Below are 110,934 nucleotides of genomic sequence, written 5' to 3'. Positions count from 1 at the left end.
TTACATGTAATTACTCTTCTTTATAATTCTGTTACAAATAAATGAATGGAATAAAATGTTATTAAAATATTATTTTTTAATATTATTTTTATTTTAAAATTTAAAAAAATTAAATTATTTATTATACTTATATGAAAATAAAAATAAAAATTAATGATTATATGACATTCTATCAAACCAAGCAATTGAAAGGAAAATGCCAAGTCAATCGAGAAACTGAATTTCTATTTTTTTAATATTTTAAAAAAATACAGACGTGATGTGCATTTCTTTTTTTAATCCAACATTGAAAAAAGTTTTAAATATTTCATTAATAATCGAATGGATTATTTCCTCATCTTGATGTCTTCCAACAATGATTTTGGGCTTTGCGGGCTGGAAGCTTATAAGCTTACTTGATCTAGTTGAAATTGGGCTTTAAATCGAAGCCCAGAAGCTTCTTGCTTTGCATATTGCATAGAGACAAGATCGATCTGATCTAACCCTACCAATAGGCTAGAACGTCATATCTGTTGAAGGTATATCGTGAATTGGATCTTGGACGTAAAATTCTAGAACAGATAATTATTACATTTTCTTTTAACATGTCATAAAGCCTTTTATTTTAGAAGGGATAAAATGAAACGATTTATTTTCTTTGCACACATCTTCTAAAAAGATAATGTCATCGGAAGATTTCATATATATTTATTCTTATTTACATTCCTATGAAGGGAATAAATCTTTTGGGCCGGGCTAAAGGCAAAACCCAGGTTAGAGCCTAGATACAAAGTCTGGGCTGGGCCGACAAATTAGAAAGTTATGGGTCGAAACCTGGGTATAAGACCCGAGTTGGACCATGTAAGTCAGGAACCTAGTTAAAAGATACAGGAGAGGATTAAGAAATAAGAAATGTCATATTCGATGCAAGTCGGAAAAGTATAAGGCGGTTCACACCAAGAATTAATGAAATAGGAGGAACCCAAGACAGAAAACACATTGCGCTCAATGTGGTCCAGTACAGAAAGCACGCCGCATTCAGTGCGCCCTAAGACAAAAGGTGTGCCGCATTCAATGCGACCTAAGGCCCAAGCTACAAGTAGCGAATCTGAACACTTCATAGCTCAGTGAGCAGACAGCACAAAGATAGCTTGGTGAGTAGACAGCGTGAATATATTATCTCATACTATACAACACTCTATTACCATGGAGACCAAGTCGGCAAATATAAATAAACAATACCTGCAACAAACAAGAAGGTTAACTCATACTCTCATCTTCATTATTATTTTTCTTCATCTTCTACACCATAGTTAACTTAAACATCAAAGGTACAACGGATTCTGAGGTTCCCTCCCTCCTTTCTCAGTGCAGGTGATAGTCCAAGTACTGTCTGTGTTGAGTTGTCCAGGCCCGCGAAACACAACATCAACAATTCCAAAATCTTTTATTTTAGATAATGCTTAGTTGTCCGAATCATATTAAAAAAAAATACATACACAAATGCTTTTTAAAAAAATACAAATACACTTATCGGTATGGTTAGGGACATATTTTTTGGTAACCCTAGCCGCATCCTTTTATTTTATGAGCAATAGAAGAAAAAAGATGGAGGGAATTCAAGGAGGCTCAAACGTTGGATCATTACAAAAGATATAGATGGGATAGAATTTACGTAATGTGAATGAAAAATATTATAGTCATAAACGAATTATATAAAATAATCTAAAAAAATTGACATAGTTAGATGCATTTCATCAAATTATAAAATTATTTTTATTATAAAATAAATTTAAAAAATAAGATAAAACCACGTTATGAGATTACTTTTATAATCCGTTGCTCTAACAATCTTCAATGGGAATTAATGATTCCAACAATATGTCAGTACGTAACGACGTACTACTAAAGGTAGTTGGCAGTACTGCATTCATGATACATCTTCATTAGGACTAATATATAATGAATAATACTAGTCCCACTCCTCTGCCGGCATTTTTTTGTTTTTCTTATTTTTTATTTTCTACTTCGTGATTATGAAAATATTTTTTAATAATATTATAAATATTTTTAAAAAATATATTTAAAAGTATTAAAAAAATCAAAAAAATAGACAAAAATAACTAACGGAAGCTACCAACAATAGTTGTAGTGTCATTCTAAAAATTAAGAAAAATGATACTATCATTATTGATTTTACAACTCGGTGTTATTACTAGAATTTTTTAATTTTTTAATTTTTATTTAGTGGTTAAGGAAGTATTTTTTTAATAATATTATTTTTTATTTTTTTAAAAAATATTTAAAAGTAAAAAAAAAAACATATAAAAAAAACAACAAAAAAAAAAAAGAAGATCAATTATATCTGACGGTCTGCCACTAGAGCGGTGGACATAACACCGTCCATATACATTAGCCAACTTGGAAACAATATTGTCTTGATATATGCAACAATCTTCCTGTCAGAGTTACTGAGAAGTAGCTCCAACACCGTCCATGTACATTAGCCAACTTGGTAACAATATTGTCTTGATATGCGACAATCTTCCTGTCAAAGGTACTGAGAAATGGTGGTACCGAGAAATGGTCGCTAATGAGGTGGTTGTTCTTGCACGGGGTTTACCGCAAGGCGTGCGGCCATGACCTTACCAACACTAGGCGGGTCTATCCATGGGGCCGGGAATTGAATTTGAGCGTACGTCCAAGCATGAAGAAGATGCTCTAAAGTGTTAAAAAAAAAAAAAAAAAAAAGCTCTAAAGTCGTGGCAGATTGCGCTCAAGTAGCATTTATATAAAAATCTTCTAGGACCATTTGCATGGCCGTGGATGAGAATCCTTCATTAATCTTCCCGATGAAAATATAAAATAAAAAAAAAAATAGAAAATGAGATGGCATGAGAGACAGAGAGAACTTGTGGGCTACATTTTTACTATTATCAGTTGTTCATAAATATAAGACATAGACCCTTATTTATAGGAAAAGAGGCCAAGTGAAATAAATAAATATTCTAATCAAATTTAATTTAATAATTATGAAAATCATATCGATAATATGATATTTTATAGCATATATATATATATATATATATATATATATCTCCAGCACTTCCCTTAATTGGTTGTGGTCCTTTTTTAAAAATTTCCCAATTAAATTAGAATTCGAAAGATAAAATTTTCAAACCCAAACTTAAAATTAAACACCCACAGTAGATGATTTTAGTCAAACATGATCTTTTATTCCCACCTTCTGTCACACATTATTCACTCCGAAGAGATCAGAAGGTGGGAGGAAAGGAAAACCATCGAGTACATGCAAATTAAGACGAAAGAAATCAAATATTAAGCAGAAGCACGTGAAGTGATCATGACGAGAAGTACATGATTTAAGTAGCATAAATATATAACTAGGTTTAACAAGAGGAATGACTGCATGAAATCATCATGCATGCATGCATGCAGATTAATCATGTTGTGATTAAGAACGAGCAGCAGCAAGCACGAGTAACTTCTTCCAAGCAGGCCGGCTTGAGATGTCCTCCCACCATGAATTCACATTCTTCCTCTCCCTCACTAAATGCCCCATCTGAGCTTCATTCATGAGATATCTGATGGCCGGAAGATGGCTAAGATCAGCCAAAGTGTAGGTGTCTCCGGCAAGATATCTGCTCTTTGACAGCCTTTCCTCGTATACGTCCAGCACCTTCTCCAGCTTTTGCTCACAGGTGTGAGCCAATGCCAAGTCCCCAGGCTTTCCCATCAGGGGCAGAACCACGAGCTGAAGCACAAGAGTGTAAACCAAGTCATTGAAGTTGTGTGCTTCCACTTCTAGCCATTGATCCACCACAGCTCTCTCTTCCAAAGTATTCCCCAATAGGTTGGGACCCTGGTCCTCGTACTTTGTTGCATAATACCTTACAATTGCCCTAGACTCTAAAAAATAAAAATACAAAAATTTAATCTACTTCATTATATATAAAGTGATGATCAAATCAATGTGTAAGGGTAATGAGGAAAAAATACGTACGTTGGTGATCATACAATTTAAATTCGGTAAAATCCGTATTTTTTTTATTCATTGTATCTCATACATTCAGTTACAAATATTAATAATCATGTGGAAAATCTGAGAATCATATTTTAAAAATTATCTATGACGTACTATCTATCCTCGCTAGCATTAATTAGCATATATATGACGACAGAATTATTTATTGTATAAGTTATATAATACTGATGCCTAAACATTCTCAGATGTATTCTGAACGGATAGGTTTGGGTGGGATAAGACATAAAATTTTTATTTCATTTTATTATTATATATTTTTTAAATTTTCATACAAAATATAATAAATAATTCAACTTTTTTAAATTTAAATTGAGTTTTTTTAAATTTTAAAATAATAATAATAATAATAAAATATAATTTTTAAAATTTTTAAACAAAAAACAAAATTCTCATCAATAATACTAGTAAACTTGCTAAAAAAAAAAATAGCTTATGACGACAGAATCTTGATACGTACAAGAGAAAAAACAAACAAAATATGTAGCAGATCTAGGGGAACCAGTGGGCGGCCGCCCTGGCCCTCACAAATTTGACAAAATTTAATGCTCTCTGGAAGTAAGTGCTTATCTTCGCACATTAAATAATATTTTTCATTATTTTTCGCACATTATATAATATTTTTCATTATCTTAGTAAATTTTTTCTTATTATTTATATACTACACATTTAATAAAAGAAAGAAAATAAAAATAATATGATATGTATTGTGTAAAAATAATAAATAAAATTTTTCGTTTTAAAAACTTGTAAAATAATAAATTAATTTCCGAGCCTTTTTGTATAATTTTGTGAAAACTAGTCCTTCAAAAAATATTCAATTCATGTTTTCTCCCATAAGCTTCAATCATAGCTTCGTCGATGAATAAATCAAGAAAAAGAAATAGAGAAAAATAATTTGAAAAAATAAAGCAGAAGAGAGTAATAAAAAACGTAAGGCAAAATAGAAAAATTAGAGAATATTGGAGCAACAATTTGTAATTTTTAGAAATGTAAGTAATAAGTATTTTATAAAATTTGAGACTGGGATTAGTTTGGATAGTTGAAAATTATTTAATATTTTATTATTATTATTATTTATAAAATATTTGATATTTCTCACTACCCAATATGGCCAAGATATAAAAGGGTTATTAATTTTAACGGTAATTTGGGATTTTTTTTTTTAATGGTTTTCGTATTTCTTAAAATTTTGGGGGAGGTGGCCCCCGCCCGCACCCAGATCCGCCCCTAGCCCCTACACATCATCCACGGAACATGACATAACAGATCTATCTAATGACGAAGCATTTCTCAATCCATATTATTATGACTTCGATGCATGCTTCTTACCATAGAGCCGGAAACCGTCGTCTTCTATGGCCGGAACTTGCCCAAACGGCTGTACAAAAGAATGTCGAATTAGCATTCTCATTCATTAGTAAACATTCTATCTGTATATTATATATATATATATAGAAAGCAATAAATTTTAACTAAGCCCTTCCCAAAACCAATAATTTCATTTTGTAAATTAACTTCTTATAATTAAGCTACATAAACAGGGTTAAACGGCCCTTAGATATCACGTAAATATGTAAATAGATATTCATCCTAGATATATAGTAAGATGTCTTTAATTAATTAAGTACTACCTGTCGGACGAGAAACTCAGGTCGCTTTTGTTCTCCGGCACCAAGATCGACATGAACAACTTCGAAGTCCACATCCTTCTCCAGAAGGCAAGCAAGCACTCTCTGAGTGCAGGCTGACCTCATTGTTCCATAAACTTTCACCGCCATGATTCCTCTCTCTCTCTCTCTCTCTCTCTCTCTATATATATATATATAATATCGTACCAAAAAATAAGGAAGCCCGCGCTCCGAGATCGAAGAACTATATACTATATAAGTACAGGATTTTGATTAATTTGTGTCTTGGTCTTCTGGCGAGGATCCGAACCTAATATATATATGTGTGTGCGCGCCCGTAGCAGAGATCGTGATATTGTGATCAGATAAGGGAAGTTACACAAGGGAGGGGGTTGGCACGTGATTTGTTTGAAACATGACATTCTTTGTCTCCCTAGTTTTGATCGTCAAACCCAAAATTAGCATGAAAAGCATTACAGTAAGATTCATGAACCATGTCGGTATTTTCTACTGTACGTTTACTTGGGTTTGAGACAAGTGCAAATCGAGTGGGGCATGCATGGGGGTTGTCACGAGCATGGCTGCCTGAAGTTGGTGAGTACGTAGAGCAAACTGGAGGTAGTATTTGACTGATTGCTCAACACCCGCTTGGTTGGTTGGCTTGTAGCCACGTACGTACATAGTAAGCTGGTAGAATAACATTTCAGTTCAAATACATTGTTAGAATATTCTAACGTCGTACATAATTTCTACCCTATTTTCCTCTCTAAAGAATTATTCATAACCCAACGAGATAACGACTCCTTGCCGTATGGGGATCCACGCCCCATAAAATTGATTGTTGGGTCCAGTATTGATTGGCATTTGGCATTATTTGGGTCAAACCTTTTGAGACGTTACAACTTAAAATTAGGGTCTGTATTTTATGATTGTCTATGCACGATATTTTTATTATATTGTTTTGGAGGAACATGTGAGTTTTTCAATTATATATGTTAGAGTACTTAGGGGATTAATATTTCTTAAGTTTTTGGACTAAATAATTTTTTCAGAACTTTTTTTGAAGATAGAGGAGAGTTTTTTGGGTTTTTATTAGATGCTAGGGGTTAAGGATTATTTTACAATTATTTGGGAAGATAATTTATATATAGACTATAGAGGGTAATCTGGGAGTTGGGACTTTTGACTACATGAATGTACGTATAATTTTAACTATATTTTTACTTACAAGCTGACTCATTTTATCAATTTTATTTTCAAATTCAAATTTTAAATTTTAAATTTCATAATTTTTAATATATCAATAATTGACACGTGAATAATTAAATTTTTTATAAGTACATCTAGCATTTCTCAAAATAATTTTCTACTCATTGTTTTTAAGAAAGGCAGGGATGAATATTTTTTGGGCCTGCCTTTGCTTTTGATTTGGTATGTTAGGTTTGTTTTCGCACGATAACGTTATTTATAAACTGAAGAACGTTATTTTCTTTAAAAAAAAAAAAACATGATTTAGTCATGTACTATTAGGTTCGTTTTCGCACGATAAGGTTATTTATAAATTTTAGTTAATTATCCCCCAAAAATAAATTGAAGATTTTGAAGAAGGAATTTTGATATTTATAAAATTTTCCCCCGTGGCTATTATCCTATGAAAAATGATAAACTTGTATTTAGTTTATAACTATTTTATAACTCTACTTAAGATGAATGGTAATTATATAAAATTGAGAATGTTTTTAATGAAGTACCGTAATTATATTCATTGATTTAAACTAATTTGTAAAATAATTGTAAATAAGTTATAGGTGGATCATTACTCTTATTCTATGAATGATGATACTCATCATCCTACACCATATATTTTACATGTTTTAAAAAAATATTATATTATTTTATTTTATTTTTACTAAACTAATTGAGTTGTTCTACTAATCAATTATACACCATATATATACTTGTTATGGGAAAAAAATAAAAAGAGGTGTGGTATCATGTGGTATGTGAGATGATGAGTAGAATTTTTTTAACTTATAAATAGACTTTTCATGATGATTTAGGTTTCGAAAATAAAAAATAAAAAACTATGCTATAAAAATACACTTAACGAGGCGATTGATACTCCACATCGCTTATAAAAAAAAAGCTTTTGATTCGATATAAAAAGAAACATGCAACTTAACTCGAATAATATTTTCACTCCCAACAACCCAATTACATTGATTGTCATGGACATATCCATTATCAAAAGATATTGGTGATGCTATACTACTATTTTGTAATAGTCTAATATAACGTACGGATGGTCGTTGAAAATATAAGATTATTAGGCTGGTTTGTATAGTGAGATGAGATGAGATAAAATTATTTTAGATGAGTTGAATAAAATATTATTAGAATATTATTTTTCAATATTATTATTGTTTTCAGATTTGAAAATTTTGAATTTTTTATTATATTTTATATGAGAATTTGAGAAAGTTGTAATGATAAGATGATGTGAGTTGATAATGTTTTTGTATCCAAATGAGGCCTAAGATATCCATAATTTTGAAGCGTTTATTAAAAATGTGAAAAGTATGTAGTACTTCTATAAAAATTTGAGTAATACTAAATATAGTTATATTTTGTGCAAGCGTCGGCGTGCACTCTTTTAAAAAAAATGAAATTCACCATTAAAAAGTTATTTTTATCATATAGGTATCATATTTATTGACTTTGTTTTTTTCAAAAAATTGCGTGATATTTACGCACTCTATAATAACAAATATCATTTTTCTTTAAAAATATATATATATTTCGCATATTAATAGACACTTATCTAATTTATAAATTAGGTTCAAAGAAATTTTCCCAAAACAATTTAAAGGAAAACTTTGTCAATTGTCCATACATGCATCATACATACGTATATATATACAAATTAGTTCCAGTCCCATTTTGTTGGTATTTTTATTATTTTGAGTTTAAATTTAAAATTTTGAATTTTAAAGTTTTAATCATTTATAATAGTTAATACATTAACACATGATTATATAAAAAACTTATAAATATCGAAGGCATTTGCGAAAAACAAAAAAAAACTTAGAAGATGGTTGTAAGTTGTAACAAATATTGATTTTCTTGCACACATGGTTTCCACTTTGAAAAATAATAGAGTTACTACTCTCATACCACTCATTTACTACTTTTTTTTATATTTGGTTTTTTTTAATTTTTAATTTTACTAAAAAGTGACTATTAGTAAAATTATATATTTTTTAATTTTTTCTTAATAATTAAAGATGTTAAAAAAAACTCAAAAAATATAAAAAATTTGAAATTAATTATAAATAGTAAATAGGTAATAATAAGGTAATAACCTTATCAGCGTGAACTTCAAACCGAGGGTGGAAAAAAGCGTATGTACTGTATATTACTATTTTTTAACAGTAATAAACAGTAAACACTCTTTTTTTTGCCTTTACAAATCGTTGGTGTTTGTATTATAATTATTATTTTTATTAACTGTCTTTATTCGACGTGACATCAAATAATTAAAAACTAATTTTTTATTTCTCTAAAAATTATTTGATCATACATTAGGAAACAACAAAAGAATGACTTGATCATACATTAGGAAACAACAAAAGAATGATAAATAAAATAATGATTAATTAATTAAAAGCTTTATTTTTTTATAAAAATACAGATGCTCGAGTTAATATTATTGAATAAAATATTGTTATAATATAATTTTTTAATATAATTTTTATTTTGAGATTTGAAAAAGTAAAATTTTTTATTATATTTTGTGTGAGAGTTTGAAAAAATTGTAATAGTTATATGAGATGAGATTAAATAATTTGTTTTGTATAACCAAACCAACCTTTAGTGATGCATACTACAGCCTTTGGTAAGTAGAAGTGCCAAGGGCATTTCAGAACACCACCATGCCAGCACCAAGGTGGTAGCTCGGTTGGTACAAGCCAGTATTTTATGGCTTCGAGGTTAGAGTTTGAGTCAGTACATAAGTTGAAACCACTTGTGGTAGTAAAGTCTGACCTTTTGGACATGTGATGAATTTTAGACTAGCTGGATACTTTGGAGGTGCTATGTTGATAGGCTTGCCTTTGAGGCGGTAGTTTTGGTTCAAATTGGACATTTCGCAGCGGGGAAGGACTTCTACGGTCATGTCTAAGAAGGATTGCTACGCTAGTCGCCTCTACCTCTCATTTCCTTTAAAAAAATAAAAAATAAAAAAAATAAAACACCACCATGCCAATGGTTGGAGTTTTGCTTTCACATGTTCGTGTTTGCCGTGGTGGGGACGATCGAATGAATTAGATCATACCTCCATTAAATTGAATAGGATTTGATTGGATTTGTATGTTATCCTCTTATCTACTTTTGGAGATTGTACTTAATACAACTACGTATATCACTCTATCGTTATATCTATTACTATTATAATTATAAGTAGTATTAGGGATCATCCTATTGTAGCATTACACTCTCCACACACCTTACGTGTGTCCCTTTATGTCAGATGCTTCTCTCTCCTCAAGCTCTCTTGTCTACGTCTCTCTCTCCTCAAGCTCTCTCTCTCATCAAGCTTTCTCTCTCTTCAACCTCTCTCACTCCTCAAGCTCTCTCTCTCATCAAGCTTTCTCTCTCTTCGACCTCTCTCTCTCATCACCTCTCTCTCATCAAGCTTTCTCTCTCTTTGACCTCTCTCACTCCTCAAGCTCTCTCTCTCATCAATTTTTCTCTCTCTTCGACCTCTTCCTCTCTTCCCAAGCTCTCTCTCATCAACTCTCTCTCCTCAAGCTCTCTCTCATTAGTTCTCTTTCATCAAACCCCTCTCATCAGTTCTCTTCAAGTGTTCTCTCTCATCAAGATCTCACTCTCTGCCTCTCAACGTTTCTCACTTCTCTCTTCTCAAGTGTTCTCTCACATCAAACTATCTATTGCAACGAGGGGAAAAAAATTAAACGACAAAACCAGTTGACACGTGAGGTATGTTTTGGCTGATACGTGAAGTGTGTTTAGGCTGATGCCAAATAGAGGCTGATGTAAATACTTTTTCTACTATTATATAAATGGCTATCAAACGGCTATTAAACGGAAATTCTTGTTTTAACGGCAATCAAACGGAAATCGTCCCATTCTCTATAAGCTTTTCCCCCTCGCTCTCCCTCGCTCTCTCTCAATCCCCTGTACATTCTCCCCCTTCAGACCTACTCTCTCTCAGCTCTCTATGTTTTTTGCCGATTCTCTCTAACCCTCGGGCCTCAACCTCCATCTGCTTCTATAACCCTCACCACTCAGTCGCACTCACATGCTCTCTCTTGCTCTCTCTCAATCCTATGTATATTCTCCCTCTTCAAACTTACTCTCTCTCAGCTCTCTCTATTTTTCGTCGATTCTCTCTAACCTCAACCTCCATCTGCTTCTCTAACCCTCACACACTCAGTCGCACTCACACAGAACACTTTCTATCTCTCTTTCTTTTGCTCTCTCACACACACTTGACACTACACTTCCCACCCTCATATCTGTGTTTTTTTTCATTTATTTATTTCTTCAACTTTATTATTTTTAAATCTTACGAATTTGAGGTTTCATCATTCAGATTTTTTTTTCCGGTTGCTGTTTGTTGGTTTGCTCTTCCTGCTCTGGTTTTTTTTTTAATCATCTGTAAAAATTCACACCTCTGTTTATTTTTGTTTTCTGATTTTTTAGAAATAAAATTTTAAGGCTTCATTTGTTTTCAGGAAACATCTCATCTCATCTCACTTTATCATTAAAACTTTCCCAAATCCCCACACAAAATAAAATAAACAATTCAACTTTTTAAAATCTCAAAATAAAAATAATATTAAAAAATATATTCTAATAATATTTTATTCAACTTTTTAACTTTAATCTCATCTGATCTCTGAAAACAAACGAGCCCTAAATCTAACGGATCTGAAGCCTCATCTTTCATATCTGTTTTTTTTTCCAGCTAATGCGGGTTGATAATCTCTGAGTGCTTTTTTTTTTTTTTTTTTTTAATACATACAAATCTGAGATTATATTTCTCAGAAACCGCAATCTGTGTTTTTTTTTCCTTTTTAATTTTCGGTGATCCAGTTCTTTGGTTTGATATATTGAGAAATCCACTCATGGGTTTGATGAATTTTGTTGTTTATGCATTTTCTGGTGGGAAATTCGTGATGCATACGAGTCACTTGACTCTTTAGGTTGCTTTATTTCGTTTATATATGTGTGTACTTTGTCTCCCTTGCATGATGAAATTTTGAGAAATTCCTAACTCTCGCAACTTTTCGTTTTGTTTGGGCTAATTAATGATTTTTGCATAAAATTACTTTTGGGTCGGCTTATTTATGCTAAAATTTAGTCCAGATTTCATATGGCATGCTTGTGTAGTTCGATCTAGTTATGAGTTGTTGTATAATTGGAACTATACTTATGTGATTCTGGGGTTTGGTATAGACATGGTCAAGGGTTTGTTTGGACTGCTTTGATGTAGAATGCATTTTATGCAAACATGGTGATTGTTTTTATGTGCTTTGCTTGAGTCAAAAGTTTTGGGTTTCATACTATGATTGTTTGTGTTTTCTCCTTTGTTTTGTCAGATACTAAATAATAATGTTTTAAGTTTATATTACCCACCTTGCTTTCTGGGATATTTTTGCAGATTTTTTCTCCTTCATCCTCAACGAATCTTCTTCGTTCCTCAGAAATTCAATCTCCATTAATACACGAAATCTCTGCGTCGTTTCTGACTTTAAATCGGACAATGATCGCAAGAATCTTCCTTTCAAGTGTGATCGAGTTTTCTCTCTCTGTTTAATTATGCTATTTGGTTGAATTTATGTGCGCTTTGCTATTGTCTGTTGCATCATTATCAATTAGCGACGACCCAGATTACTAATTTTTATGATGCCTTTTGCCTGTCGTTTTAAATAGGCTATAGTTTACTCCTTTATGTTCATCTTATTCTTCATGTTTGACTTCAATATTTGTTTCTTGCAGGGAGCTGAGTTATTTTTTAGGAGCGTGCTGGCAAGCATGGAAAAAGGTGTACTTAAACACGAACCCCGCATCAAAACAAATATTAGAGCTTGTTCAATATGTCGACAGCAACCAAATTTGCTATGATCATTTAGCATTTAGAACATTCGGGTTATTTCTGGTTTTTAATTTTGCGTATTGTACCAGTCATTTATAGGCTTTTCTATCACTGATATGAGATTTTGTGAGTGACATCTTTGTCTTCACTGGTATAAAAATACCTATATTTAAATAAGTTACTTTACTTCTGGTGCACACAGGCAAATACATGCACAATGCACACATAATTAGTAATTAGTAATTACTGAACTCGAGTCATAGGCTTATTTTTGTTTGTATCTTGTGCTATGATATATAAGTGTACCTTTTCTTTTGGAACATGCTAGGTGAATGGTTATGGTATTGACTCGATGGCTAAATTTTTCCTTGATTTTGGCTATAAGCCACGGGACGAGTTGAGGTTTCCTGTAAAGAAATTGAAAGCGTTGTGATTTTCTCCTCCCAGGGTTCCTCTTCCTGACGGTGGTAGTGGCACCAATGGGCCTTTGCCAAGAATTTTTATATCAGAGCTTCTTGTAGATCAGATGAGTACGCAAACTCAGGTGTGTCCAAAGGACCATTCTTGACAAAGAGAAAATCTCAATTTTGCACATTGGCTCCGAGCATTTAAGCAATGATTCATCTGAATAGTGTTTTTCTTTTTTGACTGAAAGCTCGATCTCCAAGCAAATGATACTTGTGTTGATTTTGTTTTTGTTCAATCTCATTTATTGTCATGTGGGGTGTTTCTGAGACATACTCTTGCACAATCATGTTGATGCTTGGTGTCCATTAGGAGAACATGACGGAAGAGCTAGCTGGTTGAATGCAAGAATACACCAGTATTTCGTAATCTCTATTTAGATCAATATTTTAAATGAGACCTGATCTACCTGCACTTGATATGAGATTTGGCTTTCCAGCGTCTAACTAAAGAATGGTCCTGAAACTCCAATAATTTTTTATTTGTGTTAAACATTGTTGTAGCATCCATTTCGTACTATTTTTCTTTTTACTTACTTCACATATTAGTTGTTGCAACAGTTCTTATATTAGTTGACATGATACTAAATATAGCTTTGAGTAATGTTCATACCTTTTACACTTGCTTGAAAGACAGTGAAGTTATTAATCTAACCAGCAATTATGTTGTTGATCAATGTCTATTGAACCTGGGAAATTAATGATGCTTCATGCTCTCCAACTTCCTGCTTTTCTCTTCAGTCGTAATTTTATGCTTAGTGATTCACATCTTTTTTTGACAAGTAATAAGAAATTTTATTGACAAGTAAATAGGCATATATTAAAGAAAACACCTAAATACAAGCTAGGAACTGGAATGGACTAAAAGCAAATTACGAAAGTGATTCCCATCTATTTGTACTTTACTTTCCCTTTTCGTATGTGTTTGTGTGTATACATGTATTATTTTCTCATCCCCTCTCTTGGATTCTCTAAAGAACCCATCACCACTTTTACTTCATACATATGCTACTTGGCATAGTCTCTTGCTGCTTTTTATCCAATTTGTTATGTTTGTTTCTGCTCTTCGTAGGGTTGACCATATATATACTCTGTTTTGGTATATTTGCATCAAGCTATACCCCTATATTTAATCTACCGCAATCTTGTGGAAGAATATTATGAGATGGCACACCTTTTTCTCAAGTCCAATGTTCACCATACTAAACAGTTATATCTTATTCATTGATCTACAAAAGCACACGTCCAACAATTTGGTAACTCATCTTCAACGCCCGTGCCTGAGGCCCGTGTCCTCTATGGTACTAAACAATAACAAAATGACTGGTCTCTTCCCTTTAATTATTATACTTTTTGTTTCTATATTTGCTAAAATTTATTTTTTGTTCTCATTCATTAAATTATTCATTAATCTTTAAACCATATTATTTTTGTAAAAAAATTGTTTCACTCAACTAGGCAACTTGCTCATGACCTAGTATATCTATAAGTGTCTATCTCATTAGAATTATTTTTTGATTTGATGGACTGATTATCTTTTTCTCCATCTTTAGATATGTATTATATAAAATTAAAAGTATAATTGTATCTAAATAGCCTTAAAAACTCTTTAATTGAAAAATGAGATTATTTGAGTGTTACATATTAAAGATTTTTTAATCTCAAATAAGCTAAAAAATATGTTTGATGAAAAGTATCAAACGTGTTTTTCTAGATAATGTAAAATGTAATTCAAATTTTAAAAATACTGTTAATGGATAAAAATACATTTACAACTTTTAGATAATTACAACTTTTAAATAAATATAAAATGTTTAAAAGTGTTTTAAACTTATAGTTATAAAACAATACATAACATTTTAATATTAGAACTCATTAGTTAAATTATAAGCTATAAATCCTAAATCTATAAATTATATTTTCTAACGTAGTTTCAAACATGTACTATGTGAAACTTTCATTTATCTTAAAATTTAAATTGATAAAAAAGCTTAAAATCATTTATTTATATTATATTCTTAACAAAAGAATAATTACGTGCTGTACTAAAGTCTTCGAAAACATATCGTTGTCCATATCCTTATCACAAACAAAGATTTGTCCCGACAGAACTACCAAAATCATCAAAAACATTAGGATACTGTTTGTGGGCCGCCCGTCAGTGTATTTAATTTTTTTTTTCTATTTTCTTTTCAATATTTTTTTAATATTTTTAATTATTAAGAAAAAAATTAAAAAAATATATAAATTCACTAATAGTCACTTTTTTAACCATTAAATAAATAAAAAATTTAAAATTTAAAATAATCAAATAATAAATTTAAGGGGCTCTACTTACATTTTCCAAAACATTATGTTCATGTCCTTTTGTGAATTACGATGCTCGATTCCTAGCGGGTACTTCTATCGTCTCGAATTGCATCATAGTCATTATTATTATTCACAATCTATTTCAATTCATCTAAATTTATCTCAACTTATCTTACTATTATTCAGTACTATTCAGTAACTTTAACTCACAAATCTCACTACTATTCACAATCCATCTCAACTCATCTTATCTTCGAATCCAAACGATACTTAGAGTCGGGTTACTCTGCTTCCAGAGTAGTCCGCTCTAATTGACCGACAGTTACTTTTTACAATTTCTTTTTATTTACATTTTTAAATATATTTTAATATTTTTAAAAAATAAAAAATACACTAATACATTTAAAATCATTTTATTAATTATTAAATAAATTTTTTTTTCCCAAGTAGTCAAGTAGAGTGGACAAACTTGCTTTTTCCTTAAAGTTAATGTCTCAACACAGCCACCCTCATTTACAAAACGTATATTTTGAGATGTGCGACTGCCCGGTTTGGATAGCAGTTCAAATGTGATGAGGTGAGATAATATGTTTTAAATAATAATGAGAGTTTTTGAAATAAGATGCGATGAAATAGTTTGTAAAAAAATTATATATTTAGATAGTAAAACGAGATGAGATAATTTTAATTTCTTGGAATTTGACAAATGAGTGGATCCTATTTATCATAAATGTTTGACATATTTGAGATGAGTTTGAAAATTTATAGATACAATAGAAATAAAATAAAGATAAAATACTAACAGTTTGGATGTCCAAAACCCTCTCTTACCTACATACCAGTTAAAATAAAACTATCTATCTCATATGGCCATCCAAATAGCCCTAGTGTATCGTTAACAGGATATCTCCTGTTCTAATAACCAAGCATTGGCACGTATTATTTTCCAACAAATGTATTACCCCCTCCGCACCAAAACCAGTAAAAAAAAATAAAAGGAACATGGGCCTTTTGTCGTGAAAATCAAAAGAATAAGCGATTTTTCAAAAGATTGTTATTTGTTCTACGGTATTTTATAAGAAGTCCTATTCAAAATGGTGTTATTGTCTTTATTTTGTGGATAAATTTTAAAATATTGTAATGATTATATGAAATGAGTTGAGATATGTATATATATAATAAGTTGAGGTATATATCTTTAAAAAATATAGTTTCGTTTGGTTGTTGAGCTCAACTGAATTCAGCAAATTTTAAATTGAGTCAAATATTCAAACACTCAACTCTCAAAATATTAAATTTATCTTAACTCAAAACCTCCTTAAATATGAGACCCATAACTTTTTTCAAATTCTCATAAAAAATATTAAACTCATTTTAACATCTAAACATACTTTAAACTCAATTTAGATAGATCCCACATAATTCTTTCTACTACTTAACTCATTACTATTTATAAAGAACTGAACTGAACTTAACATTCAAATCCAGCATTAATTACTGTTAGATAAAAAAAAAGTTGTTGGAAGAAGACTTTAACAAATCTTATCGTAGCTTTTAGCATTATTCATTAACAAAAAAACATCTACATCATACCTTCAAAAAACATGACAACTTGGCAGTATATCTTGAAATTTCATGTAGATTTATTAGGATTAGACAATATCTTTTTATTTTGTCTGAACATGACTATTTTTATCTTTATAAAGAGAAGATATAAACCTTAGCCATTTTTGTAATTAGAAATTAATTGGGAACGCAATATATAATAATCTTGCTTAAATATAAGATTTCGTTTGTATAAAAAAATACTCTCAATCTATTTTATCTTATCTCATCATTATAATTTTTTAAAATTTTAATATAAAATATAATAAATAATTTGACTATTTCAAATTATAAAATAATAATAATATTAAAAAATAATATTATAATAATATTTTATTTAACTTGTCTAAAATATTTACCATATCTAATTTATTAACATGCCAATGTCACTAATTATTTGGAAAAAGAAATTAAAAAAGGTGAAAATAATCAAATATACCGCTGAGCCACCGGAAAAGTTTTTCTGCCCAAAGTCTCAAACCCGAATCGTATTCATAAATGATAAATTTGTATATTCGGTCGTGTCAGCGAAGTTCTGTGGCTGAGAAAATAAAACCCTAGAGGAACTGCGAAATCAGGAAGGGGGAAAAAGAAGAACAAGGAGGGAAGATAATAAGATAGACAAGACCGGATCGGAATCGACCCACATCCGCATCTCCTCCTGGTATGTACGTGGGGATTCATCATCTCCGCGATTAGGGTTGCGATTCTTCATAGATTAATCTTTTTGTGGCCGTTCTTCATAGATCCACCGATACCCCAATCTTTATCAAATATTTAAATGGTTTCTTCATTTGAAACGCTCAACTTTCATTCGAATTGATTGGCATTCGATTTCACACGGTTTACTATTTATTTTCGCTGCAGTTGCTGTTTCGCACTTTTTAGTTGATTTCCTCAAAGAGAAAATAAACACTGACATTTAAGTTTTGTGTGTCTATATATAACTGCTTCCAAATGAGAAAATTTTTGTAACATTCTTATAGTTTGTTATCTTGCAAGTTATAATTCCTTCTGATCTGATTTGCACGGACAATAACACATGGTAATAATATGCATGAATTCAGATGCTAGCTTAACCTCTATGCGAAATTTTTGAAAAATGAAAAGGAACGAAATAAGCCTTATTTTTTGCTCCCAAAAGAATGAAAAAGCAGCATGAGAAAGTTATCTTTGCTGAAAAGAAAGGTCTCTTAACATCACGAATCAAAAGTTCTGTAGCTATTGGCAGATGCATTGTCAAATAAGAAATGAGTGGCTCAGTGGAGTTAACAAGTTTTTTTGGTATGGCCCATCTTGTGTTGAAAAAAAAAGATGGAAAGAGAATTCTCCACTTTCTGGTACAGATGTTGATTTCTGATTGTCATGCATGTTTCTGGAACATTTGGATTAGAACTTGAGTGGTATCCTTCTGTGCATCACTCCGGATAATATTCTAGATTTATTAGCTGATGGTTTCTACAATCAAGATCCTCCCCTGTTTTGTGTTTAAGAGAATTGGAAGATGGGTGTTACTGAATTTGTCGAAAGGGTTTGATTTGAGGATTTCAGTTGTGAAAGAGGGGCGGAGGTGAAGTCATGGGACTAATTGGTTCCTGGTTCATCATGGCATAACTGTTTCTGTTTGTGCGTATATTACAGGAGAGGTTTTCATACATTCTACTCCCGAATCTTCTGAACGACCTTCAAGAGCCTTGCAGGGCCGTAACGCTGAAGGATATTGCATGCGAGAAATGGATCCTGGTCGCTATGGTCTGCAGCAAGGATGGGATAATAACAGCGTAATTGTGGTTTCCTCCTTAATAATCACCTATGTGGGATGATAAAACAAGAAATTTTTAAGGGCACATGTGGTTGTCCATTTTTTTCCGGCATCTCATCCCTAAATATGAGAGAAAGTCGTGGGGGCAGTGAGGATATGGAATGGATTTGCCTAAGCTCGTATCATGATTGATTATTTGTGGCTGACATAGGCTGACATAGGTTATTCTCTTGAATTCACAGGCTTTGGAGGGTTATGGCGCGGTACATGATCCAAACTACCGGTGAGTGCCGACCGTTTCTTATCATCATCACAAAAGTAATTTAGTACTCGTGGGTAGGAGTTTTCACTTTAAAATATGTGAATGACAAGTTCATTGTATGCTTTTAGTGGTGTGTATTTCATATGTGATTTTACAACCTAACTTTTTTTTATTACCATTGTTTCTTATATTTACCATTTTTTGTGTTCCTTTTGTTTGCATTATATCATCACATTTTCTCTTCTCTTGCCTCCCATTTTACATTTTTTGTTTGTCAGGGTTGGGGTTTCCCATGATGAGAGGAGGTTTTTAGATGAAAGATATTCTAGAGAAAATGTTAACCAGAGAAGTGTCTTCCATCATGACATTTTGGATAGAGAGAGCTATCCATCACCACCTCTTGCTACTGGCATTTGGCCACCATCAAGGCGGAGAAGTTATGAAGAAGAATATCCTCTTGACAAGGAATCTAGGCGTCACGAGAAACTGTACAATTCATACCATGAGATGGATACCTTTCGTGATCATGAGATCAATACCACTCAGAGATTTGAGAAGTTTGGGGATGGGTATCACGGTGTTGACAACTTTCGGGATCACACAACTGACAGGCTTGCAAGGTTTGGGGGACGTGACCGCGATGATTATGCTTATGATGACTATGATTGTAGGTCCCGCTTGTCCCATCAAAGTAGGGAGGATAGCCATGAGAGGGACTATGAATATGGTCGACATAGTTATGATTCCGATTATGACAGAGGTAGCAGGAGAGATGGTAATTGGAGGCGGCGTGAATCCCATGATAAGAGATGTATGAGTCGGGATAGAGATCCAAGTCCACATAGAAGGCATGAGCGCTCCCGGTCTAGGGGTCGTGATGACCGTCCTAGATCGAGGTCCCCTCGAGGACGAAGCCATGGTCAAACTCATCGTGAGGACAGCTATGATGATGATCGACATCAAAGGTCAGATAGACGAAGGGAGCGTCCAGAGAAGCGTTATCGTGAGCAATATTCTCCGGTATGCTTAAACTGTTCAACATGTATTTTGCATTTTATGTAGTGTACCTCTGAGTTTTTTCCTGCTAGAACGCTTAAGTGAGAATCCTGTTGTCGTGTAGGCCCCATCTGCCACTGTTGTCGTGAAGGGCCTCTCACAGAAGACAACTGAGGAAGATTTGTACCAGATCCTTGTAATAGTTTGACATTTTTCGTCCTGAATTATTTTATTTTTCTTTCAATCTATTCTCTGATCAAAACTCCTTTTGTGTGACTATCAGGCTGAATGGGGACCACTTCGTCATGTCCGTGTGATCAAAGAGAGAAACTCTGGGATCTCCCGTGGATTCGCTTTTATTGATTTTCCTTCTTTGGTACTCTAATATGTAACCTTTTTAATTTTTAATGTTTTCATACAAAATAATAGTTTTCATGGGAAGTTATTGTTCTGGAACAGGAAGCAGCACGTGCAATGATGGACAAGATCGGAGATGATGGTCTTGTTGTGGATGGAAGGAAGCTTTTTTTTGAGTATAGGTATTGTTTTTGTGGTTCTTGTTATTCTATCTGATGTTATTTATGACAAAATCTTTAGACTTAATTGCATATAAAAAATTCAGTCAGGAGCTCAGGCCGGGAGAAGTCTGGATGAAGTTTAATTTTACTGTGGTGATTATGGTTACGGTTGAATGTATTTTCCACTAGTGTTACTTTTGTTGTAGTGAAAGTAATACTGCACATCTTAAATGCATGCCAATTTTATGGTTCATCTTTTGTTGCTATTATACTTGGTGAACCATGTTTTGTTGCAGTAGTAAGCCAACTGGTGGGGTAGGTGGACCATTTGATCAAGACAATGCTGTGAAATCAGGACACTTTAACCATAGAAGCAATACAGTACCATCTGATTGGATGTGCAACTTTTGTGGCTGTGTCAATTTTGCTCGGCGAACGTCTTGCTTCCAGGTTTTTACACTTTATTGGTTTTTATCAATCTGTTTCTTTTCTTGTTTTAGGGTGTGATGAAAGAACATTTCTATATTAAAGTCAACTCACATGGCAGCTGTGAATCTACATTCTGTAGTTTCTATAACAATCTGCCTATGTGGTGTGACAGTCCAATGCTAGCTATATTAAGGTGGCAAGCACACTTGAATTGACGTGGGGACCATTTGGAGACAGTCAGGAATCTCTTATGCTCCGATGATACGTTCTTTTGGGTGTTTTATGTCATTTTAATATTGTTTTATTTTACGAATGCCCCAAATGGATGTTGAGGACTGCTTTGTCAGTTTTATAATGATGCTGTTCACGTGTCTTCTACCTGGTGGTTCATTAAACCTAGTTGGTGCTATTTAAGTTCTGGTGCTCAGAGCCGATACATGAGGCATGAACTAATTATAAGACATGTAGAATATAGGCTTGTAATAGATATCTTTGATGTCTAAAATTTTATTTCGATCATATTGGTTGTTACATTTTCTTGTGTTTGCTGCAGTGTAATGAGCCTCGTACTGATGATGCTCTCCTGACGGATGGTGCTTTATCAATTCCGGCACCCTTAGGGAAGAAAGGATTGGAGGCAGGTTAGTATTTGTGCTGCTTTAAGCTGGCATTTTTTTTTTTTTTTTTTTTTGGGCACTTCAATTTATAACTTGATGTAATTGTGTTCAGGTCCTACTCATGTTTTGGTTGTCCGAGGATTGGATGAAAATGCTGATGAAGAAATGCTCCGTTATGAATTTTCCAAACATTCTCCAATTAAGGTGCCCATGTGCTGAGCAAATAACTAAAAATATCTGTGTACTGTATAGTTTTTAACTAGAAGGCTGCATCACCCATCCCCTCAACTCAGTCCTCTTAAGCATTTGCAAATAAGTTTTATTGATCTTAACTTGCAGGACCTTCGTCTTGTCAGAGACAAATTTACTCATGTATCAAGGGGATTTGCATTTGTACATTTTCATTCGGTATGCTTATCTGGTTAATTATGTTGTGCTTTCCCTTAATTGATGTTCCAAGTGTGATCTAATGTTTTGGTCTTCTAAAACATATTATGAGGGATGGCATACACACGCTCTGTTAAAAGTAGAGAACTCAAATAAATGGTTGATAAGATTATATATTCTTAAATCTACTAGGTGCTTTGAACCTATTTTAAGGTGGAGTTAAAAATCTATGACAAGTCAGATGGAGTTCATTCTAATTTAGGACGGTGTGCATGGTTATTTAGATATTAGTTTTTTTTTGCTGAATAGAAAGAGTAAGAGGGGGTAACTGGAGGTGGCCTCACTACGTGGATGTGACCATAGCAGTACCTTACCCTTTGGCAACCGGACAAGAGGGGCCTAGATGGCAGGAAGCCGCAGGCACTTCCTTAAATCAGGTTTGAGCCATAGCTTAGACCCTAGCCCCACTAGAGAATTCAATGAATTTTTAGGTAGATAATACTAACAGTCTAAGGCGAATCTATTCAGATTCGAACCCAGGATTTAGTGCATGCCAAATCACATGGGAGTAGCCCAAGGACCATTGAGCCACCACCCTTGGTGGCCTTAGATGTTTGGTTGTAAAGGAGGAAAAGGAAAGGAACCTTGCAAATCCTTAAATTGAATGACGGAACCACTGTTTAATTTGGTTTGTGGTTCAGATTGACTGGTAATTGCTTTTTTTTTTCTCCTTTATTTTCCTCTAATGTTAGTACTTTTGGTACATGGAATATGCAATTGTTCTATGCAACCATGTAGTTAACATGAGTACTGCTTGCAAGGCAGGTGTTAATCAGACTACAAATTGTACAAAAAAAAAAAAAGGCAAACTTTTTGTTGGATAGGAAGGAGGATGAAATAGGAATTTTTCATCCAAAATCTATGACAAGTCAGGTGGGCACTCTAGCTGAATGTTTCTTCTCGGGTCATGTCCTAGGTGTATCTAGGTCCTTATGTTGTTTTTTCAAAAGGAACTCTCAGTCAAAAAAGTACTCAGGGCACTCCATTCTCCAGCAGGCCTGTAGAAATGCTCGCAATCCCACCCCCCCACGAAAAAAAAAAAAATGAAAAAAGATTTTAGGAAGAAAGAAGGTTGGTTACCAATTTCAGGTAGAATCATTGCTTTGACTTCTTGTAGGTGGAGGATGCGACCAAAGCTCTTGAAGCAACAAATGGAACAACTCTTGAAAAAAATGGGCAGATCTTGAGGGTTGCATATGCAAAAAGCATCCTTGCTCCAGGATCAGGTTCATCTGGACGTTCCCAGTCAAGTAGCCTCGCTGCTGCTGCAATTGAGGCAGCAACATTTTCTCAACAGGTGCTTATACACAAGTGTGCACGCGCTTGTACTTTTACTTTGACAGGATCTATTTATTTACCCATACATTAATCTGTCACTTGATTTCTCCTGTTTTGTTTTTATCTTGTATCTTTAGAAATTCAGCACTAGATTAGGTTTCGTTCCTGAAGACTTCTTGGAGACGGTTATATGTTTAGGAATTTAATTATTGTTTGGTATTAAAACAGAGTATTGAAGGAGAAAGAAGATAGAGAAAGTATAGTCAATCACATCTAGGTTTCTTAAGCAATCATACCTAGGAAGGATAAGGCAATAACACCCTCAAGCTTTTAGAAAACTGATGGAATTTGTGAAACTTGTTCAATGAATTTTGACAGATTTGGCAATTGCTAAACATTTTTCCAGTATGGACTAAGATTCCTAACTGAAACAGAAAAGTCATCTAAAATAACTCCTAAACTGAGTTGAAAACTACAACTCATTCCAGAAAAAGTTGGAAAATTTAAGATTGCCCCTGATCTCTTCTTTTTTCACTGATTACAAAAACTAAAGGATACTACAAAACAGCGCCAAGTAGGCCTCACCTTGAAACTATGCCATCACATACAATCTTTTGGTATTTAATCTCGTTTTTTCATTGTATCAGAACTCTTAGTCTTTTTTTTTTTTCATAAGTAAAGAGTAAAGAACTCTAAGGGCTAATTTGGGTAGTTGAGTATTCTGTCCACTACTATTCATTATTTTATTATTACTTTTCACATACTTTTTACTACTATTCACTACTATTAAATATTCTATTATTATTTTTTTACTACTATTCACAGAATATCTGAGATCACCACTCACTACCCAAATGCAACTTTAGTCTTTATATGATAAATGTGCCACAACAAACAAGTGAAACTAAGCGGTTCGATCCAAATTAATTGTTGTTTTGACTGTTATGTTTATTTCATATGAGAAGAATTTATTCTCGGCTAGCTCCGTATAAGTTTTAGCAGAGGTATCTGTCTGCCTCAAAGCCCTGTTCAGAAATAGTAATGAGTTATAAAATCAGACCTAGGTTAAGGGTTGAGTTTATTTTGCCCTTGCCCCTCCCAAATGATGTTTGACGTGACACATGTTATTACAGTCTTTCAAAATGCCACTATGTTAGAGGAGAAAACTCATTCTTGAAGGGGTTCACCATCAGTCTCCCCCTGTATCATTAATAGACTGTAGGAATCACCAAGGGAGTCATCTACCCTTCCCTGCAAACTAGCATAATCTTTCTAAAGCATTGGGCTGAGACATATTGTAGCATATGGACTTAATACTTGTGCTGGTTCTGTAATCTTATAGAATTGCTTTGATATGATTGCATTCTTATGCTCCTTTCTTTTTGACCTTTCAGTATGATGCTGTTGGATGGGCACCAAAAGAATATAACCCAGATGACAAACAATCAACCAGCAGGCAGGAACAAATTGGTGGGGAGCTTCCAGATCAAAATAATGGTTTGGCTTCACAATCTGGATTTGTGTGGGATGAGGCATCTGGTTATTACTATGATGCTGCTTCTGGATTTTACTATGATGGAAATTCAGGTTTATACATTTTCTAATTTGAAGCAGTAATCTGAATCCTTTTGTACTTATTATGGTGAAAATGGGAAAAAGATGATTATGCTTAGATGGACCTTTCCCTTTCTTGTTTGTTGGGTATCATTCTCTCTCTGAATAGATTTGGTCTACATGGCTGTTACATGCATTTTTCAAGTCAGTCTAATGTTGGGTTGATATCGTAGTGTAATGAATCTCTCTCTCTCTCTCTCTCTCTGTGCATGCACATACACAAACACTGTATGGACATGCATTCAGTGATATGCACGCATAATACAGCTTTCCAAGAACCATTTTTGAGGGTGCTTGACTATTTTTCTGCATAGTTACTGCCTTACTCTTTAGATTTTCAAGGGTTATTAGTGGATTAACTTAAATAAAGTGACCTTTTGCCCTATAGATCTATGGGCCTCTAGATTCCTTACTTTCTGACGGTTCTTTCTTCTTGCTGGAGTTGTGTAGTTTGATGTTTTTTTTTTTTTTTTTTTTTTTTTTGGTGTATGCATAATATGGTGCCCCTGACCGAGAAGCTGTAGAATGATCATTTACTTCCTTAATATATGAGTGTCTCTCTAGCATACAAGTACTTCCCTCTTTTATACTTGTGTGCTGGAATGGTCCCCTACTCTCCCCTTATATGTGTGTGTGCATGTATATGCATATGTCTATATGTTTGTGGTTCTGCTATTCATATAAGTTGCATTTGATCAATCCCCATGCAGTCCAGATTTTTAAAATTAAAATTTTCTGCATATTGGATAGTGAAAGTGTTTCATCTCATCTCATCTTATCATTACAACTTTTCCAAATTCCCACACAAATATAATAAACAATTCGACCTTTTCAAATCCCAAAACAATAATAATATTTTATTCAACTTTCATCTCAACTCACTATCCAAACCGCGCCTAAAATGTGGCCCCTTAAGTGCTTTCTATAATGGAATTGCTCGTTAATATATATATATATATATATATAGAGAGAGAGAGAGAGAGAGAGAGCTCTGCTTTTTTTGATTTTTTTTGGGTCTGTTCGCGGGGAGGGTGTTGCGTTGACATTGATGTGATATATTGTGCATATCAAAGGGCTTTACAAGTCCAGCACTTGTTGACATGCTGCAATTGAATGCAAGTGTTTGGTGTTGCAAACATAATTATATTTATATTATATCCTTGGATGTATCTGTACGTTTGCCCAATTTTATCAAAGTTGTGGCTGAGCATGTTGAAATGTGTAGATGCCGCAAGGTGCAAACCAGATGTCTTGTATATAAGACTTCATTTAGAAGTTTTTGGCCTGTCTAGGACACAACGCACAAGATGGAATATCTTACTTGACTTAGCGTTTGACAGCAAGCCAATCAATTTAGTAGTGTCCATGCTATGCAGTGAGGCAATGTATTACTGCTTGCAGCGCATATGTATGCAAACTGCAGTACCTGTTGTTTATAATTTGTTGATACACTGGATTATTGTTATCTGCAGAATTTTAAATATGTTTTGATGTTTATGCTAATAGAATGAATTTTAGTTTTAATCACTCTGAAATTGTTTTTTAGAATCCGGCCTTTTTTATTCTGTGCAGGGCTCTATTATGATGGTAACAGTGGAATTTGGTATACATATGACCAACAAACTCATCAGTACATCCCTTGTGCTGATCAGAACGACAACAAAATTTCTGGTAACCAATCTGAGCCCCCCAAGGCATCATATGGATCCAGTAATAGAAAAGTGATCATCTCTGCACCAGCTACAACATCAGTTGAGAAGACTGCCTCATTGCCAGATGCAGTACAGGCTGCAGCAACAGCAGCAATAGCTGCAGAGAAGAAAGAGAAGGAGAAACTAAAAGAGATTAAACTCGCTTCAAGGAGCAGCCTTCTGGCTAATAAAAAGAAAATGAATAATGTATTGTCTATCTGGAAGCAGAGGAGTCATGAAGGGCAAGCACCTCGTGCAGCTCTTGATGATAATCAACTATCTGGGTCAGCTGATGACAGACCCTTTTCTGTTGGACAATCTACAAAGAGCAAGTTTAAAACCGATGTACTGTCTACAAAAGATAATTCTATGCCCAGTTCAGGAACTACCACCACCACCTCAATGGCTCAGGCTGTTGGTTTGGAGTCTCCAGTGAAGCCTAGACCTGTGAGTAACAGCTTAGGGGGGACTGTGATGGGGGTTATTAGGGGTTCTGGAAGAGCTACAGTGAGATCCGAAACGTTGTATTCTGGATCATCTGCCGGAGTTTCCACTTCAACTGTCCCTGCAAATGTTGCTGGTTTACCTTCATCAACAAATGTGGATGTATCTACGGGTCTTACCCCATTTAAAACGGATGCATCTGCATTGGGTACCTACACGTCACCTGCGGCTGCTGGGGGTGGCAAGAGGAGGTTTTCTGAAATGCCATTTAATGCAGCTTCCGCGTATAAGGAGCAACCTCAAACGACCTACAGGGATCGTGCAGCTGAGCGAAGGACTCTGTATGGTTCATCTTCTGTTGGAGAGGATCTGCCTGACCTGGGATTTAGCGATTCAAGTAAGCTTTGCTCTGAAATATATCTTTTAGTGGCATGCCTTTGATCCTGTCTTATGGGTTCATGTTATAAATGTTTGTTGTTGCAAATGATTGCTAATGTAGTACATGGAAAAATGCTCCAATATGTTTGGAAATGTTACACTTCGTCCCTTTTGACATTTGTCTTTGCAATTAGCCCTGGCCCTGGGACGTCTGCCAAATATTATTTTGTTTCCCACATTGGTTATCAAAGTTTACGATCCATTGCTTCTTATCTCGTAATATTTGTTTTGATTTCTGATAAATCCGGTCTCTTTACTGTTGATGAACATCCAAGACCGAGATTTTTCATCAAGGAAGGGCTCTATGGATTCAATGCCTTTCCCCCCTGGTGTTGGTGGAGGACGTGTATTCGGAGATGGTAATGTTAACAGTTACGAGGTTATTACTCCAGACAAAGCAATTGATGAAAGCAATGTGGGTAACCGGATGCTCCGCAACATGGGCTGGCATGAAGGCTTGGTATCGATTCCTTCTTTTCACTTGTAATAATTATGAACCATTGAAGAATTGGCTATATACAACTAAAACGTGCCTTCCATATTTGATTGAAATGGTTCTTAACAGTAACCTTATTCTTGTTTGTGGTAAAACACAGATTTTATTTAACTTTTTTAGAAAAGGGATTCATTTATTATTTGTGAGCGGTTTGATGCAGATGTCATCATACCCTTACATAAATATCTTTTATTATGGTTACTAGCTTTTTTTTTCCTCTTTCCTTATGTTTAAAGCAGCAAGCTTTGTATAACAAGTGGCGTCTTGTACTTGTTTATAACTTTAGGCACCTCAAATCTGATAGTACCAGTGGCCACTTGGTCTTTGAAGCATTAAATTGGTGCAGATTCTGACACATACATACTGGGGACTTCTTTTCTTGTGTTGGTATTGATCTGGTGTGTGGTACGCAGGGATTAGGGAAGGACGGGAGTGGAATGGTAGAGCCAGTCCAGGCACAAGCCGTAGAACGTAGAGCAGGACTTGGGAGCCAGCAGAAGAAGCTTGATCCTAGCCTTGAGGTGCAGGCTGGGGATAGTTACAAAACCTTAATACATAAGAAGGCGCTTGCCAGGTTTCGGGACATGTCGTAGCTGGATATGCCGCAATTGAAGCTGCTTATGGATTGCAGGGAGCCGACACAAAAACCATGCGAAAGGGAGTCGGTGGCAGAGCTTTCAAATTGGTTAGAAATTGTGGTGTGCATGGTGGGGATAGGCGTTTTGGTCATGCAGTAGTGGTTAAAGGTGTCGTCCGACTCATTTTTATCTTGTACAAACTCGCTTTCCAGCGGTTGCGAAATTCTAAAATATATTTCAAAGCTCTGAAATTTTATTCTTCTTGTCAGCGTGCGCTGTTGACCACTTGAAAAGCGACATTGCTGGTTGGAAAGTAATCCTCTTGACATGGACCTAGGTTGGGCCTTATGGTTGCGGTATTTCCATGTACGCGTTTAATACAGAAGTCCCAAAACCATATCAAAAACAGTTTTTTTTTTAATAATTAGTAGGCAGAAAAACTAGGAGGGGTGACGAGATTTGTATTTTAATATTGTTCATTGCCCGACATAATCTTAGCAGTAAATGTGTTGGGAGTAGGCTGTCACATCGAGATGAGTCCTCTCCGTTTGTGTTACAAGATACTTTTATTTTATCTCATTCTATCTCATCTCAATATTAAAATACTACAAACACAAACTTTTCAGTTTCAAATCTTAAACTTTTTCATCTAATAATTAAAATTTTTCTAAACTTCTAAATAAAACATAAAAAAAAGTTAACTTTTTCAAATTTTAAAACAAAATATATATTAAAAAATTATATTCTAACAATTTTTGAATTTTATAATATTTTTATTCAATTTTTTTTCTCATTTCTCAAACGTTATAAAACATTTTAAAATTATTCTATTACTATTTACGAATCATCTTATTTCATTCGACTATCCAAACGAGGTGTAATGCTATTTATTATCTTCTATTTATCTATTTATTATTTTATGATGTTGCATTAAATAATTAGAAAATAATTTGTTATATTTTACTTCTATCCAAAATTTAATGTCACATATACGGATATTGAAAGGATGATAGTTAATGCCTTGTTTGGATAAGTGAGTTTTATCTCATCTCATCATTATAATTTTTTTAATTTTTCACATAAAATATAATAAATAATTTAACTTTTTCAAATCTCAAAATAATAATAATATTAAAAAATAATATTTTAATAATATTTATTTCACTTTCATCTAAAACTATCTCATCTCATTTTATCTCATCTCACTATCCAAACTGCACTTAAATTTTTACTTTCTATTGTATAAATCAAATCAAGACATGTCAGCAATACATAAATGACATTTTCGTCATATCTAACTTCAATTTGATTAAAGGATATACATGTATAGTTAAAAGGCCGGATAACGGACCACAATGGCACAATGATTCTAATAAAACAAAGGAAGTAGGAGTCCCGTTCCACTCCAGCCATGCATGTAAATCAAACCGTTCAGAGTCCCACCCCACTTCGGTAATGTATGTAGATGTAATACACAGATTATATCCCATCCCCGAAAATCTTTCTTTCCGCCTTCGCCCATTCTCGTGATCTATTACCGCTTCGGCCCCAGCCAGAATCGACAAGATTCAAGCAGAATCCACAGAGGCTTCAGTTGTTCTACTATTGCCAGAAGCGATATACACGTGAAATACGATTCATTTTCCATTTTGTTTTTCTAGAAAAAGGAAAAAAAAAAATTCTAATAGGTGATTTTGATGGAGCGACCCTTGCTCTTTGACACAACTCTATCCTTGTCCACTGATCAGCCACTTTGGTTACTGGTTTCGTGCATACTTGCATTAATCCCTTTAAGAAACCATACTCAAAAGTTTGCACATGCTAAGAAATGAACTCTTAAATAAGAAACTTGTTTTGTATGCACAACAGATTGAGCGATCAAGTGACTCATATTTCAGCGGAGAAGAATTAGAAAGAAAACAAAAGCTAAGGAGGGTAAGGCGGGGGTAGACTATCATGCATGCATGCACTTGAGAAATGGGCATATATCTTTTAACAATGAGTCGTACTATACAGAAGACTCACACTCTGCATACCACTAAAATCATATGTTTTTAAGTAATGTGCAGAGTGTAAAACTTATATTTAAAATTTTTCTTTAACAATTGGAGGTAAAAACAGAACAACTCGACGATAATTTGCTCCAACCACTCTCTCTCTCTCTCTCTCTCTCTCTCTCTCTAGCCCACTAAACTGTACCCAGATCAGCCCCTCGGCCAGTTAAACTGTCAGCAAGTAGAAGGAAATTGCTACAGGGAAACTACGTCGAGGGACACTACAAGCAAAGCCGGATACGTTTCTCGTCCCCCTCTTGACCTGTTATTGTTGAGGACTGGATGTCCCTCTCTGTCATACATCTTTTGTATGGTACAAACCCTTTCACACACTTTTCAGGGCTCTTTCTTGGCTTAGAGAAAGCTGATTTTTCACTTTGTCTTAATTGGAAAACTAGGCCTCCTCTTTGATTCTCATTTCCAAGGAAAATCGGCCGACTCTGGGTCTCAGCTTCTGAACATTTATCACCATTTTCCTCATCTACTGATCCAGTATTTGAACCAGTACAGGACCCTTCCTTCTGAACTTTATCTTGGACTTCTCCTAGATCAGAGTCCACATATGCTTTCGATGGGCCCTCCTTATGGAATGGTAGAAAAGGAAATGGTAAACCCCCATAAAAGGTCCACCATGGCATATGAGCAGCTGTACTATCTTCTACACGATTTGAGCTTTCTTTCTGGCATTGCATGAAAGAGAGGGCACCATGTGTGACATGGGGAAAATGACTCCAAACACATTCTGTATTCCCCGTTAATGATTCCACGGGCCGACTGCTCACTGGTAATGCTTGCACAAATTTTTCGTCTTGCATGTCAGCTGGTATGAAATTGCCAGTCCCCATGCCATGAGAAGATGGCCCAGAATTTGTAACTAATACAGTCCTTCCAAAAATCTTCAGATACTGGGGTGACGATTCCTCCAACGTACCTTCATTAGCACAGGCATTTCCTTTTGGAAGTAACTCGCGTTTCTGGGATTTGAGACCAACATCATAACAATATAAAAGTGATATACAAGGTTTCATTGAAATTTATTGATTTGGACAAGGCAAGTACCGTAGGAAGTTGCGCATCAGAAACTGAACTCAGTGTCATTAGAGCTGGTGATGGAGATGCACTTCTCTCAGTCGATTGGTTAGGTTCTGGCAGTAGTACTAAGCCACCAGATTGGACACTGGCTGCAGAAGAAAGAGGGGAGAAGCTGTCATTAGGGGTATCTGAACCTGCTACATATGAACCGATTGCAGATAATACAGAGGTTGGAGATTGGTTTTCTTCTTCTGAAACTGATATATTTGGAGATGCGGACCTTATTGGCTGTTTCAGGGTGGAGGTTTCTTTCTTAGGCCTAATTCCAAGTTTCCTCGGGTAAGGATGTTTGGGCTTTCGTTTTGGTCTAGGAGGAGGAATTTCAATGGGCTCGGAGCTAATGTTGCCACCATTAGAGTCACGAACGACCTATTGTATAGATTGAGAAAAAAAAAAAAAACGGAGTCAGAACGGCACCAAGGATGAATGTGTGAACCCATCTAGAAAGGTAGCAAACCTCGGGCTCCATAAAAATTTAACTTACTTTAATAGGTAGGAAGTAGATACTATGGTAGAGAATGGGAACTGGAATAAGAGCAGTAAACCTTAGAGAAAAACTTCTGAGCATGACTTCGAATCTGAACTGCAGTCTTTGTGCCCACATGTTCTGTTACAGAAACTGAACAATATAAGCAAATAATAACGGTAAAAAAATTTTGATTGAGATATAAGAAATTTGCATCAAACTATACCCTCTATCCGTGGCCAAGATCGACCATACAGCTTTAAAGCATCAAGAAACTTTTTATGCTCTTCCTCTGACCATCTTTCTCTTTGTTTTGTGATTGTGTATTGTTTCCTTACCTATGAGAAAGTAACAATGGACAGGTAGAAAAGTGAGCACTCAGAGTCATCAAATCAATTGATTATGTGGACAGAAAAAGTGCATGAAGAATGCAGAAAAGATACAAACCTTGGGAGCACAACTATTCCCGCAAGAAAACTGATCTCTTAGTTTGGTGCCAGTTACAGAATGTAGGCCAGAACTCAAAGGCATTCCATTGCTTGCCCGAAGAAGAGAATGTGATAGAATACCCACACTTTGATCCTATAGCCAAAGGAGGGAAAAAATGGCATCAAAACGAATTCCCTTTGTTTCCTTCCAGCAGATAAACAAATATTTGCAAATTTTTAAAGAGGCGGGAAGAAAATCCCTTCTTCCCACACCACCATCTGATGGCAATTGGAAATTTTGAACTGCCAAATCACACACATTCTAATAGCAAGATTATATAAACTGTTAATGAATCTAATAATTTTTTAATGAGTAACGAATCAAATAATTATGTTTGAGGAAAGCAGAATATTTCAGAATAGCCAAACAAGCCCAAAAGTGATTCAACAAACAGAAGATCCTGCTGCAGTTTGCAATTACTACCCCAAGCCAACAATTAAAGCAATAATAAATAAATAAAAGTTATGTTTCACTGTTCAAGGAGCTGACTTACTTTATTGGTAGGAAACTTTAATAGACAATTATTTTATTTGACTTTTCCCTGATAAAAGTTTTTTGATCAGTAAATAGGAAATTTTATTAGAAAGACTGCATGACAAAGAAATAGGGAAGAACCCAACAAAAATGTCGAACTGAAAACACGAGAGCTGCCATAATGGATAAATGATGAGAAAATGACATCATTTCATCACTTAAAATAACAGAGAGAGAGAGAGAGAGAGAGAGAGTAATTTCAAACATAAACTGCTCAATTCGTCCAATGATAGTTCACTTTTAGGGAGAGCAAAAACTTTCATCCATCACATATAAGCCTCCTTTTAAATTAACTTCTTCAGATCATAATGTTATAGCTCCAATAAAAGGCAAAGCGTGCTTGTTTATAGCCCAAATGAATAATCATAGTCAGAAAGTCGTGACAAGGAAACTGCAGTTATACTTAAATGATCAGAATTTAAGTATAATTGGTAATTGAAGACTAAGAAGTGAAATTGCAGAAATAATGTACTTTCTACTTGCTGACACCACATATCAATACAGAATAGTAAGATCATAAATTCATAATAAAATTTTTTATTGAAAACAATATACATACCTGAATAGCCATAGCAGCAGCAACCTCCAAAGTTACCTTGGCTTAACAGAGCGGAGCACTCTCTTTGCCTTCGCTTCTCCACAAAACAGATTTATCTAACTCCTTTTGCCCGCAGAACAAAAAATGTTCATAAATTTAAGACTCCAAATAAATTAACCCCAAATCCTACTTTCTCTCTTCAGTTTCAAGCTGGTTCCGAGCTCGGAGCTCTCAACCCCAGAATTGCACATTCCAAAAGCCTTCAAGCCCCATTAGTTACAAACAAAATAACCCCGATTCGAGTTGGCAACAACACAAATTCAAAGCGAGAGCAACCAAAGTTCTCGAAATTTACAGTTCTATAGAAAGAAAACTAGAGAGCGAAAAAAAAAATCGCCTCTGACATGGTCACGCAAGAACAAACGGTGCCAAGGACAAAGAAGAAAATTTAGCACAAAAAAAAAAAAAAAAAAAAGACCCCACCAAGAAACTGTCTTTCGAAATGGTCTTTAGAGAACAAAAAGGAGGGTATTTCGATCACCCGAGCTCCCAAATATCCTCATTTCGTCAGAGCAATCGTACCCGGAAAACCACTCGATGAAAAAAATGGATGTGGAGAGAGAGAGAGATGGGTAAGTGAATGAACAATTTGGGGACTTTGGGCTGTGATCGTGATAAGAAGAAAGAAGAGGTCGCCACGTCAGAAGCTAATTTTTCTCTTCAAGAAGAGCGCTCGAGAAGTCGATGGAATCTTGTGGCTCACGTCGCATGAAGGTCCCGACACGTGGCGATTTCTTGTAATGTCTACCGCTTTTTATTGCGCTGCCTATTTCTAATTCGTTTGTGTGGGGAATTTTAAAAGCTAAAGGATAATTGAGACAACATACCATGCTCGCGGGACGTGGAGTTTTCCTTCTACTCGCTCTTGATTGAGCGGCCCACGCGTCATCTCTTATATACCGCATAGAAATTATGCCCGGTTTAAATTGAAAATTCATACCATTTTATTATTATAATTTTTTTAAATTTTTATATAAAATATAATAAATAATTTAATTTTTTTAAATTTTATAATAATAATAATATTAAAAAATAATATTCTAATAATATTTTATTCAACTAATTTAAAATCATTTCAACTCATCTCTGAATCCAAACAGAATCATATGTACAAATTCTAAATAGACTAATCTCATACAAGTTCTTGTAAACAAGTGGATCACATCTTAAAAAAATATAAAAAAAACTATTCTTTATTAGCAGGACTCGTTTTTTTTACAAATAATTTATATGAGACTTGTTCATTTGGATCGAGCTTCTACCTAACATTACTCTATATTACAAGTGAATTATATATTAGCTTATTTCACAATTTCTAGTATTTTCTTTAGTATTAATTAAAAGAATGGTAAATATCATTTATAGACACAAATGGAGATAATGAAAAATAACTTATAAAGTTTTAAAATGTGAAAATTTTGCGTAGTTTCTATAAAAAAAAAATATGGTTCAATTGTAATAAAAAAAATTTTAAAAGATTGTGAGAGACTTGCATACTCTTAAACTATATTTAGAACATTACTTTGAAGACAATATCAAACAGTTTAAGAGTATTATATCTAGTTTGAATCCAAACTAGAAGAAATATAAATATCAGAACATGGTTTCTTAAGTATTATCGAGCAAGTTAGGTGGAAAATTTTGTTCCTAAAATTAAATTTGGTTGAAGTTTTTCGAGTCAATATATAATATTCGAAGGTGGAGCAGAAACTTTGGTAGTAACAAAGTTTGACTTAAAAGTGAAAACCCCAATATCATGATATATTTAAAATAAAGTTATAAAAATCATAAAAAAGAGAGCCTTGGGGCTCTTTTGGAAAAGCCAATGTACAAAGAAAATATATCTTAATTAAAATAGGAGTAAAATCCTTAATCAACATTTTCATACAACTAATATATTACGACCAACACACACTGCAGTGGAACTCAAACTTGGTCCAAGAAATCTTTAGTGAATTTGAAGCAGAAACCATAATTAGAATCCCAATCAGTCCTTGTAGAAGTCCAGATATGTTGATCTGGAGATGCACTTCTAATGGTAAGTTTTCAGTGAAATATGCTTATCACCTTCAAGGATCACTCTCATAAAGCAATTTTGGTCAATCCTCAAGGGCTACCTCAAAATCTATCTGTGGCATAGTATTTGGAAACTAAAGGGCCCTAACTCTGTCAAGATGTTCATTTGGAGAGCAGCCAAGGAAATTCTTCCCACAAAACTTAATCTCCAAAAGAGAAAAGTGGTGAAATCTCCCATATGTCCTATCTGCTCATGCCACCCTGAAACTGTTGCTCATGCCCTGTGGTGGTGCAAGTCTGCCCAAGCTATGTGGAGCCTAAGCTCGAGGAGAATTCAGAAGTGCAGCATCATTGATGCCCCTTTTAAGGAAACTTTGGATCACCTCTTCTCCTTCCTGTCTGAATAGGAGCTCTCTGAGATTGCCATGACAACAAGCACATTTGGCATCGAAGGAACACTTGGGTTTTCGAATTCAAAGTCACCCCTCTCCAGCAAGTGAATAGCCTAGTCTCTATGAGTCTCTTTGATATTAACCTGTGCTGTGGTAAGGAAAAACAGAAAGCCCTTGTCCTGGCTTTAGTGCAGTGGTGTGTGCCCCCTCCCAATTACTACAAGGTCAACTGGGACGTTGCCAGTGACAAGGTTAAGTGTAAAGTGGGCATTGGCATGGTAATCAGAGACTGGAATGACAAAGTAGCTGCTACCTTGATGTCTTCTCGTGATCTGTTTTCCGACCCTCTCTTGGGTGAAGCCTTTGCAGCTTTGAAAGCTGTAATATTCCTATGCACTGAATTTTAGCTCTCCAACATCGTGCTAGAAGGTGACTCTCTGAGTGTGGTCCAGGCCATCAAAGGAGTGGAGGGCATATGGAGTTCGGTGGGTCTGCTAGTTAGAGATATTAAGAAAATTTTAGCTTGTCTTCTCAGCTGGTCTGTATGTCATATCCCAAGGAATATCATTATTGTGGCACATTGCCTAGCAAAGAAGGTCTTGAGTCTCTTTGAAGAGAACATTCTTGCAGAGGACTATCTCCTTGCATTCACAACCTTCTCTAATTGAGTTATGAATGAGAGCAGTCCTTATTTCAATATATATATATATATATATATAAGACCAAATGAATTTTAATAGTTTTTGAAATAGGGATTGAAGTAAAAATAAATTTTTCTGTTTTTATCTCAATTTTATCTAACTGTTATCCGATAATATGAAGAGCAAGATTTATAAAATTATTCTGATGAATAATCTTTTTTGTTTTATATATATATATTACGAATTTGGTAACTATAGAGAAATAATTTGTTTATAAATATATTTTATTGTCTAAAATGGTTTGCCTCGTAATAATAAGTAAGTATTGATATTTTAATTTTTTTTATAATTATAACATATTCTACAATAAATAATATATTGATACATTAATTTAAAAATGATAAAACTTAAAATATAATGGCCAAACATCTATCGAACTAAATCCGCGAGTACTCACAGCAAGCAAGCGGAGGTGGGGGAGCTGAGTTGTCCGTCCATAATTATTTTGGATTTTAACAGCGACAGAGATATCCGAAACAAACGGATCTACGCGACAGCCGAATAATTTCGACAACGATATTTTGTGGTCATTATTTTCCTTTTTCTGAAAATTTGAAAATAAAAATATCTACAACAACCTCTAAAACCATGACTTGTGGAATCAACAGTGAGTAAAGGTTGTAGGTGGGCTTTTTCCCTTTGCGCTTTTTTCGCCACGTCATCGCACTCGCCCACCTCCACGTGCGCTTTGCCAATGCAATTGAGATTTTTAGATCAAAGGGATATGGATGCTTTTGGACCACTCCAAAATAATAAATTATTTTTATAAAACATAAAAGGGCAAAAAAATTTCGACCACATTTGGATTAGGCCTTTATAGAGGGGGTAATACTATTAACTTGGTTGGGAATGCCAAGTGTATGTGCAAGTTTCCACTCGACATTGGAATACGCGAGAATCTAATAACTTTCCCCATCAAAGAACACCTCATCTGTCAGCATGTCCAACCGTCATTTGCCATGTGTGCCAACGGATCTCACTCGCTACAGCTCCTCTTTTCGTCTTATTATTATTATTTTTTTCTACTAATCAAGCATGCATACTGTATATAAAAAGGAAAGACAAAATAAAGTTTAGGAAGGGTTATTTTCACTATCAATATATAAAATATTAAAAAGAATATTTGCTATTGGTACACTACCAAAAACTGAGTTGGTAGCTGGCCATTGCATCACTGAATGCACGAATCGATTTTGAGATCGATCAATTTTTTTAAAGCTTTAGCCTCTATGAGCTTTCAAGATATTTGCAATATCTTCAGTGATGGGGTGATTTGCCAGTTTGTTAAAATACCATGGATCGAGGATATCACCAGTTGTGCATCTCCTTCTAATAATGTTGACGGTGATTTTTGATGTTCTGCCATTTTTATAGCTAGCTTTACTGCTAAAGCTTCCGCAATCACTGGGATTGTGGTAATGTTTTCTTCTATCCAAATCTCGATAGCTTGCCCTTCTAAATTTCTACTGACTGCTGAGTCTACAGAAAAGGTGCTTCTTACTGCAGCATCAAAGGAGATGCTGATCTGACTGGTGGTGGGATTTTTCCATTTCAAGTCTCTTTTTGACAAAGATTTTTCTTTCCAAGCATGCAAATATTCTTGATAAGAGTGATTTAGTTGCTCCTTTGCATTGTGGAGGGAAAGACTAGATTTGTTGTGGACTATATCATTTCTTAGGCGCCAGATAAAATCCAAAATCAGAATAGCAAAGATTTGGAAAGGATGAACTTCAAGAGGAGTAAGGCCTAATTTTGACTTTGGATTTATGATGAAAAGTAGTCAATCCTTCATAGAAGATATGACCAAAGAGGAGAGATTTAGTGGCCAAGTATTTTGACTCCAGAGTATTCTTGTGACTAAACATTCAATAAAAAGGTCGAGTAGAGTTTCTTCTTACTCTTCACACAGAGGACAGTTGAGAGAAATATTTGGGATGAATTTACTAATATGATTTTTTGTTGGCAAAATATCCCAAACAATTTTCCAGAGGAGGAGCTTGTGGCGATCATGGATTTTTAGCTTCCAAATTTTCTCTATTGGGAAGCCAGAGAGATTTTCCCGAAAAGAACTACCAATATTTGCAGCCAGATGATAAGCAATTTTAACAGAGAAATTTCCATTTTGATTTTTGGTCCAGATCATGCTATCCATTCTTTGATTGGAAAAATGCAAGATGATTTTTTGAATTTCCGTTATGCTATCAAACTGGAACAAGGTGCGCAATTTTTGAAGATCCCATGTAAAAAAACCTGAAGCTTGGATAATCAGAAACTTTGAGCATTGGTGAAAAATTAGTGATATGGTTCAGAGGCTTTGGCTTGAAATTTTCTAAGGTTGGTATCCATGGGTCTAACCAGACTTTCACTGATGAACCATTAGAAATCTGGAAGCACATACCTTTTTCAAGTAGAGGTCTTGTCTTTAGTAAACATTTCCAGAAACTTGAGTCTGCCACTTTTGTCGTTGCTTGCCAAAAAGAAGTAGATAGCAGGAATTTCTTTGTTAGTAGCTTGTGCCACATGCTGGAAGTTGTATGGCTCATTTCTCATCCCGTTTTTGCTAGCAAAACTAAATTTATATCTTCCATTAGTCGAAAACCCAGACCTCCTTCTTTTTTTGGTTGGCATATGGATTTCCAAGATTTCAGGCATAGCTTGCGCTTCTGATCCTTTGTCGTTCCCCACCAAAAGTTTTTGAAACTGGTGTTTATAGACTTGCAGATTGATTTTGGAAATATATGTGTTGTCATTTGATATGTGGGAATTGAGCTTGCTACTAATCTGATAAGCATTGTTCTACTTGCTTGTGATAACAATTTGGATCTCCATCCTTCAAGCTTTTTATCTATTATTTCCAGCAGTTCTTTGTATTCTTTTTTCTTAGATCTATCAAAAGTAGTTGGGATTCCCAAGTATTTCATTTTGGCTGTTGATTCTTTGAAAGGCATCATGTTCTGGATTATCCTCTTTGCTGCTTGGTCTATATTTCTAGTAAAGAAGATTGAGGATTTGCTTTGGTTTATTTTTTGACCTGACCAACTTTGGTATTTTTCTAGATTTTCGCTGATGGTAAGGGCTGTTCTCTCCTTTGCTTGTCCAAATATAATTAGATCATCTGCAAAAAAAATGTGAGAGATTAGGGGGAACTCCGACCTATTTTAACACCTTCTATTTGCCTGGCAGCTTCTAATGTTGTGATTAATCTTGAGAGCACCTCCGTGCATAGGATAAAAAGGAAAGGTGAGATGGGGTCACCTTGTCTTAATCCTCTTTGTATCTTGAAAAAACCTCTTGGGATTCCGTTGATGATGATGGAGAAATAGGCTGTCGTTATGTATTCTCTTATCAAATTTATCCATACTCTGTTGTATCCCAGTGCTTTCATAATCTCAAAAAGAAACTCCCATTCAATAAAATCAAAGGCTTTTTCTATATCTAGCTTTATCGTCATTTGACCTTTTTCCTTTTTGATTTCTTTAGATAATGGAACATCTCATGGGCAATAATGGAATTTTCTTTGATGTTTCGGCCTGGAACAAAGGCTGTCTGAAGGGGAGAAATAATTTTTGGGAGGGTCTTTTTCAGGCAGTTTGCCAAAATTTTTGTAATGGTTTTATAAATGATATTTATTAAACTGATTGTCCGAAAATTTTGGGGACAACATGGGTTTGCTATTTTTGGGATGAGAGCTATGTTGGTATGGTTCATCTGTTTTAGCAATTTCCCACTCCTAAAAAAATTTTGGACAGCTGTTATGACCTCTTTTTTGATGATATTTCAATAATGCTTATAAAATAAGGCTGTCATTCCATCTGGGTCTGGGGCTTTATGGTTTGGAATTTGTTTTAGAGCTCTATAGATTTCATCCTCAAGAGGTAAAGCAGTGAGAAAATCATTTTCCTGATCTGAGATTTGTTTTTCAAAAATATTTTCCAAGTCTTCCGGGATGACAGGACTGATCTGAGATTGGGGAAAATTTGCTTTACCTCCCCAGCAAGGTAAAGCCATTGTTCCAAGACAAATGCAATTGGAGAAAATTTCAAAAAATGAAACAATTAGTGGAAATGCAAAACCAGCAACTAGTGTTGACAAGTGCAGCAATATACAAGAATTGATTCCCAAAATACCAACACAAAATGCGCTGGACAGCACAAGCTATGCAGAGTGCAACAAACATGTGGAGTTAAATCTGGAAACAAGAAATAGAAATGCAGGAATGCTAATTGAAATTGGGCTTGATAAAGGAAAAGAAAAAATGGTGGATGAAACCCCCCCTTTCCAAAAATCCCCAAGCTGGTATAGACTTTGAGAGCACCTGCAAGTTACAAAAAGAAGAAAAGCAAACCAGCCAAACAGTATTTTCACCATCTTTGGGACCAATCCGTGTGACCTCACCGAAAGATTTGCTCACAGGTGTAGCTTTGTTGGGGAACAAACAAGAACAGAAAGGAAAATCAAAAGTCGCCATTGAGGAAAGCACAAGATCTTTCGAAACAATTGCTGACCTGCTGCCGAAATGCCCAACTGATCCGTCGAGATGCTCAGCTGAATCAGGTGGCGCGTTCACTCAGGGGGATCCGAAGCTTGCAAGTACCTCTCCCACCAGAGTATTGTTCAACATCCCATCAGATCACTGTTATCGTCAAAGCACTGTGGATATTAAAGGCTCTCAACCATCCAGCTGAAAATCCTTTACTTCTGGAGTAAACACTTTTCCGCCAAACCTTTTCCCATCAATCACTCAAAGCCATCAGATCCCACAATTGACTGTAACTCAGCTTCTCTACAGCAACCTGATGGAATCGGCACTGCAAAGCTTCACTTACCCCTTTGCTTTAAATACATATGCCTGGAGAAATCAATGGATGAAGATCCAAGCTGCAGTGATGAGCTTTAAAGCTCAACAAAGTCAGCAGACCAGTTTTTTCAGTGACAAGCTAATGGGCTAGTCCTTTGAGCAAAGCACAAAAAACCCCTTTAAACCCAACCCAATTTTTGTTTCTAAAGACAACCCACCCATGACAAAGGCCGGGCCCACCCTTTTTAATTCACCATCTCCAAGTCCCGTAAAACAGGCCCTTTCGTACCAAAACCCAATATCTATCCCATCTCTTCCACTAAGCTCATTTCCACCACCAAGCCCGAGTCCTTCCCCCCCACTTAACCCATCTTTTAACCAGCCTAACCCCACATTTTCCTCTCTCCCAGTTAGCTTAAACCCTTCGATATCTGATAGAAAGGAAAAAAGAAAGTCTCATGCATGGATAGAATGCAGATTTCTTCAAGGCCTAATGCCATGACAATGCAAGAAACAAGTTTAATTGAGCTCCCAACAAAAAGAACCGTACCATGCAATGATGGAGAAAGTCAACAATTGAAGCTGAAAGTACAAAATGTATCAAATGAAATGGTTCTTTCTCTTAAGAAGCCACACATCTCTGATGAAGATCAAGACTTAGCTTTTATTTTACTCTCAATGTAGTCAAAGTCCTCTGGGACAGTAAAGAAAGCTAGAGCACATGCAAAACCAAAACCATACAGTCGACCAATTACAAAGGAGGCACCAATAGGAAAATCAAGGAAAGCTGATGAGGCGGGCTCAACCATGCCTCCCCCTACTCCATGAAGACACTAGTATGGAATTGCAGGGGACTAGCCTGCCCCAAAGCAATTAGAAGTATAAGGGCTTATATTAGATCTCATAATCCGGATATTATTTTTTTGTCGGAAACCAAGGTGCAAGTAGAACGCACTGCTACTATTGTGAATAGTCTAGGTTTCCACCATTTTGTAAGCTTCCCTGCCTCGGGAAAAAATGGAGATATTTTGTTATTATGGCGACCGAGGGTTGCCATCGAACCGGTGCATGTGAATATGAATGCAATATCTATTTTGGTTTATTCGGATCCTCCTAATCACCCTTGGTTAGCCACTTATGTATATGCTCCAGCTCAATGGCAACGCAAAGCAAATTTTTGGACACTTTTGGACTCAATTCACAAGTCATTTCCAAGGCCATGGTTATGCATTGGTGATTTCAATGACATTTTGACCCAAACTGATAAATTTGGGGGGCGTCCGGTGGCATCTTCATTGGTAGGGGGATTAAAATTTTTGATGGAATCGCATGGTTTAATTGATATTGGTTTTTCGGGGTCTTCTTTCACTTAACAACCGCCATGGCAAAACACTGATTAGAGAAAGATTGGACCGCGACATAGCAAGCAACCAGCTTTCCTGACGCCATGATTCAACATCTGATTCCCTCGGCATCGGACCATCACCCCTTCTTCTAAGCACAACAAAAAGGCAAAAAAGAGCTTTATCTTTTAAATTTGAAGAATTTTGAACTTGAGAGCCGCTCAATCTTTTGATTATAAAGGAAGCTTGGAGTAAGCATTTCAACGGGAACCCATCCTATATACTCTGCAGTAAAATAAAGGCAACAAATGAAGCTCTCAAGCATTTGAATAAAGTCCATTTTGAAAAAATTCAAGAAAACATACGACAATTAGAAATGGAACTAAACCAAATCCAATGCAGTCCACCAAACCAATGGAGCGTCAAGGAAGAAAAGCGGATTCAATTCAATCTCTAAGAGCAACTAAAGCACAAAGAAACACTGTGGCGCCAAAAGTCAAGAATCATAGAATATATTCTATATATATTGACTTTTATAATATACTATATATTAATTTAACTATTTTTTCTTCATTTAATTTAAATATTATACTTTTTAATATTTTTTATTCATTTCAAATTTTTTTCTTTAACTACCAATGATATTCTCATATTTTTTTTATATTTGTAATATCTCCCTATATACAATATTATATAATTATATTATGTTTTAAATTAATTCAAATTTATAAGTTAAACCAAAATATAAATTAATTCAAAAAATAAAAAGAAGAGATTATATAATGAAAATATAATCAAAATATATTATGAAAATATTCATTCTTGATAATTGTAAAATAATATTTTTAAGATATTTTTTGGTATATTCCGTGACGATTTTTTGATCTACAAACGGTAAAAGAAATTATAATGACATGCTTAATCTTGCATAATATGATTGTAGAAGATGAGCAGTATTCTTTTTCGAGTAGAAGACTTCGTTTATGAACAAAACGATGAAATATCCCAAGAGCCAGTGTTCCATGAGCATAAAGACGAATTTGTAAACTTCATTCAACGTCATCATCACATTCGAGATCGAGGACTTCATTCTCAACTCCAATCGGATCTTATCGAACATTTATGACAAATATATAGTCAATCTTAAGTACTTGTATTTTACATTTTACTATGTTTAGCCTAATGTTATATTCTTGTTTTGTACTAGATGTAACCTTAACTTCAAAAAACTATATATGCATATATGATTGTGTTATTTAATTTCTAATATGGCCCACTTCTCATTTTATTAAATAAGTGATATGTGAAACTCAATTTCAATTTTGCATGGTTTATTACATAGTACTTCCTGCACCAACCTGCCTTTAGACTATTAAGACAGTAGATACTAAAAGTTTGGCCATTAAAATAATCCTTATCAATAAAATATCAAATGTTATATACATACTACTTTGGATACATTCAACAGACATGTATTTAACCAATGCTGGACTCATTCAACAGACACAAACACTAGACTCATTCAACAGACACTTTGGATACATTTAAACTTGTTATTTAAAACACTTGGGTGGATCACATACAATTGCTCCTATTTTTTCCATCTACTAAATCGCAAGTTTCAAGCCAGGAGGATTGTATTCATTTCATGACATTTGCCTAGAAGAGTAGAAACAGAAAAATGCTATACATTATGACATTATTCCAAAAATCTGGGAAAATAGAAGCTTGCATTATCCTAAAAAAATGTTATACATTATGACATTTCTAATTGAGTAGAAACATGACATATACTCCAACGCACTCGAGTATATGAAGAACTAAATAAATTAAGACAAAGAATAAGCATGCAAGTTAACCCCATAGACCCTATCCACATTCTATCAAAGTTAAAGTGACATCTGCACGAACAAAGTGAAGCAGCCATTAAGAAACTCACGAAGTAACTCATTCATCCAAATAATATTCATTCTATGATCCACATAACACACAAAGCAACTCATTCATTCACATAATACTCATCTATTCACATAATACTCTCAAATCATTCACAACAACACTTTAGTTCCCATAAGAACTCATAATTTAGTGCATCATAATTTTTTCAATAGAGAACACATTAAACCGTTAAGACAGTTTAGTATGCGAATTGTGTTGTGTTCTATGCAAAAGAAAAATCAAAATATAACTATCCATTGGCTACATTGTGGCTTCAGATTTGTGTTGCGTTCTATACAAAAAACTATCAAAGTAGAACTCTCAAATGTGGATGCATTGTTGCTTCAGATTTGTGATGTATTCTATACAAAAAACTATCAAAGTAGAACTTCCAAATGTGGCTGCAATTGTGGCTTCAGGTTTGTACTGTGTTCTATACAAAAAACTATCAAATGAGCATTCTCAAAAGTGGTTGTATTGTTACTCTTCAAAAAAATTTCACTTGCAGCCTATACCAATCACAATCATGGTTTTGTAGACCTTTATTTTTTAAGTATTTCCAATTAGAGGCTATGAAAATACTCTTACTGCATTGTAGGCAAACTTAAGGTATCCATTCTCATAATTTCCTTATTTTCTTTCCGTTGATCCAAATCAAGCCTCTCTTTTGTAAGGCGGATAATCTTTTTCCTATCTTCTCCCTTCTCAACTTCTATCTTTTCTTCTCATCTCTTATCTTAGTCACAAAATCATTAAGATTGGAAGATATATTATTTTGCCTCTTTCGCTTCTTTTCAGCCTTCTTTTCAATAGATTTCTCCAGATCCATATCTATAGATGGAGATAGGGTATCTTTATTTAGACATGTAAACTCTGGCACATGAACATCTAGGGTTACTAATCTTCTCTTAGTTTTCATTATACCCTCAACCATAGTTTGTTTCCATTTTGGATGGTGCCTTAGAATAGTCCAACAATGAAGAAAGTTGAATGTTGCAAACTGATCACTTCGATAGAGCTCATTTGCTTGCTCAATTTGAAAAATCAGTAAATGAGATGTGAAATATATCTAATACAACTTCATTTAAATGATGAAATTAAAGGATATTGTTTGTGCACCTTATCTTGCTCAGTAATCCCACTCGAAGACATTCCTTCGATTTGAGATAAGGCACCACAAAACTTATTTGTAACATGTTGGATGGTTGACCATCTATTTGTGAGAGAGCAGAAAGCCTGGAACTACGTTCACAAGATGTAGATTTTTTATTTTTCTCATAATATTCATGTACTCTAGCCCAAAATGAATGTTTAGATTGATCAATTTCATTGATCAGGTCCAAACTAGTATTAAGCCAAGCTGACACTAGTAAGTTGTCATCTTCTAGACTAAAATTTCTTTGTCTAGATTTTATTTTTCTAACAGTCGCTTGTTTTGGGTTGAGAGGAGTAATTTAGGATTCTAAATCATTCATAGATGTGATCATGTGAGGAGGTAGTCATTGTAACTTTCTTCCCCCTCCTGTAAGAGAGTAGTGAAAGAATGAACTCTATAGAATTGTGAATCCATCCTTCATGGAACTCAATCAAACTCAATTAAAAAGTTTGTGAAATTCTAAATTTTGATAAGTACCACTTGTTATGATAAAAACTCAAACAAAGTAAGGTCTTTTTTGTTACCTATCTTATCAAATGAGGATAGTAACAGAGTAGGTTAGTGGTGGACAAAAAAAAAATTTGATTACACGAATGGTGTTAGTACTTGGATATATAAACCTTGTTTCAGGAAAAACTTAGGCTTTAGTTTAGGCACATTTCAGAATAAATGAACATGCTAAACTAAAACATATAGCAGGTTAAACTAACAAATTTCAAAATAGATGAACATGCTAAACTAAAAAAAAAAAAAAAATACCAATACACTAAAAGCAAATTTCAGAATAGTGAACATACTATCATTTTCCTTCCTACAATATTGAATTTAAATGCAAGTTTTAGTAGTCATTAGACCTAAATCAATTTTTCTTGGTTGAGGCTCTAAAAATGTAGAATTAGGATATCTTCCACCAGATGAGTCTACAACCAAGAAAGTAATCCATAAATAACAGAAGAAATCAGAAAGTAATCTAGGCGTTGCAAAGAAATAATGGTATCAATGAGATTAAAGGGAGCTATGAGTTTCCAAGAATGCTAAATTTGGTTTTGAACCAACCACTTCCATTGCCATAAAAGAGCAAAAAGGGCACATCAGCAGATCATCCTCCAGGGGGGAAGAAACACTTCAATATGCACGTGTGAGCATTAACAATATGACACTTCCACAATCATGTTAAAATATAGGCAATTTCACAACATTCATAAATGGCACTTAATATTCATACATCCATAATATTCATCAAATGTTCACTATCCGAAAAGAGATATATCAGAGACACAAATTGGAACTGTTTCTTCTTCTCCACTTCTTCTTTTTGACATTTCACAAACACTTACAATCCAATTTAAATATACACATGGCCCCTCCAAGGCACTTTCCACAACCAACAGAACATAGATCACCAAAAACTCAAATCATTGATATAAGAAAATTTGAAATTAGTGGTCCAAAATCCAAGTACAAGAGAAAAGAAACATAAAAAATTCAGAAAACATATTGGCATGATACAAGCAATTGTAGTAACTAAATTGAATGTGGCTTATGTCGTATGTATATATGTATATACAAGTTGAGGAAATTAGAGAAGAAATAGAGAACTCGATGAATGAAATGACACACAAACTCCTGACCCATATTTTGAGAAGAAAAAAATTCCTAAAATTTTATCTTCTTCAAATTAGGAACAGAGCAAAGGAAAAACAAAGAAGAAGAATAAAGCCAATGCTTTCATGCATTTTGGAGAGAGAGAGAGAGCTCTTCCCTGAAAAAATTTCCCCATGTTTACTTCGGCCGTGGGTTTCCAAGAATACTTAACCGTAGAGATGAGAGTTTGAAGCACGAGAACGACCTTGATCGGTGATGGAGTCGACGAGCAACAACGAAGTCGAAGGAAGATGGCGCCTTCGGCCACAACTCTGTCTTTGGCGCCAAACACAGAAGAAAGCGTGGGAACGAGAGAGATGGTCTAAAATAAAAATAGGGACTTTCGAAGAAATGAAAAAAATTAGCAACAGAGGAGAGAGAAATTAATTTAGAATATTTACAGTTATGAACCGTTATCCTTTCCATGTAGCGGGAGTACTGTAGCAAAATGTAAAGTAAAGATGAAATACAAGATCTATTGGAGGGCACTTTTGAACTTTTTATTTATTTTTTATTTATTTATAATTTAAAGAAAACTGCATTTTATAGCATCCATTGCGAATGCTCTTATATTGCCACCCAGGACGACTAAGTGAAAAAAAGTAATGTTATTTATATTTCTATTATAAATTAATACGAGCTTATATGATATGTTAGATTGTAAAATTATTTTTATTATAAAGATAATGTAACATATCATATGAAGTCACATTACTCGTTAGTTTGTGAATTTATTTTTGTAAAATTTATTTTATTTATTTTCTATTTTTAAATAAATAAAAAGATGATGAACGATATTTTTTATAACAATATGCTGCAGACAAAATAGCTAATTAACTTTTAACATAACTAATGACTAAATTAACTATTATTTGAAAATTTTTAATTAAGGCTGCGTTTAGATATTGAACTGAGTTGAGTTGAGATAAAAGTTGAATAAAATATTATTAGAATATTATTTTTTAATATTATTATTATTTTAATATTTGAAAAAGTTGAATTGTTTATTATATTTTGTGTTAAAATTTAAATAAATTATAATAATTAAATAAGATGAATTGAGATGAATATATAATCCAAACTGGCCTAAATGGGATGGTAAAAACTATTAAAGTTTATTTTTCCATTACAATGGTCACCCAATGATTCAACCACTTTTTGAACTCTACGAATTATTGGAGTCTTAAGTAATGATGATAACGCACGCAGTTAGTGTTGACATTTTCATCTAATCCTTCAGAGAAATGTTTTAGGGACTGTTTAGGGTTACGTTATGAATTTTAAAAAGTATTTTAATAGTCTTAAAAAAAATTTAATAGAAAAATTAGGTTGTTTCATGAGTGTTATATATTAAAACATTTTTTAATCTTAAATAAGTTAAAAAATATGTTTGATTTTGATTTTTTCCTCAAATGTCTTTTTTTGAATAATGCGAAATGTGATTCGAATTTTAAAAAAACTTTCAATGGATAAAAATACCTATACAATTTTAATATAATTACAATTTTTAAAGTTTTAAATATATGATCATAATTTAAAAAAAAATTAAATGATTGTCTTTTTTACATCAGAAAGTATTTTTTTAATTTATTTCCAAATAAATATAATATGTTTGAAATTTTTTAAACACATGGTTACCAAAAAGTAAATAATTTTTTAATAGTAGAACTTACTACTTAAACTATAAGTTATAAGTTTTAAAGTTATAAGTTATATTTTTTACTGCAATCATAAACAGTAAATTAATCATAAAAAATTTCATAAAAATAAATTTACAAACTTACGTGACTTTATATAATACATTATATTGTAAATTTATTTTTTTGTAACATAAATATAACGAATAATATAAAATCATGCCAATTTATAGATTTATTTTATAAAATCTCTTTTGTGTGTATAGTAGTTCTTGTGCAAAGTCCTCACTCTTTCACGTTTTTATCAAATTGTTGCGTTGTGTTAGTCAATAGCTAGTTAATCTATTTGTAAATCAAGAGGACGAGGTTTTGTGGATATTAAAATGCACATCTCTAAAAGTCTAATAATCATCATAATTAATAAGAACTACCAAATAATAACCATTATTATTAATAATCGTGTTTATTAAATAATAATAGTACTAGTGGTAATTAATGACAATCATATAATAGAGTTCTCAAAACATATATAATTTTCGTTTCACGCTGCATTTTCCATCCCTTTTGATTTGTCACCAGAACTTTGCCTGAACCACAAGGATTGAAAGTGACACAAAACATAGAGGGCTTATATATAAAAGCTAATTAACAATAAATCAAAAGAAAAATGTTAAATGTATTGAAGAAAAACGTATTTTTCTACATATATATTATTGATATGTTAAAAATTATAAAATATTGAAATTTAAAATTCAAAATTTAAACTTTGAAAGAAAACTAATAAAATAAGTATTAAAAATAAAATTACAAATAAAATATAAGTATATATAGTATTACTCCATTCAAAATATAAATCTTACTTTTATGTTGACGATGATAAAATAGAAAAGACTACTCATCCATAATTTCTATTATATTTACAATCAACATTTATAATTATAATTATAGAAGATCGTGATTCACTAATAATTATAAAATAATTTATGCAAGTTTTGAATGTAGAAACTCTTTTAAATAATAAGAATTACTTCGAAAGTGAACGCTCAAAACTTGGTACTGCATGCTACTCAGGCTCGTGTGTTTGTCATCTCAAACATATCATTTCTCATATTCCGCTGCCGCTGTTTCTAATTACACGCCGCTACGTACAAATCAGTCATATTCAACGTATGCAAGGATTCGATATATTCAATCAGAAACGATATCTCCCAGACTCCCCTTCAGTTCACTCTTTTCCTTTCTAGAAGATAATCTCTCTCTCTCTAATCCTCTCCTTTCTTTGAGCTCTCGATCTTCCGGGTTGCTGTTTAGATTGAAGCTTTGAATTTGTGAGTAATGGCTGCCGCCACTTTGAGCGCTGCTGATGCCGAGAAGCTTAATAACCTCAAATCTGCTGTCGCTGGACTCAACCACATCAGGTACTTTCTCATTTTCTTTACCACAAAACCACGATGATTCCCATTTTCGCTGTATCGGATCGAATTGTGGCGTTTTCCCTTTTTTTTTTTTTAAACTGTAATTCGGATTGTCCGCGCACGCCTGCTTTGGAGCAATGGATTTGAGCTATGGTTCCTTCTTTGATTATTTTGATGTGTCTCTTGCAGCGAGAACGAGAAAACCGGGTTCGTCAACCTCGTCGCTCGCTATCTCAGGTAAACTATGCCTGAAATTTTATAGAATTCGTTCAGATTTTCATGTGCATGTTGTATTCTGCTAGTTCAAAACGTGCATTCTATGTATTTTGTCTGGACTGCGAGAAAACAATGCACGAGGAAAGTAAATGATGCGCCTTTTGCTTATGTGATTCTTGTTATTTTAATGGAAGATCTGAGTCTTCGACTTTAGATCATATTTCCGTTTTACCTTTTACATGCAACAGAACGGATTGATTGTCGGACTCATTGAAGATTCAAAATGGATTCGTTTTTTTACATATTCTTTGTTTGGTTACGATGTTATGCACGTTATAGCGGTGAAGCGCAACACGTGGAATGGAGTAAGATCCAGACCCCTACTGATGAAGTAGTGGTTCCTTATGAGAGCTTGGCACCCGCTCCGCATGGTAGCGATCTTTATTCTGTGAAAATTTCTTCTTTTTTTCTTTTGAGAAATTTGGTTCAATTTTATTACCTTTATATATCAATTGGTTAGATTTCAATAATATTAGAAGCTTATTAAGTATCTGCATGGATGCAGATCCTGTGGAGACGAAGAAGCTGTTGGACAAACTTGTCGTGCTAAAGCTTAATGGAGGTCTGGGGACAACAATGGGTTGTACTGGGCCCAAGTATGCATTTGAATCTAACTTCCGATACTTTTGTTCTTGTTATTGCTTATGTAACTGTGTATCGGTTGAAAGCCTTCATTAAGAATGACTTAAATCTTAACACGGAGTGGAGCATTCCTGTTCTTTGCTCTAGAAGTTCAAATCCTATTAATGATGTTTATCAGGAGTATCAAAGAATTGTGAATGCTAGTTTCAAAAATTTCCAGCTATAAGTAAATGTGTTTCTTAATGTAAAATAAGATGAATAAATATAATATCTAGAATTATTGAAAGCATTTTTTTTTCAAGGAAAAAATCATATTGTGTGTTTATGACTTTCATTGTATTCTACTCTTTGCATTGCAGGTAAACATTGTGCGGTAATTACTAGCTCATTCTTGTTATACCCCTTCTCTCATTCTAATTTCTTATTATACCCCTTCACGTTCAACACTCGTAGTCTATTTTTGTAATTTTCTTATTGCGGTAATAAAGCTTTTATTTTTATTTTATTTTATAAGTTATTGTGGTAATAAAGCTTCAATTCCTTCATGGTGTGGATTTCTCTGTGGAGCTTGTATTGTTTACTGTGTCCTGTTTTCCCATGAACTTTACATTAAGCTCGTATAATTGGAATGCAGGTCTGTCATTGAAGTTCGGAACGGGATGACATTTCTTGACTTGATTGTCATCCAGATTGAGGTTATAATGTCTTTTCTGCTGCACTTTTTTTTGGGTGGTTATATCTTGGCTTTCAACTGATACTTTTTGTTGTTTATAGAATCTCAATTCAAAGTATGGGTGCAATGTTCCATTGCTTCTAATGAACTCGTTCAACACTCATGATGATACATTGAAGGTAACTCATTTCTACTGTTTTTCTCACTGATTACTGTAATCTCGTTTTGATTATTTTTGCTTGATGAACTAACAAGTTTGCTGTCTAGTTCAGATTGTGGAAAAATACTCTAGCTCAAACATTGAAATTCATACTTTTAATCAGGTCTGCTGCGAATTTTTAATAATACAATTTAGTAACTACTTTTGGACAAGTACAAACTCAAGAAAAAATTTATGCTTTATATTGAACATTTGGATTTACACAGAGCCAGTATCCTCGTCTCGTTGTTGATGACTTTAGCCCACTGCCTAGCAAAGGACAGACTGGCAAGGATGGATGGTACTTATTTATTTGCTTTCATTATTTCGCTTACCCAGGCTTCAGTTTGTTTTTCTGCTTTGACTGGAGGAAGGGGGAAAGAAGATTGTCGAGAGTAGTAGAGTGCTTTATTATTTAGTGTGCATGTTCAACCTATGTGAGCTTACTTACAGTTCCATTGATGACTACTGTATCACTTGAAGGTATCCTCCTGGCCATGGTGATGTGTTCCCATCGCTGAAGAACAGTGGCAAACTTGATGCGCTATTATCCCAGGTTGGCAATACGATGTATTTAATGATCATCTGAATGTTGATTGATTCACCAGAATACTCTTAAGTTTTATCCTTTGCTGCATTTCGTTTTTGTCTCTTTCTCAGGGTAAGGAGTATGTGTTTGTTGCCAACTCGGATAATTTGGGTGCCGTTGTTGACTCAAGTATCCTGGCATTGGTTTTCACTGACACTTTGGTTTCTAGCTTTGTTTCTTATAATAATACAAGGAGAACATGTCTTTTATGCCGCTTTAATCCTTAACTACATTGCTTAGAAATCTTAAATCATTTGGTCTGCAACCAGAATGAATACTGTATGGAAGTGACACCTAAAACCTTGGCCGATGTGAAGGGCGGTACTCTCATTTCATATGAAGGAAGAGTTCAGGTATATAAATATTATCCATTTTAATGTTGTTTCTTTTGCAAGCTTCAGAATTGTTTGGCCAGAAGCATGATAGAGATTTCTAGTTTTTATGTAGCAACTGTGATTACTTGGGATAACTCTAAATACAAAATTAAGGCATAAGTGGTATGTTGTATGTGGCCTTGACTAATGATCTAAAACATTAAGCAATAGTTGCTTTTGTTTGCGACAACGTTTTCTGAAGTACTAATTGAATCAAGGGATAGAGTGCCAATTGTTGGTGCTTCCGAACCATACAAACAACCTTCAACAATTTCAGATCGTTTAACATTTTACCTAGAGTAGTATTACCAGAATTATTGATCTGGAAGTAAGAGCTCTGGATAGAATGCATATCTTGCAAGTTGATAAGTAATGTTCTCACATTTTATTAAACAGCGCTAGGGGCGCAATCTGTGTACACTTTGGGGTATGCATTGGAGGAGTGCCTTAATTAGGATGGAAAGAGGAACAAGAACCATAATATATTCTGGTGTTTCTTTCTGAATACTGGCATTTAATGACATTTTTCCTTTAATTTCCTGATGCAGCTTCTGGAAATAGCTCAGGTTCCTGATGAACATGTAAGTTCTTATTCTATTCTTCCACTCTTTTCTCCTCTTTTGGTTTCCTTTATCATTTTAATATCTATGGTTGAAGGCAGGAGGTGCAACTGAGGTGCTAGAGTTCCATATAACCAAGTTCATACATACCCAGTCAAGTGGTTGAACATGTGAAATAGCATTCTGATATACAATAATTTAATAGAAAAGTAATATTATATTGATGCAATATAGAGAAATAAACCAATCAGTGATGCTTCAATTAAGGTAATTCTTTAAACACACACTTGGCCACCAAATGAAGTTCGTGATACAAATTTGGCTGAAGAGCCAATTTGACCGTTTACTTGTTTTGTAAAGTAGACACTTTTTTTTTTTCCAGTTTTTCGTAATTTAATATTTCATGTTTTCTGAACTGGGGTGCAAAACAACAAAACAGGCAGTGGAACCCACTTTTGAGGGTGGTGAATTCCTTCAGGACCCAAGATTTATTTCATTGCAAGGTGTATTAGATCCATGGCTTTTTGAGCGTGCAAAAAGAATTAGTGCAAGCACTTAAAACTATTTATAAGTTATACTAGGAGAATCACAGAAAAATAAAAGTTACTTTTGTTACCTGTAGAGAAGGAAAATTGATGAAGGAAGAATTGAAAATTGAATTACCAAGTCAATGGGTGGTGTAAGTTAATTTATGAGTAAATTAGTGTCTGCATTTCCACCAATCAACTAGAAAAATTGTATCATGATTATCCTTCTGGCAATAAAAGGTTTTTTGAGAATCTAAAACTCTTGTGGAAATTGTCTTTGGCAAGTTTATGGTTGACTCGACGAGGTATCCTTGAAACAGGTCAATGAATTCAAGTCAATAGAGAAGTTCAAAATTTTCAATACAAATAACTTGTAAGTCATGTTGGCATAAGTTCTCTTAACAAGCATGGATTGAATACTAACAACATTTCACACAGGTGGGTTAACTTGAAAGCAATTAAGAAGCTTTTGGAAGCTGATGCATTGAAGATGGAGATTATACCAAACCCAAAGGTATCTTTGATCGTTCTTGCAGTGGTGCTGTATCTGTCCTCTGGATTTCTGATGCTTAGATGGGCAAGTAAAATGTTAAAAGTAATTGTGTATGTAGGAAGTGGATGGAGTCAAAGTTCTTCAGCTGGAAACTGCTGCGGGTGCAGCAATCAGGGTAGTTATTATGTGATAAACTTATTACTTATCAAAAACTTATTCTCGAGGTGTTTCTAAAAGTAAAAACTTGATCTTGTTATCTTGTTTCAATTAGTTCTTTGATAATGCCATTGGCATCAATGTACCCCGATCTCGATTCCTTCCAGTGAAGGCAACTTCAGATTTGCTTCTTGTCCAGGTTGGCCTCTTCTCTGCCATTAGGGATGATAGGGTCTTGAATTATGATTTGATGCTTGTCTAACATATATTTTTTCTCTCTCTTTCCTTCTTCGGAACAGTCTGATCTCTATATTTTAGAGAATGGCTTTGTTATCCGGAATAAAGCCAGGACAAACCCTGCAAATCCTTCTATTGAATTGGGTCCTGAATTTAAGAAGGTGAAGATCATTGCAGTGATCATGTGGTATCAGATGCATGGAGCTTCTTGATATTGATAGTAATTTTGTCATTTCTTTAACAGGTTGGCAACTTCTTGAGTCGATTTAAGTCTATTCCTAGCATCATTGAGCTTGATAGCCTTAAGGTGACTGGTGATGTATGGCTTGGTACTGGTGTTACTCTCAAGGTATTATTATATGTCCTCGTGCTGCTTTACAGTTGCTCATTTCCTATTAAGATTTTGCCTATGACATTCAAATAGGTTTTGGTTCACATTAGCAGATAATTATGGGATTTAATATTTGCTGAAGTCAGTCTAATTCTTTTGCAATTTTGCCTCCTTATGGAGTTGATGGCGTAAATACTTCTTAAGTTGTCGATCACTGGAAAACATTTTTACCCTGTTAGTGGTTGGTAATGGTCCATGCATAAGCTTGCTTTGATTTTTTTTTTCTTTTTTTTTTTAAATTTCCTTTATTTACCCTTTTCTCGGATTCTTTTCCTTAACCACAAAAACTGTTGACAACTGACTTTTGCCGTCACCTTGGTTTTGCTTTTGAAGGGGAGAGTGATAATTGTGGCAAAACCTGGGGTGAAGTTAGAAATACCGGATGGAGCTGTACTTGAAAACAAGGTAAAAAGTTAGAATTTAAGCACGAGAGTTTTTTAGTGTTATTTGGTGGACTTGGCGTGAGTACCTATGATGGTGACTGACTACATCTGCTGGCATGTGAATATAATTTCCATATGCAGGAAATCAATGGCCCTGAGGATCTCTAAGCAAATGGCTTTGATCAGTATTGGATAATAAAATCCACATGAAGATCTTTCTTTCTTTTGTAATGCGCTGTGTATTTTGAAAGGAAAATAAAAGCACAGTTTTTGGTTGTAGTGCGTTCCCATATGGAAGGCCTGCCTTTCTCCGTTTTATCAATGAAAAATATCATCGAAATGAAATTGTTAGTTGGCCTGAACTTGCCTTGTCTCGTCTCCGAGAAAATATGAAAGAGATCCTGAGGTGGTAGGGGTTGCTGAAGAGAGGTCGCAGCAGCAATGACTCATCGTCCCACTGGGCTCGCCTGGTTTTGTGCTCTTTCCAGCTGATATCTGAACCTCACCTTTATAGTAATATCCAATCTGTTGGGGACGGGACAATAGGGGCATAGACGGCGGTATGCACTCATTCAAGTCGGATTTGAGCCATAACATATACCACAATCTTACCAAAAGAACTCAGCAAGTCTTTAGACTACTAATATTAATAATTTGATGATGAGATTTTTTTACGAGTTCCCATGCATAAACAAAAGGATACTCTTTAGAGGACATCAGTACTGTTTGGTTGTTGATGTAAAGATTCAACTCATCTCAAACTAATCATTGATGAGATCTATTATTTTTTTAACTTTTCATAAAAAAGTTAAGCTTATCGAAGTTAACCAATCTCAATGGGATCTTTAAAATATTTCTATTCATAATTCAATTCAACTTATTTCAATATCCAAATGTACATATGCGTGTCTGAGACAATCCATTTGGTAGAAGCCGGCTTAGCTAACTTTCCTCAACTAAAGGCTTGTTTGTTTTCAGAGATGAGATGAGTTGAGATTAAAGTTAAAAAGTTGAATAAAATATTGTTAGAATATATTTTTTTAATATTATTTTTGTTTTGAGATTTGAAAAAGTTGAATTGTTTATTTTATTTTGTGTAGAGATTTGGAAAAGTTGTAATGATGAGGTGAGATGAGATGAGATGTTTCTTAAAAACAAATAAGAACATGTTTTGGAATCTAGTTTTCAAATGTTGTCAACTCTGTTTGAACTAATAGATGGAACATTAGAATAAGGGACGACAAGAGTGTTTTTATTAACTTTGCTTCAACTTTGCTTGGGCTGTTTTTCTTTCGATAGATTAGACGTCGTTTCAATAAATGGATTCCAACCTCAATCAAACACTACAAAGTAGGGGTACATCCGGACCGATTTTTTTTCCGGTCCGGTTCGGAACTTGGAAATCCGGGTGTATCCGGGCGATTATCTGCCCATATTACACCCAGGCGGGTGAGAAGAATCCGGATTCGGTTCTGCGACCCGGTTATCCGTAACTTGGTCATTTAAAAAAAAAAAACCGCCCCACGTTGCAAAATCCCTAACTTTCGAATCCCTTCTGCCTTTCCGAATCCCTTCTCTTCTCCTTTCTCTTCTCCTACTCTCTTCGACGCAACGTCTCTTTTCCTTTCTCTTCTCCTACTCTCTTCGACGCAGCATCTCTTATCCTTTCGAAGTCCTTTGCAGTTTGCGCATTTGGGAGAGAGAAGCGGATGCTACCATCCAACATTTTTTAAGTCTAAGCTCGTAAGGTATATTTCTCAAGCCCTTCTCTACTCTGTCATCTCTCTTTCTCTACTCTGTTATTTTCTGTACGGTATGGTCATCTCTCTTTCTCTACTTTGTTAGTTTCTGTAAATGATGGGTTTCGGGATTTTTGATTATGAGTGTTGGGGTTTTTTTGTAAACGATTTGTGTTTTGGGATTTTTTTGTTTTAGGGTTTGATTGTAAACGACTGAGTTATGAAAGAGAAAATAAGAGGGGTTTTTTTTTTCTTATGTATGATATGAGTGGTTGTTCCAGATGGGGAGAGTTTGTTTCTGGTTTTGGGGAATTAACCAAGATTTTTGTTTCATGTTCTCCCATTTTCGGACTTTCAGTAGATTTGTTTAAATTAAAATGAATTTTTCAGTGGATATAACTCTATTTCTGCTATAGAACACTCTGTTGGTTGTTTTATTAATTTATACATTATTATAAGGGCTAGGTATTGCTAGTGTACATGGGACTGATGTAATTCTTGAATTACATCAATTATTTAGTCTTAATTTCGAAGTAGAAGTGTGTCTTTCCCATATTGATACTCATTGTTTTTTTTTTCCTTCTTCCTTTTTCTCTTCTGCGTTTTCTTCTTTGCTTTCCTCTTTCTTTTCCTGCTCCTTGTTTTCCTTCAGATCAAAGTAAATGGAATAACTAATGTCTTTACATCGAGTACTTTGGTCCTAGCTTACATGACTACATTGGTTCTGGTTTTTGTACAATTTTAGATCACAAAAACTATTAATAATTAGCTTATACTGTTGCATAACTCCTACATAATTATTCAAGTTATACAGTGCTTTTTGAATCTTCTGCACAATGAACTTGGGTCATTATAGCTTACATGACTATATTGGTTCCGTATTTTGAAAAAGTGTAAAATGTGAAGAAAATTATGGTAGGATAGATTTGTTTAATTGGCCAAGCTTCTTAACCAGATAAGAACCCTCTTCTTAAGGTACATAGATATCAACTGTCATGCATGCTTCTTAATAAGATAAGAAGGCAGCTGGCTGCTTTATTTGATATTTAACCTTCGATTGCAGGAGATCTACATTGGAAGTAAGTTTCTTTCAACATAAATTCAAATTGGCAGGTATAAAAAGCAAAAGAGACTTTTTTTTTTGGCACCTAGTAAATCTGGTTGTTCTTCGTAGTTCTATTGCATGATCACAAATAGCAAATCTGTTTTCCTCTACCATGTGTGTTGCTTATCTTTGTGAATCATTATTTCCAATTCCTATCTGAGAATACAAATGACAACAGGTTGTAGGTAAAATGTAAAGCAAGTACATGGCAGGAACATTCACCAAAAAGAAGAAATGTAGGCTAAGCTTCATAACAAAAAATAAGCTACTTTGTGTATTAGATTAATAGAAAAGATAGATGATTCTGGAATGAGGAAATGTATATGATACTGAAGTCTCTAAACATGCCCTTGTTTTGTTTTCAGGTGTAGAGTGTACTAGAAGAAAGAGGACTTTTTATTGGTGATATAGACCCAAGAACTAAAGTTGTAAGCCAGTAATTATTGTAGTGTCTTTGTGAGGTTTTGTTTTAAGTTTTATTCTCTTGTTCTTTTTGACTTTTCACATATATGAAGCTGTTTTTCACAAATTATAGTTTTCATTTTTTTGTTGTAATTGATGTTGTTGGCAGCTTATAGAGAGATAGTCCAGTAGAAAACTTCCCCCCAATTCTAATTCAAGATGTGAAGACTAATGCATTTTGTTCTTTGTAAATTTATGTTTTAGTTTAATTAGTTGTGATGTATTAATATTTATTTTGTTCTTTGTAAATTTATGTTTTAGTTTAATTAGTTGTAATGTATTAATATTTATTTTGTTCTTTGTAAATTTATGTTTTAGTTTAATTAGTTGTGATGTATTAATATTTCTTTTATTCTTTGTAAATTTATGTTTTGCATTGTGTGGTAACAACAATATTATTTATTTATTTTGTTCTCTAATTTATTTATTTTTTTTAAAAAGTGTTTAAATTATTTTTTAAAAAAATTTTTGGCAATTTGCGTATCAGAATTTTTTTTAAAAAGACAAGTGCTATAAAAACATTTTTTTAAGTTTAGTCTTCTTTAAAAAAAAAAAAAAGTATTAACAATCCGGATTATAGTGAAAAATCTGGATTTGTAGTGAACAATCCGGATTATGCATATGGAAATCCAGATTATGGTGAAAAATCTGGATTTATAGTGAAAAATATGGATATCCAGTTACAAACCGGATATCCAAATTGAATCCGGTTATCCACCCAGATTCTTTTCGGATTTTACCATCCAGATCCGGATCTGGATGCACACCCCTACTGCAAAGAACGTGCCGGTGCCACTTATCAATTGAGAGCATCTTCATTGGTTTGGCCAAAGTTTAATGATAGTTAAACTTTAGCTAATATGTGTCAAAAAACCACCACATTAGATTGGGCATCTCTATAAAATTTTAGACTTCTGCTACAGTAATTCTCCAAATTTTTAGGTGAACAGTAAGTTAGCTAAATATTAAAATATTTAATTCTCACTCCTCTTACAAAATATGTAGGTATTTTTTTTAATTAAGAAATTTGGTTCGATTTATTATTATTAAATATAAAATGTGATAAAAATAAATTAATTAGTTAATATTAATTAGAATATTAATTATTAAGTTAATTATAATGATAATTTAATTATAATATAATTAATATTAATTTAATTAGAATATAATTAATATTAATATTAATATTTAATGTTGATTTAATTAGAATATAATTATTATTAATATTAAATTGGTAGAATTATGTAATACAAATAAATTAAATAAAAAAATTATTAAATTAATAATATTTTATAACTAGAAAGAAAGTAAATGACTAATCCAATGTGGAGATTGAATTTAAATAGAATAGATAAATATAAAAAAGTATGATATTAATTAAATTTTAAAGATAAATTTAATCAAACTAATGAGAATGCTCTGAAGTGAAAACAAATAAGTATGTAGAATTTTTTAAAGATAAAACAAATAAGTATGTAGAATTTTTTAAGTGTGACAGCACCCTAATGTTATTTTTTCCTTTTTTTGAATTATTTACATAATGAAAATTTAAGGATATCTATATATTATCATTTCATTAAATTGATCCGGAAATATATAAAATTTGGCGGCTGTATACTTTTCAGTTTTCAAAAGCTTGGGACCCATTTGATTATTCATTCTAGAAAAGTTAAACAAATCTCGCCATGATTGAGAGAGAAAGATATATTTCTTCCTTTCGGCTTGAAATTTGATTTTTGTCTACGTGGTTAGGTTATCGTGTTAGGTGGAGCTTAAATGACGTCACCAATGACGAAGATTATTGATGCTATAAAAAAAAATTGGTCCCATAGTCCATTCAATTGCTAACCTGTTCAATTATAGTTACCACGTTGCCATTAAGCAAAATAATAATAATAAATTAATATATCCTTTTACCAATCAATGTGATGTAGTAAAAGATAAAATATTATTATTTTTTAAATTTAAACATATAAACTTAAAATATTATTTTATTACATAATGTCAATTGATTGTGAAATAATTATCAATTTATTATTTTGTTTAAATGGAAAATACACGTCATTTATAAATTAATACGAGAATTTCCTAATTTTTTTTAAAGTATTAAAAAACAAAAATATTTTACCGAGACATAGACTTTACAAAAGTAAATATAAATGATAAATATATTTTTATTATAAAGAAAATCTAACGTATAATATGAAATTATATTAATTTATAAATTTAATTTTATAAATATATTTGTGATTGTAACACTTTTAATATAAAAAAGAATAATGATATATATAAATTTTAAATATACAAATTTTGCTTAGATTTTTCTCAAAATATAGATCACACCATAAAAAGTGTGAGAAAATTACTTTTTTTTTATGGAATTTATTTTTATTCAAAAACTTGCATAAGACTTTTACATTTAGAATTAATACGTAACATTAATAATAAATAAATAAATAAATACCCCAATTGCACCATCCGAAGAGTTATTAATTATAATTAACTCGTAAAGGCAACAAACAGTCAACGCTGAAGGTGAGGGCTATAATAACAACTAGCAGTTGGATTAGGCAAAGTTAAAATGACATTTTTAATGAATGTTAAAATAAATTTAATTTTTAATTATTTTATTCACATAAATTTTTATATTAGAAGAGTTATTTTTTTATTATATAATAATAATAATAATAAAAGAGTCTCTTACATGGGAGGGTTCGAAGGAGAAAGTGACTGAGTATATACATTGTTCCCCTATGATCTATAAGAGGTTTTATTAAGCTATTTTAAACCTCTACCCTACTCTCTGCTCTCTCTCTCTCGCATTTTCCTTCGTCTTCTTCGTGCCAATTCCAATTCCAATACGACTGTTGTTTAGACTATCATGGCATTCCAGAAGATCAAGGTGTCCAACCCCGTCGTTGAGATGGACGGTGAGATCTCTCCCCACCTCTCTCTCTCTCTCTCTCTCTCTCTGTGTGTTAAAAATGCTTTCCAATGCGCTCACCTTTTACCTCTTCAGCTTTCCATCCGCAGATCTGTTTGCTCCACTATTCCAACCGATACCATTACCTTCAAATCTTTATGGATTAATAAAGAAGAAATATGTTTAGATCTTTCGTCCATCAATCTCTAAACAACACCTTCTATTGCGGATTAATTATGTTCACCACCTTCTGATTCCAGCTTCAGTATCTTTAGAATTGTCTTTTTTTTCTTAGAAGGAGGTTTTTTAAGTCCAACATCACCTAACTACTTCTGGAAAATTTCGATCTTTTTTTTTTTTTTTTAAGAAAAAAAATTTGAATGCTTATTTTTTTTTACGTACTAAGATCTGTTTGGTAGAGTATTTAATTTGTACATGTTTTTTTGTTTTTTCAGAAGTATCCGATTTATATGTTCTCGTAGCTAAAACCTCTACGATGTCTTATCATGATGAGAATATTCCGATCCCAAACTTTTTTCTACTTTACTTTGTCAAGATAAAGAGTATTAAGTGCTATGGACTTTCTCCCCCATTCGGTGCCTTGGTTTGCAAATTAAAAGGCGTTGACCCGTTTATAGTAGCGACTTGTTTACCCATATATGTTTCAAGCAAATATAGGCACTATCTTGTTGGTGACCTCATTTCATCCTCCAATTCCTTGACAAACTTTTCCATAATTTGTAGCTCTGTCATACTATCTAATACGTAATCCTTTATGATGGAGATTTGCAATGCCAAATGCTCTATTGCGGAAACAGCCTAATATCCGCGAGATGGCTATTTTGGTCACAAAACGTTAGGACAATATAACTTCTTCAATGTTTCAAAGAAGTGCTTTTATGCAGTCGGCTGCATTTCTCTTTTATGATTCTCATACTAAGCATTTTTTTAATACTACTGTACAGGAGATGAAATGACTCGAGTTTTCTGGAAATCAATAAAGGATAAGGTAATTTGAATTTTGGCTTATTCACTTGAGGTGTCATTTGTACAGTTTCTCTGGTCAAGCTTTTGAGGGAATGCTTGTATGTGTCATTTTACTACTTGTATCTACAGCTTATTTTCCCATTTCTGGAGTTGGACATTAAGTACTTCGACCTTGGTCTTCCGAGTCGCGATGCCACTGATGATAAAGTTACAATTGAAAGTGCAGAAGCTACTCGCAAGTATGTGTTGGTACATTTTTGTTTTAAAGTTCTAGGAATAATGTCTTTCTCCTTTCCTATTAGATAAATATTAGCTTTATGTTCGCATAACTTGTTCAGTATTTTCACTTAAAGCTTTACTAACTATGTGAATGCAATTTTATGCATCTATCTTGATTCTTCAAGCAATTTCTGTGGAATGATTAAAGTTTGTTTATTTTTTCTCATTTGCGTAGCTTATAGTGAATAATCTCCCATCATCAATGAGTTGAGTTAAAGATATTTCTCTTTGCTTTTTGGTTTTTTACTTGTAATTGTATGTGTTATCTTGATATATTCCTACGTCAAAAATTCAGTTTTTATCTGGTGATAATGATATGATAATTATGATATAAGACCTCCTGTTTTGATTTGTGGCAACATAGACTTGCTTTTCTATTAGCATCCCTTTTTCTTGATGTACATCAACAAATAATTTTACAATTACAGGTACAACGTAGCAATCAAGTGTGCAACTATTACTCCAGGTACTAATTGTTGAACTTGAACATTCATTTTAATGGTGAAGATTCTGACCTCTATGGATCCTTATTACTAGAATAATATTTCCATCAATACTGGACATGAACAAAAGTTTCATTATTTTGCTGGTTTTTGACAGATGAAGCTCGTGTGAAGGAGTTTAACTTGAAGCAGATGTGGAAGAGTCCAAATGGGACAATTAGGAATATATTGAATGGTCAATGAACTTGCTGTTATGGTTACACATTTAGTTACAATGTTTTGCATGTTTTCATGACGGGTTGCTGTGATTGGTATTTTCTGCAGGCACTGTCTTCAGAGAACCAATTATTTGCAAAAACGTTCCTCGTCTTGTCCCAGGTATATGGGATGATATTGCATATACATTTTTAAAGTGATTTAGTGGAATTCTACTGATGTGGCTGTTGTCAGGCTGGACAAAGCCTATATGCATCGGAAGGCATGCTTTTGGTGATCAATACCGAGCAACTGACACAGTTATTCAAGGAGCTGGGAAATTGAAATTGGTATTTGGTAAGATCTTTTACTTTCTTATGGCCTTTTGAGATCCTAAATGGTAAAATCCTAAAATATTTAGATTTTACCATTTAGTATCCATATGTATTGGGGAATTAGAAAAGGTTTCATAAAATGATTGCAGTACCAGAAGGACAAGAGAAGACAGAGTTAGAGGTTTTCAACTTTACAGGTGCTGGGGGAGTGGCACTATCGATGTATAACACCGATGAGGTTTGATTCTCCAAACTCCTTGGTGGTTCAGTTAAGCCAAATATCTTGATTGGTAGACGTCACTTATTTTTTTTCTCTTTTATAAATTACCACTACATCCAGTCGATCCATGCTTTTGCTGAGGCTTCCATGAACACTGCCTATGAGAAGAAGTGGCCACTTTATCTTAGCACAAAGAACACTATTCTGAAGAAGTACGATGGAAGGTATGTGGACTTGTTTGTTGTGTTGCTTTTTTTTTTTTTTTTTTTTTTAAAAAAAGTTAATATTTGTCCTTATTATAAAAATTTAATTCAATTTATCTTTTTTTTTTTTTTTTTACAAGTAAAATCGAATTTAATTCTTCTATAATTTAATATTGTGGCAATATTGTTAAAACCATGTTCCTGCCCTATTTCAATGAAGATTCAAGGACATATTTCAAGAAGTTTATGAGGCCAACTGGAAATCGAAGTTTGAGGCTGCTGGCATATGGTGAGCTTTCTGCCAGTTTTTGTTTAAAAATTATTTTATATGCAGATGACCATTTTGTTTACTTGTACCATTGAATTACAAGGTACGAGCACCGACTCATTGATGATATGGTGGCTTACGCTCTCAAGAGCGAAGGAGGTTATGTATGGGCGTGCAAGAACTATGACGGTGATGTCCAGAGTGATTTCTTAGCCCAAGGTTTGTGTAACAAACCATTGAGGACCTAAATTTAAACCTTTTTATTCTGTAAAATATATTAGTACATTTGTCTGGGCATTCATTACTTTTTTCTGATCACTAACTTCTAAATGCATGGTTTCAGGGTTTGGATCTCTTGGATTGATGACATCTGTGCTGGTGCGTTGTGTTTAACCTTTTGTTTTCTAAATGAATTTCTACCTAATAAAAATTATGGGTGACATCTTGGATCTCTTGTACAGAATGTAGAAATACACTAAAACCGGCATTGAAGTGAAGTGGCACAATAGCTTACTCTACCATTCCTTTACGCGTGTAGTTTTGACTTGCTAGTAATATGAATTGGTTTCAGGTGTGTCCAGATGGAAAGACCATAGAAGCAGAAGCTGCCCATGGTACTGTTACACGGCATTATAGGGTTCATCAGAAAGGAGGTGAAACCAGCACCAACAGCATAGCCTCGATTTTTGCTTGGTCACGAGGACTTGCACACAGGTATGTGATACCGTTTTGTTGATCTGCAGACTTTGGCTCTCTAGATACCAAAGATATTGCGTGCGTGCTCACGGATATATTAAGTAAAAGGATAAACAATCGAATGAATACTAATTACTTACAGAGAAAATGTATGAGTAACTAACTACGTCCTGGCTGACAGGGCAAAGCTGGATGGGAATGATAAACTTCTAGATTTCACTAAGAAACTAGAAGCAGCTTGTGTTGGAGTAGTGGAATCTGGGAAGATGACCAAGGATCTTGCAATTCTTATCCATGGACCTAAGTAAGTGTGTGTAGACTAGGTACTTGTATTTAATTAAGTCTACTTACTTTTGTGTTAGTGACATGCCATCATGCGTGGTGCAGGGCTACTAGGGATCATTATCTGAATACTGAAGAGTTCATTGATGCTGTCGCGGCAGAACTTAGAGCAAGACTTTCTGCCTAAGCATAGTTGTATGTTAACACTAATTTCATTCTGAGCACTAGAATTGTGTTTTTACTGCAGAATTATATTGACCTAAAATGTCAACCTTTTCTACAATATTGATGGGGAGTGCTATGAAACTTGGAGATAGATGCTTGCGAAGCACGTGGGAGTCTTTTGTTGTTGTTTCATTTTGAGTCAGTTCTATGCAAACTTTTTACTGTAAAAATTGACCGAGTTTTGGTCTATGCTGCAGGAATGGATTGGCAACCTGGACAACGAGATGCCTCCTTGATAACTTGGTATGACATCGGGGAACAATAATTTTTTTTTTATTCTGATTGCTTGCAGCAGACAGATATAATCGTTGGATTATCTTTAAATCTCGTATTTATGGTAGAGAATCTGGCGCTGCACTTGTTTGAAATCTATTTACTTTCATATTACCATTTCCCTTCTGTTACACAACGGGTCCAAACCGCATTCAGAATATGAAATTAATCTCTCAACCTGTCTTTGTCATTTCAATTTTCTCAGTCGATCATCCTATATCTATTGCAAGGGTTGCACTTCTTATTCTTCAATATTGACTTGTTCGTGCAAATGGTAAAGATTTCAAGATTCCCTTCCAAAATAACAATAACAATGTCAAGAAACTGGATCGATTGCCACCTCTGGGCGGCCCTTGTCAGCAGTCTGCCCGGTGGTGGCCTGAACTGATCATTTACCCAGAGGTGGCCAAGTGGTTACCTCTATGTGGCTTGCTTGTTTGTGTGTTCGCCAGAATTACACTACTGCAATAGCACGTCAACACAGAACCACATGTTTCGAGTGTGCAGAAACTACTTTCACGTGTTCAGTTTAAAGCACTCCACTGCACCATTTCACAGACTTGAGCAATTGGAATCACATAATTGAGATGGTAATATCCTATATTTGGTTTTTCCGACATCAAAATGTAAAACTATATCATACATCAGTGTCTAGAGTGTACGAAAATCACATGATTTCGCCCTCTAACTTCAACTAGCAAATATGACCCAACAAAGGGTTCACTCCGTTGAAAGATGACAATAAAAATGCCACTCAAATTCTTATAGATACCTAACCAGAAAAGAATGTGTTTTCTCGCATGCATCCAGACTCAAAAGAGTTTAAACGCCAGTCAGCCAAAGGTAAAACAAGATCAGCAGGTGCTTCAGAGTACCCCTAAGCTCCTTTTAAGATTGAGGAGATAGTAGCAGCAAAGATGACAGACATTCCAGGGGCACAAATAGAAAGGACTAAGAATTAAGAGAACATCACAATAAATTTCCACGAGGAAATGGATGGATTTTAATTACTCAAAGACAGCGTTAGGATACTCCTTATTCCACCAACAAACCTTTCAGTTAAGGTGTAAAGTAAACGCCTGATCTTCTCCATCCAAGAAAGCAGCTCCAGTACTTCTAAAATTGATAAATTCCGAAGTCAATGCAGCTATTATGATTAGAAGGACATCAAATCAATACTACATAAGTGCAAACTTACCGAGAACAAGCCTTAAATGAAGATAACTAATGTTCGTCTTCAATCTGGATAATACAGCTTTTATAGGAAAATCTGAAGCACAAAGAAAGATGAAAATAAATAAGAGTTGATCTGTCTGCCATACAGAGAGCAATGTGATTGGAAACTTTAGGTCCAAGGCATGGGGTTCAAACTTCAAAGGGCCCGTGGGATTTTAAAAAATTCCTTGGCGTAACCTACTTTCATAAGTCTCTCCTACCCAGGGGGTTGTGTACATATCCTGGAGGGAATTCAGCACCAAACAATTTTACATTCTCTCAAAGTATATTCCCTCCGATATCAGCTACAAAGCAGCTCCTTACCAACGAGACAATTTCCTTTCAAAACTTGCAATATATATAGACATATGGGTCAAGATTAAGATTGTGCATTTTGCTTGTTTACCAGATTGAGGATTCGACCTCGGAGAAAGACCATATAATGCATATTTGGCATAGGTTAGCAACCTAACCCGTTGAGAAGCACCCAACTTGCGAAGGATAGACCTCAATAGCCCACTGAAAGAAACAGAATGAGCAAAGAATGTGAAACTTCCATTCAGCATTATTCCTTTTTTTTTTTTTTTTTATTTCATTATTTCTCTTACATTACACCCTTCTCTGGAAATTAGTTAACATCTTGTGTAGCGGAAATTTAGCTCTGCTTACTCTGTTCGCAATATAATTAAGAACTCAGGAGGCAAAGATTCCATAAATGAAGATATGTCCTCCATCTGCAGCGACCTCAACTCCTGCTTTAAATCCCTTTTCTCGTCGTTAGACATTCCCCTCCCAAGGGGTGATTTACTATCAATCACATGACAAGAGTTACATGAGATTGCTGTTGTAAATATTATCAAGAAAATGAAGGATGAATGAAATATTCAGCAACAACAAAGAATGTGGTTGACTAGAGAAGTTCTGAAGTGCCTCATTCTATCAATCAAAGTTCCATATGGTAGAAAGAAAGGAAGCAAAGGAAAGAAAAATAAGAATATAAAAATGGAAATTGCTGCATTTAAGGAAAATCCTTATGGTAGCTTCCAAGAATTTCTATGTAAAGAAAGTAGATAGGCCTATGAGTTCATATCCACCAATCTACATATAGAGAAGAAAAAAGTTAGAATGTGTAAATATGTGTGTGTATATCAGAAGAAAAAGAAAAGGACGCAAAGCACAAATCCTTTGGAGCCACGACAATTGATGACCTTAAGAAAAGGGGCAATCATGGAGAATTGGTGTTGCATGTAAAAAGAAATGGCTAAAGTGTGTACTGTTTCCTCCTCTATTGTACTGTAGCATCAATTATGGTTCTTACTTATAAAAAAAAACATCAATTATGATTCTTAGGTCTAATTTGTTTTCACAGATGAGATGAGATAAGTTGAGATTAAAGTTAAAAGTTGAATAAAATATTGTTAAAATATATTTTTTTAATACTATTTTTATTTTGGGATTTGAAAAAGTTGAATTATTTATTTTATTTTGTGTGGGAATTTGAAAAGGTTGTAATAATTAGAAGAGATAAGTTGAGAGGAGTTGTGAAAAAAAACGAGACCTTAGTCTCAAAACAATTTGGGGTGCAACTGGGATAATGCCCAGGACTACAATGGAGTTTTTGTACTAAAAGTTGTTTGATATGGAATGCAATTCTGTGGTGTTACATGGACAATTTGGCAGTAGAGAAAATTGTATATTTAACGATACAGAACTTAAAGGAAACTCTATGAGTACAGATTTAGGAGGTTTCATTATGAATTTTTTTGTAATAATTGTTTTTTAAGTTGTAACTTGTTAAGAGGGTTTACACATTCTTTATATTGAAAATGATGATCATAAAACACAAGCAGATAAATTAAAAGGCAACATTTTTTTTGTTTGAATGAGGCACACCCTTGTTAGTCACCACAAACTTTGTATATTAGATTAAAATTTTGCCATCGTAGACATGCTTAATATTGTTCAAAGATATAGTAAATTATGCTAACATTCTAGTCATCATACAATTATACCATCAAAAGTATTTAAACACTAAGGTTTCAGCCTAACCTCCTCCATTGTTAGTTGTTTTTGTTTCAATAATTTCTGAGATTTACACATTGCAAAGAATCATAAATCATTATGTGAGGTGCATGCATGTCATATGACGCACTATCTATCTTTTTCCAAGGCTCTAATTAACTAATAACATACTCTCTTAGAAATAAACTAAAAAGAAAAATGGCAATCACCTGTCAATAGTTCTTCCAGTGAAAATGAGAGGGAAGTACCTAGCGTACTTTCCAACACCAAAACGCTCACCTAGTTGTTGTATTTTTTTGGAGTCAAGAAGAATTAAAGCCTTCCAAAGCTCACAGTAGTCCAATCTAAATCCTTTGTCGAGTTGTTTGTAGATTCCATGATCTAAAAGAACTGCACAGTTGATTTATGACAAAGAAAAAGGTTAAGAGATCTCATATACAACATTTCTACATCCCAGATGGAAATCAAGGTATACTTTATTATCAATTAGAACATACCCAAAGAAAATCCATACCGGCCTTCAGGAGAAACTAATATATTACCCGGGTGGGGATCTCCATGTACAAAACCATGGATAAATATCATTTCAGCGTATACTTCCACCAGTGCTTTTGCAACCTAAAAAAGGTTAATGATTTGACTTATCCAATGGTTTAGTAGGCAAAAAGTCTGCATAACCGCTCAAATAAGAGCTATGGAGGGCCTCTCAGATTCAATGATAGTTAGGGACAACACATGCACATGAGCATTCACCAATCAGCCAATGTTTCATAACAAAATTAATTTTCTCAGCATCATGCCTTGATGTAGGTTTTGCATATTCACTACGAACAAGGTATTTCATATGGCCAAAATGATAGAATCTGCTAGCAAGTAGCTTGTGCTTAGCATTCCTTGATGGTATTTTGGCAGCAAACTAAGCCTGGGTCCACTTTCCAGTCTCACTTGACAAAGTGAGCGAATTCCAGAGAATAGTGAGCTTGACTTGTTAGGCTTGAGAGTCAAGTTGATACGGTCTTATAACTAAGCTTTATTTATGTATTGGTAAGAGGAAAAACTTAATTGGATGCACGTAATCTCAATAAATATATTTCTTTCAAGAAAGTGTTATCTCATGGTTAAAAGCTTTAGAAAAGCTGCTTGGAGTCCCACGTTGACAAGGTAATGTAAGGTCTGGAGGTCTGTCCTCACTTTCACTGAATTCCAGACTGGTAATGGTGGAGGACCATGTGTGGGTTTGTCTTCCAACTTCAAGATAACAAATACATTTTTAAAACATAAATAGTTATAAGCAAAAAAATAAAATAAAGAGGCGCCTGAAACAGGGGTGCCCTTCAAACCCATAAACAAACTTCTAGGAACAGAGAACAGAAGCAAACCGATCTTAATTTTTCAAACATCAGTACCATGCTAAAACTTATATTCTTTTCTCAGGTATAGCTCTGCCAAAGCTCGAACACCTATAATCTCACCAAGCCAAGCCGGGGCAACCGACATTTGGCTAGGCAGGTAATTTGTGGCTCTAGAACATATACCATCACAATTGAAGAAAAACATTACAAAGATATAACCTGTAGCTGTGTCAGAAAAACAACCTTTATCGGATTGATTCCCATTTCTTTAAGAAATTCCACGTCATCAACCTGAAATCTAAGGAACTTCCAGTTAATAGCACATAAAGACGAATACAAGTTATACCTTTAATTACCCTTTTTAAGAAATAGTCAACTCATAAAGACGAATCATAATTTTATACAAATAGAAATGTGGGAGAAATAAAAATAATAATAAAATCAATCTAAGTAGGACAAAAAGGGTGTGTGTGTGTGTGTGAGAGAGAGAGAGAGAGAATGTTTCAAAATATCGTAAGTATCTTACCTTGCAACCCCTACAAAACTCCATTGTCAGAACCTGTCTTGTTGTTAACTCCTGAACCCATTTATATGGTAATCAGATTGACAAAACATTTCAATATGTTTATAGTAAGGCAGACAACTGCCTTAATAGAAAATGAGGAAAATATAATCATACCCAAAATATATAAGGAACCCAGACCGTGTCATTGCTTTTGAAGTTTTTGGCAGTTCTCTCTGAATTTCTTGCTTCCTGAATGAAGTCTACAGAGCAATAAAAAGAGGGAAAAACAATTACTCTTGCAATAATCTTATATAATGACTATCAACAATGATCAGAAGTGTCGATGTTTATATAGATGGGTTTTTAAGCAACTCATTACTAGTAATGAGAAGACATTGAGAATACCAGTTCTAAAAAATAAAATGACAGTATTTGAAAAGAAGGAAAACAAGCACATATGTTTCCATCACTAAAATCGTAAAAGGCTGTGTCACATTTATAAGAACATAAAAACTAAATGTTTTTTTTTTATAAGTAATAGACCAAAAAAACTAAATGTGAGAGGATAATAGAAGTTTGTGCTCAAGAAAACTGTGATCATTATCACTATCTTGGATCCACTATTTTTTTTTTTTTTTTTTTTATGTGGGGAACCTCTCTAAGGCAGGGTCCTTCGGACCCACCCCTGCAGAGTAAACCCGGTCCTGTGCACTGCACTCTCGGAAGTTTTCCTACACGGAACTGATTAAATCGCTGGCTTTTCACCAAGAAGTGTGGCCCCAAAGGATTGTTTGCACCCAAGAGGTGTTGGACTTTGAACCTTGAAGGGAGTGATACCCCAAGACCAAAGCCTTCACCACTTGGGCCAACCCCTTGGGGTTTTGGATCCACTATTAATAAACTAAAAGACGAGGATGAGCTAGTGATGATACTACAGGGATTTTATGCTAGGGCGGCAATCCTCCAAAAGAGTTGACATCTTTTTTCTGATAACAGAGGTAACCCAAAAGTCTATAAGAAATTTAGCATTGATGAGGCATATGTAACCAATATCTTGGTCAATTGGGAGTTAAATAGTTAATTATTTGAAAAGACTGAAAAACATCCCTTTATTAAACACCCTCACTTATGGCAGATGAATATTGTGGTAATTATCGTATTTTTTATACCTCCTCGACAATCTATCCATGTTTCTTAAGATGAAATGCAAAATCAAAAAGAAGAAAATAGTTGGTGGCAGTGATGAAAGTACTACTGAAACTCAATTTTCTACTCAACAAGAACCAATACAAAGTACAATTAGTGAAGCCATTGTATGACTCACCAAGTTCTAAAGAAATAGTCTCCACAAATTCTGATACTAGCCACTCAAACCTGTATTCAGGGAAAAACTGTGGAAGGAAAGAATGAAAAGAAAAACCTGATAAAGCAAATGAAAAACATGGGACCTAGAAGAATAAAATGATAACAACAGCAAGAAGAAAAAAAGAAAGAAAAGGAACATTAAAGAAAAGAGATCCTTGACAGATTCTCAGCCCCCCTGCAGAGCCCTTAGGACTCACCCCACAGAAGAGCCCTTAGGACTCACCCATGGAACCTAAACCCCCAGGGAGTAGATTTTTATTTATAAGTAGATATTGTTAGGAATTCAAGTTCACACAAATTCATATACAACAGGCGTGAGTCAAAAAGGGGCCACGTCATTCCATTGCTTTCTAGGACTTTGTCACGATTCTCTTAATTGGTTTGCGATTTTTACTCAAAATTCTGGCAATGTCAACATGATTACCACAGATGGGGGGTATATGAGATTTTTCCTTGGTGGACATGTGGATTTTGTCATCATGTGTAAACCAGACACTGAAGTCTTACGTTCTCAGATATTTGATTCTCATAACGTAAGGATTCCAGAAACTGTGGTTTTATGGAAATCCAGGATTCTCCTAACCAGAAACCCAATGATGGACTCCAATGGAGGAGTGATCTTATTCAAGATTAGTAGTATAAGATATGACTCCCTCTAGCGCTAAAGGAACAAAGGGACTGCAGTAGCTGAAGCTACGTAGTTGAAATCGAGGCTTCCTTGAATTAGATGAGAGGTTCATTGGCACAAACCAAATCTTTTGTCAATGATCCATGTACATTGCTGTCCTTTGTTGCATATCGTGAAGCATATACAAACCATGACCACACTTGATCCAATTGCAAACAACAGTATTTGACTTTTTTTTTTTTTTATAAGTAAACAACAGTATTTGACTTAAAGACCAGTATAGATAATTTGAGAGTTGCAATGCCATGAACGCATCAGATAAAAAAAAAGCTTAAACATCACATCAGAAGAACTATGTTCTAGTTCATGCAAATCTGCAAAATGATTGGAATTGTAGATAATTTGAATATTTGTACTATAAAAAGGAATCATTGAATTATGAAGTAAATATAAATCATAGGGTCAAGAAATTCAGTGTGTACCCATTCAATGCATTTTGAAAGGAAAGACATAATACTTGTGTCCAATTTCATCTGGTTCTCTAACCCAGGGTATTGCACCTGTAATCCAAAGAAGAAAATCATTTCATCATCAAGTTGACAAGTACTACTTACCATTCATACTAGGAGTCTGACCATTACAGACATAATGATATTCATAGACAAATGGAATGACAATGCATGCTGTTATGATTTGAGTCAGTTACTTTCAACATTTTTTTTATAAGATAAATTTTAACCAAGAAGGGAAATTATCCCGGTATACAGGAAGTATACATTACTCACTCAGCAGTTACTTTTCAACATTAGCCAGTATTCAAAGCAGTATCTTAGGTGCAACTCACAAAGCCCCATAGTATGATTACTGAACATTATCTTAAATAAAAATGAATGTGGATGGCAGTCAAAGTGGAGACCAAAAGCAAGATCCCGATACATGTTTCTTGTATATATATATATAGATAGATAGATAGATAGATAGATAAGTAATATGTAGATATACATGCGCACACATGTGGACAGGCGGATATATAGATAGTTAGATATGTACATATTCTTCGTATTACATAAGCAAGACCCCTGTCATTGATGTCTTTCATGCACTATCCCTTCTCTCTCTCTCTCTCTCTCTCTGCATGCACTATCACTTGTCAAAAGAGAATCATGTCGTTACTGTAATAGTAGCTATTGTCTGGTGCAGCAGTGAAGTCTCAGGCTGCTAAGCGTGAGCACAAGGATTTCAGTCTTAAGAGCAATCACTTCTTGCAAAAATACTAAAAGGTGGGATTGTGTCCAAACCATCCCTCCTGGGAAAAATTTTTCCACATGCTCTTACAAGACAAAGACATCTAGCATGATCATGATGGAATATACTGAAAAGCTACCTGTTAATTCAATGAGTTTTTTAATAGTAAGATTAAAATATTTTTTTTAATAGGAAGATTAAAATCATATCAGAATTACTTAAATTGACATTACTTTTCTGACAAACCTTAATTGCAACTTCTTGCTGATCTTTCAATGTCCCAAGGTGCACTTGAGCAATAGATGCAGCGGCTATTGGCTGTTCATCAAGTGACAAAAAATCTGAAGTATACATGTACAAATTTACTTTTTACTCTTTTTCCTTTTTCTTTTTCTTTTGTGTGTGTGTGTGTGTGTGTGCGCGGGGGGGGGGGGGGGGGGGGTGTGGTGTAGGTTGATAACCATCTTGGAAACAAGCAAAAGCAATGCATTGCAGAAGAATGTAGGTACCATGGAGGACATAGACAGGGAGTTTAAAAAAAGAGCAAGTCTATATGGCAGCCGCTACACAGCAACACCCGTACGGATTTGTCAGCGTGGTTTTTTTTAATGCAAAACACATGGGAAAATCTTCTACCCCAGTCTGGTCCCCCCTGGTTCACAAGAAACCATGTAGTACACTCTCTCAATTTTTCTCATCAATCAAACAAAAGTCTAGAAACAGTTGGGCTTTTCACAAACATTGGACTTTACCTGATACTGCTGAGAAAATTATAAAAAAAACTAATACCAGCATTTAATTTTTTTCCCAATTTCTAAGCAGCTAAACAAGAAATCTTGTAGCACACTGTTTCTCTCAGCAACCAAACAAAACTGAGAGAAACAAACATTGTGTAGAAACCATTCTTGGACCTTTCAGAGGTGATGACGATGCATCGGCCTGGGCTCAACGTCTCAATCCTGGTATTGAAAGCAAAGCTTCTAGAGATAGTCGACAGTGAGGCCAGGAAAAATGTGTTCTTGGAGTGGCTGGGGATGGAGCAAGAGATGCAGGAATCGGAGGGAGCGTAGAGAGTGTAGGGACCGGGTCAGGCTGTGTAGGCGGTGGGGTAGGAAAGAGAGGGTGCGGCAGTAGCGAGCTTGTTGAAGCCAAGATGGGAGAGGATCAGAGGGGTGTGGGAGAAAAATGACTGGTCTTGCAGTTCTGTTAGTGTTCTGGATCAGCTGAACCGTGACATGGACAAAATTAAACCAGTTGAGTAGTGTAGAAAATAAAACCGACTGCTGTTTAGAATTTTTCTAAAAAAAAAGAACGAAGATTTTTTTTTTTTTTTTTATAAGTAAGAATGAAGAAATTATTACATAATTATATTTTCTTATTATAAAAAGGTAAAGGATAAAATCTCACAAAGTGTCACAGGGCAGTTAGACATGAAGTTCAAAGAAGAAAAATTTAACAAGTACATGAAGATCTTTTTAAATTCATTTAAAAAAAAAAAAAAGGAAGAGAAAGAGAAAGAAAGAGACAAAACTAAGAAACATGCTTTCAATTTTTTCATGAATCAAAGATTTTATTATTATACAATATACGTAAAAGGTGTAGCCCAAGTATATAGGAGTTGCACCTAGTTAGGATAGAGAAAGAGATGAGAAAATCATGAAACTCAACCCATTAAGATCTATAGAAGCGGCCCAAAGGAATAGACTAGCTCCTCCATCATCCACATGCAATTCTCAAAATTTTTATCATTTCATGCCCTCCAAAATGCACCACATAAGACAGATTGGACTATCTTCCATACTGCTACAATTTGTGGGTTGAAAGATGCCTTCAATAAAAGTAACACCACTATAACTTTCAGTAATCAAACTGTTGCCCAAAGTCCCCCCCCCCCCCCCCCCCCCCCCCCCCCCAAAAAAAAACAAAAGAAGAAATAACAATAATAGCAAACAAGGGGGGAAGAAAGAGTAAAACTCAAATCTCAAATCAGTATGGTGAAGGTAGAATTGTCAAGGGTATACTGCCTGAAATTGAAAGTTATTCATTGACTCGTATGCCAAAAATGCATACTGCCTGAGCATAATTGATGAAGACATTGTCCAAGGGACGCCCACCAGCTAAAAATTAAAAGTCTATCCATATATAACATGTATTGATAAAGGCAGTAATTATATTTTTCATTCATAAAACAAGAAGTTGTTCAGAACAGAGTTTTCTAGGACACAAAACCCAACTATCTGTATAAAGTAAAGGATTATACCCGGACTAGACAACAATGAAATTGGAACTTGGTCATCATAACATATAAATTGATTTGGAAAACTAACAATTCAATAAATGACGAACGACTTACATCTCAGACAAATCCTGTCCCAGATTGCTGATTAGTACTTTTTTTATAGCTTTGAAATCACAAGGCGCTGTCTAAGACATTAGTGACCACAAAATTAGCATAAGAACTATTTGGATGCATCCCTGCCTACTCAAATATCCAATTCTTAAGGAAAAAAACGAATATATATATATATATATATATATATATCTTATAGTTCAGACCTGATCCTGTAATGAAGAAAGAGTTGATGAGTACTCTTTTGGAACCTGCCGCAGAGAAACAACAAACTGACCAGCTTTGACATAGAATCCTTTATTTGCTTCACATAGATTCCGAATTCTCTTGGCCGAGCGTGAATGGACCTAAATCCAATTGTAAGAACTAAGATCAAATTCTCATTAGAACTGAAACCCACTGATATAGTCTCTTAGCTTCATACAATTTAGGATACTTGTTTTTTCACAGTAAAGTCGTGGAACTTTTTCTTCATAGTGATATTCTAACTTCTAGAGAATGTACTCAGTTCAAGTAGGCCGATAATATGTATGAGAACGATAAATGTTGATATCTTGAGAATCACCTTTTTTTACAGTATAATGAGATGCTTTTGACCAAATTATATAAACACATTTTTTAAATTAAGTTACTTAATTGGACCGGAAACCAAAGAATCCCGGTTGCATGTAAGGAAAATGGGCAGTGTCATGGCCAAAGCAATTCATTATTGCCATAGCAATTTCAAGCATATGGGGGTGGGGGGGAACTTTGTTAAAAACTTAAATTTTAAAGTGGGGGATGGGGCAAATATTTACTTTTGGCATGATACTTAGTGTGGGGATTCAGCTCTTAAGTACATTTTTCCTAATTTTTTTTATAAAATATTTATTAAGCACAATGTAATAGGCGAAGCTCAGGTACACAGGAAGTATACAAAAGAAACACCTAGTTACATTCTAATACTAGAAAAGCGAAGACAAGAACTCGTTTACAGCCCCTCCCTTGAGTACAATAGCAGAGAACCAGCTAAGTAGAGTGCTTATAAAAAAACTTCTAAAATGCATCTCTATTTCGTTCCCTATCATTAAAGCACCTCTCGTTTCTTTCCAACCAAATACACCACATAATACATAGAGGCATCATTTTCCTTGCAGCTGTCACGTGGGAACAAGTATACATTTTTCCTAATTTATTTAGGATTGTTAGAGATAAAGGGGCTGCAGTGGCTGAGTCTTATAAGATTTCTAATAACATGCTTCAGTGGAATGTGGATTTCAATAGAGGCGTGCAGGATTGGGAAGTGGGTGAGATTTCTGATTTTTTGGGAAGACTATATGATATGAAAATTAATCAAAATAGAGAGGACAGCCTGCTGTGGTTGCAAACAAATAACTACAGATTTACTGTAAAATCTTTTTATAAGGCATTAATTAGTCAGGGAGTTAAAGACTTTCCCTGGAAATGTACTTGGAGGGCAAAGGTGCCTAGTAAGGTTGCTTTTTTCCGTTGGTTGATGTCTCTTAGGAAAATATTAACCACCGATAATTTGACGAAGAGAGGTTTTTTTGTGGTTAATTGGTGTTTTATGTGTAAGAAGGATAGTGAATCTGTTAACCATCTTTTTCTTCACTGTGAGGTGGCGACAATTTTGCTGAATGAGATTTTAGCAAGGGTAGGCATTGCTTGGGTGATGCCTATGCATGTGGTGGATTTTTTGGCTTGCTGGCAAGGTTCAGTGGGATGTATAGGCAGTGCAGCAGTGTGGAGGATGATTCCCTTATGTTTGTTTTGGTGCTTATGGCTTGAAAGAAATGGGAGGTGTTTTGAAGATTGCGAACGTTCTATGGGGGAGTTTAGGGATTTTTTTCTTTAGCACTTTAAGTTTTTGGGTGAAGAATCTTGTAAGGGATGGGAACATTTGTCATGTTTTATTTTAGTACTGTTTTTGCTTTAGCTTGTATTTAGGTGTACTCACTTATATACATCCTGTGTACTTGGGTTATGCTTTTTTACTTGGAATAAAATCTCTTATTATATCAAAAAAAATTTCAAGCATATGAAACTTCTCATTTTATACCGTTTGGCCCTTCTTAAGTATATAATTGAAAGAAAATAAAAGAAAAGGCACACGATCCCTGAGATACAGAAAGTATGAAAGAGAAACCCCAAAAAGAAAAGGGAACAAAAAAAAAACCCAAAAGTTCCATGAAAGACAAGGAAAAACAGTTCGATTCCTTCATCCAGTCGACTTGGGGAAAGATGCTTCAATTGAATCACTGGGCGTTTATTTCCCGCGACTTGAGCCTTTGTTTATTTCCTCCAAAAATTGAATTTCTAGTGTACTAACTGAAATATCTTTACGCGTAAGCTCCAAGGGTGACAAGCGACCAAGCAACTTTCCGCATATAATTAAATAGTCCCGACTTAATTTCTTTATAGGTAATAATCACACGGTAGAAAAACAAAAAGTATCTACTCAATAATCCAATTTGTGAACATGCGGGGAGAGAAAGATCACAGAGAGAGAGAGAGAGAGAAACACCTCACTTAATTTTTGAAGGTACTCGTGAGAGTCTACTGGAAGCCCATGTAAAGAATATTTGTAATCGACAACAGTGCAAGCAATCTGCAACACAGGTAAGAAAAAGAGAAGCACGACATTATAAGGCGGTCAATAAAGTACGGGGAAGAAAAGGCATTGCAGAATAAAACTAAAAGAGGAGGATGGGACGGACGGTGTAGAATGCACGAGAAGAGCGAATGACGCCATGAAATACCGTCAGAATTTTCTCGGGACAAATGGAGGAACGGAGGAAGGAATCGTAGGAAAGTGAGGGGGAATTTGGGTTGAAGGCATGGAAGGAAACGCCGGTGGCCGTGGCTGCGCCAGCGCATGCGACGAGGTAAAGACGGGTCTTCGCCTTCGCGGGAAACTTGAAAATTCCGGTTCTCATTTTTGGGGGTGGGGTAGTTTGATCTGGAATTCCCTTGTTTTTAGAACGAAGAGGAAGAAGGCCGGAGGGCGGATCTGCGACGAAAATAAGAAAGTGAGGCCTGTTAACTGATGAGTGAAAAACAGTGGTTAAGCCCACTCTCCACGGACGTCCCAAATGTTCATGTGTAATTAATTGGTAACGTGTTTATGACTTTTTTTTTTTTTTTTTCTTAAGGATTCATCTGGATATCAAGAGTATTTCATATTATCTGTAAATAGTAGTGAGAATAATAATATAATTTATAAATAATAATAAATAATTTATGAATAGTAATAAAATAATTTAAAAATATTTAAGAATAATTATGATTCCAAACAGACCCTAAATCATTATAAACACGACTTCTGCCGTGGTGACATATATCGCTCCATCAAGCGAGTAGCATGGTACTTGGTCTCACTCAACTTCAAAAATGGTTTAGATATTGAATAGTTCTATTTTAACACAAAAGCATATACATATTAACTAGATTTTTTGTTTTGTTTTTGGAAACCAAATTAAAACATGGTATGATGGTCAAAATTATTCTTCCACATATAATCAGTTTAAGTGTGCCTCCGAAGCAATTATTCAATTATAAGGTTAAGCAGAATCTAAAAAATAACAAAAAAGTAAAACCTTAATAACATCTAATATACAGTCGGCCCCAAACATAAGATACATGAGCTAGTGTGGTTAGCATCCATCAACCTACATCTCCCTCGGGTAAAAAGTGAGGGAGAAGAGACCAAGTCATGACCCTGTTGTCAAAACATAAGGAGTTATCCTCCTTAAAAGGCTTCAAGGTCACATCTGATACAGAGTAACTGCATTCGAACCACTTCTCATTATTTCCAAGTTGAACCACCAAGTCTAATTACTTCTTCACCACTATTATCCCTTCCAGGAACCCTTTCCATACCAGCATCTCCTTTTTGATCACCTATATCACCATAGAGATCCTTAAGTTTTGCTAGATTGCTAGATGCAGATGTCTTTTCCTTGCTTCCATCTCTGTGTGGACTCGATTGATGATCACCATGTGCAAGACTAGCTTGCAAGCTCCAACTCCTGCTCCTGCTCCTGCTACGAAAATGCCTATTAACATCACCACTGCTACTCTCATAGTTACTTCTACTTTCTCTCTCTGTATATTTGGACTGCCGATCATAGTCATGACTATGCTCTCTTTCCCTCTCCCTATCCCTAACTCTATCCCTATCTCGATCCCAATCTCGGTCCCTGTCCCTATATCTCTCTCGATCCCAACCTCGGCCTCTATCTCTTTCTCTTTCTTGATCTTGATACCGGTCCCTGTCCCTGTCTCTCTCGATCCCAACCTCGGCCTCTATCTCTTTCTCTTTCTTGATCTTGATACCGGTCCCTGTCCCTGTCTCTCTCTTGATCCCCGTCCCTATCCCTGTCCCTGTCTGAATATTCTCTATCAGAATATTCACAGCTCTGGCTACGACAGGTCCGGGGGGATCTTCGTGGATCATCACTGCTAGCTCTGTCATGAGAGGCTGGTGGTAGGGTACAACGAACAGGTGATGAGTCCCTGGTAGAAGCACGATGAGGAGCACGCTGACCAAAAGAGACAGAAAGTGCAGCTTTCACTGAGGGTGGCCTATGAGCAGTGTCATCAGAACCATGTCGATTGGATTCCCGTCACACCAGAATGCTTGGTTGGAAGCTTCAACTTCTCAAGATTAGCAACAACCTGTCGCATTAACGGAACAGGGATGCGGGGAAAAAGGGTATCAAAGTAGTACTGCAAGAACACGGACTGTTAATTCACTTTGCCATGCAAAATATGAAATCATGAAGCATAAAAGTTGAAAAATGCAGCATGCTAGATCATCTATGCAGCTGGACCTTTGACCAGCAGAACATATCTGGAAAATTTAAAAAAAAATATGGTAGTCAAACAATAGCAATGCGAATATAACTGAATGTGAATGATTTTTGGTCAATGCCCTAAAAATCTTGTTACAGAATAAAAGACTAAAAATGACTACGGTTCTTGTAGCAGGCACAATGACTTAAAATAGTAAGCACATCTAACCTGTCCAAGAAGCAAATCACGCAAATATACACCCATTGTGTCCATTTGTCCATTGGATCCAGGAGAGAATTCCTGATTACCGATATCATGTTTTAGAAACAAAACCAACAAAACATTAAGACAAATGACTAATTCCATCGAATTTCATTGAGTAGTTTTTAGTAGTTATTCACTTCACAAGACAGACATGCAACATAATTTTTTTTGATAGGTAAAAACAGATTTTATTAGACAAAGAAGACTGACAACATAATTAGATAGGGTGAAAGTAAAAAAAAAAAAAAAAAAAAAAAAAACACTTGCAGACTAAAGATCATTTTTAGTTGAACTAAAACTAGTTCAGCACATGAGCCAAGAATTCCTTGAAGTTCAGGGGTTAAATTACCTCTATTTCTATCTGCACTGCTTGATATTTCTTTACACGACTATCTATTTCAATTTATTTCCTTAAAAAGTTAGACCAATCTTCTTTATAAATATCGTTCTCAAGAGTACCATTTTATGTCTCCAATCTGCAGTTTCAAAGAATTCCCATCATATCTCTGTTTTCCATGTCAAAGGTCACCGAAACTTAACTTACTCTGACATTTTGAAACAATAAAAGTGATGAAATTCTCGAAAACATTGGTAACAAGCGACTCAAGATAAAAGTCTAATGCAGAAGAAATGCTTTTAGTAAAAAACAAGTCAACGATGTTGAGTTTTGGATGAAAAATAATCAAAACTAAAATTTTGAAAGCAAAACGAAATTTGGACTAATGAAATACTAGACTACCATATGCTAATAAAGTAGCTGAACACCTTTCAATACCTCTTCATCTTTAATATATGGTTCAAACCAATTCCAGAAAGTCTTTGGATCTGCAGCATATCTCAAGCAGGTGAACATCTATCACTTCACGGCTCTGTTGGAAGGTTCTGTTGAAAGGACATACCGAATTACCAATGGAGAGGTGTGGAATGCTGCTCCTCTGTATAATGTGGACTTCTTGGAGGTAGAGAAAAATTATAAAAAAAAAAATTACAAAATTAACATTCCATCTCAATCGAGCATTCAATAACCGATCAAAAAAAAAATTATGTGTACTATTGTAAAAAAAAAATCTTTCACAAACAGAGTAAAATTTCATTAGAAATATTTTTTTTATAAGTAGATTTCATTAGTGACATAATCACACAAAAAAATACTAGATAAGCCATCTAGTGCCACAAATATAGATTACAATTTTAAACAATTGGCAAAGAGATAAAAATGAAAAAAAAAAAAATCAGAATTATACTTTTTTTTTTAGAAAGATGACGGTACTCTAATTTTATTGATAATACTCACTTATGGCAGAGGAAAACCGTGGTTACAACATCAGAATTATACATTATACATCAAGATGCTAGAAAATATTCATCAGCTAGATAGCCTTCCCCGTAAAGAATCACAGTCCTAACATGCACATATTATATATTAATATAGGCATAAAAAACCACTTCCCATTACCGTTAATTCTTTGACAAATCTAAGTGGAAACAGAGTGAATCATAAATAGGAAAAGGCTTTACTTACTGCTCTAATGTAAGGAGAATCCGGGTGCTTCAAGATCGCATGCATTTGTTTGACAGTGAGTTTCATAATGAAAAACTTGTAAAGAAGACAGAATGCCGTTGAAGAACCACCACCGTTTCCAGTCATCCATGGCTCCACATGATCAACTTGATTGTAAATTTCGTTGATCACCTCATGGTATGTTTTTAATCGGTAAAGCTCTTTGAAGTAATCAGAAGAAAGAATGTTCATACAGAGGACCTTTTCTAGTAATAAATCAATTGGTTTTCCACAGGTCTATATCTCCATTACGGGTCAAAATGAAATACATATAGATCCACCCAAACTCGCAGAGTTGAAACAATTTACGATTTTCAGCAATTAGCGTCACAATCCCATTCCTGGAAAAAAAAAATTACATATCAATGGGGTGTCCTGCATGAGTACATATATCAGAACCCGACAGCGGAATCTACCAAGAAAATCATAACTGATGAGAAAAAAAATTCAACTTTTTGGCAACGTTTAATTATTTACACCAGAAGAAAAACAATCGACCACTGAGTTCCTCCCCAGGATAATGAAAATCCTCAAACCTTGCCCTCAGCTTGGTTGCTTACAAGGTAATGATTTAGAAAATTACTCTTTAATAAGATTTCTTCAGGGTAGAAGTCTCAATATGTAGAATCGAATAGAATACGCATGGGAACTCTGAGGGGAGTAATCCTTAGGGCCGGGCTAGGGGAGTGGGCCCGGCCCACAAGGCCTGAACAGTTTCAAGACCCGAGGACAAGGGCTGGCTGGGCCAGGTCTTGTCCAGGGGGGCTTGGGAGGGGAAGCAGTTGGGCGATGCATGCTGGGCAGAGGATGGAAGACAGGGTCGTCTAACACCATTGCTGGCCGATGTTTAGGACAGTCTCTGTCCCTGAATCCCGACGTCTAGACAGGCCAAAGGGATGGATGCACTTGACCGGGGCCACACCGCATATAATGGGACGGAAACAAGCACACCACGATAGGGAGTCATGCCATATTTAATGAATCACGGTACTAGACACGCCACGACGTACCTCCTGGAGAGTTAGTATCAATCACGATCAAGTCTAGCAAGTCAGCAGGGAGATGGCAGGTACACCCGACTCCAGTATGGAGCAACACACCCACCATCTCATTCTCGGGGATAATCCTGACTAGGTATATATACCCCCTCCCTCAGCCATATGAGGGGTTCAGACACTTTTGACACTTTTGTTCATAATTCTCTCAATGAACTTATACTGACTTTAGTATCAAAGGTGTCCCCACCACTCCGAAACCCTCATTTCTCTCTAGTTACATGTGGACGAATTCACGTAGAATTACTCGGGTTGCAAAATATGACATCAACATGATCCATACAAATCAGCCTAAGGAAGCATATAAAGCTTTTCTTTTATGTTCTTTTTAAAAGTAAAATATATATATTAATATTAAAAGAAGCGACAAAGATGGAAATGCCCGAACCCAAAAATTGAGCCATGAATCCCCAAAATTCAAAGAGGAAGTTATGGAAAAAGAAAGAAACAAGCAGAGGCAGCAACTTCAAAGAGAAAGCTGCCAGAAGTGGCAGAGATTGGGCTTAAAATCGATGAGATTTGTAATGAACCTCAGTGTAAGAACAGTAATATTGACAATAAAAGAAGAATAAGAAGATAATGATAAAAGCTACGCCTTGGGGTATTCGAGGTCTCAATTCCTCCCAAATCAAAATGACGGATGTTCATAGTATTTTCCAAATTCAAGATCCCAAACAAGGATTCCCATTTCCTCTACATATATTGGATGAAAGATGATGACCTACTTCGGGTCACTAAACAACTTAAACAAATCAAAAAGTAAAGATAACAACTAAGTCAGAGGCCCATCAAGCCCGGCCCAATCTTAGTTGGGTTCATAACAAGACTACACGCCAATTGGAACAAGTGACTCGGTGAAGACAAACACGATGGCTTTTGCGATGAGATCAAAGAATGGATGGGTGTAGTAAACCCTAACACCATCACCACAATTGCTCGGTTGGTATTTGTTTCCTGAATGAAAACGCGATAGAGAGATGTTAACTTAGGCCCTATTTGGATTCGGAAAGTATTTTATCTTATCTCATTTTATCATTACAATCTTTTTAAATTCTCACATAAAATATAATAAACAATTCAATTTTTTTAAATCTCAAAATAATAATAATATTAAAAAATAATATTCTAACAATATTTTATTCAACTTTCATCATTCATCTAAAACATCTCATCTCATCTTTAAATCCAAACCATCCTTTATAAATTATGTGGTAAAGGGACCTCCGGTTCGTGTTCAAGAACCATAACACATAGGCCCACAATTATTAGCGTCTGGCCAAGCACAGCTTGGGAGTATTCTTTTTATTTTTTTATTTTTTGATCACACTGGTTTTGCGATGGTTGAAAATACGGACTTTTTCAAGATGCAATGAGATGTGATGGTTTTAAATGAGTTGAATAAAGTATTATTAAAATATTATTTTTTAATATTATTATTATTTTGAAATTTGAAAAAATTGAATTATTTATTATATTTTATATGAGAATTTGTGAAAGTTATAATGATGAGATGAAATGATATGAGATCATGGGTTGAGAGTATTTCTGTATCCAAACGGCACCTTAGTCAACTAGTGTTACGTATCTTTACAATTTTATGTATAATATTTTATAGGGTTGTACAAAAAACCGGCAAACCGACCGGGACCGACTAAAACCGGCCGCCGAGCTCGGAACCGGCAGGGAACCGGTCGGCCATCAGTGGTAAATTATCAAAACCGGCGTCGGCTGGTTCGATCCCAGTTTGAACCAGCCAAAAACTAAAAAACCGGCCGACGCCATATACATATATTTTTTTAAAATATATTCATTCATTAATCGACGCTGTTTTACTTATTTAAGTGAAACGGCGTCGTTTGCATCTTAAGTTTAGGAAAAATAAAAATAAAGGGAACGTCGTTCCTACTAGGGCATATTATCCCCCATCTCAGTTTCTTTCTCCCTCCCCCTTCTCATTCGATTTTGACACTCAACAGTCAGCGTTGTCCACTCCACTCCAGTGACCAGTCCAGGCTCCAACGACTCCAGCCACTCATGGTTCACCGACGCCCAGCGGTCCACCGTCCAGCAGCGGCACAGCCTCCACCACTCGACGTTCCTCCTACAAATGGCGCAGCCCGAGAGCCTCCATTATATTTTTTATGTATGATTTTGTGAGATTTATGAGGATGAAAATTCTGAAATTTTGATTTAAATTTAGTGATGAGTGTCGATTGATGAGTCTGATTAGTTATTAGTGATTTTCTTGAAATTTATTTTTTGATAAGAGCCTAAGAGGACCAATCAGTGGATTAAGAATTGTGTTTTCTGGTTTGAGATGGTGAAATAGTGAATCAATGATTGAAGATTGATGGTATTCCAATCTAGGTTAGGGACTGTGCAGTGTGCATTCACGGATTGTGTTTTATTGACATTTTTGTTGATTTTCAGTTTTGTTGAAAGTAATATAATTTGTGATGTTTATTGACAATAAATGCTCATAATTTATTGAAAGTAAAATAATTTGTGAGATTTATGAGCGATCTAAAATGTAGATTAGAATCTTAGATTTGTGATGTTTGCCACGTTGCAAACTAGCTGCTGTGTAATTGACAATTGTAGTATTTTTTTGTTCTTTCTTGGTTTTACATGTTAAATGGATTCTTCGTCAAGTCTAATTGATGTTGATTCGAACTCCCAAATACCAAAACATCCGGCTTCAAGTGCCCCTAATAATAGTAATTGTCCACTTCCTAAGAAACAGAAGGGGAATGATCCGTCAATTGTTTGGGACCATTTTACAAAAGTTGAGGGCTGTTCCGTAGATAATCCTAAGGCCAAGTGTAATTATTGTGGCAAGATATACGCTTGCCACTCGAAGAGGAACGGAGTTTCAACCATGCAAAACCATCTACCTTCATGTCCCAAAATATAGTGAGGAGGCTGTGAGGATGGGCAATGATTTAAGAAGATGGTTTGGTTACTTGAACCTAGATTTAAAGTGCCATGTCGAGTGATGGTTGCAAGAGATTGTATGAAACTATTTGCATCTGAAAAAGCCAAACTTAAAAAGTTATTTAAAGATGGGGGAATGAGGATTTTATTAACTACCGATACGTGGATACCGGTACAAAATCTTAATTATATGTACCTAACTGTCCATTTCATTGATAGTGATTGGAAATTGTAAAAGAAAATCATTAATTTTTGTTTAATCCCTAATCATCGAGGGGATACCATTGGAAAATATGCTGAATCGTGCCTCCTTCATTGGGGCATTGATAAGATATTTATTGTTACTGTTGATAATGCTAGCTCAAATGATACTGTAATTGCATATTTGAGACATTTTTTTACGGAAAATATGTTGGAGGGGAAGTATATGCACATGAGATATTGTGCTCATATTCTGAATCTTGTCGTGAATGAGGGTCTTAAGCAGTGTGATGATGCCATTACAATGGTTAAAAATGCGGTTAGATATGTGCACTCATCCCCTGCAAGATTAGACAAGTTTAAGAGATGTTCAGAAAAGGAAAAAATTGATTGTAAAAAAATGTTGTGCCTTGATGTGCAAACCCGATGAAATTCAACTTACATGATGTTGGAGGCTGCTGAGAAATTTGAAAAGGCTTTTAGGCGAATGGAGAGTGAGGACTACAATTTTCTTTCTTACTTTAAGGATGGAAACATTGGGCCTCCTAGAGCTGACAAGTGGGAGACAGTGCGAGTTTTTGTGAAATTTTTAAAAATGTTTTATGACGCCACTTGTCGATTTTCTGGTTCTTTACATGTCACGGCAAACACAAATTTTTGAGAGATTTGTAGGCTCCAAAAAGAGTTGGTTAGACTGTGTGAGAGTGAGAATACTTGTTTGATGAGCATGGCCATAAGCATGAGAATGAAATTTGATAAGTATTGGAGTTCATTGGATATGATGAATTTGTTGTTGTTGATTGTTGTTTTCTTTGATCCACGTAGTAAGTTGGGGCTTCTTACTTTTCACTTGAAAAAAATTTATAATCAAAATTGGGCTGAAGATTTGTTGTCGAGGGTGAGACAATTATTATCAGACATGTATGCGGAGTATAATGCTACGTTCGGTTCTTCCTTGAGTAGCAAAGAACATGTTTTCCCTCCGTCATATGCACTTCCAAATGATGCCGAAAACAATCATGAGTCACAATTTTTTTATGAGTGATTGCTAGCATCGACTGCCTCTGGATCTACAGCTACCAAAACAGAGATTGACCGGTATTTATGAGATGGTTGTGAGGCATTCAGCCAATCTTTTGATTTGTTGAATTGGTGGAAAGTGAATGAGCTTAACTATCTTATACTTGCAAGGATTGCACGAGACTTGTTAGCCATGCCTGTTTCCACGGTTGCATCAGAGTCAACATTTAGTACGGGAGGTCATGTACTTGATTCTTTTCGAAGTTCCTTGGCTCCGAGAACTGTTGAGACACTTATTTGTACTCAGAATTGGTTGCGACATCCGTCAACACCAATTGATATTCGAGACTCCATGAATAATGTTGAGAGCTTTGTAGTAGAATTTGGTAATGTGTTTTTCTCATTCAATTTCCATATTCATTTATTTTTATAATTTAATTTAATTTTTTTTTCATTATCCTAATTTATTAATATTGATTATTTGGTGTTTTCTTATAGAGTTAGGAGCATCATACATCACAACTATTGATGATTGAAGAGTCGAAGACTGCAGTTGAAGAATGAAGATTTTTTGAGTTTTATTCAAGAACAATTGTTATTTGTTGCTTACTTGCTTAAGAAAATTTATTTTTGTTTGTAATGTGTATTAAGCATTTGGTGGAGTTTTTTTTTTTATTTATCTAGTAATTAGTAATTTAGTATATAAGATAATAAGACTATAAAATATAAGTAGTATATATGTAGTAGTTATTAGTTACTAATAATATATACATGGCATGATTAAAATTAAAAAGAAATTGAATAAATTAATTAATTTTAAAAATTCTGCAAAAAAAAATCTAAATGTGGATGATCTTGAATAACAAATTGAGCCAAAAAAGAAGTTGAATTGGGTCTTTAAATGATCCAAACAGAGTGGCTCAAACCGGTCCAAAATTGATGAACCGACCTTGAACCGGCCGGTTTTCCCCTCATGATCGGCCGGTTTTCGCCGGCGTGGCCTCTCCAAATAAACCGACCCATCGGTTTCGGTTTGGGCCCAAAACCGAACCAATGGGTCAGTTTTTCAGCCCTAATATTTTATGTATTAAGTGACTATCTCATTTTACTATTTTTTTTCTTTTAATTGAAATGTTAAATTTTAAATTTTAAAATTTAAAATTTTCATTATTTCAATAATTAATAGGTTAGAACGTATGGTTTTTTTTTTTTATGAATCTCCATATTAATTACTTTATATAGAAAAAACTAGTTTTATAAAACTTGTTTGTGAATTAAATACTTTCATAGTATAATATCATTCAAATGATAAATTTACATTTATTAAAAATAGAATTCAGAAAATAAGCTATAATTTTGAAATACATATATATATATATATATATATATATCTCAATCAAACGTTTCCTGATGCAACTACGAATAGCATCCATCCTCTCATTATTGGATTTTCACATCTAGCTCGATGAAGATGATGTGCAAGTTATAAAATAGGCCTATAATATTCATTAATTTATGTGTGAGACCCTCGAGTACGTACGACGTTGAATATTCAATAAGAGAGTCTGCGAGTCTGCATGCACAAGTAGCTACGTTGTCACTTCTATGTAATTTCTTTTTTTGTTTGTTTCTAAAAAAAATAAAAATCTAAAAAAATAGTGCCATCCCACTTTGGTTTGAATGGAGTAAGTCTTCCTCCGCGTTAACGAGATTTGATGAACCCTATCTTGCTTAGTCGGGATAGGGGCTCTGGCCTTATCATGAATAGAGATAATATTTATCTAAGACTTAAGTCTTTAGAGATTTATCGTTTGGATAAGACTATATCAATTATAAATATATACTCAATAGTTACTAACGATTATAATTGACTTATTTTTCAAGTCAACTTATAAATCCTCTCTTAATAAAAGGTTATGATCCGTTTTATCAAGAAAATAGCATTCTTCTAAGTAATATAAAAATTCATGACGAGGTGGTAAGTCTTTATTTACATGCTCTAATAAAATAGAAATACCGAAATAAGTAAGTTGTTTGTTGAAATTTACAATAGAACTAATTTTAGCTGATGCAGCTCTCTCTCCCCTGGGTCTCTCTCTTTCTCCTCAAACTCCTGTCTCTCTAAGCTAGGGGTGGGCAGCGGGGCCTGCACCCCGCTCCCGTCCGTCCCTTTTGCCAAGCTGAAAGTGTTATTAATCTCCTTGGAACTGCATTGAGTTGCTTTGTGTAACTCCTTTAAAAAAAAGAGATTAATAAATCACGAAATGCATTAATCGGGTTGCTTTGTATAACATCTTTAATTTTGGCTGAATCAATTTTTGTAAATATTTTTTAGGTGATCATTGCTTTAATACAATAGTTTTTGTCTGTTTCATTTATAAGAAAAAAATTGAATCCCGATTGCGGCCGAACGAGAGAGACAGAGAGAGAGAGACTTAAAAAAAAAAAAAAAAGGTTGAGAGAGAGGGGCTTGAGGATAGAGAGAGAACTGCGGGGGAGAGATCAGGGCTTCATCAGCTAAAACCAGTTTTACCGTAAATACCACAGACAACCTACATTTCTCCCTCTTATTGGAGGGTGTAAATAGGGACTTGTCACCACATGTACATGTGCTTGAAGTGTCTTTCATGTTAACGAAATCACATGCATGTGGAGAGAGAGAGATCATATATATACAAGTGAAAACACAATAAACTTTATTTTGTTCTAGGAAAAATTAAAGCCGACTGGTTCTCCTTCCCTAGTAATGTCACCCAGAAAAAAGAAGAGAAAAGTCCAAAAAGAAAGAAAGAAAAAAAAGAAGGAAAATCTCACTGATTATAAACTACTACGCACGCACGCACGCACAGATGATCTACCATATTATCACAATTACAGTACTGCATATAACAACAGTCGAATTAAGTATTCTCTGATCGACTACGCTGTACAGCATGATGCATGCATGAACCACCGTGATCAGAACGAGAAGTACTAACTACTACGTCTAATCACAAACTTCCTCCGCAGCCGTACGTACTTTTATTTGATGGGCTTCAGTCGACCATATGACTCCCTTGAAAATCGTAGATTCCACTGCAAAAGATCCGGCTTCCGCACTTGCCGTTTATCATGCGGAAACTTGGCTCTCTAGGAACCGTCAATGGCCTGTTTGATCTATAATATTTATATATATATATATATATATATATATGTTATAAGCTTGGACTTAGAAAACCAGAAGTGAGCTAGGGGACTGATCATATAGGGACCCAAACGTACAGCATCCAACGTTTTACCTTTGTGGAAAGAAGGGTCTGTCGAAAAATGGCATCAATTGAGCTCTTGGAATCATATCCTTCCGTAGCAAACGAATCTCTTCCTCTTCTATCATCTTTTTCACATGCATACAACATCTCCATCAGAGTACGTACTATGCTCTTAGCCTCTAATTACATATATATTATAGCATATTAATTAATGTTTCCAAGATATGGGTACCTTCTGCAACCTCTCTGCTCGTCTTTTCTGTTGTTCTATGATATACAACTTGGTTGCTACCTGCATGCATGTATATTTTTATCGTCAACTCGATCGCTTAAAGAAAGCTTGAGAAAATGTGAGAGCTACTTCAGTTTGTTGGAACGATCAAAATGAGCAACTGCAAACCCAAAATTATAATCAAGCGAGGTCATCATATAACTCACCTCGTAGTTGAACATTGCGCGTTTGACGGCTCTTTCTTGTGTATGAAGTTTGATTCCTTGTGGCTTGGTGTTCTCTTTTGGGTAATGCTTTTGAGAAGCCTAGAGATGGATATATACGCACATGCTGTCTTACAATTGAGATAAAGATCTAGAGAAAGAGAGAGAGGAACAAGATATATATACGCACATGCTGTCTTACAATTGAGATGGATATATACGCACATGCTGTCTTACAATTGAGATAAAGATCTAGAGAAAGAGAGAGAGGAACAAGATATATATATAGCTGAAGTTGACTACCTTAGATTTGTCAAAGAACCGGTCTTTGAGTTCGTCTTTTGTCTGTTAAAACATTCCATTTTACCTACTTTAGTGACAGTCATGCACATTGGCCTCCAAACCAATCATGTAAAAATAAGCACATGATACATGAAGCAATATGAAACAGTAATTAATGAGACTCGGATTTTGTTGGGTATATATATATTCGGGGTAATTTGAAGACAGAAATGATAAAGAAAATCCACACTATGATGCATAATTAGCTCAAGTACGTGATTAAATAGGTTAATAGCATGATCTACTTAATTAATCATGATTATTCAGAATCTGATCATCGAGTTTTAATTATTTTTTAAATGTATGGTATTTAATTAATGGTACTGGATCATGAGCTAAATATAGTATGCATGCCTACACGAATTAGCAATTTTGTTTTTTCCTGTTTCACACCTCTGTAATTCTTCTTTAGCTACTATTTTGACCAAGATCTCTAATTGATCAAGTACTAGAAAGCTTCTTGGATTCCTTTTTGTCCCCTGCTCTTGTAGTGTGTGTTTCTTCTAGATCTTTTACCAATCCTGACAGTGACTTTTTCATGAGTGGTTAGCATTTCTCATTCACAATCTCGTTTGACTTTCCCTGTCCTGCTAAAGTCAACTGAAACTTTAAATAGTTAAAAATATAAAAGCAACGACATTATGTCGTTAATATTCTAAGGCTCATAACCTTCAGAACAAGGTGCCGAGATTTGAATATTGTGCTACTGTTGTATAATTCTGGTGGTGATAGCCAGGCGAATGCATTTTATACAATTCTCATGGTTGGATTTTTAATAGAAGTTCTCAAAGTACTCCACTAAACAAAGTCAGGAAGTCTAGGGGGCAAGCTCATGTGGCAATGCATGATAGATTTCTAAGAGCCTATTGAGGAGGGCCACAATATCTCACCATTCCTCCAGCAGCAGTAGAGCTCCACGAGACTGCAGATTGTGTGCTAGCCTTCACAAACTTTCAAAGAAAGGGGAAAAAAATGAATGAAGGATAAACATTGTAGTTACAGAAGAAAAGAAGTAATAAATAAGGAAGAAGAAGAAGAAGAAGCATTGCAACCTTTAGTGCAGATTTGGTGTGTGTCTTCTCCATGTTTCAAGCTCGGATGTTTTGAATCGCTACTGATCAACTGAAGAGATCGAATTATATATAAAGGGTAGGAGCTTGGAGGTTGGAGATTGGTAATTGTCTTCAATGCCTCTTTCTGTTGCCACATCACCAGCATGCCTATAAGTTTTCATCCTAGCTCTCTTGCACCAAACTTTCTGATTAAACCTCCCTCTCATTCATATATTTTTCATAGCATAATAAGTTCCTTCAAATCTCCTCTTCGCTCTTGGCTTCTGTTAACTACATAATCCCAAGTTTCTATTCACTAATCAAAGGAATTAAGTTCCAATTAACTAGACCAAGAATAACGTGGCTTTTCAACAGCTTGTGATCTCCGCAGACTGGCAACCGATCGATATCAGCTGTTTGCTAGTTTATAAGATTGTCAGAAATTCCATAAAAATATGTTTAAAGGACATGCAACTTTTACAACATTTGAAATTCCAGTAAATATCTGAAGAACAAACTGAGCAGTTCAATGTTTTTTATTCAGGGTGAAATTTTTTCTCCGAGTAGTCGAGTGAAGCAAGTCAACTGTGTTTAACATTTTTTTTCATGCAACTCGTCCCATCTAATCTAATTATTAAAATTTTTTCAAATTTCCATTCAAATAAAATAAACAATTCAACTTTTTCAAATATCAAAACAAAAATAATATTAAAAATATATATTCTAATAATATTTTATTCAACTTTTAACTTTGATCTCAACTCATCTCATTTACAAAAACAAACAATAATAATAAGGTTTGACAATTATAGCAATAATAATAATAATAATAATAATAATAAGGAAGACAGTAGTATAATTAACAACATTAATAATGACAAAACAACTTGGATGGATTGTCTGATCAACTCAGTACAAACGTTGCACACTGCAGCATGCAGTCACTATCTTTCCTACAGATAATCCAACATCCAGAAGAAAAAAAGGTGCCACATCTGAGCACAGGTTGTTAACCACCCACTTTCAAGTATTCCTTATTAAAGCCGTTATCTAACAAAGAGAGAAAACACAGGCGTTGATTGCTTCTGGGGGAAACCCCAAATTAAGAAGTAGGAAGCCTTTGATCTTGTTTATGAGGTAAGCGGCATGTCATATAACAAGTTAGGTCATGATTCGAAAATTAACCTACTGATGACAATTCAATGCTTCTGGTTTAAGTTTTGTGGAAGAGGATGATTAGCCCTCAAAAAGAATTTAACATAACTCTCTCTCTCTCTCTGCACAGTGCACTGAAACAACTGAATAGACAACTACTGTAACTGAACTGAACAGGATGGACAAACCACCACTCTCGGTATACTGCTCAACCAAATCGTAATAGAAGCTTAATTTGTTAATTCCATTATGGACGGATCGAGTGTCATTGTTCAAGTACTACAACAATCAACAAGGAAAAAGTATGTTTTGCTCAATGCTTGCTGGGAGCAGTTTGGTATTTGGTTGGAGATCATGATTAGCCAGTAATTTATAAATAGGTTCTGCTATGCATTAGTCACTATTCACCAACACATCTTATACCTGACAATTTTTTCTTTATTTCTTCATAGGATATTGGGTATGTGCAGTAAATAGAAGCTGATGAGAAAAATTTTAATCCGGAATTAAAATTTTGCTCTACAAATCCATGCGCTTATTTTTAATAGGTCAATTGAGAAATCAGAATTTGCCATTTGCCATTTGCCATTTAGAATTGGCCACACTATATGATTTCAACTTCCCAACTCCTCCCAGACATGGAAAGCGTTGTCTAACTAACCAGATTGCGGCCATCTACTTAATTCTAACGTAATCCTTAATTGTAATGGGGTCATTACCCTTGCAAATTAGGTGGCAACCCTTTCATCTTTGCTTTTGCATGACATGCATCATTCTAGTCCCAAATGTTTCAGGAAATCCACTTGAGGGTAAAGTCCGCGGCAGGCTTTCAAGAACTTAAAAAAGAATTTTAGAAAGAACAACTGAAGCAGTATTCTACCATGATTAGGTGATAAAAAATAAAAGATTGTCCTTAGTTTTCATGAAGATGGAATAAGAAACATGTGTAATCAGATAAGAATTTACAAAATGAAGAAAATAAGATAAAACCTCAAATATCCAAAAATTGATATTTATTATATTTGTTTGCCATCTTCCTTTAATACAGAAGTCTGGCCACCCCTTTTGGTGATCTTAGGAAAATAGCAAAGCTGCAATAGAAGGTTCCCTTTCATTCCTCAGAAACCTTGAAAAATGTATATGATAAAATTATGTTATTGATACCATCCATTCTAGGATCTGTGTCAAACTCGGGATCAATATAGAAGAATACCTGCATTTTGGTAAATATTCAGTAACATAAAGCAGTCAAAAACAGTTTTTCTGATAAATCAGTTCATAAATATGAAAAAAAACTGCTTACAGGCATGTCAATCTGCTCCCCCGGAAGAAGGCGTTGCTCCTCAAAGCAAAAGCATTGTATTTTGTTGAAGTAAACTGCAGCCTGACAAGAAGAGGATCTCAACATTAGCTCTGAAGTAAACTCTGCTCCAAGGCCCTAAAAATTGGACTTTTTCTACCTCCCCGTGAAAGGGATGTCCAGAAGTTGAGAATTTGTGGGAATCATGATCACTTGACATCTAATTTTTTTGAGTTATTTCAATCACTTTGTGTTTTGAATGGTCTTTGAGTACTCCAATCAGTAATAGGGGAGCGATCCCATTTGGTCGCAAACAGGGGAATGCTTGAAAATTCTCTTTAGGTTCCAGAAGGAATTTGGTTCATCAAGAGGTCAATCAAAAGCCATGGAAGTTTGAGTAAATCAAAAGTCACCAAAAGGTTGACCAAAATTGACCACCCACCGACCCAAAAATTCTGAGTAATCTTCTTAGAGATTGAAAAAAGAAAAATTGGAAGCATTGATCAAAGTACCTGCCCCACTTTTATACTTCTTCTTTATCATTTTTCATTGGACACTACCTTATAGGTTTAACTACCTTGAGAATTCCAGATCACAGAAAAAAGGGAAGACAGGTGAGCACACACCAACACACACCCCTAAGAGTAAGTAACAAACATAAAACTCAATATATCAGACTAACTTCTCAAAATCTTCAATTTTTTTAACGAGCATCCACCAAGAGAATTCAACAACTAGATTATACAAAGAGAAGTCAACATTTACTAAAGAACCCAATGATCATATCCTAGAAATTCAACAGATATTGTAGTGAAACACCATTCAGGTCAGATTCATTGAAAATACTGCATGCTTGATGTTAGCAGTACCTTCATGGGGGTGACGTTATAAGTAGAAACACCAGTTATTGGAGTTGAACTTCGATTTTCAGCAGTGTAAAATGCAAGGGCACTTTCTCCAGGCTTGACTCTTACCTGAAAAAATATGCCAAGATCATAACAGCTCAGAGACAGAAACTGCACAAAGAGCATTTCACAATTAAAAAAGCAATGCACGCACACTCTAGTTTTAAGAGCCTTTATAATGATATGTTCTTTGCATTGATTCTCTTAAGTAAAATAATAAGTCAATCAAATAATTTGTTTAAGCACATATATTAACACAACACACACGTGCACTAGAAGAAAGAACCTCTCTTTGTGTGGGAATAAACTTCCATGGGATTCCATCAGCCACATCAGCATTGAATTGCACCACAATCTCCCTGAAAGCAGAACAATAAGAAGTCAATATCCAGGCACATGACATTACTTCCGAAATATTGACTTTGTATTATAGGAGGGAGGAGAATCTTAATTGATAGTGAAACTGTAATATTTTTAATGCAGAGTTGATTGAGTTCAAAGAAGTCTCACACGTGAAGGATAGGGGGTGCAAACTTGTAACTTAGTAGGGGCACAAGACAAGCAAGGGGAGGGGAATACTTTCAAAAAGTTTGTGTATTCTCCAATTAGATCATTTGAATTAAAACCATTTTCTATGTTAGTTTCCCTTCTCTTCCATTTTTTTTTTTTTTTTTATCAGTAAAAGATAGATATTATATATATGAATGAAATAGGCATAGCCTTTGCACACAGGAAGTATACAAAAGAACTCCTAATTACATTCTAAGAACGATAAATTAAAGACAAGAAATCCTAGACATTATCCCCCTATAATACAATAGGGGTAAACCAACACATTAGAGTGTGGAGAAAAAAATTCTTCAGCTTGGTCATTGTGCGTTACTTATCTTCAAAGCAACACGCAATCCTGTCCGTCCAAATACACCACATAATACACAATGGAATCATATTCCACACTGCTGCCACTTGATGGCAACCTTGCATCTTTGACCAACAACCCAACAAATCCACCACCCTCATAGGCCTACCCCAAGCAACATCAACCCTTAGAAAGATCTCATCCCACAACACCCTTGTTACCTCACAGTGTAATAAGTGATGGTCCACAGATTCTCCATTCTTCTTGCACATGTAGCACAAATCCAACACTACACATCCTCTCTTCCTCAAGTTGTCCATGGTCAATATCTTCCCAAGAGCAACACTCCAAAAAAAAGCTACTTTAGAAGGCATATGAGACCTCCAAATATTCTTCCAAGGGAACGGCGTAATATCAAGTTGTGTTGTTAGGATGCTATAATACACCTTAACTGTACATATCTTGTGGTTATTAGACCTCCACTTTAAATTATATCGCTGTGCCATAGGAATCTCCGTGGAATATAGTAAGCTGAAATTTTTTGAAACAATAGATAATTCCCAATCATATAAATCCCTATTAAAAAGAATATTCCATTGATGCACACCATGAGAAAATAAACGCACGTCCGTCACTAAAGCCTCTCTATTCATTGCAATACGGTATAAGGCCGGAAAAGCCCTTTCCAATGCGTGTTCTCCACACCACACGTCCCTCCATAATCTTATTCGAATGCCCTCACCAACTACAAAGCGACTTTGATTTGCAAAACATGGCCATCCTTTCCTTATATACTTCCATAAACTCACTCCGTACCCCCCTCTCACTTCCTTAGAGCATCAACCACCCCAAGCGCCACCATATCTAGCGTCAATAATATCCTTCCACAAAGATCCCCCCTCCAAATGATATCTCCAAAGTCATTTTCCTAATAACGCTTTATTAAAAGTTCTCAAGTTACACACACCCAACCCCCCATTTTAACATCATCACTGTCTTGAAAACTACCATCTCAACACACGGCATAGAAATAAGGAATAAATACGTATCCTGAAAACAGGATGATGAAAAGTAAGGAGGACTTATAAAACAAAAAAATGAAAACGATAAAAGAACTGGTAATGAAACCACATTCAGCTCCTAATAATCCAAGAATTGAGTAAGCTATAGTCATTCATATTGGAATTATGAGAAAACAATAAGCCCCATCTATGAAATAGAAATCACACCTTGCAGTAATGGTTCCATCTTTAGCATGCCGGGCTATCTTCTCTTCAACACTCTACAGATTGCAAGATCTTGTTGTAACAAAGAAAAGAAGAGGAAGTATGAAGGGGGAAAGATTATAAAACAGGCAAGGCTACCGCAAATAAAATGAAAACGCAGAAATAAACTCAATCACACCTCACGGCGCTGGATGGTGCCTCCATACCCAGTAGCTTGGCAGAACCTTCTATATAGAGGAACAGCAGCATAACTACTACCCACCATAGCAAATACCAAAACGGTAAGGTATAAAAGCATCTTCTGTGATTTCTGTTTTCTGGAAGCTTGAGAGGCATAGTGGCGCTGAATATTGGTCAAAGAAAATGACCTCCCAATATACCCAGAAGCAAAAGGTGAAAACCGGCTATACTTATTGAATGACCCTGTACTAAACTCACATCTTAAACTCAAACCCCGGATATCATAACTGAAACCCCTCTGATATGCAGTATTAGCTCCGATGAAATTATAACTCGACCAGCCTATAATGTTAGGCATGCACCTGAATCAAGAACATATTCATCTACATATAACAAAATCCAAACAAATATGCTTTGATTTGGTGAGAGAAGGAAAATAAAAACATTATCATACTCTGGTGCTTCATAAAAAAGACTAGTCTCTGGGAATTTTTCTACTGAAATTATTGTATCTCAATCTCCCTCTGAAGCTGGAGAAACAAGTAACATGTCTTAAAATGCTTCCTGAATATGCATGACTTCTACAGTGAGTTTAGCATATTACGAAAAAATTAAACACAGATCAACTAAACTTAACAAACCCTTAATCCTCTCTAAAATGTACTCTTTAACCTCCCTACTTTTTGGCATGTCATTCTTCACTGCTTCTACACGTTATTTTAGGCCTACCTCCCAGGATTTTTTTTTTCATGATAACTTCCCACTTCTCTACTAAAGCAAAGGGAACCAAAGAAAGATTTCAGTCATAATATTAGTTTTAGTAAAAGAATTACCTGGCCCTAGGATAAGTACATTGTAAATTCTTATAGTAAGAGAAGAGATTGGTTGTTCTACAAAGCCTTGAAAATGACATATTCAGAGGACACCACGGATATCTGAAAAGAAAAACAAAAATGCTATAGGTAAATGATAAATCAAACTCTAGCAACATGTAGCACATCTTTGTAGCTAGAAATTAAAAAAATATATATATATATATATATATATATATATATATATATATATTCGGCAGCAATCCAAAAGAATAAGAGTTCTAAAGAAAAATCCTCGACTTCTGTCATCCTCATCTCACAATCCTTGAAAGTCCAGTCATTTATTTTCCTTCAAATGCACCACAGAAGGTGGGATCAGCTTCCGTAAAGTAGCCCTTTCAGAGCAAACAAAACTGCCTTTCCAACATGCTAATGAAGTTACAAATAAAATCCTATGTTTCTAATGCCTATGTGGAGTGGGCTGGGAATAAAAGAATCTCCAGATTTTAAGAACTGTTTCCAATTAAAAATATTGTTTCTAATACCTAATTGTTGCAAATAAAATCCCATAATCCAAGAGATTAAAAAAAATCACATAATTCAAAGAAGTTACAATTTCCCCCTTCCAGTGGTCTCAGTTAATTTCTACCGTCCTAAAGCACGCGAACTGCCAATGAAACTCCTGTCACCATTAAAAAAACAATTCTTAAGGCCTGGCAACACCTCAACTTATCCACAGGAAATTTCCTGCAAGAATTGAGACGGTTTGTGTGACTCGGCCTTCAAAGCCACTATGAAAATTCGGCCACCCTAGTTCACAAACCCGTAAGCTCAAAACTCCAACATAAATTCATGCCACAACCACTCATAGCGACCAAGTACAAAGTTATAAATTCACCTCCAAAATTATTAGAAGAAATCATCAAGTACATCCCGAGCATAAACATCAACAAAGTCATAAACTACAAACCATTTCCATTGGGTTTCAGCCTCATCCACTCGAAAGCCATCCGGGCATATGTAGAACCTCCATAAACGGCATGAACGACTTCCCATACTCCCAAACTTTGAGCAATAAACTCCTAACAATCACGTCATAAGAACCGAAACCACCAATCACCATTATCTGAAATTGTGGATTTCGGCCACGAATTTCCCCCTTCCCAATTCCGGCCCTTACAGCCCTTCAAATGGGCAGTGCCCATTCTGTTAGATGAATCATTTGCCATCGTGTATGAACATGAACCAAGCAATTGCGAAAAGTCAGAAATTACCTTAAGTTTGTAAGGGTGCCCTGCCTTGAGAGGGAAGCTCCTAGATCCTCCGGTGAGCTCGCAGGATGGGATTCGGGTGGCCGGTGGTGGCGGCCGAGTCAAGCCTATGGTGTGAGCGTGTGAAGGCGTCGAGTACAGAGAGGGAGGAATGAGAGAGAGAAAATAGGACGGAAAGAAAAAGAGGACGATAGTTTATTGATCTGTGGAGATTTTCACCTAAAATACGTTAAATTATCAAACTAATTTTATTATAAATTAAAAAAAAGAAATTCATCGTTTTTACAAATTACACTTTTTTGAGTGATATATTGATGATAAGTAAAAGATTTCAATTAATTTAAAAAGAATAAATTTAAATTTAAATTTAAATAAATAAATAAATAAAAATTTGATGTATGTGAATGATAAATAGTAAAGATAAAAAAGTAGCTAGATGTAGCCTTGAAAAAATATGTTCACAATGATGATGATGATGATGATGATAATAATAATAATAATAATAACTATTTTTAATAAGTATAATTTTAGATATAGTCATAAATTATGTCATTCATTTAGAAATATAGTGAGATTTATTATTACAAAATTAATTTAATATATATTTAATATTTATTTCACTTTTTTCAAAATAAATGCGTAATATTTAAACCTTCTATGACTGCAAATATCATTTCTATTTAATAAGACTCGTTTTTTTAAAATATTAATTTTATAAAAAAATTTTATAAAACAAATTTAGAAGCTCATGTGATTAAGGTAAAACGTAATATTTATTTTATAACAAAATAAATCTTATAATAATGTGACAAATAACATGAATTAACTTATAAACTTACTTTTTGTAATATTAAATATTTTATTTTCTCAAATTACTTCAAATTACTCACGTCCAAAACTTATAGGGAGTATTATTCATCAACTACTATTCATCTCATATCTGACAGTTTTTATTTTTATTTTTCATAAAGTATGGGATGTTTTTCATAGGATATGAAATGTGAAATAGTGAATAGTATCTGATAAGAAGAATTATTCTATTCAAATATAGTTAATGACTTCATACATTGTGCTTAATTTTCTAGATAAGTCGCTCGTAGAGCAGATATATTTTAAGTAAAAAATATTTTATTTAAAAATATTTTAACCACGAAAAGATTGCATTAAAATAAATCTATAAATTAATATGATTTGATATAATATATTAGATTTTTTTATTATAAAATAAATCTAATAGATTATATAAAATTACGTCTGTTTATAAATTTATTTTTATATATTTTTATTATTATTATTTATATGTAACACTTCTGTTTCAAAGTGCATCACTCTTAGGCCCAAGAAGCGACGAATCGTCTCAATCGAACAGAATTCATCCTTTCGGCAAATACCGCTGACCCAATTTATTTACTGGTACCGCTCTTCTTTAAACCGAGCCTGCTATCAATTTCCAACCTTGGGGCCCATTGTAATGTTAACGCCACGAAGAAGGATCTCCAAGACTCCAATATCCACCGAAATTAAAAATAAAGATAAAAACCCTTGAAAATAGCCGGTGCTCTTCTTCAGGAATTGATTGTAGATTTTCCTGGATATTACGAAGTAACGAGAGATTATAAAATTATTAATTATAATAAATTTTACTCCTAAATAATCATTGAATGGAAATTTTTATGTCAAATCACATAAATTTATGTATCTCTCTTTATTTATTTTTATTTACTTATTTATTATTTATTTTATAGATGAACATAAAAAGTACTGTATTGAAGCCCAAATCACCATCGTGGGCCGGACATAATTATTTCCTCCGTTCCGATCTATTATGCGAATTTAGGCATTAACAGCTGGCACTGTCTGTGGAATCGACATATTATCTGCACCAAAAATGGAAGAAGGATGATTCCTCAGCCCTTGGGATTGTCTCCAGATTATCAGATAAGATATTTCAATTTAAATTTTTTATTTTCCTTTTTTATTTCATTAACAATGTGTAAAAAAAATTAAAAAAAAAATTGGTAGACTGCGTGGCACGCATTGTGCATGTGACTACATGCATTGTGTATGCCAAGCACATCCAATGTAAGGGATGCACCCCATTGTTTTATATGCAAGGCCTGCAGCCCGCTCCCGCTGTGCATGGGGGCCAGGTCTGGCCACCTTTACAGAGATCCAGACCGAGCCAACAGACAGTTCATCGCCGTCGGGAGCCTAGAAGTTGGCGGGAGATTGACCGATTAGCTACTGAAGGCTTGGTGAGGCCACCAAAGGCCATAACTAGACCCGCCAACATTATTTGTAACCGGTGCGGTTGTCCACAATAACAGATGCTTGGCTCGCTATCAGCTTTCGCAACCATCACCGATGATCATTGTAGGAGATGTCTGACGCCAACACCAAACGTGCTTGCTAGCCCAACCTAGCCCAACCATGAGCTCGTGGAGCCACCCACGGCCACGCCATGCACCTCCGACATTTTCTGTAGCCGTAACAATGTTCATTATCGTTCCCTCGTCGCCCAGCATCACAGTGTTCCTTGTCGCGAAGCACAGTTCTGTATGAGCTCCCGTGATGACCGTGAGTTGCAGAGTTACGGTAGTAATCACCTTACTCACCGGCTTCTTCTGTCATCGACATGGTGGTTCCCAACTAGAAACACAGACGCTTTACTCGCTGGAGAGTTGTTCACCAACACCACATAAACTTTGCACATCCTGGATGCTTCATCGCCACCATCACCAACCTTGTACATCTTGGATGCCTCGTCGCCCACGGAGACAATCCAGACAACCCACAATGGCGATCAACCAGGTGGAAGAGAGCAAAAACACATGGACAGACCACTAGATCCATGGTGAGCAAAGGTAGCGAGCAAACAACTCTTTCGAGAAAGAGTTCATATGTGAGATTTATTATCTGATGGAGCATGGTGAGCAACAAACAGAGGGACAAACATTCCATGACAGGCACTTGATTGTGGCGAGCAAAGATGGAGAGCAACCAACATGGTGAGCAACCGATTATGCATGGTTAAAAAAAAAATCAATCACTCGACAGCAAACCTCAATAGAGAAATAGTTGAACGTAGCAACCAAATTATTCTAGTTTGTCTCTTTTAAACTTACTATTTTATTTTTACTAACAAATTCTGTTTTCAAAGATTATCTCAACAAAATTCCTTGAGGCGCCACAAGAATCCCAATGGCTACAAGCTTTGGGAATATACTTCATTAAAAATCATTTGTGTTGTGTGGAACACCGATTGCGAAACCTATCTCAAGCACCGCTCGAGCATATTAATTCGTTATCATTAGAATAGATTGTTCAGTAACATGGGCATCCTGTGTCCTCATTGTTGCCAAAGTATGGTTGCTAACGAGCATTGCCCATGTGTCACTAGCCTTCACCACACTCAAGCGAGATGACTCAGGTTTACAAATTTCAAAAATTGTAATTTGGATTATTTAATCTAACCTATTTGGTTTTTATTTTGGTACAAGGCGAGCTCTAGCTCCTGCCACAGAGTGTAATCGCATTTTGTCTCCCACTAAAACGAAGCAGTTGAGCTCAACTTTAACACCAATGTTGTCGAGGCATCCTCCCGCTACACTCCTATAGCTGAGGTTACGCGGTCGAGACATCCTCCTACTACAACCATTGCAATTACGCTGTCAAAACATCCTCCCGCTACACTCTCATCCCAGAGTTAATCGGTTGATGCATCATTTCGCTACACTGCTGTCGCTGAGGTTACGCGGTCGAGGCATTCTCCCGCTACACCCATCGCTAGAGTTACACGATCGAGGCATCCTCCTACTACACTCCTATCGCCGAGATTACGCGGTTGAGGCATCATTCTACTACACCTATAGCTAGAGTTACACGATTGATGTATCCTCCTGCTACACCCCTATCGCCTAGGTTACATGATTGAGGCATCCTCCCGCTACACCCATCATTAGAGTTACCCGGTCGAGGCATCCTCTTGCTACACTCTCATCACCAAGGTTACGCGGTCGAGGCATCCTCCCTCTACACTCTTATCACTAATGTTATATGGTCGAGGCACCCTTCAGCCAAACACAAGTCGAGTGTCTCCACTCGCCACAACCGCCGCTAGCGAGTTACCTTCTGAAATGAGCGTTTGAACTCTACAACTGCCTCACGCGGGTGTCCTTCAGAAATGAGTCTTTGGCTCAACAACTGCCTAATATGGATCCAGTGGGTCGACGGGCTCCCTGACCACTTAAGCGTGGGTTATTACAAACAAACTCTTACATCTACATCAAAATGAAAACATTAAACACCAACAGAAAATCGCAGCACGAGGCAAAATCCACTGATGCAACTGAAAACCAAAAATGATCATTGAGCATGAAAATATGTGTACTTCACTAACTGTCACATACAATCATCAGTACACTTAATTATCACTACAAACAAACTTCATAGAAACCCATCCTCGAAGGCCCTTACTACAAATTTCACAAATTTTTATTGAGGATCGCTCATGGAGATCACCATTGCATTGCATAACAATGATACACTATGGACCAGTTCCCATAATTGATTTTTCTACAATTTCTTACAAGTTACCCCCATCACCATTGACTTGAAGATTCTCAAGGCCTTCTTGATAAACAAGTTGACCTTAAGAATGACAAGCATCTGTTAGGGACTAAATTGACACTGGGTCCAGTTTTTTGAAAACCTATCACTAATAATAAGGGAAGAGATAAAATCAAGAGATAAGACATGAAAGAGATAAGGCAAGGAAGTTGGCTTAGACTTTTAAAAGGAAAAAGCTTCACAAGGCAAGTTGGACTTTATCATTCCATGGAAGAAAACATATCTCTATAAAATGAGGAGATCTCTACAAATGAAGGAGGACTCTCCACAGGCTTCGAATGATTTCTCTACGTTTAGATTAAATTCATCCATTGTACTGAACGATATGTGAGGAAATGAGAGATTGTAAAATCATCAATTATACTAGATTTTGCCCCTAAACAACCATTGGACGTAGGTTTTTATGTCGAATCACGTAAATTTTCGTATCTCTATTTATTTATTTATATTTACTTATTTACTATTTATTTTATGGATGAACGCGAAGAACACCGTATTGAAGCCCAAATCACCATCGTGGGCTGAAAATAATTCTTTCTTCCATTCTAATTTGTTATGCGAATTTAGGCATTAACAGATATCTTATCCGATTAAGTCTGGATAAAGAAAAAATTATCAATTTTTAATCATGTTTTTCTTGACTAGTGAAAAAAATTGTAAAAATTATAATTTTTATTTTTTTTATAATATATATAAAAAACCTAACATTTACAATTAGGTAAAGTTTTACACAGAGGATTATACGTATTGCAGCACATATGATTATGTGTGTAAAATTATAAATATAGATAATATTTTTTAAAAAATAGGTGTACGGAATTTAGACAAGCTGTTTTTTAGTATTTGGTTTTGTGCATATTATCAGTTTTTTTTTTAATTCAAATTTAAAATTCATCATTTTAATAAGAATTTACTACTCATCATCTCTATACATTATATTTTTTTATTTTATTTTTTTTAAAAAGTTATTAGTTTTATTCTTTTTAAATTAATTGAATTCTTTTATTTATCATCTATATATCATATATTTAATAAGAAAAAATAATAATAATAATAATATATAATATATAATATATAAAAATGATGAATAAAATTTTTTTTAATAATTAATAGGTCGGCACAACAGGTATAATTATAGATATCAATTTTTTTTTAAATGTACGAGAATTAGACACGCTCTTTCTTTGCTATTTGGTTGCGTGCACATTTGGCAAGCAGCCCTTTGCTTGCGCTCTTTCTTTGATCTCCACGTGCACGTATCATAATCTGGCAGGATTGAAGAGCTGTCATAATAAATAATCGATAATATATATATATATATATAAAATAAATATAGATTAAAATTATTATTGAAAATATTGTAAATCACACATCTCTATTGAAAACAATCAATTAGAAATAGTTATGCAGAGTGTAAAGCGTGCTCTCTCTAACATTACTCATGTATAAATATATATACATTTTCACTCCCTCTGTCCCTTCCACACTCAGCCTCAGGTTGTTCGACGTCACGACTCACACTCCAGTCAGTTCGGTCACTCTGTCTCCCTGAACGCGCCTTGCAAAATGGCCGAACCATACGTGACGGAGAAGCCCAACGGCGAAGGGAGTCACCCCCACCGAACTGAGGAGGAGACCTTGTACGGCGTTTTCCATCGCATGGTGTCCGCGGTCTTCTTCCCTGACAACCAGCGCGAGCGTGCTCCGCTGCTGCACCGGATCAGAGCCTCTGTGGCCGATAACGCACCTTTCCTTCGCGAAGCTTCTGGAAACACTGGGCGGAATGTTCTTCTCTGGACTCGGAGGGGCAGTCTTCTCCGTGCCCTCCTCGTCATTTCTGTGAGTGTGTCTATCTTGCTCGTGCTTCGATTTCGTGTTTGTTTATTGGATAAATGCCAGTTTCAGTGATTTAATTATTGCGTCAAAAATATTTTTGGTTTATAGTATTAAAGTATAAGAACCTAGGAAAATTGGAGGAGAGTTCGGCCAAATTTATTGTTTTTTTCTAATTGATCATATATGAAAGTTCTAAGCTTTCTGAGCGCTTTCTTTTTTCCCCTTTAGATCCCCTACTTGTTCCATTGTTTTCCTTCTTATTCATCCCTTTCCCAACTCAGATTTGTTCCTTTTCATTTCAAGTATAAAGATTCTGTTTAGTGTATCTCATCACTTTTTTAGATTGGTTACAGAGTGGGTTAAGATTTTATTAAGGTGTAATTTATGGTGTGATCAGTGATGGATCCAGAACACATATTTGGGGGAGCGGAAGTAATATAATGATAGTTAAAGATTTCTTTTTGTTTGTATATATATATATTTTTTGTATATTAGAAGAAAGTATTATAAGATACCAAATTATTAGTTGTCGATTTATAAATACATGAAAGACGTCCATAGTTAATAAAAATCATGAATTGCTGATAAGAGTTTTCTCATTTTAACAAAAAAATTAATATTTTCAATGAAAAATAGAAAAAAGTCACGCGAAGGAAAGAAAAAATAGAAAACAACACGGAATATTGGAGGGCATTCGAAGAAGAATAGAGAAAGATAATATTTATTTTTAAATATATATTTTTTAGGTTTTAGAAAACTTTAAGGGCCAGAATTTTAAGCTTTTAAGAAAAATTCATTTTTATAGGATATGGGGTTAGATTTTGAATTTTAACAGAAATTAACCTAAATTACGTGTTTGAAATTTTTACTTAACTTGGTTTGATCAGAAGGATGTTGTGTTTGATTACATGCACTTTTTGAGTTTTTGGTCCTATTTTGGCGATGGGAGCTTAATAAAGCTATTTCATTATTGATGAGTTCCTTTTATTAATTGATCTGCCTGCACTCGTCTTGCTCAAAGTCACTGCAACAACTGTTCCTTAGATGCCCAGTACTTTGTTTTTCGGTACACGAGTTTTATTGATCATGAGAATGAGAATGCCCAATGCGTATATATTTTTTTTATAGGTAAGATGCCCAATACATATTCTAACCTTTCTTTCCTTTTTTTCCCCCCTTCTGTGAGCGTGATATATTCTATTCTTTTGGTACCAAACGACAGAAGGAAATAAATAAAAATTCGTCCTTAATGTGTTTCGCAATATCTTAGATGCCCAATTTATGTATAAATGGTGATCTCACAATGCTCTTGACGGCCCTAAGCAATAGGGGAAAAAAGAAGAAGAAAGAAACCAAGTTCAATCTGTTACTCTTTTCTTTATCCAAAACGTGTATTATTTGCTTGTCATGGAGATCTTCTTCAATTCTTTGTTTGAATGTGATTTTGAAATTGGGATTGCATCGTGACTTGGTGTTTGAAGATCTTGCAAAATAAAACGTTTGATTAAAAGGTTACATCCTTCAACGGTTTCATCCTTTCTCCACTTTGTTCTTTTATTCTAAAAGTAACGATGTCTGAATTGACAGTACCATCCCTTTTTCGCTCCTCATGTAGATTTGGCAGTTGCTCATGCATCACTCTTGTGTGATTTATTCTTAATTTCTTTCTTATGATCGTTACAAGAATAGTTGCAATGGTGTTATGGAATCATAAAAGTAGATATTCTTTACTTTTTTGCATAAAGTTTTGATTATAAATAAAGGATCATATGAATCAATTTTCATTGCTTGGCTTGAATGTCCTGTCTAAATAATATTTAATGTTTTAAGATCTCTTCTTAATTTTTCTGTACTTTCTAAATTCGCTGCAGGTTGGGACAATCGTGCTTCTTGCTTTCACAGGATTGCTTGTCTTTATGCTTTTCTTTCTGGCTGCAACCGTCAATGCCATTGTTATATCTCTTTTGGTGTCTTTGGCAGCAGCAGGTGGCTTCTTGGCTTTTTTCTTCACCTGTGTAGCTTTTATATATATTGGAGCATTATCAGTAGCTGTCTTTGTTATTTCCGGTGCTACAATCTCAGC

General features: G+C 34.8%; 9 protein-coding genes, 1 long non-coding RNA gene and 1 pseudogene across 21 annotated transcripts in view; 5 read left to right on the top strand and 6 right to left on the bottom strand.

The window, feature by feature from the left end:
• Positions 1-3,166: 3,166 nt before the first annotated feature.
• Positions 3,167-5,970, bottom strand: LOC121252313 (glutathione S-transferase F11-like). The gene is made up of 3 exons (XM_041151911.1): positions 5,677-5,970; positions 5,375-5,423; positions 3,167-3,909 (listed from the first exon to the last, which is right to left on the bottom strand). The coding sequence occupies exons 1-3, from the start codon at positions 5,821-5,823 to the stop codon at positions 3,455-3,457; spliced, it is 651 nt and encodes a 216-aa protein (XP_041007845.1). The 5' UTR covers positions 5,824-5,970; the 3' UTR covers positions 3,167-3,454.
• A 6,042-nt stretch (positions 5,971-12,012) lies between these two features.
• LOC121252361 lies at positions 12,013-12,970 on the top strand. Its single transcript, XR_005938202.1, has 2 exons — positions 12,013-12,485; positions 12,697-12,970. It is a non-coding gene; the product is annotated as an uncharacterized LOC121252361 (long non-coding RNA).
• A 4,675-nt stretch (positions 12,971-17,645) lies between these two features.
• LOC121252158 (SUPPRESSOR OF ABI3-5-like) lies at positions 17,646-29,003 on the top strand. 5 transcript variants are annotated; one of them, XM_041151645.1, is made up of 16 exons: positions 17,648-17,836; positions 18,814-18,953; positions 19,177-19,217; positions 19,475-20,216; positions 20,317-20,388; positions 20,476-20,568; positions 20,652-20,731; positions 21,010-21,160; positions 21,693-21,780; positions 21,869-21,960; positions 22,096-22,164; positions 23,321-23,500; positions 24,876-25,068; positions 26,668-27,627; positions 27,944-28,128; positions 28,578-29,003. In XM_041151645.1, the coding sequence occupies exons 2-16, from the start codon at positions 18,897-18,899 to the stop codon at positions 28,755-28,757; spliced, it is 3,183 nt and encodes a 1,060-aa protein (XP_041007579.1). In that variant the 5' UTR covers positions 17,648-17,836; positions 18,814-18,896; the 3' UTR covers positions 28,758-29,003. The 5 variants fall into 5 exon arrangements, with proteins under 5 accessions (XP_041007580.1, XP_041007579.1, XP_041007578.1 ...); XM_041151644.1 differs by having other exon boundaries at positions 17,649-17,836; positions 21,007-21,160; XM_041151646.1 differs by lacking the exon at positions 27,944-28,128 and having other exon boundaries at positions 17,646-17,836; positions 21,007-21,160; positions 28,578-28,786.
• Positions 29,004-30,854: 1,851 nt separating this feature from the next.
• LOC121252214 (protein REVEILLE 1-like) lies at positions 30,855-34,593 on the bottom strand. Of its 2 annotated transcripts, XM_041151744.1 has the most exons (6): positions 33,937-34,593; positions 32,802-32,936; positions 32,581-32,692; positions 32,434-32,495; positions 31,856-32,257; positions 30,855-31,770 (listed from the first exon to the last, which is right to left on the bottom strand). In XM_041151744.1, the coding sequence occupies exons 1-6, from the start codon at positions 33,946-33,948 to the stop codon at positions 31,018-31,020; spliced, it is 1,476 nt and encodes a 491-aa protein (XP_041007678.1). In that variant the 5' UTR covers positions 33,949-34,593; the 3' UTR covers positions 30,855-31,017. The 2 variants fall into 2 exon arrangements, with proteins under 2 accessions (XP_041007678.1, XP_041007679.1); XM_041151745.1 differs by lacking the exon at positions 33,937-34,593 and having other exon boundaries at positions 32,373-32,495; positions 32,802-32,832.
• A 16,114-nt stretch (positions 34,594-50,707) lies between these two features.
• On the top strand, positions 50,708-56,810 carry LOC121252220 (UTP--glucose-1-phosphate uridylyltransferase). Its single transcript, XM_041151753.1, has 20 exons — positions 50,708-51,018; positions 51,205-51,252; positions 51,571-51,662; positions 51,797-51,887; positions 52,508-52,568; positions 52,648-52,725; positions 52,819-52,869; positions 52,973-53,046; positions 53,229-53,301; positions 53,406-53,463; positions 53,575-53,687; positions 54,257-54,289; positions 55,116-55,168; positions 55,234-55,309; positions 55,407-55,463; positions 55,560-55,643; positions 55,744-55,842; positions 55,926-56,030; positions 56,406-56,477; positions 56,597-56,810. The coding sequence occupies exons 1-20, from the start codon at positions 50,936-50,938 to the stop codon at positions 56,621-56,623; spliced, it is 1,428 nt and encodes a 475-aa protein (XP_041007687.1). The 5' UTR covers positions 50,708-50,935; the 3' UTR covers positions 56,624-56,810.
• Positions 56,811-62,505: 5,695 nt separating this feature from the next.
• On the top strand, positions 62,506-67,269 carry LOC121252240 (isocitrate dehydrogenase [NADP]-like). Its single transcript, XM_041151785.1, has 16 exons — positions 62,506-62,691; positions 63,650-63,693; positions 63,801-63,910; positions 64,379-64,416; positions 64,551-64,628; positions 64,718-64,771; positions 64,844-64,945; positions 65,073-65,161; positions 65,264-65,367; positions 65,567-65,635; positions 65,718-65,833; positions 65,958-65,992; positions 66,186-66,328; positions 66,492-66,614; positions 66,698-66,787; positions 67,015-67,269. Exons 1-15 carry the CDS (start codon positions 62,643-62,645, stop codon positions 66,777-66,779), a joined length of 1,236 nt encoding a protein of 411 aa, XP_041007719.1. The 5' UTR covers positions 62,506-62,642; the 3' UTR covers positions 66,780-66,787; positions 67,015-67,269.
• A 557-nt stretch (positions 67,270-67,826) lies between these two features.
• On the bottom strand, positions 67,827-80,827 carry LOC121252201 (aarF domain-containing protein kinase 1). Of its 4 annotated transcripts, none has more exons than XM_041151729.1 (16): positions 80,490-80,827; positions 80,297-80,380; positions 77,979-78,119; positions 75,669-75,740; positions 74,660-74,737; positions 73,509-73,575; positions 72,359-72,444; positions 72,206-72,256; positions 71,923-71,970; positions 70,825-70,945; positions 70,537-70,717; positions 68,975-69,112; positions 68,712-68,824; positions 68,289-68,360; positions 68,143-68,203; positions 67,827-68,019 (listed from the first exon to the last, which is right to left on the bottom strand). In XM_041151729.1, exons 1-16 carry the CDS (start codon positions 80,706-80,708, stop codon positions 67,968-67,970), a joined length of 1,584 nt encoding a protein of 527 aa, XP_041007663.1. In that variant the 5' UTR covers positions 80,709-80,827; the 3' UTR covers positions 67,827-67,967. The 4 variants fall into 4 exon arrangements, 3 of the variants coding, with proteins under 3 accessions (XP_041007663.1, XP_041007662.1, XP_041007665.1); XM_041151728.1 differs by having other exon boundaries at positions 68,143-68,206; positions 80,490-80,825; XM_041151731.1 differs by lacking the exons at positions 77,979-78,119; positions 80,297-80,380; positions 80,490-80,827 and adding an exon at positions 75,932-76,645 and having other exon boundaries at positions 68,143-68,206.
• A 583-nt stretch (positions 80,828-81,410) lies between these two features.
• On the bottom strand, positions 81,411-84,740 carry LOC121252259 (annotated as a pseudogene).
• A 7,534-nt stretch (positions 84,741-92,274) lies between these two features.
• On the bottom strand, positions 92,275-94,781 carry LOC121252330 (protein TPX2-like). The gene is made up of 7 exons (XM_041151937.1): positions 94,679-94,781; positions 94,517-94,576; positions 93,588-93,629; positions 93,288-93,386; positions 93,082-93,141; positions 92,880-92,974; positions 92,275-92,757 (listed from the first exon to the last, which is right to left on the bottom strand). The coding sequence occupies exons 1-7, from the start codon at positions 94,709-94,711 to the stop codon at positions 92,637-92,639; spliced, it is 510 nt and encodes a 169-aa protein (XP_041007871.1). The 5' UTR covers positions 94,712-94,781; the 3' UTR covers positions 92,275-92,636.
• Positions 94,782-96,829: 2,048 nt separating this feature from the next.
• On the bottom strand, positions 96,830-102,607 carry LOC121252280 (cytochrome c oxidase assembly protein COX11, mitochondrial-like). Of its 4 annotated transcripts, XM_041151846.1 has the most exons (9): positions 102,390-102,587; positions 102,086-102,299; positions 101,137-101,238; positions 100,302-100,665; positions 100,127-100,179; positions 98,325-98,397; positions 98,003-98,107; positions 97,137-97,217; positions 96,830-97,046 (listed from the first exon to the last, which is right to left on the bottom strand). In XM_041151846.1, exons 3-9 carry the CDS (start codon positions 101,214-101,216, stop codon positions 96,945-96,947), a joined length of 858 nt encoding a protein of 285 aa, XP_041007780.1. In that variant the 5' UTR covers positions 101,217-101,238; positions 102,086-102,299; positions 102,390-102,587; the 3' UTR covers positions 96,830-96,944. The 4 variants fall into 4 exon arrangements, with proteins under 4 accessions (XP_041007780.1, XP_041007779.1, XP_041007782.1 ...); XM_041151845.1 differs by lacking the exon at positions 102,086-102,299 and having other exon boundaries at positions 102,390-102,607; XM_041151848.1 differs by lacking the exons at positions 102,086-102,299; positions 102,390-102,587 and adding an exon at positions 100,758-100,867.
• A 5,868-nt stretch (positions 102,608-108,475) lies between these two features.
• LOC121252309 overlaps positions 108,476-110,934 on the top strand; it is a 3,506-nt gene continuing 1,047 nt past the window's right edge. The window contains exons 1-2 of the mRNA XM_041151906.1: positions 108,476-108,854; positions 110,723-110,934. The exon at positions 110,723-110,934 is cut by the window's right edge and continues 26 nt beyond it. Of these exons, the coding sequence (XP_041007840.1) occupies positions 108,582-108,854; positions 110,723-110,934 (485 nt within the window). The 5' untranslated portion in view covers positions 108,476-108,581. The remainder of the gene's footprint in view (positions 108,855-110,722) is intronic.

Source organism: Juglans microcarpa x Juglans regia, chromosome 2S (assembly GCF_004785595.1).
Source record: "Juglans microcarpa x Juglans regia isolate MS1-56 chromosome 2S, Jm3101_v1.0, whole genome shotgun sequence".
Taxonomy (NCBI): Eukaryota; Viridiplantae; Streptophyta; class Magnoliopsida; order Fagales; family Juglandaceae; genus Juglans; species Juglans microcarpa x Juglans regia.
The sequence above is the reverse complement of the archived record's forward strand: the minus strand, read 5'-3'. Positions and strand labels throughout refer to the sequence as shown.

Coding starts and splice junctions, on each gene's coding strand:
- LOC121252201 (XM_041151728.1), bottom strand. CDS start 80,708: ATGAGAACCGGAATTTTCAAGTTTCCCGCGAAGGCGAAGACCCGTCTT. Junction 69,113..70,536: donor ACTGGAAGAACTATTGACAG/GTGATTGCCATT, acceptor TGTGATTGATAG/TAAATCACCCCTTGGGAGGG. Junction 68,207..68,288: donor TCATTTAAGGCTTGTTCTCG/GTAAGTTTGCAC, acceptor TATCAATTTTAG/AAGTACTGGAGCTGCTTTCT.
- LOC121252313 (XM_041151911.1), bottom strand. CDS start 5,823: ATGGCGGTGAAAGTTTATGGAACAATGAGGTCAGCCTGCACTCAGAGA. Junction 5,424..5,676: donor CTGAGTTTCTCGTCCGACAG/GTAGTACTTAAT, acceptor TCTTTTGTACAG/CCGTTTGGGCAAGTTCCGGC. Junction 3,910..5,374: donor CGACGGTTTCCGGCTCTATG/GTAAGAAGCATG, acceptor TTTATTTTTTAG/AGTCTAGGGCAATTGTAAGG.
- LOC121252240 (XM_041151785.1), top strand. CDS start 62,643: ATGGCATTCCAGAAGATCAAGGTGTCCAACCCCGTCGTTGAGATGGAC. Junction 65,368..65,566: donor CTGAAGAAGTACGATGGAAG/GTATGTGGACTT, acceptor ATTTCAATGAAG/ATTCAAGGACATATTTCAAG. Junction 65,834..65,957: donor GAGTGATTTCTTAGCCCAAG/GTTTGTGTAACA, acceptor GCATGGTTTCAG/GGTTTGGATCTCTTGGATTG.
- LOC121252330 (XM_041151937.1), bottom strand. CDS start 94,711: ATGGAGAAGACACACACCAAATCTGCACTAAAG. Junction 94,577..94,678: donor ACACCAAATCTGCACTAAAG/GTTGCAATGCTT, acceptor TTTCTTTGAAAG/TTTGTGAAGGCTAGCACACA. Junction 93,142..93,287: donor GCGCAATGTTCAACTACGAG/GTGAGTTATATG, acceptor ACATGCATGCAG/GTAGCAACCAAGTTGTATAT.
- LOC121252158 (XM_041151644.1), top strand. CDS start 18,897: ATGCGAGAAATGGATCCTGGTCGCTATGGTCTGCAGCAAGGATGGGAT. Junction 20,217..20,316: donor ATCGTGAGCAATATTCTCCG/GTATGCTTAAAC, acceptor GTTGTCGTGTAG/GCCCCATCTGCCACTGTTGT. Junction 20,732..21,006: donor AAGCTTTTTTTTGAGTATAG/GTATTGTTTTTG, acceptor GTTTTGTTGCAG/TAGTAAGCCAACTGGTGGGG.
- LOC121252280 (XM_041151845.1), bottom strand. CDS start 101,216: ATGTCATTTTCAAGGCTTTGTAGAACAACCAATCTCTTCTCTTACTAT. Junction 100,180..100,301: donor GCACCATCCAGCGCCGTGAG/GTGTGATTGAGT, acceptor TGCAATCTGTAG/AGTGTTGAAGAGAAGATAGC. Junction 98,398..100,126: donor GATGGAACCATTACTGCAAG/GTGTGATTTCTA, acceptor TTCTGCTTTCAG/GGAGATTGTGGTGCAATTCA.
- LOC121252220 (XM_041151753.1), top strand. CDS start 50,936: ATGGCTGCCGCCACTTTGAGCGCTGCTGATGCCGAGAAGCTTAATAAC. Junction 53,302..53,405: donor TTGATGCGCTATTATCCCAG/GTTGGCAATACG, acceptor TCTCTTTCTCAG/GGTAAGGAGTATGTGTTTGT. Junction 56,031..56,405: donor GTACTGGTGTTACTCTCAAG/GTATTATTATAT, acceptor TTGCTTTTGAAG/GGGAGAGTGATAATTGTGGC.
- LOC121252214 (XM_041151744.1), bottom strand. Junction 32,496..32,580: donor ATCTTGGCCACGGATAGAGG/GTATAGTTTGAT, acceptor TTTCTGTAACAG/AACATGTGGGCACAAAGACT. Junction 31,771..31,855: donor CTGATGCGCAACTTCCTACG/GTACTTGCCTTG, acceptor CTCAAATCCCAG/AAACGCGAGTTACTTCCAAA.